Source organism: Drosophila mojavensis, unplaced genomic scaffold (assembly GCF_018153725.1).
Source record: "Drosophila mojavensis isolate 15081-1352.22 unplaced genomic scaffold, ASM1815372v1 contig_74, whole genome shotgun sequence".
Lineage (NCBI taxonomy): Eukaryota > Metazoa > Arthropoda > Insecta > Diptera > Drosophilidae > Drosophila > Drosophila mojavensis.
In genome coordinates, this window is record NW_025318899.1 from 13,872,456 (window position 1) to 13,989,777 (window position 117,322).

General features: G+C 41.1%; 17 protein-coding genes across 20 annotated transcripts; 7 read left to right on the forward strand and 10 right to left on the reverse strand.

Annotated features, from left to right (window-relative positions):
• Window positions 1-618: 618 nt before the first annotated feature.
• On the forward strand, window positions 619-16,556 carry LOC6582411 (homeobox protein B-H2). The gene is made up of 5 exons (XM_002008078.4): window positions 619-1,245; window positions 4,721-5,464; window positions 5,660-5,764; window positions 5,865-5,968; window positions 15,465-16,556. The coding sequence occupies exons 1-5, from the start codon at window positions 732-734 to the stop codon at window positions 16,350-16,352; spliced, it is 2,355 nt and encodes a 784-aa protein (XP_002008114.2). The 5' UTR covers window positions 619-731; the 3' UTR covers window positions 16,353-16,556.
• A 357-nt stretch (window positions 16,557-16,913) lies between these two features.
• LOC6582412 (sodium-coupled monocarboxylate transporter 1) lies at window positions 16,914-22,626 on the reverse strand. The gene is made up of 7 exons (XM_002008079.4): window positions 22,276-22,626; window positions 18,905-19,627; window positions 18,674-18,835; window positions 18,499-18,614; window positions 18,079-18,438; window positions 17,516-17,977; window positions 16,914-17,449 (listed from the first exon to the last, which is right to left on the reverse strand). The coding sequence occupies exons 2-7, from the start codon at window positions 19,556-19,558 to the stop codon at window positions 17,167-17,169; spliced, it is 2,037 nt and encodes a 678-aa protein (XP_002008115.2). The 5' UTR covers window positions 19,559-19,627; window positions 22,276-22,626; the 3' UTR covers window positions 16,914-17,166.
• Window positions 22,627-24,949: 2,323 nt separating this feature from the next.
• Window positions 24,950-26,799, forward strand: LOC6582413 (microfibrillar-associated protein 1). Its single transcript, XM_002008080.4, has 3 exons — window positions 24,950-25,128; window positions 25,193-26,108; window positions 26,183-26,799. The coding sequence occupies exons 1-3, from the start codon at window positions 25,059-25,061 to the stop codon at window positions 26,616-26,618; spliced, it is 1,422 nt and encodes a 473-aa protein (XP_002008116.1). The 5' UTR covers window positions 24,950-25,058; the 3' UTR covers window positions 26,619-26,799.
• On the reverse strand, window positions 26,633-31,208 carry LOC6582414 (mediator of DNA damage checkpoint protein 1). The gene is made up of 13 exons (XM_002008081.4): window positions 30,824-31,208; window positions 30,547-30,765; window positions 30,044-30,488; window positions 29,107-29,988; window positions 28,890-29,053; window positions 28,699-28,801; window positions 28,509-28,643; window positions 27,967-28,446; window positions 27,770-27,913; window positions 27,671-27,712; window positions 27,509-27,613; window positions 27,141-27,443; window positions 26,633-27,082 (listed from the first exon to the last, which is right to left on the reverse strand). Exons 1-13 carry the CDS (start codon window positions 30,932-30,934, stop codon window positions 26,853-26,855), a joined length of 3,363 nt encoding a protein of 1,120 aa, XP_002008117.3. The 5' UTR covers window positions 30,935-31,208; the 3' UTR covers window positions 26,633-26,852.
• A 120-nt stretch (window positions 31,209-31,328) lies between these two features.
• On the forward strand, window positions 31,329-34,174 carry LOC6582415 (transcription factor 25). The gene is made up of 6 exons (XM_002008082.3): window positions 31,329-31,591; window positions 31,650-32,038; window positions 32,101-32,973; window positions 33,052-33,378; window positions 33,438-33,640; window positions 33,741-34,174. The coding sequence occupies exons 1-6, from the start codon at window positions 31,445-31,447 to the stop codon at window positions 33,902-33,904; spliced, it is 2,103 nt and encodes a 700-aa protein (XP_002008118.1). The 5' UTR covers window positions 31,329-31,444; the 3' UTR covers window positions 33,905-34,174.
• Window positions 34,175-34,221: 47 nt separating this feature from the next.
• On the reverse strand, window positions 34,222-36,765 carry LOC6582416 (actin-related protein 3). The gene is made up of 6 exons (XM_002008083.4): window positions 36,542-36,765; window positions 36,256-36,436; window positions 35,782-36,096; window positions 35,167-35,703; window positions 35,015-35,098; window positions 34,222-34,955 (listed from the first exon to the last, which is right to left on the reverse strand). The coding sequence occupies exons 1-6, from the start codon at window positions 36,583-36,585 to the stop codon at window positions 34,860-34,862; spliced, it is 1,257 nt and encodes a 418-aa protein (XP_002008119.1). The 5' UTR covers window positions 36,586-36,765; the 3' UTR covers window positions 34,222-34,859.
• A 103-nt stretch (window positions 36,766-36,868) lies between these two features.
• LOC6582417 (importin-7) lies at window positions 36,869-42,495 on the forward strand. The gene is made up of 11 exons (XM_002008084.4): window positions 36,869-37,191; window positions 38,318-38,553; window positions 38,628-39,125; window positions 39,184-39,360; window positions 39,418-39,563; window positions 39,628-40,425; window positions 40,484-40,707; window positions 40,766-41,076; window positions 41,144-41,346; window positions 41,412-41,681; window positions 41,747-42,495. Exons 1-11 carry the CDS (start codon window positions 37,102-37,104, stop codon window positions 41,941-41,943), a joined length of 3,150 nt encoding a protein of 1,049 aa, XP_002008120.1. The 5' UTR covers window positions 36,869-37,101; the 3' UTR covers window positions 41,944-42,495.
• Window positions 42,496-42,652: 157 nt separating this feature from the next.
• LOC6582418 (lariat debranching enzyme) lies at window positions 42,653-44,533 on the forward strand. Its single transcript, XM_002008085.4, has 2 exons — window positions 42,653-42,939; window positions 42,995-44,533. Exons 1-2 carry the CDS (start codon window positions 42,743-42,745, stop codon window positions 44,430-44,432), a joined length of 1,635 nt encoding a protein of 544 aa, XP_002008121.2. The 5' UTR covers window positions 42,653-42,742; the 3' UTR covers window positions 44,433-44,533.
• LOC6582419 (2-aminoethanethiol dioxygenase) lies at window positions 44,506-45,640 on the reverse strand. Its single transcript, XM_002008086.4, has one exon. The coding sequence runs from the start codon at window positions 45,380-45,382 to the stop codon at window positions 44,654-44,656; it is 729 nt and encodes a 242-aa protein (XP_002008122.1). The 5' UTR covers window positions 45,383-45,640; the 3' UTR covers window positions 44,506-44,653.
• A 99-nt stretch (window positions 45,641-45,739) lies between these two features.
• Window positions 45,740-46,336, reverse strand: LOC6582420 (39S ribosomal protein L36, mitochondrial). 2 transcript variants are annotated; one of them, XM_032731335.2, is made up of 2 exons: window positions 46,259-46,336; window positions 45,740-46,206 (listed from the first exon to the last, which is right to left on the reverse strand). In XM_032731335.2, exon 2 carries the CDS (start codon window positions 46,204-46,206, stop codon window positions 45,811-45,813), a length of 396 nt encoding a protein of 131 aa, XP_032587226.1. In that variant the 5' UTR covers window positions 46,259-46,336; the 3' UTR covers window positions 45,740-45,810. The 2 variants fall into 2 exon arrangements, with proteins under 2 accessions (XP_032587226.1, XP_043866007.1); XM_044010072.1 differs by having other exon boundaries at window positions 46,269-46,290.
• Window positions 46,337-46,426: 90 nt separating this feature from the next.
• Window positions 46,427-48,843, reverse strand: LOC6582421 (SUMO-activating enzyme subunit 2). Its single transcript, XM_002008088.4, has 4 exons — window positions 48,619-48,843; window positions 48,407-48,561; window positions 48,058-48,345; window positions 46,427-48,002 (listed from the first exon to the last, which is right to left on the reverse strand). The coding sequence occupies exons 1-4, from the start codon at window positions 48,760-48,762 to the stop codon at window positions 46,487-46,489; spliced, it is 2,103 nt and encodes a 700-aa protein (XP_002008124.1). The 5' UTR covers window positions 48,763-48,843; the 3' UTR covers window positions 46,427-46,486.
• A 112-nt stretch (window positions 48,844-48,955) lies between these two features.
• LOC6582422 (phosphatidate cytidylyltransferase, photoreceptor-specific) lies at window positions 48,956-53,161 on the forward strand. Its single transcript, XM_002008089.4, has 8 exons — window positions 48,956-49,238; window positions 50,084-50,208; window positions 50,825-50,921; window positions 50,994-51,170; window positions 51,240-51,728; window positions 51,810-51,941; window positions 52,000-52,134; window positions 52,196-53,161. Exons 1-8 carry the CDS (start codon window positions 49,143-49,145, stop codon window positions 52,271-52,273), a joined length of 1,329 nt encoding a protein of 442 aa, XP_002008125.1. The 5' UTR covers window positions 48,956-49,142; the 3' UTR covers window positions 52,274-53,161.
• Window positions 53,162-53,377: 216 nt separating this feature from the next.
• On the reverse strand, window positions 53,378-59,079 carry LOC6582423. Its single transcript, XM_002008090.4, has 7 exons — window positions 58,769-59,079; window positions 57,566-58,700; window positions 55,820-57,512; window positions 55,608-55,753; window positions 55,446-55,547; window positions 53,769-55,390; window positions 53,378-53,710 (listed from the first exon to the last, which is right to left on the reverse strand). The coding sequence occupies exons 1-7, from the start codon at window positions 58,958-58,960 to the stop codon at window positions 53,549-53,551; spliced, it is 5,052 nt and encodes a 1,683-aa protein (XP_002008126.3). The 5' UTR covers window positions 58,961-59,079; the 3' UTR covers window positions 53,378-53,548.
• Window positions 59,080-59,203: 124 nt separating this feature from the next.
• On the forward strand, window positions 59,204-62,922 carry LOC6582424 (helicase POLQ-like). Its single transcript, XM_032731332.2, has 7 exons — window positions 59,204-60,071; window positions 60,122-60,574; window positions 60,643-60,848; window positions 60,904-61,506; window positions 61,563-62,441; window positions 62,500-62,634; window positions 62,689-62,922. Exons 1-7 carry the CDS (start codon window positions 59,267-59,269, stop codon window positions 62,770-62,772), a joined length of 3,165 nt encoding a protein of 1,054 aa, XP_032587223.2. The 5' UTR covers window positions 59,204-59,266; the 3' UTR covers window positions 62,773-62,922.
• Window positions 62,809-74,782, reverse strand: LOC6582425 (nucleolar protein dao-5). Of its 3 annotated transcripts, XM_015162440.3 has the most exons (9): window positions 74,680-74,782; window positions 67,483-67,572; window positions 67,110-67,279; window positions 66,957-67,048; window positions 66,740-66,854; window positions 65,808-65,941; window positions 63,817-65,738; window positions 63,403-63,570; window positions 62,809-63,332 (listed from the first exon to the last, which is right to left on the reverse strand). In XM_015162440.3, exons 2-8 carry the CDS (start codon window positions 67,520-67,522, stop codon window positions 63,434-63,436), a joined length of 2,610 nt encoding a protein of 869 aa, XP_015017926.1. In that variant the 5' UTR covers window positions 67,523-67,572; window positions 74,680-74,782; the 3' UTR covers window positions 62,809-63,332; window positions 63,403-63,433. The 3 variants fall into 3 exon arrangements, with proteins under 3 accessions (XP_015017926.1, XP_043866002.1, XP_043866003.1); XM_044010067.1 differs by having other exon boundaries at window positions 63,403-65,738; XM_044010068.1 differs by lacking the exon at window positions 62,809-63,332 and having other exon boundaries at window positions 63,409-63,570; window positions 64,289-65,738; window positions 74,680-74,781.
• A 2,785-nt stretch (window positions 74,783-77,567) lies between these two features.
• LOC6582426 lies at window positions 77,568-82,086 on the reverse strand. The gene is made up of 2 exons (XM_002008093.4): window positions 81,979-82,086; window positions 77,568-79,047 (listed from the first exon to the last, which is right to left on the reverse strand). Exon 2 carries the CDS (start codon window positions 78,255-78,257, stop codon window positions 78,018-78,020), a length of 240 nt encoding a protein of 79 aa, XP_002008129.1. The 5' UTR covers window positions 78,258-79,047; window positions 81,979-82,086; the 3' UTR covers window positions 77,568-78,017.
• Window positions 82,087-82,335: 249 nt separating this feature from the next.
• LOC6582427 (putative uncharacterized protein DDB_G0279653) lies at window positions 82,336-87,228 on the reverse strand. Its single transcript, XM_032731334.2, is given in 3 exon segments — window positions 82,336-83,442; window positions 83,528-83,650; window positions 86,053-87,228. Coding segments are annotated over 3 exon segments (1,221 nt in total). The 5' UTR covers window positions 86,266-87,228; the 3' UTR covers window positions 82,336-82,557.
• Between the last annotated feature and the right edge of the window lie 30,094 nt (window positions 87,229-117,322).

Sequence of the window (117,322 nt, forward strand, 5' to 3'; positions counted from 1 at the left end):
ATAATATTCACAATTTAAAAAGAAGCAAATTTACTTTATTTTTTAAATCAATTTTACCTAGAGTTAAAATAACTCTCGTGAAATCCACTGTGCACAAATCACACTGTGCTCAAAGCAAAGGATCAGCTGTACGACAGAGACAGAGAGAGAAAGCGACAGAGAAGGCAAGAGAGCGCCAACAAAATGGTGGCAAAACATACAAAATAAATAATAGAAAGCAACAAAAAAAAAACAAACACACACACACACAGAGAATATCAAACATGAGAGCAGTTCAAGGCAGGCAACAAAACAAGAAAATTAAATTTTTATTGTTTTCACACAAATAAAATCAAATAAAAAGCGAACAACAATAACGGGAACAGGACTCAAAAGCACATACAAAGAGAGCCAAGAGTGGATATAGGCATGTACACACACACACACACACGCGCGCACTCACACATATACATACATAAGGAGGCCGTCACGTGCCACATAAACGAGCAGCGACTGGGCAGGAGAAACAGACCAACCACCGTAGAGCAACCCCTAAAAATTGGGGCGCTGCTGCGACGCCCGGGCAGGAGCAGAGGCAGCAGCAGCAACAGCAGCAGCAGCAGCAACAGCAATCCCTGTTGGATGCTGTCTTTCAGTACGAATCGAACACTCGACGGTTACGCGGCGCGCACACAGCAGTGGCCATACATATAGTGACACTAGTCTATTGCAAGTAGTTGAGACGGCACGTGATGTCGACGGCGTTTCTCGTCGACAGCCTACTGCATGCACAGCGCGCCCAGAGCTACAGTGAGAGCCAGCTAAAGTCGAGCCTCAGCGAGATGCTGCTGAGCCGCGGCCCGAACGAGCCGGCGCCGGAGGAGCGCAACTCCGCCGAGCTGCTGTGCAAGACGTGCAACTGTGGCAAGCGCGGCTACAAATGTGATAAGTGCCGTGAGAATCGTGCGGAGAGTGTGGACAGCATCGAGGAAATGGACATGGATGAGGATGAAGACGACGAGGATGAGGACGAAATTGTGGCGGACATCGATAGCGTCGAGGCGCCCCATCTGGACGAAGAGGAGCTGGACGACGAGCTGGAGCGAGAGGCAATCAAATTGCCCAAAGTGGAGCCCAAGGAGACCTCCAACAGCACCAGCAGCGGCACCACCACCATCCTCAAGGATAACAACAGCAAGCCCATACTGAAGTTCAGCGTATCCGCCATCCTGGGCGACACACGCGAAGGAGTGCGCGTGAGGAACGGTAAGGCCACCAGGGCAATAAACGCGGCTTGCCAATTAATTTGCCGTGCCTAATGCCAAACAATAACAGAAATTCAAACACAATTGCGATATGAAAAGCCCAAAGAATAACAATTTTGTGAGCCAAACAAAAGGAGGAGGAACCTCCCATCGAAGGGTTTTTATCATCTATTTTTTATGCAGTTAGTTTATTGTGCACCTTAAGCCCTTGAGGCGGCGCTGCTCTGCTCTGCTCGGCTTTGCACGGCTGTAAAAACACAACCAGGCCTAATCATGTTTAAATTATTGCATCTGAGCCGTCGCTAAGTCCATCCGTTGCCGCCACCAGAACCAAATGCGCATAAACCAGTTCCGAGCTCCGAGTTCCGTGTTCACATTTCCGATTCCCGATTTCCGAGTTCCTTTTGCGGCTGCGCGTGCTGCTCAGCTGTGCGAGGGTTCGACCAGCTGCTCTTTGTATCGCTCTGGCTGCCTCAAACAAAAAGTAGGCGTGTCTAATTGTGTATCAGTCACTGTAACTGCGTCACATTTCATCCAGTTTCTTTTTTATTAGCACTGAGCTGGCAAATTCTTTGGCTGCGACTGAACCGTTTAGGCTTGTGGGATTTAATGTATCTTCCATTATTAATGAGTGGGCTGATTCCTTTCTGTTTTATTGTTTTTTATCACCTTTTTTATGCGATTTCTATTGAGCAACGATTTTCTGCACGATTTTTGCGTTGATTTTATGGCAAAAGCGTGGCTAAGGTTGCCAAATTATGTATGTTTGTGGTAATAACGAGAGATTGTTAGAAAGGATGGGAAAGTACTATGATTAGTATTATAAATGGGTTTTGATTACTGATAATGATCTTCATGGCTTGGCACTGATTTAGGAAATGTTTAGTTTAGCAAAAGAAAATAAGCTAGTTTGAGAAAGATTTTTTTGGAATTTTGGGTTGGTGAATCATAATCAAGATCATTGTGTTTTCATAGTATACAAATACCGTGATGAATATAATATCAATATTTATTAGATTGCACATTTGATGAAATGAAAATATTCTTTGCCAGGAATTCATTGACATCCTAAGCAGGTGCTCAATATCAACGTCTCTTCGTAATCAGTTCAATTCTCTTTGCGTTGCTGTTTCTACTGTTCATACTACAATTTACTTCCATATTCTTTTTATACCCTGAACCCATTTTCAATGGGAAATCAGGGTATAATGGTTTTGTTGTGCATTACGTCGTTGTTATTAGCTATTTATAAGATTTTTTATTCAAGAATTTAAATGAATAATAGAGCTTACAAATATATAATATTCTGATTTTCCATTTTCATTAAGGTTATAAAGAATAATATATGCAATTATAATATATGCAATGATAATATATGCCAATGCCAAAATATACTCAACTCATTTGCTTATATAATTTAATATAATAAATTGAATAAATAATTTATTTAATATAATGAATTAAATTTGGCTTCTCAATAGGCTTATCATAAAAACTATATATAAATATTCTGCATTTATAGAAATGTTATTTAATATGGAATTTTCTACTCGGATTACATATGAGCAGCGCTCTAGCCTTACCATTTACCTTTCGCTTAAACCTTAACCGTTCTGCTCACTTTTGTATTAAAAATCTGCTGCATTTTATTTTCCTTTTCTAAAAGGTACAAATATTGCTAGCTGTTGAAGCATGAAAATGTTCAGCTGATTATACAAATATATATAGATCTTTTTAGATATATACAAATCTTTTTAGATCCTCATCAGTCAAAAGAAAACATGCAATCGCATGGCAATTATATTTGGCATCGCCACCAATTAACTTTTTCCGCGTAATAAACCAACTGGCCAAAATTTTTGGTGGCGACAATTTTTGGCATTTGCCGCGACTACAGATGCAAAAAGCGCTAGGAAAAACCGCTGAAGAGCCCAAACAAACAATGCGAACAATTATAACTTAATTTGTGCGCTCATTAGGCACACATGTGGCCAACGCACACACACAGATAAATACAAACAAATGGCGCACACCAAAAACTTTAGCCACAACTATAGCATATAAAACAAACAGACACACACACACACACACACACACAAAGCAAACTAAAGAGGCGTTAATACATTAATTGTTTCAGTCGCTCTAATCGAATTAAAATCATATCCTGCAGCGCCAAGCACTGTGTGTGTGTGTGTGCGCGTGTCTGTGTGTGTATTTGTGAGTGGCGTCTGCTGCTTAATTTAATTAGAAATTGAAATGCGGCCACAAAGCGCTAAAATCTTTCCCCAGGCCCCACCGCTTCAACAGCTCCAGCATCAAACGCGCAAAACTTTTGTTTGCCTTCCACATGAACTCTAATCGCACAATGGAGGCGTTGGCGGTGTCTGCACTCAAGGTGTGTGTCTGCTGAGTGTGTGCGTGTGTTTAAAGTTTTTGAATGTGTTGTCAGCTGTGTGAGTGTGAGTGGCTGTGTGTGGATGGGGAAGATCCAACGAAATTGGATGCTGCGAGCTGCGAGCTGTTTAATTATGCCAGTTTGACACTTCAAAGCAGCATCTGCTGTGCAGTCAGAGCCAAGACATGCACACACACACAGGCACACACATGCGAAAGGGTTGATTTCTTGACAAGATATTTGGGGGCTGATAATGTGGGCGTGTGTATGTGTTTTATAAGATTGTGGGTGCTTGCTTCTGGAAGTGCGCGTTGATAGGCTTAAGAGCAGACACTTTGAAGTGCCATTCATTTTATCAGCTCTTAAAGGCGAATGATGGGAGCTGTAGGGAAACATATTGATATTGTTTAAATGTGTGTATATATACTTATATTGATATGGTTATTATTGTGCAGGACTTTTGATAATAGTTTTTAATATGACAATTACTATTCTTAATTTTGTGAAAGATGTTATGATTGTTGTTGATGTTTTCTAGTTAGTATTTTCTATCCGATGTACGATGAATCTCCTCAGATATTTCCAGCCAAAAGCTTTTTGTTTACATTATAAATTATTAAGAAATTCTTTGTGGATACTTTATAGAACTTTATAGTTAAAATGTTTTCAAAATGTTCTTCATTTGGTTAAGAAGAAACAAGAAACTTCTTCAAGATCATATTAACAAAAAAATTTAAGAACAAGGTAATAAGAGAGTCAAACATAAGATGGCAGTTTTAACATTACAGACAATCTTCTAATCCTATTCTATCCCTAAACATTTCAAATTTTGAGAAATATTTGACTTACTTAAGTTAACCTAAGCCTCGCAATATGAAAGAGTAAAGAGTTTACTTCAAACCCAAAAAGCTTAACAAACCTTACTTATGCTTCCTATATTTGCATACCATTCAGCATCTAGTTCATATCACTATTCCCTTATATATAGCTCAAATGGAAAATCTATAAATTTAATTAACACATACAACTCAATTTATTTAAACACCTGCCTCTCTCTCTCTCTCCCTCTCTCTCTTTGCAGAGTTCATGCAACCACAGCATATATGGCCTTATCTACAACAGAACTTTATGCAACATCACACACATCAGTATCAGCAGCACCATCATCACGCACAACAACAGCAGCAGCAGCAGCATCAACAGCAACACCAGCAGCAGCAGCAACAGTCGCTGGCGCCACATCACCATCAGCAACACCATCAGGCCTTGGTGGGGCAGGCGCCACTGGGCCTGTCGCACCCACTGCATCATCATGCCCATGCACACTTTCCGCATCCCGCATTTCTAACGCATCAGCATCAACAGCATCAGCATCAGCAGCAGCAGCAGCAGCACAACCACGGCAATAGTTGTCAACCGCAAACCACAGCAACGACGGCAGCATCCTCGTCGTCACCTGGCAGCACAATTAGTGATAGCGACAACAATCACAGTAGCAGCAACAGCAATTCCAACAACAACAACAGCAGCAGCAACAACAACAATGCTGCCCTCGATGGTCGACCGCATGAAATCGACGAGGACAACAACAATCGAAGATTAACGCAAGAAAAGCTACAACAGCAACAACAGTTGACTGGACAGGCAGCAGGAGGCGGCGGCGTCGGGGCAGGGGGCGCAGCACATCCGACACCCCCGCCAACAGCCATGCATCCGGTGATTGCGAAGCCCATGCCCAGTCGGCCAACTCCCTTTCTGCCCCACACCCTGAACCATCCGCATTTGCATTCGCTGCTGGCGCACTGTCGCAATCCCTACATGAGTGGTAAGTGCGATTGGCGGCAGTGGTGGCGGTGGTGCCACAATCTAATGCCTCGTAATTACTCTGCCTAACAACAATTGGGCACCCCATGGCGCTCATTAACAAGTGCCCACTGACCAGGCCCCTTCCCACCCACACACACACACACACATATACACATATGTGTCTAATGCATTTCCCCAATATGTTTAATTGCAGTTGGTGCCCAAGTGTTTCCCCTGCCGCCGGGCCAGGGCTTCCCCTGGGCGCATTCGACACGTGGCAAGCCTCGCCGTGGAATGATGCGGCGTGCCGTCTTCTCAGGTTCGTAGTGGGAGCTCTGCCTCCCCGCTCTGTTCTCCTGTGTTCAGTTCTGTTTGCCTTGTGGTTTTGCGGCGCTAACTGTTGCTCTTTTCCCATGCAGACTCACAGCGCAAGGGCCTGGAGAAACGCTTTCAACAGCAGAAATATATCAGCAAGCCAGATCGCAAGAAACTGGCCGAGAGACTGGGCCTAAAGGACTCTCAGGTGAGTTACTGCTTTCTATATTAGAAATGTCGACAGGTTATTCGAAAAGCTCAGTCTAAAATATGGCTATAAAAATGTTGCTGATTCTTCCTTGACTATCAGGCTCATATAGGTTTCTTCATTTCAATTAAATTTTATGGTATAGCTCTTTATTTGAAGTGAAATATGAATCATCTATTTCTGTTATATTATTTATATCTTCCTGAAAGTCTCACTTGCTTCAATCTATTCTATTTCACAGCTATTGAAATTAGAATATTTCTCTGATCTAACTTTCAAAAGTTCTGCCAACATGCAGAAGTTTTTTCAGTACTTTTTCCCCTTCTACAAAAACACTCTTAAATACATATTCCCATATCCTTTTTTTCCATTGAAAGATTCTACCTACTTTTTCAACTTTCTTAAGCTATCGGTGCACTTAAAGAAAAGCGGTTCTGCTACTATAAAATTTGATGCTCTGTCAATTTACCATAAACAAATGCCGAAAATGGAAATCAATAAACTCTCTCGCTCGCAGACGAGCTCATAATAAACGTAATATTATGCCATTATGAAAATGATTTTTAACCACGCATAAACAATTTACCCCCAAAAACTTTTCAAATCAGCTTTTACAACAACAGCAGCAACAACAACAGTAATAATAATATGTAAAGCAAAGACACATAAAATAAAAGCCATAAAGCAGGGCTAAATAAAACTCCGCCCTTAAAAACTGCGAAAAGCTCTCAGCAATGGCTGCGCAGCGCAAAATGGAAGCCAAGCCAACGTATTACAGGTCGTCGCCGTCGTCGTCGCTCGAGGGGGGTTAGTTGCCCAGGGGCGGGGGCGTGCTTCCTTTAAATGCGCAGTCGCTCATCTTAGCCGTGTATATGTATGTGTGGGTATATATGTATATAAAGAGAGCGAGAGGTCGCCTGCTATCGAAATACATATAATGAAATTATAACGAGCCATAAGAAATTCATTTCAGCTAGCCAGGCCAAGGGGTGGGGGTTGGCATGCGGCACGAGGTGGGGGGCTGTCTTTTATTGATTGCGCGAACGCGGCATAATTAAATTAAATTTCTTGTATATTCCTTTATAGCGAAAAGAAAAATTGTTGAAAGTGCCAGGCATGAAAAGCAAGAGCAGGAATAAGTTAATAAGGATAAGGATAATAAGTTGATTCAGATTGACTTGGGTTTTCTATATGTTTATGAATACTTATAATCATAGTATTGGGCATTGTGTTAATTATATGCACCAATTGAGGATTATTTCAGATATTTTAAAGATTGAAGTTTCAGATTGGAAGCAAAAGACTGAAGAGAAAGACATTTTACAGGCTCAACTGGATTTATAACTAATAAATTTAGGCTTACAATGATTGCCAATATAATAATTATTAAGTATAAATGTAGATATAACATTATATATAGAATATAATAGGGTATATAATCAACTCTTTGGCCACATCAGAGATAGAACATGACTATGAATCCTTCTAATTCAGTTGCTTAGGAGATTGGCTGATTATATATACATTCATATACATATATACACATACATATGTACATGCTATGCCACATTGATTCCGAAATGATTTCATGCGTAACGCTTCCGTCTTTCTGGATCATTTAAAAAACGTATGAGAGAAAATACAATCGGGACACATTTTCGCCAGTGAATTTTTCACATGGCTGCTGCTACTACTCCTGCAGCTACCGCTGCTCCTGCTGCTGCCGTTCGCTGCTGCTGCTGCTGCAAAATTTGGCATGTCCAATTTGGCCTTGTCAAAATGTAATCGATCACAACTCAATCAATGGGCCAACTGTGAATTGTCATCGGACGGTGGTGCATGTAGAGGAGCAGGAGGAGGGGGTAAATGAGCAGCAGAGGTTGCGCTGCCATTGATGATGTTGCTGATGATGATGATGCTGACAATCTCACGCCAAATTAGTGCAGCTTTTTTTTTTTTTTTTGGTTGCCGAACTGCATATGATTCATAAAAATTTCATAATTACGCAATAAGCGTGTCCAGTTGCATTTGTCAGCGAGAGCGGGGCATGAATTCATCATCAGCATGCATGGTTACGCCCCTTTCTTACAGGCCGCTGCATGCGGCCGATCGATCATCAAATAAACACAGATACAGCCTAATGATCGTATAATGCCAGCCAGATGACGTCAGCATGCAAAGGTGTTCACATATACATGGCCCGCGCTGTTGCCCCGGCCCTCAGCTCTGCTTTGTAAGGTTACCCGACTAATTAGATAGTTGACGTATTGAATTATCTAACTAGTGTAAGTCGAACTGCGTTTGATTAATAAACTGGTATTTATTACGGCATAGTGGAAATAGAAATGTGTATTTATATATCGCAAATCAAAACAAAACCAGCCTTAGAGGTAGAGGTGATTACTGAAAAAGTTGTTGATCTAGGCTATGGATAGTCTCTGTTTGTTTTAATTAAGTATATACTAGAAGCTTTGTAGTATATCCAATTTTTTTTTTTTTTTCAGAAATATAAGTGTCATAGCAAACGCAACTAGAATGTAACATACTCGAAAGACCAGAAATTAGATATAGAGAATTATTTATATTTATGAGAATCTGATCAAAATATAGAATAAATTCATCTTGACTCGATGTGACAAGCGATAAAATATTGAATCACGAATTGCTCGCAGGTATTGTCTTGGCTTTTAAAAGTCATTAGTCATTAGCTTTCCTTGGGCAGATTAATTTTCCCATTGGTTTCGTGTAAAACAAAAAGTTTGGAGCTATATACTCTATATACCCAAACAAGTTTTTATTGTAATAAATGGTTAAATGATTGGAACCGTAGCTTTTAATGGAATATAATATCATAGATTATATTAATGTTATTGAATGACTTCTAGATATACTGCCTAAAAGTGAAGCTCGTAAACTATGTAAAATATCAATATTTTATGGCTTTTAGGTTTAGCTAGATTTTCCCAGCGCAACCATAGTTGATCTTAATATCAAGGCCTAAGACTAAAGTCAACTCCTAAATTTATCTAAGCTTCAGTTATTTTCTCTCAAAGAAAATATTGTGAATTTTCATTTAGGCAACGTCAAAGTTTTGCTTTTCTTCAAATTTTCTATTGTGGTCTTTCGTGTGTGTAGAATGCTCAGACTTACAATTATTTTATGATTATTGGCCAGAGCTCAGCCATTAATCTTTGAAGTACAAAAATGTTCAAAGCAACAGTTTTTTTATTTTTCCAGCAACTTTTTTTTGTAGTGATGGAATCAAAGCATTCATCAATTGCACTTTGTCAAATGGGAAAATGAAAATGTCGACGGGATGGCGTCAAAAACAAAGCCGAAAGAGCCAAAGCAGAGACGTTTAAAAAATGTGCAAAAATGTCAGAAAAACTCTCAGTCAAATCGCAGCAGTTGGTCCAGTCCAGGGTCCGAGGTTTCTGGTCCATCTCTCCCACTCTCTCTCTCTCTGGGCGACTGGACAAAGGACAAAGTGTTGTCCAGCCGGCGGCGATGGCGACACCGGCTCCATTAACAGCCAAGCGGGGGTCGCAGCGCAGCGCAGCGCTTGTGGTCGAGTGTGTGTATAGGTGTGGGCTGTGGGTGATGAACGAGTGCGGATATTCACACTCAAGTGACACTCGGAGAATGAGAAGTGGTGTGGCTATGTGTGTGTATGTGTGTGTGTGTGGGTATTGCATTGCAGCGCGTGTCCTGGCGCCTAGTTGTATGCAATATGATTTAAGAGCTTCGCAATGTCCTTTGTCGTGCTGCACTTTTTGTTGTTCAATTGCCGTTGCCATTGCTGTTCATTTGCTGCACGCTGCCTCCATGTCACACCATCGGCCATAAATATATGGCCAGTGCAGTGCGCCTAGCTGCAGCCCGCGTGCCTTGCGGTTGACAAACGGTTGCATTGATGCCAACCGCGCAGGTGATTCATCATTTCGAGTGTTGTTCATTGCAACGTTTATTGCGATTTTAACAAACGCACTTGAAAATCGTTTGTACAAAAAAAATGAAGGAGAAGAAAACGCGTGCGCGTTTATTAACGCGCGCAGCTAACCACGCGATTTATGTGCGTTTGATGATTCCTGTACTCCTGCATGCAGCTCACGTGCAACGCTTTGATTATGTTTATATTGAGCTCGTGGGGAATGGAGTGGGTGTGCATGCCATGAGCTCGCTCCCTTCAGCATTCAGCATTCGACTGCTGCCTGGCAGTGACAGTTACCAGCCTCATAATCCGCCAGCTATAAATTTAATTGCCATTAATGACACTTCAAACCACCAAGAGCCGGCAACAACAACAGCCACGCCCTGCCAAACACAGTAAGCGGAAATGAAAACATCTTGAGGCCAAGAATTTCTATAAACTGATTTGCATTTTTAAATCAATGCACAAAGCAAAGCTCAAGGATTCGCGCTGATATCAGAGGAACGCGCTAAACGAGTTGGCCCTTTAGCAACCCCCGCACAATACACTCACACGCACATAGACGCACACACACACACACACACGTGTCAGCCGGCAGCAACTTTTTAAGTGTCATGTCCAAAACAAATTCGTCTGTTTTTGATTTGTCGAAAAAATGGGGGAACGCCCGCCAAATGGAAGGCAACTAAAGCCAAAGCCAAAGCCAAACCAAAGCCGAAGCGAAAAAAATAAATAAAACAGATTTACAGACAGCGACGCAAGGCTCGCAATCAACTGTGAAAACTCTGCGTGCTTCAGCATTCGGTACTCTTTGGCATTTTCACGTTATAAATATTTTTATCTTTATTTCGGTTGTCTGCGCCGACGAGGGTGTGCGGGTGTGCGTGTGTGAGTGTGTGAGGTTTGGCAGACAGTTCCTCTCCTTTTTTTTTTTCATTTGGATTTTCATTTGTTTGTCATTTTGATTTTGCTGCTTTTTATTATTTACTCAAACCGCGAACGCTTTAAATCAATTTGTATTATATAAATAATCTGTGCATACACGAGGGTTAATGCCATAAAGAATGTATATATGTGTATGTGTATATAGTACATATGTATATAATAGAAGAGCCAAGTATTGCTCTTTTTTGTCAACTTAACTTGCTTTTTTTAAGTGCCTTGCTGGCTTCTTAATGGCTTTGTCCTGATCAGAGACAGATTTACAAAAGTTCTGCAGATGATATATACTTTAAGCTATATCTAACTTAAGCATGGCTTAAATATTTTATTAAAGCGACTTGCTCGCTCGCAGCATTTAGCCACATTTACGACTATCAAAAAGCAGTTGAATCTTACTCAAATGTGTTTGTAACTCGAATTCCATTTCCCTTGGCTGGCAAAAACGATTGAGAAACATTAAAAACCATCATTTGCAGCTTTGGTTACAAAATAAATTTATGACAAATTGCTAAATAAATGCCAGAGGGACAAGGCGCAAGAGGGGGCGAGCGAGGGCCCTAAAACAATAACCACAGCCAGGCAGAGTGGACTGCGCTGGAGTGTGGGCCATGGTAACCCAAAACGTAGACGAAATGACTTGAAATGACTTTGGCAAATAGTAGCAGACTATTTAATACGCTATTACGCAGCGTATCGAATGACAGCCCGAGTCGAGTCGAGTCGAGCCGAGCCGAACCAAGCCTTGACAAAGCAACCCCACAGCTAGCAACGGCCTCATTAGTTAACATATGTTGCCGCACCCACACCCAATCTCTGTCCCTGTCCCAATCTCAGACTCCGACTCCGTCTCCGTCTCAGACTCCCAGCCAAGTCAGCCACACAAACAACAGCTTGTGCTCATTGCCAAAGTCAATTTTCGGCAAAAAGGGCGGCCAAAACAATTTGTAGCTAAACGGACTGAGCGTAACAGCTCTTCCCCCTCACCCTGCCTTCAGCCAACTTGCCTTCGCCCCTTTCCACACGCTCGCCGCGCTGCCTGCTTTATAAAAACTTCAAACAAATGCTAGGCGGACTGCGTGTCAGAAAAATCTGTTACTCACTTACCAATTGGGGCTGAAACTGTTACAGGATAATGTGTCGACTCCTTACTGCCGGAGTAGAGCAGTGATAGGGGATGGCACGAGAGCAGATGAGAGTCATTTAAACGCTTGATTGGAGTGCATACAGTAGCTAATAGCTGAAGGTCTTTAGAGCTGTCTGCAGCACTGCTGATAGAGCTGGGCAGATAAGCAGGCGAATAGCTCTTGATGTTAGTAACTGTCAGTGAAGTTCTAGAAGAGAGATGAATAATAGGTGAGAATTATGCATGAATATTGCATTATATTATATTATATTATATTATATTTTCTTATATTATATTATATTATTTTATATTATATTATATTATATTATATTATATTATATTATATTATATTATGCAGAGCAGCTAACTAAGTTCTTAGCTCTATGTTAAGCTATTGTTAGCTCACAATTATACAGAAAATGGTTTTTGTTTATGCGCTATACATATTTATATGATATATGTTTGAATCAATATGTAAACCAGAAAGAAAGCAGCAACTTCCTCTGATATAGGGCGCAATGTACAATATATATATTATATATGAGAGCAACGTCTGATCGCCTTGAGCTTCAATTTAAGAATGCCTTTATTCATTAAGTAAGCGCGCCTTAAATAGCAGAAGGTCGTATATGAGGAGAGTGCATAGGCAGAACGAGCATAGGCAGATCGATATTCAGGCTCTCCAACCTCAAATGCTGGTCTCACAAATACTATGTTATTAATATAGTCGCCTCTCTATGCCGACAACCACAACGAATAGCCGAAGTAGCCATTTCAGCCGAATAGCCATCTCTCTGTCTCACTCTCGTCGCTCTCCCTGCTTGAGGATCCAATAGTTAGACTCTACCTCAATGACAACTGTGTAGAAGCTCTCAGCGGGGCTCTCTGTGGGCTATGCTGCTGGAATATGCTCTCAGCAGTCAGAATAAGCATAGGGGCTACTCTAGCTCAGCTGTTCATAAAGCTACAGTCCAGAAAATTCCCATGAACTCTCTTTTATACATATGTATACACATACATATATAAATCGTACATATACTCAACTGCTAAAATAAGCCAACCAATAGCATGCCGCCGACTCACTCAATGGATATCTAATGCCTCTAAAAAATTGAAGCTCCAAATAATATGCATACATGATTTGTTAAAATGGCCATAAAAACAAACAAACAAAATTGTTGTAATACATTAATAATATGCTAGCCATAACAAGCGCAATATTTGTAAACATGCTAAAAACTCATTTATAACTAAATTGCCGCTAATTGAATTCATGTGAGCGCTCCATTGAGCTGTGTATACATACATATTATATATATGTATTCAAAAGGGGATTAAATTTAGTAACTGGTTACATAGGCAAACATTTGGCGAGTCTAATTTTAGATATGCACGCCTTGGCCTGCTGAATGCCAGATCAAATGGAAGCTATTAAAAGCCCAAGCAAACATCATAATTTCGAGCTCATTAAACTTGGACATAGACGAGGATTAGGTGGAATGCCAGGGCGAGCTGGGAGCAGTTGGCGGTCCATTCTCAGGTTCATTTTCCAGTCGAGTTTTTTGCCCACCCGTAGACGCATACTAAATTGCACGCTTTATAATTAATTTCCATCAAAAACAGACGACGAGCTCAGTTCAGGTCCAGGACGAAGACTGCGTCTATGGCGCTGGCTGTGGCTCCGGCTCTGCCTTTCGGTCTGGGCTATAATCATTAATCTTATCGCCGCCTGAGCTTATTATTTCAATTGCTGCGTGGTGGGTGGTGACCGGCATTTTGGGTGGTTGGGTGGTTGTGGGGTTGGGTGCTGCGACAGACGCTGCAAAATTCAATGACCGGAAGTAAGTGAAACAGCAAACCTCCCAACCGTATTGAAAACGCAAAGGCAACCAAAACTCGGCACGTGGCCGAGGACGAGACAAACGAAGACTGAAGGCTGAGAACTGAGAGCTGTAAGCTGAAGGCGACGACGGCGTTCGGCAAAAATCTCTGCGGTTAATCGCTTGTTCAACATGTCAGCACTTTCCAGCGCTTTTTGTGTTCCCATTATTGTTGTTGTTGTTGTTGTTGTTGTAGCTGTTGTTTATTTATTTATATGCCTGCCGATTATATCCCTGAGTCCTGAGTGTGGGTTTTATTCCATGCCGTTGACTACAAGTCAATTTAACGCATCAATTTGTGCAAGAGCAAGAAATTTAAACTAATTACGTGTTATGGTCAGTATGTGTGTGTGTGTGTGTGAGTGTGTGAGTGTGTGGGCAGCCCTATAAATTGTTGCAAATTTGCTTGGCTCTTTGGGGCTTTGCAATTGAGAGAGCGAGACGGAGAGAGTGCCTCCCGCTGGGTGTCCCAGACAGCGTCACTGTGCAACTGTAACTGTAACTGTAACTGTAACACAGCGTAGGTAAACACCCATTGAATAATAACTCAAAAACAGTCGCAAAACTTCGGCAACGGCCAGGGTAGTCGCGGGCAGCCAGGGTAGTCAGGGTGCCAGCAATTTGCTTTGAGTGTTTGCGTCCTACTTGTCTCTCACTGTCCCTGTCAAATGCAGCAATACATAAACACACTCACACACACACACACGCAGAGAGAGAGAGTGGCTTACAGCACTTTTGCTGGACCAACTTTTGGGCACAGTGTGACAAAAGTGCGAGGAATGCGAGAAGAATTAAGAAATTATTTGATTCAGCTTGTTTTTGCATTTAGCTCTGTGAGATTATGAATTGTTCAGTTCATGAACTGGATTTTCGTTCATGATGCACCTATTCTTTCCACTAGTACAACATTTTCAATTTTGCTCTTAAAATTAACAAGTTCCACTCCTCGTCTTCCCATTCTCTGAATAATTTTGACTTTTCCTCTTAGTTATTCAGCTGTTCTCTCACAGAGATCATTATTTTTTTAAGTACATCTTCAGAATTTCTAAAAGAAACCAGTTCCACATTGAATCTTGAGTTTTCCTCTTGAAACTTTCAATTCCCTTTGCTCGCTCATTTTACTAGTCTTCACTTCAGCTACTCTTCCATTCAGCTCACAGTTATTTACAACTCCATACTGAGTATTCCTAAAATGAACTAGATCCACTAAAGTCCTTTTTACTCGCATTCTCTGCTTCATCTGGCCACTGTGCCGCCTCTAATCAATTTGTAGCCGCTTAGCAAATGTCTCTCATTTGCATTTATTATGGATATGCCAGCGTCTGCTGTTGGCATTGCAGTTCAAACTTTTAACCCTAGCCACGCCCACACACACGCCAGCCCCAGCCCCGGCCCCGGCCCCGGCACCGCCCTGTGGCAGCAACCACAGAAACTTTGCAAGCAACATTTTTGGCCAGAAAATTTGAAATTTGACCATGAATTTATCTGCGCCTGTGGTCATGAAAAGTTTTTAGGGAGCTCAGCTCCCAGCTCCGTCCGGGACAGCTCCACTGCTGTGGCAGACAGGCATCCATCCGTAGTTGGACATATTCAATTTACCCATTTCACTTCCATTTGCAGGTAAAAATTTGGTTTCAAAATCGTCGCATGAAGTGGCGCAACTCCAAGGAACGCGAGCTGCTGGCCAATGGCGGCTCACGCGACCAGACGCTGCCCAACAAGAACAATCCCAATCCGGATTTGTCAGATGCCAAATGCGATCGCCCACTGACGCCGCTATCGCCGACGCTGCTCTCGCCCAGCGGCAGTGCCACGCCGCCACCCTTGGCGGCGTCAGCAGCTGCTGCCAAGGATGAGCCAGGCGCAGGGCTTGGAGGTGGAGCGAGTGCGTCGGCTGCTGTCACACCCAAATCACCGCAATCTGCCACCAGCAGCTCGCCTGTGGAGGGTGCACCGACGCCGACGTCCATCAGCAACCACCCAACCGGGCCGAGCGGCTATGGCATGCAAATCAGCTCACCGCCGCCGCTGCTCACCAGCATCAAGATGGGCGATCAATCGGGCACGCCCACACCAACGCCCACCGTGTCGTCGGCAGCCTCTTCGCCGCCGGGCATTGGCAGCGCCGCTGAGTTTCAGGCGAAGATCAATGCGGAGATGCAGAAGCAGCTGGTGGCCGCTGATCTGAAATTCAAGCTGGAGAGCAGCATCCAGGAGGCCAAACAGCGGCGTTTCGAGCAACTGCAGCAGCTCCATCACTCGCCTCACTTTACGGCCATGCGCGAAGTGGAGCTGGCAGCCGCAGCAGCAGCTGCGCAACTGCATCATCATCACCAGCAGCAGCAACAACAGCAGCAACAACAACAGCAGCAACAGCAGCAGCAGGCGACGCCCAGTGGCACGCCCACTTCGGCTGCCCACTTTCAGAGTACAGAGTTCATGAAGCTCTACTATGAGGACTACGAGGACTCCAACTCGGACAGCGATGAGGAAATAAGCGTAACGTGATTGCCAGGACATGCGGCCCGGGGAAACTATTTTGTAAATATATGTTTAGCATTTTTAATTGTACATTTTGCATAATTATCATTATACCTACTTATAAAGCTAATTAATTAATTAATTAATTATTGTACTTAATGTGTGCATATTTTTTCGAATTTAAATTCCAACACAAAATAAAGGTCTTTGAACAATTCACAACTGATTTTAGTTAAGAAATGTTTTAATTTACAAGCCAAATAGTAAAGGGATCAAAGAGAAAGAGAGAGAGAGATATAAAGGGAAGGCACAGTAATAGTAATAATTAAGCTATACTGAATATACTGAAGCCAGAGCAATTGGTTTTTGTCCTTGCTGAGCTGGCGATCAATTAATCGTCAGCAGTAGGTGGTTTGTGTCATCGCTATAGTGGGAAAACGGCGTTTACAGTGCTGTCCAACAACCAAATGCAGCAATAGAATATAGAACATTCGTTAAGTATGAAAACAGCAACTGGTTTCTGTCATCACTAAAATGTTGATCTGACTGCACTTACAGTGGCATCCTAAATAAATGTACCGCTCACAATGAATACACCATTTAACAGTTTTTTACTAACGCAAAGAACTGCGTTATTAATTCAACTTTATCTAGAATAAATTCATACATTAAAAAGTATAAGTATAATATTAAAATTAGTAAAATACTGTCCGCGATTAGCCACAGATAGAAGCTTACAAACTAGAAATCACTCAATCGACTAAGTTAAGGCAAACTAGGAAGGCTTTGTACATGGAGGTTACGCTTGCACCAGGAATCTTATTTTGCATATGAAAGACATCTACTTCGCGCTGTATTCATCGTCTAGCCGTATGGCCAAATTAATGTGACCCTCGCCGCTGGTCGGCTCAATGGGTTTCATTGTGGTAAAGATCACTGGTACGTCGCACTTGAAAACGTCCTCGCTGACGGCGGGATTGTCAATGCCCTTGGCTGTGAGCCTCAGCACGCTGCGTCGCTGCACTGCATCAATGATGACCGATATAAGCCAGCCGAGGAAGACAGTTAGCAGGCAGCCCACCATGCTGAACCACATGTAACTCATGCGAAATATGGGCCAGGAGCTAAAGAAAGTAGAGTATTCATTAGCATCTCATGGTTAATAAGTTTATAGAGCTCTCGCAACTTACGTAAAGCCGTGCTCCGCCGGTGGCAATAGGCTCTCGCTCAGCAAGTCGTCAATGATGCCCGTCACATTCACATGACAATCGCAATGCTCCACGGATGTGGGCAGTGCTGGTGTCTCCACGTTGGCTATTTGCGCCACGACGCCCACGAAGATGACCAGAGCCAGCGAGAGCAGGCCGCCATAGAAGGCGCCCTTCGTATTCGCCTGCTTGCAGGCAATGCCCAAGACGAATAGACCCAGCGTAACGCCGCCAATGAGTCCGTTCAGCGTCAGTGTGGCCTGGAGCACACCGCCCAGGTGCTCCACAATGAAGACCAGACCAAAGGAGCCGACGCCATAGCCCAAGGACATCCACTTGGCATAGGTAGCGCCCTTCTCGGGCGAAATTTTAATGTTCATGCCATTGATAAGCAAATCCTCGCAGGTGACAGCAGAAAGAGAGTTCAAAGCGGAGGCAACAGTGCTGCAAGTATAAAATATGGTAAAGTAAAATAAAAGTTATTTTTATACCCTCAATATATATCAGCTAAAGCTGATCCTCAACCTAAGCTACTCTAGACCTACCCCAAGCTGGCTGCAAAGATGCCCGCCACAAAGATGCCCGCAATGGTGTAGACATGATCATAAGTGTTGATCACATAGTAGGGCAACAGCTGATCGGAGGCGGTGATGCGACCCACGCTCAGCGGATCACAGTCCGCATAGTGGGTGAAGACCATGAGACCCGTGTAGAAGTTGAGCAGGAAGACAAAAACCAGTCCAATGATAGCAAAGCCCAGGGCAATCTTGGCCAGCTTCAAGGACTTGAGCGACATGCACTTCTGCACAGACGCCTGATTGGTGCAGAACAGCGAAGTCCAGTAGAAAAAGCCGCCAATGACCACAGACCAGACGGTGTGACGCGTTGTGGGACTGGGATCGAAGCTGCAAGGCAGATGAACAAAGATTAGCGAGAATTCACGACAGTTTGGGTTAGTCACTTACTTGAAGAACTCCAGGCGACTGCGTTCAGCTGCAGTTTGAAAGACTTGCACGGGACTGCCACTATAGAAGCAGCCCAGGAGAACGATCAGAACCAAGGAGACGGCCAGAACAGCAGCCTAGGGATTATTACAAAATATAAGCAGATGTCAAAGATAAATCGAAGCCTAGGACTCACCTGAAAGGAATCTGCTATGACGCACGCCTTGATGCCGCCCATCGAGGAGTAAAAGACGCAGACCACATAGATAAGAATAACTGCGATTTTGGTGTCCAAGCCAGTTGCCTTGGACAGAGCAATGGCCGGAGCTAGGACGGCCACGGCCGTGTAGAAGCACATCTGCAGAGCAAGAGACAGGGAATGGAGGTAAAGACACATGCTGGGTGAAAATATTCTCAGTCATCTTACCTGTATAACGTAGAGCACTGCGCCCAGGATGCGTATCTCCTTGCCGAAGCGTATGCCCAGATACTCATAGCAGCTGGTCAGCTCCATTTTGAAGTAAATCGGATAGAAGACCTTGACAGCCACGGGAATGACCAGCAGCATGGGTATCACAATCAGCACAAACTGTGTGCCCTGGAAGTACATCTCGGAGGGATTGCCCAGCAGCTCAATGGCCGTGATGAAGCTCGTGGTTAGGCTGAGCGTCACGGGCAGCAAGCTCATGCCGGAGCCAAGCAGGAAGTCATCCGAGGAGCTGCCACCCGTCTGGAAGAAGCCATAGAAGATGCCTATGCCCAGCGAGACGACCAACATGGACAGCAGTATGACATAGTCAATGCCAGAGAAGGTGGCCTTCTGCGTGGGCTCGCTGCATTCCTCCAAGTCGAGGCCAGCCTTCAGCTGCTGAGTCTTGAAAGCCGACAACAGCAGCGTGGCTGCATCATCGAACTGCAAATGCTCCTCGGACGTAGCCGAGGACTCGCCGCGCACAATCAAATACTTCTGCTCAGGTGTGATGGGCACCTGCTGCCGCTGCGGATCCTGTTTCAGTGTGTGCGCGTTAATAGAATGCGCCAGGGCGCAGAGCGTCAACAATTTCAAAATGGTGCCGAACATGTTGCCCAAGTGTCTCCTCAGAGGTGTTCAACTAGATTGGATTTGATGCAGTGCTCTCTCAACCAGAAACTGCATAGGAATTCATAGATAATACATCAATAAAATTTAGTTATAGATGAGTTAAAAGATAGCTCTGATATTTTATATGTATATATAATATATATAACTAATATATAAAGTCTTGATAAGTTCAAGGCTTTGCAGTGGCGGCAATTACAAAGTTTTCTTGCTGTAGGCGTCGTTAATCAATTAAGTTTCGGAATTTGTATCTGTATATGTATCTGTAAATTTATCTGCGAGATATATGTATGTACAATTCATGTAGCCAATGAGACGCAGTTCAAGTCGGAATTTATCATTTCCTTACATAAACAATTTGATTAAGCCGCCTCTGTCAATTACTCAATGTATTAATATTCATATTTTTTATGAGCCCTAAGTAAAACCTTCTTCGAGGACATGGAAATCAGTTGAAGACTTGAATTTTGGAATTTTGTTTACAGTGTACATATTATGATTGTGGAAATTGATTTGATATTGACATAATAAATAGTTAGTATTGATTTCTGATTAATAAATTATATGAATAAAATGTATTTATTCTTGAACAGCATTTTGTTTGTAAGTATAGTTTAAATTATAATATAAAAAATTATATATCGAATCAAATAATTAAGATAAAACTGAATTAAATTTAATATTATCTAAATTTTATTTTTATGTGTCTGACATATTTATTATTCATAATTTTTTATTTATTTATTTGATAAATGAAAGAAATTACTACTTCGTAATATTAATTAAAACAAAATTAGTAATTTAATAAAATAAAGCATTTTCATACAACATTTTTTATTTTACGAAATGTAGTCATAGATAGTTGATCGTAAATTGAATTCCTTCTATTAACTGACTCATAAAAATACAAATAAATATTAATATTCAATATATGAAAGGCAACTCCTGGCCCATAGGCACAAGTGAGAAACATGCACGCGATTCAATGAGCTTTAAGCAAACTTAACTGGTTTATATCGGAAATATCGGCTCGTGCCAGTTTTGGCTAGAAACTGAGACTGGGCCCAAGAAACAGGCGCAAGCAAGCGACACTTTCCCAGACGAAGTCCAAAGAGACAAAGAATTGGGGTAGATCGGACAGGCGGCCGAGACGGAAAGAGATTCTTTAACGGAGCAGCAGCTCTCTCCCTCTCACTAACACTCTCTCAATATGTCTTTATCGGTCCTTCATCTTATATCGCATTTTCTTTAGCCTCTCTCCCTGTCCCACTACCTCTCCTCTCTCTTGCTCTCTCTCTCTCCCTCTCTCTCTTTCACACACACCGTGTTAATCGATCTCTTTCATCTCTTCAGCATCGCCGCCTTCCGTTTGCGATCTGTGTGAAATGAAGCTCAATTAATATGCGCGTATCTTGGGACAGCATTTCGCTCTGCGCCTATCACGATGTGTGTCCATTATTAAGAACAATAATATCAGATATATATGATTTCATAATAAAAGTAACGAGGAGAAAAGCTGCAAGCTGCACACGAGCTGTACGCAATTCCATTTGACATTTAAAATTTGCTGTTAGTGTTATGTGAACAAAAAAAAAAACAACTTTTTATAAACTGTTTACAATTTACGAGTATTGCGAAAACAAACTCTGTAGATATCGTCTGACAGAATGAGTTACTATACCAAGACAGATGTCCAATTAATGTATATAACTGTAACTGTAAATATTTGCATTAACATATTTCATTTTTAACGGTATGATTATAATTTATATAATGATTCTCAGCTTCATTTTTAACCCATTCACAATTTTATTCTCTCTTCTAGTTTCATAATAGTTTGGGAGTATTTATTAACAATTTACACAGTTACAGTCATGCTAATTATAAATTGTGAAAAATGAATTCTTCGAAAAAAATATATATTTTGTTCCACTATATATACTATATGCGCTCTAATTAAAAAAAATATATATATATATATTGATGGGAGTAGTGCTCATCCGTTGTACGAATACAAATTATTGAAACGATTCACTAGAAAGTTTACAAAATAAATACCTTTTCTTGGATAGTTAAGATAGCTAAGATTTATGAGTTACGCCCATTTGCCAATGCAAATCAGCAATTATCATATTTTTCACAATTTACGACGTTAACAAAACTACAGATTTAAATAGAGAAAGGAGAGTTTTTGAAGATAGAGACATATATGCAAATTTGGGATAAATATATCATGATTATGCATAGACAGCTCTCTCACAGAATTTAGCAAGCTTAAAAAAATATATCTATTAGACTTTCAGAGAGTTTGAGAAAACTCTATAAATCATATTTAAGGTGCTGAGATAATCAAATTGTTAGCCACCATTACAGTGAGACCCGAACCGTAATATCTATTTATTGATTTAGAGATTTTGTACATTGAGCAAGTATTATATAGTTATTTCTTTCATTATTATATTTAATATTTCTCTAAAGTTGTTTACATTTTTGTTTTGTTTCATTTTTAAATTTTGTAATACAATTATATAATTTGTTTGACTATCAAAAATGTTTTATCCAGTCTTTTGTCTATTTGCTCTATTGTTTATTAATTAGCTTTGCATGTGCAGCTCAATTGAACTTTAATATAAATTAATTAATTTGTTTACTAAATTCAAAACAATATGTATAGAAATTCAATTATTTTTTTTACTCACAACTATATAAAATTATTTAATCCTTTGGCATAAAATCCTTTCAAAAGCGGCGCTGTTGTTCCTTTTCATGCACAAACTAAGTTAAAAATGTTCTGAATTGTATTTGCAAAATAAAGCCGCGATTGTTTTTATATTTCATTAATATTATATTCGCGGCTTTACAACTTTCCTTTAAGTACAAAAAAAGCACTGAGCACTAGAATTTGAAAGTCACAAAGTATTTGTTTATTATTTTTTCTTGTTTTATGAATTGAACTTAATCCTTGTTGCCTATTTGAATACACAAATTGTGATTTTTGTTTGTCGTAGTTCTCGTATTTCTCGTAGCTCGAACGAATTGAATGTTTTCAAATGAATGACTTTGTCAGCGGATCGTTAGGGGCTTTTATATGGCCAGCAGCCGATCGATGCGACGCCAAATCGCTCAGTGCCTCAGTGTCTTGGACAAGAGGCAAGAGAGAAAGAGAGAGAGAGCATTGCAAAAGCCCTAAAAAGAGAGCAATAGAGAGTCTATCCAACAATTGGCAAAATGATCAGAAAAAGAGAGAGAGAAAGAGTGATGGTGAGAGAGAAAGAGAGAGTTTGGGAGCAGCGCACTCGACGCAGACCTGGCTGAAGCCTTAATTGATATCTTGAAGCAATTCATAATAAATAAATGCATTTTGTAATTTTTATATTTTCCACTTATAAACTTGGGATTGTGCCACTCAGTTGAAAAAAAAAAAAAAAAAAAAAACTTTTGTTTTTATTAACAAATGCAATTTAAGAACTTTCTTAATAATGTAGTGTAGCATTAAATATTTGTATATAAATTCTTTTCTATATTTTTATTATAATATTGTGAGAAGATATTCAATATGTATATATCTATTTTCTATACACCCATAAAAATTGCGTGAATAGAGAAAATGTTTTTTTTTTTTTTTTTCAAGTGTTTGTAACAGTATATATATAGTATATATATATTATTGACCAGAAGCAAAAGTCAAATCAATCTAGTTCCTTCTGTCCGTCTGTCACATTGTTCATTTATCTGTCTATACATCGTCTCGAAACCTATTAAGATAAAGACATGATTTCATATCATTTTTTTCTATAGCACCCCCAGTTCCAACTTATTTTGAAGAACCCAGAACTTTTCCACTTCAATAGATTAAAGTTGCTATCAAACTAGAGTCATTTGAGTATATCTCCTACGCATCAAGAGCTTGAATCATACTCGTTATCTATATCAGTTTAAACTTTATATACCTATCAAATGGTTTACAATTTACAAGGTTTGGGAGATAGAGAATAAGAGTAGCTGCCACATTCTCTCGGTGTCTGAGTTAGACAACAGCAACTCAGCACATGATTTCGGCTCTTTGTTATTCGTACACACCCGAACCTGACTTGTCTACTCTCTCTTGTTGATATTTGCGTGTTGAAAAAGCAATCCTAATATGGACATGCAAAAGGGATTTGCGGAATATACTGGAGACAGCTTCTTTGAAGCGGAATCTTCATCAGCAATTGAACACGCACCCAAAGGCTAATCGAAGGCGCCGCCTCCTCCTCCTACTAAGACGCCCTATTAGAGTATAAATCAGAGAGCGTTTTACGCAAAATAGTTTAACGCCGTTTCATTATACGGCTTTGAGATTGAGCCCCTCCACTAACGCTCTTTTGTGAGTACAAACAACTGTCAGAGGAAAAAAATTGCAGCAATTAATATTTGACCATTTGTCTACACGATTTTTATCTCAATTGGTGCGAGGGGGATATCTTACGTCTCGTGGTTATGCATAGACAGACATATACATATATTTGGTGTCTCATGTTTGGATAACGATAACGAGTTCGATCTGGTACCGATTTACAACAAGCAAGCGGCAGCAATGGGCTTGTGTTCATGTTAATAGAAAATTATTTGTTTACAATTATTTTTATGTGCTTTTCGCTCTTCTTGCAAAATGTTGCTAAAGTGTTTAATATTAATTGAAATGTATTAGAAATTGGAATTGAAACCGTTTGTCACATCAAAACAAAATAAAAGAAGCAGAAAACGTCTACATAGCAATAAATTTTTATTTAAATGTAGTAATTGTCACAAGGGTTTCACTTTTGCACATGTACGCCCCATGTGCAATAATTTTAGCAATAATTAAAAGAGCGACGCATATTGATAAAATTAGGATTAACTCGATGGGATTTATGTGGCAGAGTGTATTGTAAAGTGCATTTTTATTGATTGAATCTTCACCAAGAAAATGAGCACTGCTACAATATTAGCTTTTTTTTAATGATATAATATATATACGCTAACATTGAAGAATTTTTCGTTGGCATTTGGCCTTTGGCTGGCTGTCTGTACGCCCCTGAAAATTGGAAGAAAAACATATAGAAAAGAAAGCGTAAAAGTCAATTGTCAATTGTTCCTATTAATGAAAGTGGGCGTTAAAATTGCAAAAATTGACGGCATCTTACATAAATAGCATTAATTATTGAATTTGTCTCAATTAGAAGCAGACTTGATATAAGCTTATATGACTCATTGTACAGAGATCATCAGGTAACAACTGCTAAGTCACATTCACTTTTTTTATTCAAACTTAACAGTGCGCGCCATTATGGCTACTGTAAACATAAATGTTAAACTCAAAATGGTGCGGTTATTGTTTTCCAGCAAACGATTACTATCGTCAAACGTTCACAGCTCTAAAGAAAAACAAAACTTGTGAATCTTGCTGAAAATATAAAATCTTTTGTAAAAATAATCATATCTGTTGATATTTTTGCGAATTATGAGTGCTCCAGCAGCCCCGATGGGCATACAATGCACCGCAGGTGCGGTGCCTATTCGAAATGAGAAGGGTAAGCTAAGCGGGAATCCTCGGGCAAGCAAAACCAAATAACAAATATGTTCGCCTTGTTCCAGGCGAGATTTCTATGCAAAAGGTTAAGGTACAGCGTTACATATCTGGCAAGCGACCCGATTATGCACGCGCCGACTCCAGCTCGGAGGAGAGTGATGATGATGACTTCGTGGATACTCGAAAGCGATTGGAACGACACAAAGCGGAGCGCCACAAACTCGAGCTGTCGCGTCGCGAAAGTGGAGACGAGAAAACAGCTGAGCAAGAGGATGAGGCAGAGATAGATGATCCACGGCTGCGGCGTCTGCGTGCACGACCAGTGGATACTGAAGATTTGGAGCGCGAACGCCGCGAGCGTCACAGACACATTCATGAGCCGGAATTAATGGAAAGCGCTAGCGAAGATGAAGAACCTGCTGCAGACGAAAACGGCGAACAACAGCGACGATTAGAGCGCGCCACCAATAAGATCACCCTGGCATCAGAGTCCGACACGGACTCAGAGCTAAGTGACACTGAATTGGAGAAGCGTCGTTTAAGGCTGCGATCACGTATGTTGCAGCAGCAGCGAGAGGAAGAAGTGCTCCAAAAAGAAGACGAGAAACAATCGGAATCATCGGAATCGGAGAGCTCCGAATACGAAGAAGAAACGGAGAGCGAAGAAGAAAACGAACCGCGTCTGAAGCCGCTTTTCGTGCGCAAACGAGATCGGGCGACCATACAGGAGAAGGAACGTGAAGCTCAGAAACAAAAGCAATTGGAAGCCGAGGCCAAACGAGCTGCAAAAGAGAGAAGACGCGCCACATTGCGAATGGTGGAGGAGAGTGTAAAGAAGGACTTGGAGAAGATCAAACCAGAGACAAACGAAGCATGCATAGACGATGTGTGCACAGCCGATGAGAACGACGAGGTGGAGTACGAGGCATGGAAATTGCGCGAATTGAAACGTATGAAACGAGACCGAGAAGAGCGCGAAAAGTAAGCTAACTACTTAGTCATAGTATGTCAGGAATGTAAATATTAACTGAAAATCTTTCTATTTTAATTTGCAGCGCTGAACACGAAAAACTGGAAATCGAGCGTATGCGTAATCTCACCGAAGAGGAGAGACGCCAGGAGCTCCGGTCGAATCCCAAACTCGTCACCAACAAGGCAACCAAAGGCAAATATAAATTCCTGCAGAAATACTATCATCGTGGCGCGTTCTATCTGGACGAGGAGAATGAAGTGCTGAAGCGAGACTTTGCCCAAGCTACGCTAGAAGATCACTTTGATAAAACCATTCTGCCCAAGGTGATGCAAGTGAAGAACTTTGGACGCTGTGGTCGCACCAAGTACACGCATTTAGTTGATCAGGATACCACAAAATTCGATTCGCCATGGTATGCTGAGACGTCCAATAACATGAAATTTCATAACGAACGCGCCGGCGGCATGAGGCAGCAATTCGAGAAACCAACGGGCTCCAAACGGAAGAAGTTGGAATAGTAAAAATAGATGTGTAAAGTGGAAAAATAAATACAAATTAGAATATAATCTCCAAATACATAACTGGCAAACAATTTTTACAAAAACATAATTTGGTAAATACAATCGGTACATATACAGACTACAGAAAATATATGAATAGGAAATAATCGGATTAAACGCTAGCCAATAACAATGTAAATCTGACAATGGATTTTATACACTTTAGCTGAATGATTTTACGCCTATTTATATCTATTTACTTATATCTACTAAATGTAGCTTGTGCTCGTCCAACAGCCCCAAATTATGCTGGACAACTGCCTGCATGACACCCTCTGTTGTAATATATTGTACATCTTTGTAGTTCCTGAGAAGCGACCAGACGTGCTTATCTTTATTACTAGCAATCGCATATAGTTTAATATTGCTCGCAATCGAAGGGACCTTCGCGTGCACGGTTCCACCGGCGCTCTCTATAATGGCTGTGAAGAAATGGAGGAATCTTAGTTAAACTGAAATTATTAAGTTAGATTCAATTACCTTTCATATCGTTGGGACTCGGCTGGATGTCCCCACCGAGCATGAATTCGATTCCTTTCAATAAGCTGGGATTTTCAAATACTGATAACGGCTTAAACTTATAAATCTCCTCAAATTTATCGTCCTTGAATATATGATCCGGTTCCACAATAATGGAACGCGTTTTCTTCATGGCATGCAGCCATTGAGTGGACAAAATGGGTTTGTTCCCTGCAACTCCAACCAAAAACTTGTAAGTGCGTTCTCCTCTATCCATGATGAGCAAATCACATTCTACTGGATCGTTGGTAACTTCTATAGCATCTATAAAGAGTGAGAGATATTAGTAATTGAAAGTTTACTGTAATCAAAGATATTTAAGAAAATACTTTTTAAAGCCGTCAAGACCGGAGTCAGCTCAGCGTGATTGCACATAGATAATGCTAAACGAAGTTTTCCCGATCTTTTTATTTTCTTGATGTAGTCGTTGATTTCTGAAAAACATGAAATGCATTAGAAATTGTTTGTGATCAAATACATTCAAATATTACCTATTAGTGGATTCCTATTAGCCTGCTTACTTCTACGAGTATCTGTAATGAAATCAAATTAATTTATATAAAATCTTAACTGATCTAAACTGTGCATACTTATTTTTCGGGCATTAGAGCTAGTTGTTGGCTCGTCCTCAATAGTTTCCAATGATGACCTACTGCTACTCCGCAAACCTTTGTCAGATGCATCACCATTAACCTCTTTCGTGTCCTCAACATTTTTTAATGTTGGCTTGGCAGCTGTATATGATACAATTATAATATAATCATGAATGTAAACCGTATAAACTCACAATCAGATTTTCTCGTAGCTGCGCGCGCACTTCCAGCTTTGTCTTTTTTGGCTCCCTTAGCTGCACGCCGGGATTCTTTCTTTGGGATCGGTATTTCCTCCTCTTTTTTATCTTTGGTAATTTCTTCACCATTTTCTTCAACAATATTGTCGATTAACTGAGAGTGTCTTCTTGTTTGTCGACTAACGGGTAGTACATCCTGATTGACAACTGTCCCATCACTTGAGTCATTTGCCTTCTTAGATTTTCTTGATTTAGTGGCAGCTTTAATGCCTTCTTCAATTTGCCCTGATCCATTTTCTTCTGCAGTTTTAACTTCACTCTTAGCATCGTTGCTCTGTTGTGCAGATTTCTTGCTGCCACGTGGTCTGCCCCGCACTCGAACTTCCGTTTGATCAGATGCCTTAGCCTTTTGAGTCTTTGCATCTGAGGCACTTTCAGTAGTTAGCTGATCTTTTTTGACGCGTGTCTTCTTTGGAGCTGCAAGGGAATATGAATTACTTAAATACAAATTAATATTTAACTATTTCTTGAATATTTACGCGTATCCTCGTCAGCCAATGAAGGTCGCTTCAATCGCGTCCTTTTTTCTTTCGTAGGCCCTGCAAGTTTGTTCTCCTCTGCTTCGGATGGTGCGGAAGATTTTGAGATTCGTCTTGTGCGTATTTTTTTACAAGCTATGTAGAAAATATTTGTATGCATAAAGAATGACTATAAACTATTAAAACATACGTGATGCTTCTGGTGATTCTGAACGAGAGGAAGAACGTTTGCGACTGCTTTCTAAGTTACGTTGGTTCTTCTGCATATTAGGCAGCTCTGTGGATTGTGGACTCTGAGAAAAAGAATAAATTAAATAAATGGAAATGACTCTTAAGGCATTTACTAAATCTAAAGAGCTAAGAGACTCTTTCGGAATATACCTTGTTTCCAGCATTTTCGATAGTGCTTTTTCCTTGCTCAACGATACTTTCCTCAGCATCATCGGATGAAGAGAGGCCAATCAGTTGGCTGAGGTCTTTATCAAGATCATCTCCAATTTTAATTGAATTAGGAACTTGCAGGCAGTCAGCATCCTTTTTATCAGCTAGAAAAACATTTCAAAGAATTATAAATTAACATTAATATTTGCAATTGTACCTGGAGCCCTAGCACTGATTGACACGGGAGATATAAACAACTGAGTCTCCAACATATCTTGCGTGTTGTTAGCTATTTTGGCAGTGATACTCAAAATTGCGTCTACTGCTCTATTAGGAGTTGCTGCAGAAGTTGTAGGGGGCTTAATGAACGCCTGTGTTGCTATATAGTCCTCCAAATTATCATCGGCTGCATTCAATCTGGGATCTGAAGGCATTTTATTCGTAGGAAATACTTGAGTTTCTATGAAATCCTCATTATGGCTATGGACTTGGGCAGTGATACTCAATCGTGTGCCCATCAACTCCTGCGATTTTGGCATAGGAGCTCCAGGTCTGACAAAGGCCTGTGTGGCAATGAAGTCTTCCAAAGTATCATCAGATGTACTCGATTTTCGCCGTGGCAATCCTTTGGGAAATGGTTGCGTTTCAAGAAAGTCCTCCTCATTTCCATTCGTATTCGATACAAAGCTTTTTGGCTCTGCCCTTATTGCTGGGAATGCTTGCGTCGCTACGAAATCTTGGGAGTTATCCAGTAGCTCCGTCGGAATGGAATCTGGCGTCTGCAAGCTGGCAACTACGGTCTCCTTCTGTTTGTCAACGACTTTAGTCGATGGACTGCAGAGCACGGTTGCAGGCAGATTTAAATCCGGTGAACTTCCTTTTTGAATAGCGTTGAGCACATCAAATATATCTGGAGTGCAATCAGCATCATCTTGAAGCTCTTCTGACGCTTTTTCTGCTAGAGATAAATCTGGAGTTAAGCAGATATCCCCTCCTCGGGAAGACAAGTCATCAGCCTTGGTGCTGTTCAATGCAGTGCATTTTGAATTGGATGCAGACCAATTCAAGGCACTCATATCCGGATCAGCTCCAGTGGTATCTAAAAGGCAGATAGTTTGATCAACTATTTACAGATAAATTAAAGCTGGGATTACCCTTTGACTGCTTGGCAGGTGGCAGCATCTCCAACTCTCCATTTCCAAGTATAAGCGATGAGTCAAAATCGTCAATGGCATCTTCATTGAATTCATTGAAATCTTGAGTGCAAATTCGTATTTGAGTACCGAGCTCTGAACAATCATCCTCATTGATAATATCTAACTCCTGATTCATTGGAATAGGATTATTACTAGCATTGAGCAGAATATCTTGAGTTTCAGGTATTATAAAATCATCGCCTAATGATATCTTCGATGATTTGCTATCCCTTGCAGGTCGATCCAAGCAAAACGCCTGAGTTTCAGGAATGACGAAACTATCTGTAATTCCCGTATTGTTGGCTGATTGAGGCTCCGATTCGGGAATGTTGAAGCTACCATCAGTTATATTAGTCGACTTATCTCCTCTGGTGACCTCTCCAAAGCCGCTGGAATCGTTAGCCTGATCATAAAAGGAATAGCTTTTATTATTGTGCGTCTCAATTTCTATGGTGCTTCACCTCTTCGGTATCCCTGCGATGGACATCGTTAAATCGCAATTTGCCCGTCACATTGCCGAAGCTCAAATCGACGAGTCCATTGATGGCATCTGATTCGCTAATGCTCTTGACTTCCAGTTCCGTTTTAAGGCCATTCACAAATACATCGCCATTTACGGCTGCTAAGCGCACGATTCCGCCGGCTACCAAAACAATTGTAGCATGCGCAAGCTCAACGGACTACAGATTGAAACAACTTTTAATGTCGATTGCATTGAAATCAATCAAAGCAACTCACTTCATCGTCAATTGAAAATTCAAGACCCGGCCGGCGTCCAACACGATATATTATATCGGGCTCAAGCTTAACCGCTTCCTTGTTGTTGATTTCAATGTTTATGGCTGCCATATTTATAGTATACAATGATTACCCATACAAAAAATGGCGCGAAAATCTGGGAGAGTTTACAAACTACATTTCACTTTACTTCGACCCTGTTTTCGATCGACTGACAGTAGCACGTAACAAAGTTAGTAACAAAAATAACGTAAGAATCAACAACAAAAAACGATTTTCCAAAATAAAAAAAAGTACTCTGCCAATATAAAAGGAAAGGTAATTCAGCAAATCCTCTTATCCATCTATCTACTGGCCAAGAAGCAGGAATCGAGTGTGACCGCTGTAATGTATTAATGTTACTGTTAATGTTGATGATAATGTTACGAAGAGCTGCCAGACTGTGCACTGTTCTTAACATAAATATCGATGCTGTGCTTATTTAACATTCTAAATTTTTTGACAGGGACGTCAGTCTTCGTGACGAAAACAAATAAACTAGAACAGGAAAACGACATTTATTTGTGGTTTTTTGTAAATAATTTTTCACATGTGTAAATTTGCTTAGTGACAATTAAAATCATGTCCGCACGAATGCTAAAGAAGATGCAGGGCGGCTCAGATATTCTGGCACCGCCGCCAGATGATGAATTAGACAACGACCATTTAACTGACAATGACGAACTCGATACGGTCAGGGGAAAATCGCATTTAAATCCATTTGATTTGGTAAGTACCCATAAATTTTAAATGTGTGCAGCTAACGTTGAAAATATGGGACTTACAGCTCAACCAGCAGAGTCTCTCTGAGAGCGAATTCAAAGAGGATGACAACGAAACCGAACATCCATCGGCGGCTATACAGGCCAGTACCGCTGCTAAGAAAAAGAAGAAGAAACGCAAGAAGAAAGTCAAATCGCATGGTAATCATATCAGTAGCGAGGATAACGAGCGCCAAGACAAATATTTAGAAAAAGTTGATCCATTGATTGGCAAAGTGTACGATGCAGTGCCCAAACAGTTGGACAAGACGCCACAACTGACTGTAACAGCACCATCAGGAGCTGAAGGGGGTGGCAAATTGGCCAGCAAGAAACTATTGGCGGTAGAGCTCAAGCACTTAAATCAACAAAACGAAATGAGACGTACATTTGGCAGGCGCGTTGTCAAGGTTGAGTAAGTTTGTAGGCTCTTAACTGGCGAAACCAGATGATCTAATTACACAATTTTCCCATTAGAAACAAACGTGGTCGCCAAAAGACCACGCTAAAATCCACCTATATGGTAACTGCCAGGGACTCATGGCCGCCATTGACCAAGAATATTATCACTATGAAGCTTCTACCAACAACCGAATCGCCGGGCTCCTCCACTAGTCCGAAAATTCAAAAGAGCGACGAAGAAAATGTGCAATGGTTTACCTTCCAGCATAGTCAGTACTATCAGGGAGTTCAGCACATGTTCTTGTCAGCATTGGAACGCATAGATTCCGAATTCTTGATCACTTTAATTAAGCGCTGTCCCTACCATGTCGATTCGCTGGTTCAGCTGAGTGAGGTTTGCAAAATGACAGAGGACTTTGCTCTGGCGTCTGAATTGATTGAGCGTGCGCTTCTATTGCTGGAATCCTCTCTGCACATCAACTTCAGCTTGACGTCGGGAAATTGTCGTCTAGATTACCGAAGACAGGAGAATCGAGCCTTTTTTATTGTGCTCTTCAAGCACACTCAGTACTTGGAAGAGCGTGCCTGTTGCCGCACAGCCTTTGAGATCTCCAAGCTGATATTAAGTCTGCAACCAGATGTTGATCCATTGGCCATGGTACTAGTCATCGACTATTATGCCTTGCGCAGCAAACAATTCGGTTGGCTTGTGGAGTTCTATGAGCAGTACAATACATCCCGGAATCTTGCCCAGCTGCCCAATATGGCATACTCTTATGCACTGGCGCTTTACACGTTGCACGGCAAGTGCGACCGTGCCAACGAGGCTCTTCAATATGCGCTGCTCATGTTCCCCGGCGTTCTGCGTCCGCTGTTGGAAGAGATGTCTGTGCAAACGGATAAGCGTGTGCTGGCTTCATCGTATTTCTTTACCGATGTGTCTGGCGAGTGAGTCACGATTAATTCATATCAATGCGCACCAGTCCCAATCTAATCACTAAACTCTCTTTTTTGTCTCTGCAATAGTCAATCGCCAGCGCTTCACCAGCTTGTGTGCTTGTATGTGTGCCGAGCCAAGGTCGTTTGGCGGCAAAATGATGTTCTATTTTGGCTGGAATCAACTGTAAATACTGTCCTGGATCGCATCGACAGCAAGGATCCTATCATCAATGATTACAAGGAAAAGCGTTCACTTCGCTATAGCGGCACACCACCGCGTCCCATTTTACGACATGTCATACTCTCCGATTTCAAGGAGAAGGTGCCTCTGGCTGTGTTTGTTTCGAAAGAGAAACAGGCTATCATGACCTACGACCCGTTGCCACCCCTTGACAGTGTCAATTGCTACCAACGGTTAGTTAAAGACCAAACTATTCAGAATGATCATTGAAGGAAGCTTTCTTCACTTGCAGCAAATCGTCTTCGAGCAGCAGCCCCACAACCAACACCAACAACTCTGTATCAATGTTTTTCCAGTCGTTGCTGCCATCTTTCAATCTAAACAACATTGCAGCCGCACAACAGCAACCAGATGCTGTTGCCGGAGCTGGCGCTGCCGCACCCGAAATAGTGGGACCACCGCAACGCCAGGCCAACGCTCAAGGCGAAGCAGAAGGTTAAATTTTGATGTGATTTCATCTTTTTTATATTTGTCAATTAGAGATCAAAAATTATTTTTATAAAATCTGCATATGCATCTTCATTTACTCCCGCAGAAGCTGGTCTTCAGCAATCATTGGTTCTAATGATGGACGCTATGCGCGACTTTTTACAAAATTTCCGTATTGCCGAGCATTTGCGCTCACCAGAAACAGCCGTTGCTCAGTCAAGCAGCAGCAACGACGACGAAGAAGAAGGATCTAGCGACTATGTGGATTAGAGTCAATGTCAATTAATAATACAACATTATATCCTTCACAGACACTTAAAGACAACAATGCACCACACTTCTATCCAGTCGAATGGGTTTAATAATTTGCATCGCTTACTGTTTGGAGCATCCTAGAGTGGAGCTCTTGAGTCAGTGTTTTCGGAAAACACTTCGCTTTCTGTTGCATCGGCGTAGCTGTCACAAATTTTAATTATAGCAAATTTCTTATATACATGTGTATCCATTGCATTAAATTCCTTGTCAAAGCTTTAGAACAAATCCATCGGGTATTTTTACTGTTTGGGTCAAGGGAAAAATATTGCAACTTATCAAGGATGTCACCTTGAGCTTAAAGAATGTTTTATTGATTTAATGAATGCCTTTTCAGTTACGCTTATCAATATAACAAACAGATTTCTCATCAATATTAGTTTTCATCTTTTTCTCTTTTAAATATAAACCGTTTGCAGTTATTGCAATATATAAATATTACTATGACAAGTACAATTTCATATATAATTGTGTTTAGAGCGGGATTCAATGGAGCGCCGTTTGGTGTGTGTGTGTACGTTTTGTATTGTTTGTCGAGTGTGTATGTGTGTTTGTGAGTGTAGGTTATAAAAAGTTACACATATACATATAATCTTGTAGAAGTAATGCACCTTATAAAAAGTTTAACTGGCAGACATTGTTGTTTAAAGATCTTTTAGCTTAAATTCAAAATCAGAATCACACAGAAAATAATCATTTGGCCAAATATGATTTACGCGTATTGCTGATATACAAACATTTAGGACAACTTTAGATCTTAACACATAGAAAATCATTACTAACGGCTAAGCAATACTATAGCGTGGAATACGTGATCGCATATAGAATAGAATAGAGAACGAAATCAAAACGAAAATAATAAGTAATTAAACGCAGCATTTCACAGGCAGCTGCGCAGAGACAACGATTATGATTATGTCATTGTACCAAAGACGGGATTATGACGGCAAATGCTGGGACCATACTCCTCATAGGCAGCCTTCGTGTGACACACCTGATAAAACTCGGGCTGCAAAGCAAAATATTTATTAAGTTCAAATAACTCATGTTTTCCCAATTAATGCTTACCGTTGAGGCCAGCATACTGCCTCCAAACCAGACGGCATAACGCTGCATATGATGCGTAATCACTGAAACATCAATAGGTTTTGGCTGAAATATAAATTCGAATTGATATTATGACTCATTATTGATTAATAAATGAAGTCATCAGCATATACCTTAATGCGTCCCTCAGACAAGTTCTCACTAATTCGCAAACGCGTATCCACCGACCGCTTAATGTCTCGTTGAAGGCGTCTACCGAAGTCCTTGAACATAGTCGAGCCACCGCTCAGTACAATATTGTTATAGAGAGGGCGACGTACATCAATTGGACAGTTCTGTATGACATTGTCAACAATTTCCGAGAGCGGTATGGTAAAGTCTGGATTCGAGAATTCGGGATGAAAGAAGATCTCCGGTCCGAGGAAACGCTCATAGCCCACATCCACGTTGAACGGTTGTTTTGTGACAGTGTTCAGGCCTGTATAGTTGCGTATCCACTTGTTTGGCTCCGCATCGTACTTGGCAAACTCTTTGGCTATATCTGGACATATGTAGCAGTGTTTCTCTTTAATCGCTTTGGCAGTCTCGAGGCTCTGTTCTGGCGGTATGCCCACTTCTCGTTCACGCAATAAACTCTGAATGAACGACGTAATGTTGCGACCGGCAATCGGTATATGCTTGATGCATGAACCAATCACATAGCCTTCCGCCTGTCGAAGAATTTGGGGTAGAGCAGAAAGCAGAGATAAGATATGCAGGGTAAATAATAAGTATTGTAATGTACTTACCACGGGAATAACGTGCGTCACACCATCACCGCTGTCTACCACAATGCCGGTTAGGGTTCGCTCTTCCGCGGATCGAGATGCCCAACTGGCAGCCAGGGCGAGCACGGCTTGAACCGCAATATAAAGACCAGGAACATTAAACGTTTCAAACATTATTTCCGCAGTATATTCGCGATTCTCTGGCGTGTTAAGTGGCGGCTCGGTTAACAGAAAGTAATGATCTTCTGGCTCGGCACGCAAATACTTAAACACGCATTGCTCCAAGAAGCGCTCCATAAGATCCCAATCCTCCACCAGGCCATGACGCACAGGATACTGCAAAGGCACAAGACCACAAAACATTATTTTAGGTTTCAACATTTTTGATAAACAGTCTTTTATCAGCTGTTGTCATATCACGAAGTCATTCACGAGCTGCGATATCGTCGCAAATGCGTGCGCATAGGCCCTGCATAGTTAATGCTGCTTACTCACTTTAATGGAGTAGCCCGTGGCATCGAACGCCTCGTCGCCAATGAAAAAGTCAAGATCCTCGATGCCTTTTGTGACGCGTCGCTTACTAGTGTCGCCAACGCCCGCAGATTCTTTAATTGCGATGGCCGAGGGTATTATAAACTGTGGCTCCTTGTTGCCAGCATAACCCAGTTTGGAGTAGCTGTCAACGTAAACATTGTGTCATTAGTGGAACATTCAGGTTTGTGTACAAATATGGCACGTTCCTCCACAGGCACCAGTTACGAATACCACGCACGAAACTTACCCGGTGCCCACATCGATTACGCATGCCGGTAGCCTGCCTGCCATGTTGACTGAGGATTTGGTTGATTTTGCTATTTAACGGTCTAAATTACACTTTTAGCTTGAGTTTTACACAACTTTCAATTCGATTGCCTTGCTGATAAACACCAAACTTTATAAATTTTCAACCACACCTCCTCCAGCGACGATGTGTCATTTAGAAAAACTTCGCTCTTTGTCACTCACACACACATTAGCAACACCTATATAGCCAGCGTTGCATTGGTGTGCGATACGTTTTCCAGCACTCTCAAAAATAATCGAAACGATTAGTGTCGGTAACGATAATATATCACACGCTTCGCTCGGACTCGCAAATTTCGGCGGTGTGTGTGTGGCTGCGACAGCCTTTTTCCACGTTTTTCCTATTAGCGTATATTTTTGCAATTGGCCTTGCCAGTGCATCATTTATATCGATAATTTAGCTAAACCTTAGCGAATTGCGGGTGATTAGTGGGCGCTTCTTTGTTTGTGCAGCAATCACAGCAAAACCGGCGAATAGGATTAATCACATACACGAAAATGGAGGCACAAAAATTGACGGAACTGTTGCGCGCAACCATTGATCCGAATCCGGAGCAAAGGAAGGCGGCCGAGGATCAATTAGCACAAGTAAGTGACTAGCTAAATAAATTTTAAAGTGCTCCGACACGGCCTTCTATATTGAGCCCCACTGGCGCCATCGCCAATGCATGAAGAAAACCATGTGCTTTTTTAATTGTTCGCTTTTAACCTCCCTCTCTCTGCCTATCTGTGCGCTATATAAATGTGTGTGTGGGAATGAGCGTATGTTTGTGTGTGTGCCCGTGCGTCGATGTGCGGGCGTGCTAGTGTCAATAGTAAATTGATATTAGCCAAAAACAGCAGAAGGCAGCAACTATTTTTTGTTTGCCATACATTTAGCTAGGCCTCGATATTTGGCCCGCTGGCCCAGCGACCTATTGGCCATGCGGCAACAAGTACTGCAGATGGGCTAGGTGCGGGTGGTGCGTTTACCAAAGCAAAGAACGAATCCATACATACATGTATGTGTCTTCCAGTGTGTGAGTGTATGTATGTAAGCTACACTGTGGCAACAAGTTTATATTCCTATTAATTTTAGGGTATTTGAATATCTTAAAGATTCATTTTCTAGCCCATTACAAAATAGTTAATAAAATGTTAGGAATTTTAATTACAAAATTGATAAACACCAAGAATGAAATACTATATTTAAGCATATATATTTAATTGACGGTAATTAAGTTCCTTCGGAAGCGCGCGTTATGAGACATAACTAATGAATTTTATTCAATTAGCTTAGCATTCTGTACCACTGTTCAAAAGTATCTTATTTTGTGGCTGAGTCAGCTTCTAACGATTTCCATGCCCCTCCTTATTCAATCGGTTAATTAACTTTATCAGCATATATTGCAAATTACTACTACACTGTTTGAAGCTTCTTTAATGGGCAAACGCATGCCATTAGAATATATACATATATGCTATACATGTATGTAGGGAATGTGCCTAGAATTTTAAATGTTGCGAATTGGGAGGAGCTTCGCGGCTAGTGGCTACATGCATTGCTATTGTTTTATCAATACACGTTTTCCAATCTTTGGATTGGCATGCGAAATTGTATCCATTTTGTGTGCCACCAAATTGTATTACTCATTCGCCGTACACCACGTTATGCGACAGCTGTATAAACAAATCGTCAGACGGAAAACCTATTTACAAATGTTCTCTCGCCCAGATACACAAAATCATTGGTTTTGTGCCGACCATTCTGCAAATCGTCATGCAAACCACGCTGGAGCAGCCGGTGCGGCAGGCGGGTGCAGTCTATCTAAAGAATCTGATCAACAGCAGCTGGTCGGATCACGAGACAAAGCCTGGAGAGCCCATACCATTCTCCATTCACGAACAGGATCGCGCCATGATACGCAGCGCCATTGTGGATGCTATTGTACATGCTCCCGAGCTGATTAGGTAAGATGCAATGACATAATGCAATGTTTCAGAAATTGATAAATATAATCATGCTTGTGCTGTGTGCTCTACAGAGTTCAACTGTCTGTCTGTGTGAACCATATCATTAAGAGCGATTTCCCTGGCCGTTGGCCCCAAGTGGTGGACAATATTAGTATATACTTGCAAAATCAAGATGTGAATGGCTGGAATGGCGCTCTGGTCACCATGTACCAGCTGGTCAAGACTTACGAATACAAGCGCTTCGAGGAACGCACGCCGCTCAACGAAGCCATGAATTTGCTGTTGCCAATGATTTATCAGCTCATGCTGACGTTGCTCAACGATCAGTCGGAACAATCGGTGCTATTGCAAAAACAAATACTCAAAATTTATTATGCACTAACGCAGTACAGTCTGCCGCTTGACCTCATCACTAAAGAGATCTTCTCTCAGTGGATGGAAATCTGTCGCCAGATTGCCGATCGTGCTGTACCCGATTGCTCGCACTTGGAAGATGATGAGCGCACAGAATTCCCATACTGGAAGACCAAGAAATGGGCGTTGCACATCATGGTCCGCATGTTCGAACGGTAATTAATGTGAGACTTTGATCAGATTTAAATCTAATTCCTATTATTTAATGTGCAGCTATGGCAGTCCCAGCAATGTTGTTAGTGAAAAGTATCAGAAATTCGCTGAATGGTATCTGCCCACCTTTAGCTCAGGTGTCTTGGAGGTCCTGCTCAAAATCTTGGATCAATACCGCAATCGCGTTTACGTATCGCCGCGTGTTCTAACGGATGTTTTAAACTATCTAAAAATTGCGTAAGTTTTCTAAATCGAATATTAAATCGCCAAAAATAATAGAATTTTCGTCGTTAGTGTGAGCCACGCCTATACCTGGAAGCTGATCAAACCTCACATGGTGGCTGTTATTCAGGATGTCATATTCCCAATTATGTCATTTACTGACTCTGATCAGGAGTTATGGGAGAGCGATCCCTATGAATACATTCGCCTCAAATTTGGTAAGCAACCAAAGAATTACATTCTTTATATTTCTTTAACTCATCATATATCCTCTCCTATAAGATATCTTTGAGGACTACGCGACACCTGTACCGGCTGCCCAGTCGCTGCTGCATTCCGTCTGTAAGAAGCGTAAGGGCATTCTGCCTAAAGCGATGAGCACAATAATGCAAATAATTACCTCACCCAATGCGGACAACAAGCAAAAGGATGGCGCACTTCATATGATTGGTACACTGGCGGATGTTTTATTGAAGAAGGCGCTCTATCGTGATCAGGTCGAGTCCATGCTGACCACCTATGTGTTTCCGGAATTCCAGAATCCCGCTGGTCATATGCGTGCTCGTGCCTGTTGGGTTTTGCACTACTTCTGCGATGTGCAAATCAAGAACCCCCAAGTGCTAGCTGAGACAATGCGCCTGACCACCAACGCTTTGCTGACGGATAAAGAGCTTCCCGTTAAGGTAGAAGCCGCCATTGGCCTGCAAATGTTCCTATCATCTCAAGACGAAGCACCAAAATATGTGGAGTCACAAATCAAAGAGATTACCAAGGAGCTGTTGACCATCATACGCGAAACTGAAAACGAAGACTTGACAAACGTCATGCAGAAGATTGTCTGCACATTCACGGAGCAACTGCTGCCAGTTGCAACAGAAATTTGTCAACATCTAGCCACAACATTTAGTCAAGTGCTAGAATCTGAAGAGGGATCTGATGAGAAGGCCATTACGGCCATGGGCCTGTTGAATACAATAGAAACTCTGCTTAGCGTTATGGAGGAACATCCGGAAGTGCTGCTTAACTTGCATCCGATTGTGATTAACGTTGTGGGTCACATATTCCAGCAAAACATTACCGGTAAGCTAATCCTCCCAAACGTGAAGGATGTGTTGATTCTATTCTGAACATTTCACAGATTTCTATGAGGAAACATTCTCACTTGTGTACGATTTGACATCGAAGTCCATTTCGGCTGAAATGTGGCAAATGCTAGAGCTCATCTATCAAGTATTCAAGAAGGATGGCGTTGATTACTTCATTGACATTATGCCGGCGCTGCATAACTATGTAACCGTTGATACGCCAGCTTTCCTCTCCAATCCGAACCGTCTCCTAGCCATACTGGACATGTGCAAAACTGTAAGCTGATTTGAGAACGTTGCCATGTTTTATGTTATTCAAATTGTTTTTTATTTAGATGCTAACTAGCAATCCTGGCGAGGATCCCGAATGTCATGCTGCAAAATTGATGGAGGTCATTATCTTGCAGTGTAAGGGACAAATTGATTCGGTGATACACATGTTTGTGGAGTTAGCTCTGTCGCGTTTGACACGCGAGGTGCAGTCATCCGAGCTGCGTACTATGTGCCTACAGGTGGTCATTGCAGCCCTATATTACAACCCACAGCTACTGCTCTCGATTCTGGACAAAATGTCGCAACCAAACAACGAACCAATTAGCTCGCATTTCATTAAGCAATGGCTGCACGATACAGACTGTTTCCTTGGGTATGTGAACCACTACAACTACTACTCTACGAACTCCAATTGTAAACTTACCAATATATTTGTGTAGAATACACGATCGCAAGCTGTGTGTCTTGGGTCTGTGTACACTCATTTCACTAGGCGATGCCAAACCTCAAGTGCTTAGTGAAGTGGCGGGTAAGATTGTACCATCGCTGATATTGCTGTTCGACGGGCTTAAACGAGCATACGAATCTCGTGCTCAGGAGGAGGAAGAGGAAGAAGAGGAAGAGGATGGCGATGATTGTGAGGGTAAGATCGAAAATATAGACTGAAAATCAATTTCATGTAAAACTAACATTAATTATTGTGTACAGAGGCTCTATCAAGCGATGAGGATGAAATGGATGAGATGGCACCCAATTACTTGGACAAGTTAGCCGAGTTCTCGAAAACGAAAGGTGCCGCATCTGGTTTTGAGGTGAAGGCCGAAATCAAAGACGATGATGAGGATTCTGATGATGAAGCGGAAGAGTCCGTTGGCGATTTGAATGAAACTGGTCTCGAAACATTCACCACGCCGATTGACGATGAAGAAAACGACAGTGCTATTGATGAATATTGGACGTTCAAGGAAGTTATAACTGGTAAATCAAAACAATGCTTCATATATCTAAATAATTGATTACTTATATATCTTCTGCATTTTTAGCACTTTCTACCCAAGACCAGTCATGGTATTCGCTGCTAACATCGAACCTAACACCTGAACAGGCCAAAGCGCTGCAGGAGGTCGTTTTGACCGCCGACCAGCGAAAGGCGGCCAAGGAATCGAAACTAATTGAGAAACAGGGCGGGTTCGCCTTCCCTCAGACCACCGTGCCGACATCATTTAAGTTCGGATCTTAATTGACTGTGGGACACCGACTTATTAGTACGCTTTTCTTTTGACTTCATTGTTTCTCATATTCTTTCCATAACGAAAAAAAAAAAAAGGAAATCGAAATAACTAAATAGTAGCTGGCACTTGATATGACGGCTGTTGAGGCAATCTATAGATTCTCGTACATATTTTATGTACACACATTCACACATTTACACGTGTTGCATGCATCGATCGGTTGAGCGATGGATGGGTAGGGTGATCGCTTTATATTTATTGTAGATTTATATTTTAAATTTCTATTTTTGGCAATTCCATGCCAACTAAATTATAGTAACTTAAGTTGAAAGTCTATTGTATATCATTGTATGTAACTAAAAAGAAAAACTATTTAAAAGTCGTCTCATAGAATGAGATCGCGCCCAGCTAAGCATGGATCATACACACTCCAGCGTGAAGTGGTCAGAGAATGAGAATTCAATGTAGAGCATTTCACTTACATTGTCTTTACACACACTTATATAACGTAATAGACGAAGCGATATTTTTGAAAAATAAAAACATTTTTAACGTTTGAATTTAATTTGATTTTCTTGTTTACAAGTATTACTGTTTCCATGGTAAATCGCTGAGCCATGAGCTTTTTTAAATTGAGCCTCAAATTTAAGTGTTGTGAAATGTGATGTCATGCTTATTTTAGTATGCACAGTATTGTGGAGGCAGACTGATAAATATTCTTTTGGGTTTGCCATTCACGTGTGAGAGCGAATGCATTCATGCCGCATTTGTTTATATTTTGTGAACGTAAACTAAAAAGGCGCCGATATGAAAATTGCTATTGAAGGCTGTGCCCATGGCGAACTGGAGCGCATATATGAAACCATTGAAGGCATCGAAAAGGAGCAAAACATAAAAATCGACCTGCTCTTGTGCTGCGGGGATTTTCAATCTACGCGCAATGTTGCGGACTTACAGACAATGGCTGTGCCAAGGAAGTACATGGACATGTGCACCTTCTACAAGTGCGTAGCCAAGCTTGTAACGCGTGCAACACTTAATCAATCAACTTATTTACAGATATTACAGCGGGGAACTTGTAGCGCCCATTCTGACAATATTTATTGGTGGCAACCACGAAGCGTCCAACTATTTACAAGAGCTGCCCTATGGAGGTTGGGTAGCGCCTAATATATATTACCTTGGATATGCAGGCGTTGTCAGGGTAAATGGTATTCGTATTGCGGGCATCAGCGGCATATACAAGGGCCACGATTTTTTGCGCGGTCACCACGAATTCCCGCCATACACCGACAAAACATGTCGCAGCGTCTACCATGTGAGGCAGTTGGAGGTGTTCCGCCTGAAACAACTTTCCGGCAAAGTGGACATCTTCATGTCACATGACTGGCCCAGGGGAATACAGGAGTATGGCAACAAGGCTCAACTGCTACGGTTTAAGCCACATTTTACGGAAGACATCGAAAGCGGGCAGCTGGGAAGCCGTCCACTCGAGGAACTCTTAAAGGCGTTGCAACCTACATATTGGTTTGCTGCTCATTTACATTGCAAATTCGCTGCGCTGGTGCCACACACTAGAAATCATATCAAGAGAAATAATCCCGGTGATGAAAGTAGCAGCAGCAGCAGCAGTAGCGAAAGTGAGAACGAAAATGAAGACAACGATGGCAGCAGGACAGCGCGACAGAATGTACCAGCAACACCAGTACCTGTAACCAAGTTCTTGGCTCTAGACAAATGTCTACCAAGGCGACGCTTCCTACAAGTACTGGACATGCCTTCTAACGATAATAGTGAAGGCAAATTGTCGCTAGAGTATGATGCCGAATGGCTTTCGATACTGCGTACAACGAATCATTTGATTTCTGTGAAAGATAATAATTACTATTTGCCTGGCAAGAAGGCAGGCGCCATCGAAGAGCGCTGCAATTTCACGCCCACTGACGAGGAGCTGGAGCACATACGCGCTAAATTCGAAAGCCTTTCAGTGCCCGAGAACTTTTGCCGCACTGTGCCTCCATTCGATCCGGATGAGGACTACAATTATAAGCAGACGCACATTGAGCAGGCGAATCCACTGCTGAATCCCCAGTCCAATGAATTCTGCTCCATTTTGGGCATCGATGATCCGCTCTGCTTGGCCATGCTGGCTAGTGGAAAGGATTTGCCACAAACTGCCAGCTTGCTGGACAGCTCTACCGACATCAAAGCGGATCAAGGGAATCTGGAGCAGTCTATGGAGGATGTTCCCACAATAGTCCAGCATGTGGCCACGCCTCCGAAACGTAAACTAAATATGTCGCTGCCAGCGCCAGTTGTAGCAGTCGAGCCAGACAAAAATGTCATCGAGCTACCCGATGAAGTCGACGAAGAGCTGGCGATGCCCACTATCGAGGATTCAAAAGTTGAAGAGACTCCAGCCATTCGCACTAGTCCCAATATCAAGAAACTTAAGAGACGAAATCAAAGCATATATCAAGCTGAGGAAGATGATTAACGGACGAATGTTACCTCGACCTTGTTAGTTTAAGTTTTAATTGTCTAGATCCCTAACCAATTGAAAGTCGATATTAAAAAAAAGAGGCAATTTTATTTAAATAACACAGAAAATGCTTAATCATGCGGATCCTACTGGTATGCAGCACGTGATGTTCACGTTTAATGGAAATAAATTAAGTTTTAGGATACATTTAAGGATACATTTTGTAAGGATATAATTCACTGAACGTCGGTGACGGTGGCACCATAAACTTCGGCGGCACAGATGAAGCAACATTTCAGCACAGACTTGGGAGTTGGGGTTAAATCACAATAGTAGCTGGAGGGCGACGGAATGCACTGCAACTGCAGTTCGTCGCCATCCGACTTGGGGCGATAGAAGCGGCAAAGGCGTGGACCATATTTCGGCATATTGGCATCGTATGGAGGACTAAGTATATCGAAGAAGGCGGCAATCCCGTTGCCGACCTGGGTAATCTGGTGATAGTTGCGTTTGCGTGGCGTTAACAAGGCGCTAGATGTTTCGGCAGTCACCAGGCTGGGCTCCTCAGCGATTACTTTGACCATTGTTGGATTCTTCTCATACTGAACCATCTCATCGGCGGCCAGCTTCTGGGAGTAGCTCTGCACATGCAACTTGCCCCAGATGCAGCGCAGCAGGCCGTACATCATGGGATGATCGTGCAGTGGAATTGAATTACTGCCGCGCACAATGAATAAACTCATGGAGAAGCGCTCATCCTCGAAGATGTGCATATAGCTGCATGGTGCACGGGTTACATTCGCGGCATCGTCACGGAATAGCTCCTCCTTGATATGTAGATCACGATAAGTGAGCTCATCAGTTAACTGCTTCAGAAGCTGCAAATTGGCATTGAAGCTGGCAAGATTGGCGCGGTCGAAAGTCTTGAAGGCCTGGCGCAACACGCTTATAAAATGGCTCGTCATTGCCGCAAGAGCTGGCGAAAATACTTCGATTTATCCGTAATGCACCAGAAATTACTCTCTCTGACGTCAACTGAGTTTCGAATGGCGTTAGTTCGATACCAGCTCTAGATAATTAAGCTGCAAAGCAATTGCGGCTAACAAAAATTATAGATAAACAAATCACCAGCTGTTAACCAGTGTTGAGTAATGTCTTGCAACACTACGAAAATACAAAAAGCAATGGAATATTTTAATTTTTGTTTACAAATTTTATGTTTTTCTAGCCCACTGATGCTAGAAATATATTGATTTAAATGCGTAAAAGTTCTATGCAAACTAGGCTTTACCATTACAGTATATAAAGTAATAACAACGCCCTTAATTCAACACATTACTTTATTCAAGTCAATAAAAACCTATTGGGTATTTACACATAAATATATTATGAATTAATAGCCCCTCTCCTTGGATTGTGTGGCGTGCGTTAGGATCCAGGACTTGTAATCACGTTTCTTCATTGACATTTGCTTGTGACGCGGATGCGTGGGACAGATGACATAACCGCGCTCCTGACGTACCACAATGTAGCAATCCTTGCAGCGCCGCTTTAAACGACCCTTCACCTTAAATCCTGCCACTTGCTGGACATATGCATTAAAAGGCGCCAGAAGGGATGATACTAGATTAGTTGAGGGCACCAATTGCTGACCAGTTGTATTGTGAACCGGCGTTGTGGTTGTTGTGGCATTGACTGTGGGCCGCATCAACACATGGAAACCACGTGAGGCGTTGATGCCATTCCATAGCCGTGTAGTATTCTGTAGCAGTTTACTAGTAAAAGACATCTGTAAAGGAAGTTTTAATTTATATTTCTCCAATAATTACACAAACACGCACCTTCACCTACATTAGAGTTGCCAGAGTATCGAAATTGAACTGCTCTCCGCGTTGCCAACCATTCACACTTCTTTCACTATTCGAGTTGGAAGAGAATAAACTGAACTGGTTCGCATTTAATTTAGATGGTCTTGTTTTTAAAAAATAGCAGTTTTATTTTTGATAAAATTCAGTTGGAGTTGTTTATTTTATTTTTGAGAATTGCATGGAATCGCTTTACTAATAATATTAGTCGATATTGATTACTTCGCCCGCCCTTGTCTCCTCTAGCTTTGTGCGTTTGCATTTAGTGGGACCGACAACTTCTTCATCCGAAGAATCTAATATTTCAGTTATGTCCTCAACATCCTCATCATCCAACGTCTTGCTAGGCTTTCGTTTTGTTGCGGTTTTCTGTGGGCAATCTACCGTTAGTTTATTTGTTGCAGCCGCAACTGTATCCTCAACGCTCTCCTGCACTTTCTCCTCAGCATCATCATCATCCTCAACAACGAGACAGTCATCATCGTCATCCTCTACCTCCGTTGGTCGACTTCGCTTCGAGGTTGAAGGACCATCGTCTGTCGCATCGTTACCATTTGCTGCACGCTTACGAGAGCTTGGCTCCGCCTCGGGCTCTTCAGGTTTCTCCTCTTTGGGCTGGAGTTGATTTTTATCGGCAATCACTTCGAATAGGACATCGTCCCTTTCCGCATCGAAGTGCGAGATGATAATGCTGAGTTCATAGCTTTGGAAGAAGTCATCGCATTTTAAGATAACGCCATCGACGATGTTCATATCACTCAGCAGCTTTTGTTCATTGCATTCAGTTTCGCCTTCCTCCGAGGATATGAGAATGGAGCCAGTGGACTCGACTGTCACATCTGGATTTACCATGTTCAACGTCTTGATGAGCACCTCGTCGCGGAATGCTTTAATTTGGACGCGTTTCGTATCGATGCGCAACGTAATGGCTGGATCACTGGCGCACACGTAACAGTTAGGATTTGGGGCCGGGAAAAAGGCGTCCGGCACCAGAAATTGATTGCGGCCATTGAGTCGGAGTCGAGCGTATACAGCCTTGCACTGCTCCCACTTAGCCTGCAGCACGCTGAAAGCACGAAGCACCGAGATGCCTGCAGTTATCGCATTGGTCGTAGCAATGGCAGGGATAATGTTTCCTGCCATTGACTTAATTTCAAATCGTGACTTGCGTTCAATATCGAAGATGTGAGAACGCACATTCGCACAAGCTGCGACAAAGTCCATAGCTGGCTGGTCGTCTTTATCCCACACCAATGTGTCGTTGCCCTCCAGTTTAAGAAAAGCAGCGCTCAGCTCCTTGAGCGCGTTGGCAAAGACATGTGCGCACTCCTCTAGTGACCAAATCTTGTGCGTCTGACGCGCAAGCTCGGGCCCCTTAGAGCCGGCGCCGTCAACCAATAGCGTGTCCCATTGTACGGGCACAGGCGCCTTGCGTGATTTCCATAGATTCGACATGCGCAACAGATAGTTGATGTCCTCGTTGAAGAACTTGTTGAACAATTTGCCGGCATCGTAGTTGCAATCCTTGGCCCATTGACGAGTATTGATGCGAACGATGTTGCCATTGGCGGTGGCAGGCTCTGTTTCCTTTTCCTTTAGCCCATCAGGAGCATCCCCAGCGGCACCAGGATCCTTAACTTCAGCTGCAGCTTCTTGTGCCTCCGGATCAGCTGCATCAGGCGAGATGTCTTCATCCTCAACTGACTCCCCGAAAAGTTGACTAAACAATTTGTTGTTATTAACGCAATTAATTGAAAACAATGAGCTAAACTTACTTGAACAGATGCTTGGCCCAGACAATACAATGAATGGGCTCGGAGGGCGTGTTTCGTATGGTACAGCCGGGAAAACTTCGTTGCTTCTCCTTGGGTGTGCATTCGTAGCACTGGGTCAAACCGCGCTTAATCAACTCCACCTGACCATTGTAGCCGGAGGTGCCGCTCTCGATGAGCGGCACATCTGCATTGAGACACATCCGATTTACGTGGTTTCGCGCCGCGCGATTGTCCAACGCACTGAGCACCACATCAAACTTCTTGAAGAAATTAACGCCGTAGTCAGTGCTGCAAAGCAAACAGATAAATGAGATCCCTATGGATGTGAAGGACACTGCATAATACTTACGACGTAACACTGTCATGGTAAGCCGTAATGTTTGCATCAGGATTAAAGCTGAGGGCGCTCTCACGTGCTACACGCGCCTTTGACTTGCCTACATGTTCGCGATGGAAAAGGAATTGGCGGTTCAGATTACTTAAGTCAATCGTATCCAAATCGATCTGCACAATAAAACTCATAGTTAAAGGAAAAGAATTGAAATTTCAAATTCAATTTACAATTTCAATATCCGTAAATCCACTGAGCACAAGATTTTTGAGCACTTCGCAGCCAATGCCGCCAGCGCCTACTACTAATACTTTTGATTTCTTGACCAATTCTTGCAACGTAGCGGGCAGGACACCATCAATTGCTGCAGCCATTATTTATATTTTGTTTGATGATTTCTCACTTAATGCAATGCAAAATATAATGACGCCGCCGGTCACACATACACATAGAAATTGACGGAAAACAGTGCTGTACAGTGCAAATTAGTATCGAACGCAAACTGTCATCGAATTTGTAGTCTATCGGTACAGCTGTTGATAAAATATCACATTTCAAACATTTGTATACCCGGTCACACCGCTTTAATTGATATTGTAGTAATAGCTTGTATGTGTGTTGTGTAGAAGCAGAAAACGGACGATTTAAATTTTAAGTTCTTGTTTATGCAGCACTACAACTGCGCGTCAACTGCAATTAAGGAAAAAGCGATTGGCATTTAAAATAAATTTGTAGAGCGTGCCGAAGCATAAACATGGCCGAAGTGCGACGCAGAAAGGCAGAAAACGATGTTGACGAGGCTGCTGCGGCTCTGACTGCCGCAAACAGCGCAGCTGATTCTTCAGATCATGTAAGTTATCCAGGTCAATTCAGATTGAAAATATCTACATTTATCGGTGGATACGTGTATTCAGTAGTTGCATTCCATAATTTGCATAATTCATTGAAGCGCATACAAAAAAAGCGAATTTTATGTATACCAATACAACAAGATATCTACTATATACACGTATGTTTGTACGTGTGCCTTACATTGTGTGCAGTGTTTTTGTTATTCTCTGACGCACGAGCAGGTGGTAAAAGAGCGCCATCCAGAGAGACATCAAGAGTGGGAGAGAGAGAGAGAGAGTGTGTGTATTGAGAAAATGAGAAGGAGAGCGGACGCAAGTGGAGAAAAACCAATAACAAATATACTACATACACAAATCTAACTGTGACATACATACATGGACACACACCCACACACAGACAGAAGTGACAATAACAAAGACCCCGGTGTATTGCAAACAAATCCAATTAAGTGACCATTACGGAAGCGTCCCTAACAACCACCCAACCACCTAGCAACCACCCATCGACCTCAGAGACGTGCTTTGACAATATGATTCCTCTGTTTGTCTCTATGATAATGATAAGACCCCAGGCATAGGCTCCAACTAGCCTTGCAACTTTCTTATCACTCCCGCCAAATTTTCGACATACTAACAAAACACGCCACTGAAACAACCAACCAGCGCCAAACAACAATAAACTTGGATAAATTGTCCAAATGTTCCGATTATACTTTGCGCAATACTATATACATAAATTACCCGACGTCTTTGGACTTTGAATTCGAACAGTCTCAATTTTTTTAATTTCTATATATCGCTTTGATGATTGAGTGGCTGTTTGGCTCTGATAAAATGTTTGCAGGTCGATTCAGAGGAGGAGAAAATCCCAGAGGAGAAGTTCGTTGAGGAGCTGGCCAAAAATTTGCCCCAAGGCACGGACAAAACGCCCGAGATCTTGGACTCTGCTCTTAAGGATTTACCCGATCGGTATGTGCAAACAAAGATTTATGATGTGTATAAATAATGATATTGCGAGCGAAAGAATGCGCGAAATTCCAAAATTATTTCACTATACAGATGTGTGCAATCGGTGCGTAGTAATAACATGAAACAAAAATAATCCATTTTTATACCCTGCAAAAAATTGGGGTTCATTAAAGGGTATTATGATTTATTTAAATGTATGTAGACGTAGAGAGAGAATTTTCAAACTATAAAATGTAAACATCTTGATTATCGTCCTTTTTATGATCATTTTTATCTATCCCTAATTTTTATAAAAAATAAAAATAAAATAAAATAAAAACAATTAAATATTCAAGCAACTATTCGAAGTGCGGTCATCCGCCAATTTTCCAATCTTTGATATAAATTCATTTTTATCGTAAATAAAATTAAGATATGATTAAATATAAATATAATTTATGGCTATTAGTATTGCGGGTAAATAATTATAATTTTATCTACAAATTACTCCTAATATATTAATATTTATTTTTTACCCACGTGGCACATTAAATTATCCAATTATGGCACAGTGTTTAATAATAATAGCTCTGCTTTCATATGCATTTCTTTATTTTGCTTGCGAATGTTGTTTTAGTTGGAAGAACTGGGTCATCCGGGGCATATTCACATGGATTATGATTTGCGGATTTGCATTAATCATCTATGGCGGCCCCCTGGCCTTGATGATTACGGTACGTTAACGAACTCGAATGCGAAATGGTGCCCACGATGACATACTATTAACCACTTATCGACATTTATAGACGCTGCTCGTGCAGGTGAAGTGCTTTCAGGAGATTATCTCAATTGGCTATCAAGTGTATCGCATACATGGTCTGCCCTGGTTTCGCAGTCTCTCCTGGTATTTCTTGCTCACGTCCAACTATTTCTTCTATGGCGAGCATCTAGTTGACTACTTCGGTGTGGTCATCAATCGTGTGGTAAGTGGCTTACACTGTCCTCAACAGCTTTGTTAGGAATTCACCTATTTTTAATGAATTATTTTGCAGGAATACCTGAAGTTCTTAGTCACCTATCATCGCTTCCTATCGTTTGCCTTGTACATCGTTGGGTTCGTTTGGTTCGTGCTATCGCTGGTCAAGAAATATTATATTAAGCAGTTCAGTCTATTTGCCTGGACGCACGTCTCGCTGCTAATTGTCGTCACCCAAAGTTATCTAATTATACAAAACATATTCGAGGGACTTATTTGGTTTATAGTGCCCGTTTCAATGATTGTTTGCAATGATGTCATGGCTTATGTGTTTGGTTTCTTCTTTGGACGCACACCCCTCATCAAGCTGAGCCCCAAGAAAACCTGGGAGGGCTTTATCGGTGGTGGTTTTGCAACCGTTCTGTTCGGCATATTATTCTCTTATATTTTGTGCAATTACCAATACTTTATATGCCCCATTCAATACTCGGAGGAACTGGGTCGCATGACAATGTCCTGCGTGCCCAGTTATCTGTTTACGCCACAGGAATACAGCTTGAAATTGGTAAGTAACAAATTTAAACGTGCACAGTATGGATTCCCTAATTAGTATTGATTTGTTTTTGTGCATTCTCTGCTATTTCAGTTCGGTATTGGCAAATCATTGAATATCTATCCATTCGTATGGCACTCGATCTCGCTGAGTCTGTTTAGCTCTATAATTGGACCGTTTGGCGGCTTCTTTGCTTCTGGCTTCAAGCGTGCATTTAAAATTAAGGTAAGTCCTTGCTTATAACATCTGAGTCTGTAATTGAAACATCTTTCTTTATTTTCAGGACTTTGGTGACATGATTCCCGGCCATGGCGGCATTATGGATCGTTTCGACTGTCAGTTTTTGATGGCCACCTTTGTCAACGTTTACATTTCAAGTTTCATTAGAACTCCATCTCCGTCAAAACTATTGACACAGGTTTGTTTCGCCTTCCATACAAGTCTTTATAATTAGGTTTTAACCTATGCCTTCCTTTCAGATTTATAATCTTAAACCGGATCAACAATACCAAATTTATCAGTCATTAAAAGACTCGCTTGGCGACATGCTAAACTAAAAATATTAGACAACAACAACTGTTTGCTTTAGTCGTACGTCTCTATATATATATATCTCTATATATATTCATTATAAAAGGAAATCTATATTCATGTATATATGCACATATGTGTATATACATTGATATTCTTATTTCTGTGTATGAACATTCGCCAAGCGCTAATTGGATAATGTAAAGGGCCCCAAAAAGTGATTCAATTGAATCGAACACTATATGAATAGTTTTAATTTCTTGAGCATAATTTTTTTGTTATGTTTTTAGTTATAGTTTAGAATTTTGTTGTTATTTACGATTTTTTTAAGTTATTTCAGTTACAATTACTATTATGAATAATATTATGATAATGGCATTATACAGTGCAATTGCAATCCGATTACCGGTGATTTGTTATAAAGCGATTCCATTAACTTTAATCAAACTATAATTGCGTTATTAGATTGACATTTTTACAAAATCGAATTAAACACTGCAAATGAAAGCCAGCGAAAGGCAACTACAACAACAACTGCAACTATTAGAGCGATCCAATGAAATGAATTTAATGTCTATGTCTCCGTGTGTGAATTTACAAAATATATAAATATATATATAGATATATGTATATATATATATGTATATCTAGTACATCTATGTGTACTTTACTTACTATTAAAATAATAAAGCTCTACGCCTCTACGCCGAGAGCCGAGTTTAGTCATGCCAGAGAAGAGGCGCGCCTAGTTTAGATTGTGAAATGTTCTTTAGTAAATATTTGTAACTTAAAACATCATTTTTTGGATGAGCATTTTAGTTTGTTAACTTAACAATATACGTACGATCAAGTATCTAAAGACTTTCAATTTATGTTATATTTATTTCTAGTGCAATAAAAACGATAGTTGAATATTTTTATTTTATTCTTCAATGCAAATATTTTCAGTTCTTATATGCACTAGAAACGTTTCTGTGTGCATTAATATATATGTATATGCATAGTTCCTTTTGAGAATGAGATATCATTTTAATGAGAAATTCCGTTAGCTCATCCAGTGCAAATTAGAATCGAGCAACTGTTTTAAATATAAGATCAGTCTCTATTGATGTTACAAAACTAAATTAAAATTAATAAAACAAAAAAAAGACTTAAATTTATTTGTGTTGGAAAATCAAAATCATAACACAAAAGATTTCAGGTTAATTCTATGTAAGTTAAATATGTACATAGTTTCTATTTTTTTAAAATTTGTACAACTTGTTAGGGCACTTTGGTAATGCAAATATCATTTGCAATGATCACTTTGAGCTCGACGGTGTATTATCCGCAATTTCTATTGGTTTTATAAGCATCTTACTAATTAGGGATTTCTGCAAATCCTCAACATCTCCGCGTTCCAGATCAAAGTAAACGTTTCGTTTTCGAGCATCGTCCAGCAAATGGCGCCATATATTGACAGACTGCCAACGCATAGATATTAAAATTTTAACGAAATATTAATTTATATATAATGCTTACCTGCAGATCATCAAAATTTCCACAGATAATTAGACACCGAGTCGGTCTAGTGATGGCCACATTAAGACGCTGATAGTTAGTGAGGAAGCCAACGCCGCGTGTCCGTGCATTCGATAGGATTATGACATCCCGCTCCTGTCCTTGAAACGCGTCCACTGTTTGCGGCGTAATCTTCATGTGGCTGGGAATCAGCTGGCTAAGTGTATAGCAATGGCTGCTATAAGGAGATATTAGTCCGTAATGAAAATGCTTAACAGGCATCAACTTGTCCATCTCGAGGAGCAACTTGGCTACAAATCGTGCCTCCTCATCGTTGCTAATGCTGCGACTGCTCGCATCGTTGGTGTCCTTTGTATAGCTTAAATTGATGACACAGTACGGGATAAAGGGAGAGATCAGTTTATGGGTGCATTCGGCGTTCACCAGCTGATTATCATAGAAGTAACTGTTGGGCCATTTGCAAATCTCTGGATGCATACGATACTGTTTGCTTAATTTAAATATTTTGGTATGAACAAAGTGATTGCCTCCCGGCTTGTCCAGCTGCTGCTTCAAGTTGCGCTGTATGCGATCGAACATGGAATTACCCAGACCAAATTCAATTGCCTTCTGGGACAGTACGGTGGCAGGTAACTGCTGAGTATCACCCACCAGGACAAGACCTCTTACACCAAAACGCAATGGCAGAAGGGTCCAGGGTTCGGTGCACTGTGTTGCCTCGTCAATTATGCATACGTCGAAGTAGTCTATGAAGTTGGCTAGCTTAACACAGCTGGAGAGTGTGGTGCAGACTATGTTAGCTCGTTGCAAGACCATCATGGAGCACTCGTGCTCTTCCCGTGGGGTCAGCTGTGGTTTTAATTGCTGCATGACCAGGCGTAATTGTTTCTCCTTGCTATCTAGCTGATTTTGTATATAATTGATTTGATCAGGAAGCTTTTTAATATCGGCAATTTCTTTCTCCAGCATCTGCTGATGCTTCTTTAGTGCTTCAATATTTTCGGCTGATAGACGATTGCGTTTTTCGGCAAGTTTCTTGTGGAGAAAGGCATCCAGCGAGACATCGCGCACGGTTGAATCCATTTTCTCAAAGAAACCAAAGCGTATGAGCTCAAAATGTGAGTGGCTCATAGCCGAGCGAGCTTTCTTTAAATACGCTGTGATATTATCCACTGCTGCGTTGCTGTGAGCACATATGAGAACTTTTCGGTCGAGTGAAATATTGCTGCTACCATACATGCACTGCAGCGTTAGATTTGAGATTACAGCAGATTTGCCCGTGCCGGGCGGACCCTGAATTAGCGTTACACTAGGCGTTGAGTCGTCAATCAAACGACTCCAAGTGCGCTGGCAAATATCCATTTGATGATCATTCAATTTCTTGAATCCTTTGTAATCAGCTTGTTGTACTAGTTTGTTGTCGTACGACAACACAGTCTCGCTGGGATGCAGGATTCGATGAAATAGCGGTGAGCGGCCCATCAAATAAATTGCATTGAAGGCGCCCATCTCCACGCGAATATTATCCACAACAGGGCGAACAGTGAAAATCTTGCACGAATTGAGTACATCTAAATTGATGCCCTCTTGCAAAATCTCAAAAGACAAATCGTAGACGTTGCCTGTAAATGTATTTAAATTATATGATTTTATTAATCTGATATTTTATTTACTTACCAGCAACGCGCTGAACTTGAGGAAGTGATGCGAACGTCTCCTTCAGTTTGTCTTCACTACTAATAGTGTACAGATCAAATCTCTTGCCGATCCTGCTATTATCTACGAAATTAAAGAGTAGCCATTATGAAATTCAAATATAAATGGAATAAAGAGACTTACATCTAGTATTCAACACATAGCGAGGTCGGTTGCGGGAGTTGGAACCTGAAATGTTTTTCAAATTGACTTCAAACGTCGAGCTGGAAATTTTATAGTCGCGCTCTATGGTGGTCAGCAGCTCCAATTTCATCAATGGTATGACAATCCTACATTTGTAAGTTGAAATCGAATTAAGTCATTTTACATTACAATGTCAATTGAGGTCTACATACTCTTTGTACTGTTTATAGCTCTTGAATTCATTTGGAATGGGTATTAGGACCTCAGACTCAGCCACTGCATCGGCGCTGCCCAGCTTAAGCCATTGGTTTGCCCAGCTCAGAATGTTGCCCATTATCAAATCGCTGAAGTTCTCCAATCTGCCCTTTGCCTGCGACCAAGCGCGCCGTTCCGCGTACGTACTTAAAGTTATCTTCTTGGTGTCCTTGAAGTTGCCCACTTTGCGATTAGCACCTGGAACCCGGTCGATTATTTTGATTTGCAAGTTGTCGTTGAATCGAACATGCCGACTACTTTTAGCGCGCTTCTCGCGCTCTTGGCGCAAGTCAAATTCGCGATCCATTTCGGCAAAGGTAACGCGATTGCAGGTCCTTTGATTGCGCGCCAATTCGGCATCTTTGCGTACTCTCGGGCGGCTCGGTGGTTCAGGTAGATTTCTAATTAAATCCATAGCACTCAGCTGCTGTGAGAAGGACTCTATAGTAGCCCGTCGCTTGGGTGTTGGTTTTTCAGGCTTTGCTGGGACTTTCTCTAGTCTGGGCTTCTTTGTTGTTGGTGGCTGGATGTCCTTGGTAAGAAAATCACCACGATTGCAATTACTCGGCGTAGGTACATTGGTTAGTTTTCGTTTACGCGCATCAGCACGTTCCGTCGTCTCATCTGGCTTGGGCTTATCGGTTAGTTTTTTTAGCTGCTCACGACGCTTTTCTTTGTTTTCTTGGCACTCGCGTTTTCTGGCTTGCCGAATTTGATACCATTTCCTTTTCATCTCTGCCTGGTATTCCGCAGAGCGTTGCCTCTCCAGAATTATATTTTTGCGCTCCTCTTTCCTGCTTATTGCTGAAACGCCACGCAGCTTGCCACGATAAATGGGCAAATGTGGTGCCTCAATTACAGTTGGTCCACGAGGATTTTCAACATTTCGTGTCGCTACGCTGGCGCAGTCGCGATCTATTGACATGCCTACGGAAAGTCCGCTATCAGGTTTCTTGACTGTGGCATCATTTCCATTTTCATTAGTAGGAGCCTCGCTTATTTTATCTGCAATTGGTATATTTGATGAAGTCGTGGGATTTTCAATCAAACAGGATTTGGATCTATTCATCATGCGTGGACTGCATTCTTTTGGGCGTAGTTTAGACTCTGGTAATTCATTAAGATTCTTTGTAGTTGATGACTTTGGTAAGTCCATGAGAGAGGATTCGGATCTATTTTCTGAGCGCGGTCTGCATTTTGTTTTTGATACTCTGGGATCTGACAATTTACCACATGTCTTCTTGTCTTCCTTCTTGTCATAAGTAACTGGTATACTTAAAGACGAAGATGTGGGAGCTTCCGCATAACAGGATTTGGATCTGTTTAACATGCGTGGGCTGCGATACTTCTCAGGTGTCTTGAGATCTGCAGATGAAGATGCTGTTGGACTGGCTACAGGTGTTTTTGGTTCTGGAGCTGAAGATCGTGTAGGAGAAGACAATGGAACTGACCCCTTGTTGCCCTGAGAGCGTTCTGAAACTGTTTTCTTACGTTTGCGTGGTGTGGACTTCTTTTTTCCTTTTTTGGTATCTATTTCGTTATCTGGAACACTAGCAAATGGCACCAAAACCACTTCCAGTTCCTGCATATTATTTTCCTCGTCTTTTTCATCTTGAGGACGAAAGGATTTGTCTATGATGTTGCTGTCGTCTGAAAGAAAACGATTTGAAAATATTGCAGAAATAAGTAAAGATCTTATTTACCTGGAGATTCATCTTCACTGCTTTCAATACGCAACGCTTTGGATCTGCGTCTTATCAAAATCGGATGCTGGGTAAGATTGTCGGTATCAGTATCACAACTATTATCATTTAATAACTTCACAGCCTGTTCCTCGACATTATTGTCCTCTTTGATGTTGTCCTCATTATTGACGTCATTTAAGTCCTTTTCATCATCTAGTGGATATACCTGGGACATTATATTTTGGGTAAGCAGTTTGGATGACCAATCCGCCACTTTGCTATAGAGTTCATCGTCTTCATCCTCAATGACTATAATTTCATCGTCATCAATTTTTGTGGCTATCTCTGATTTAACCCACGGCGCAGCTGGCTGAAAATCTTCTTCTTCCTGTTCGCTGTCACAGTCCTCATGCAGACTATCGGCCATTTCTTCTTTCATTTCGCGCAAAACAGCTTGTGACAGCTCAAAATTCTCATCATAGTCATCCTCGTTGTCATCTACAATTATCTTATCATCCTTTGATATCTTGTCTGATGCGACAGGCAATTTTGGAGGTGGCATGTCTGGATTTTGGAAATTCTCCTTTAGTTGTGGCGAGTTAACCTCTTCGGGCAGCTCAATTACATCGCCATCATGTATTTTACCACCAGATGGCGCAATGTTATTGTTGTTTAGCTGTTTGTAGACATAAGGATTAATTTGAAACACCGATTCAAGCAATTCCTCATCGGGCTCGCCGAATATGTTTTCAATCTCTTTGGTTGCCTGAGAGAGTAACTCCTGCTTCACTTCTGGCAGCTTTGGCAAATGTATTGGGCGATTTGTAGTTGCATTTGAGGTGCATTCATCAGTAGAGCCTTCAACATTGCTAACCTCTGGCTTTTGCAATTCAGAGGCGTCCCCATTATTATTGTTGACAATTTTTGGGACAATTCTGGGCGGTGTCAGATCAATGTCTTCCTCATCTGATATGATGACAATATCTGCAGCGTTGGGACACATTTGCTTTAAATGAAATATGGCATAGTTCGGGGGAACCACATCATCCAAGGACTCAACTTGTACCCCAAGGCCGATTCTATCGCCGGATGTAAGCGATTGAATCTTGACTTCGAGCTTAATTTCATTTATAAAGATGCCATTTAACGCATTCTTGCAATGATCAATATGAAATATTTATTATAAATAGTTTATACTTGTACATAAAATAGACAACTTACCAACTGCTCCACACTCACGATATTTTCACTATTTATTATAAATTTCGCATGCTGCCGAGACAAAAAATCATAATCCTTTAAGACAATCTTGCAACACGAGTGCCTGCCTACTAAATTGTCGCCAGACTGAAGAATTAATTTTTTGCCGGTGCTGACGTGCTCTAAGTACCAATAACTGCATTGCGCAGCCATTACGGAAGCACATTGAAGAGAATTGTGAATCAGAAGCTCTAATATATGCAAAACTGCAATGCAAAAACTTCTGCGCTCAACAATATGAAAACTGATATCGTAAGTGTGACCATATGCCACATGAAATAAAATTCTAGGAGTTTCGATTTTCTCTGGACTTAAAATTAGACAAAATATCGAAAAAATACCATCAATTGCATAAAATACTAGTGCATTTGGGAATCTTAGTGGCACCACTATCATATGGAAAATCAGCTGCATTGCACTTTTTGGCGCGTTGCATTTGAGTAATGTTTTCTTTATACAATGTCCAAAAGGAAATTTACAAGCAAAGGCTCAACACCAGAACATAATGTGCCTATTAAACGAGCTTGTGTCGACCATAATAGACCCGAACAAAGCATGGAAATGAACGAGAGTATATTTTGGCCGGACAATGATGCCAGTTTTTTTTCAAATGCAAAGTTGGAGGATTTGTTTAGTGGACAAAATAATGTCGTATCTGCACCTTTCAGTAGTCAAACCAGCAATAAGTTTCATCAGAGCCAGTCGGATGATAGTCTCTTTGGTGATATTTCAATGCCCAGCTCAGACGAAACAGCGGCGGTGGCGGCGAAGACTGAAGAAAAGAACAACATAAAAGAGCAGAGCTTCAAAGAGATCAATCTCAATGATTTGACAGTTACTGAAATGGAGAATATTTTCCATGGGGGTGATGATTATAGCGACCCTCTTGTACAAAATACACAACTTTTTATGGACGCAGTGGCTTTTAAAGTTCCCAAATCTCCAGATCGACTACAAATACCCGCCACTCAAACCAAAGAGGACTCCATGTCAATGTCCTTCATATCCAAGTCCATTTTGGAAGGTATTGTGCAGGGCACACAGTATGCAACATATGAAGCGCTACAGAACCGTTCCATGCTACAGGCACAACAAGACCTTGCAGCGCTCGATCAGTTGGACTGGCAGACGCAGGCGTTTTCCGAATTCGAAACCTCTAAGGAAGAGCACAACAACAGCTTTCCCAGTAAAGGCGATTTTTATGGACTGCCGGATAAGGTGAAGAAATTAATATTTGAGCACAAGGGCATCAAAAGTTTATATGGTGAGTAAGTTGCTCATGGCATGCTACAGCTAATATTAAAATTCTTTCAGAATGGCAGGATGAGTGTTTGAATCTGCCTGCCATACACAAGCGTAAGAATCTTATTTATGCTTTGCCCACTAGCGGTGGCAAGACTTTGGTTGCCGAAATCCTAATGTTGCGCGAGCTGCTTTGCCGAGAACGGAATGTCCTCTTCATACTCCCATATGTGTCCATCGTGCAGGAGAAGGTAAGCGCAATGTCACCTTTTGCCATTGCACTCGACTTCATTGTGGATGAGTATACGGCGGGCAAGGGCAAATGCCCGCCACAGCCGCAACGTAAGCGACGCAGCCTGTTTGTAGCTTCTATCGAGAAGGGCGCCGTTCTAATGGACAGTCTGATCGATGCGCAAAGGGCACATGAAATCGGCATGGTAGTTGTTGATGAGCTGCATTTGATTGGCGAACGCGGACGCGGTGCGACACTAGAGGCTTTCCTAACCAAGGTTATGTTCTTGAAAGGTATTCACATGTTTACCCACATAGATAAATATTCAAGTGCGAATTGTACTACTTTGTTCCGATTTTAGCGAACATTCAAATTGTAGGCATGAGCGCCACCATTGGCAATCTGAATGAAATCTCATCTTTTCTCAATGCGGATGTGTATACGCGGGGCTTTCGTCCAGTAGAGCTTAAGGAATTCATTAAATGTGGAAATGATTTGCTGGAAATCAATTCAGCTGGACAAACGCTTGAGGAGATTTTTGTGCCTAGTCGCACGGTTAACTACAATGTAGGAATGTGGCTACTCTCTACCATCAATATTTTACAATTTTACTCTTTTACAGTACAGCGCTGCTGTGGAGCGTGCCGATCCTGATCATTTGGCTGGCTTGATAACCGAATGTGCCCCGGAGCATTGCTGTCTGGTCTTTTGTCCCACGCGCAAGAACTGTGAGAATGTAGCGTTGCTACTAAGCCGCATTGTGCCCAAGCAAAAGTTCTTTGAGCATCGGCAGAGCGAAAAAGCTGATCTCATGGACGCTCTCGACAAGATGTGTGGCATTCTAAGTCCAGTGTTGGCCAAAACATTGCCGTATGGTATTGCCTATCATCATTCTGGCCTAACCACGGACGAGCGCAAATATATTGAAACTGCCTATCGCTTTGGCGTCATCACAGTCATTTGCTGCACCTCCACGCTGGCTGCGGGCGTCAATCTGCCAGCCAAGCGTGTGATCATACGTGCGCCCTATGTGGGTCAAGAGTTCATGACGTTGTGCAAGTACAAGCAAATGGTCGGACGGGCAGGTCGTGCTGGTCTTGGCGAGGCTGGCGAGAGTATTCTCATTACTCAGAGCAAGGACAATGCCCTGGTTGGTCAAATGCTCTTCTCGCCTATGGACAAGGCACTGAGTTCGCTGGATCAATTCGAAGCTGTTGGCTTGCAGGTATGTCTATGCAATCTGTTATTCGAATTCTTCTATTTAGTCAAACTTATTTCTAGTCTCTAATACTGAGTGTCATTGGCCTGAATCTTGCTGACTGCAGACGCGATCTCAATCGGCTAGTGAACAGCACTTTGCTAGCCGTGCAGGCCGCCGCCTTGGAAGTTGCTGTGGATGAGCTGGTGCTGCGCATTCTGCGCGATATGTTTAAGAACAAAGTGCTGCAACTGAGAGAGAGTGCGCCCAAGAGCAAGCCCAATAGCTCGGACATAATGACCACGCAAGACATTAACCAGAGCGGTCGCTCGGCGCCCGATCGTCGCTTGCTCATTAGTCAATCTACGCGTTTTCAACTGACGAGCATTGGGCGCGCCGCCTTCAAGGCGGGCATAGACTACAAACGTACCTTTGCCATACACAAGGAACTGCAGCTGGCGCAACAGCAGCTGATTCTCACCAGCTACGTGCATCTGCTGTATTTGGTTGTGTGCTTCAATTCTAATGAGCGTGGCGATGAGCTGATACCTGCCGATGCGTCCATACTCTTCCGCGAGTACAATTTGCTTCCGGCCCAGACTCAGGCGCTCTTCAAGCAGCTGGGCTTTACGGAAGCACATGCCGCCAAGCTAGCGAAGACGCAGTCCGTGCAGGGTCCATTGGCACTGCAATTGAATCGCCTCTACAAAGTGCTCATTCTAGCAGATGTCCTCAGCCTACATCCCCTGCCCAGCATCGCCAGCAAGTACAATGTAGAGCGCGGAACGCTGCAGCAGCTGATCAGCCAAAGCACCGCAGCAGCCAGTGCCATCGTTCGTCTGTGCGAGCAAATTGACGAGTTCTGGTGCTTCAAGCCTCTGTTCGAGCGCATCAATCATAAAATGGATCGCTGTGGCACGCAGGAACTGGAACCACTGCTCGAGCTGCCCGCTGTAAAGATTGTGAGTGATTCAGGACATTTGGCCATATTACTTTTTGTAACTCTGCTGTATTTGTTAGAATCGCGCCAAGCAGCTTTATGCCGCTGGCTTTAGAACCATTGAAGATGTGGCCAAGACACGACCGTTCGAGCTGGTGAAAGCTGTGGAATTCATGCCACTTAAGGTGGCCAACGAAATAATATCAGCTGCCAAGGTAAGTCCAATTATACCTACTTTATTCATAGCTAAATAATATATTTGTGCCCAGATAATTCTTATGAAAAAGCTTGACCATTTGGAGGAGGCAACGGAGGCTCTGAAGAGCTGCCTCTGCACCAGCGAAACGCAATAAAGTTCAATGTAAATAAGATTTCGTAACGCATTTAGTTTTTAGTTGTTTTGTTTCATATCTTTAATTTTGTTTAAGCACTCGACTTGAGCCTAGAATACAGCTTAAATATTAACACGCACACAAAATGTTGTCTTGCATACTAAATTTAAATTAATTTGTTTTAATTTTCTTGTCCGAGTATTTAGCTAAGCGCAGAGGCTGTTCACGTTGATTGTTGATGTTTCTTGTTTGTTGTTCATAATGTTGAATTGATTTGTTGTTTGTGTACTACATAAAAATTAGCAGACAAAATTTGAAGATTACCTTTTGTCTCGGCTACTATCACGACAATTGAGTATTATACAATGTATATATTATTAAATTTAGTGTTTTTGTTTTCTTTTGTTTGTTTCATGTAGAAAGTTAAGCGCAAATTGAGCTGATAAAATGATGCCTGCTTGAACTTTAACTAGAGAAAAAATATATTATAATTAGATAGCGTAAAAGATAGTGTAGAAAAGCAGTTGCCTGGGCAACCGATCTGCCTTCTAGTTGTTGAAAGTTATATACAGCTGAAGAAACTGAAAGTAGACATATGGATATACATATATTAGATTGTATTCGCATGCGTAGATCCACAATGTGATGTACCTTAATTTTTCACAGACTTGTAACCGCGACTCTAATATGCAAACTCATCATAGTAATGCTGGGCAAGTCGTGTGCCCACTTGGGCGCCACTCACTGCTCCTCGGGCAGCGTATTCGTGTCTATGTGAACGCGCGTTCTGCGCCGGGACAATCGCTCGCCGGCGTATATCTGTCGATGAGAAATAGGAATCACTATGATAGTTCGGTGGCGATTGCGACTGTGACTGTGACTGTGACTGTGACGGTGACGGTGACTGTGACTGTGACAGTGACTGAGACTGCGAAGCGGATGCAATGGATGATGACGGCGAATGATTCTGATAGATGGATGCCTGCTGATAGTTGCTGTTGCCACTGGCATGGCCGGCAAATGGATTATACGACCCGCTACCATGTGCAGGAGCTGAATACGCACTGGCATAGGGCCGGCTCTGATAGTTGGCATGCTGATGCTGTTGATGTGGATGCAGTGGCGTAAGCGGTTTAAGCGTGGGATCGAGCGCATCGTTCAGCGTCACATCGTAGTCGTTCTCATAGAGTTCGTCCAGATTGAGCTTGACCGGCTGTGGTGGCTCGGGGCGACGCGGCGTTACCGGCGTGGGCAATGCACTGCGTGGCGGCAATGTGGTGCGCGGTGGGTTGGGCGACGGTGCCGGCAGCTCATCACTATCGCTGTCTGGCTGTTCGCCGCGCAGCAGTGGAGCTCCATGCTCCAGCAGGCGCACGCCCGATATGGTCGAGCCCATGTCAATGGGCGTGCTGTCTGTGGTGCGCGCCTCATTGGCTAGCTGGCCCGTTCGCACTGCCACACCCACCGGCTGCAGGCCACGCGGCAAATAGGGGCTGCCGCCACGCGACGGCAGGAAGGGTCGCTTGACCACACGTACCGAAGCGGGTCGCAGGTGTTTAGGTGGTGCTGCGGGCGCCAGTGGCTCATCAGGCTCTTCATTCTCCGCCTGCAATGGCTCCTCCTCGGCTAGCTCCTCTTCCAGGGCTGGTGCTGCTGTTGTCGTGGAGGTGGGCAGCGCACGCTGACGCGCGGCCAGCGCCAGTTTCTGATTACGACGCGCCGGAGTTAAGCTCGCCAAGGAGTTGGACTTGGTGCGCGCTGGAGGAGCACGCTGCTGCTCCGACAGCTCCTCGCTGACGGGCTCCAGCAGCTCCTCTTCCTCTTCGTGGACAATGGGCTGGCGTGGACGCGCGACGGGCTTACGTACTACTCCTGCCTTGGCACGCACGCGACCTCGTACAGGCACTGGTCGCTCCTCGTAGTCCACATCATCCACAAAGTCCACATCGGCAGGTGGGACACGCGCTCTGATGGCCTGCGGACGCTTGCGCCGTGGCGTCTCCCTCTGCTCCACCTCGTAGTCGTCTTCCAGATCCAGCAGTGTTTTCTTGTCTGTGACCGGCTTGCGTAGCGTGGAGCGCGTGGGCTTCTGCTCTTTGGGCGCTGCAGTGCGTCGACGAGAGCCAGAGCGCGCTGGCTGTACGGGCTGCTCATAGTCATCCTCCTGCTGCTCACGATCTTGATAGTAATCGTCGTCCTCCTGCTCGTTACCAGCTGAAGCTGGCGTAGTCGCCGTGTTCTTCTGCACTGGATAGGAGTACTTCTTCTTCTCGTTGACGGGCACGGGACGGGCTATGCGGGGTGGGGCACGTGGACGGGCGTAGACAGAGGAAGCCGCTGCTTTCGGCGTGACGAACTCGGTCAGCGGCTTGGGCGTGGTTTTTACTTTTTGTGGAGTCTGCTCCTCGGCTGCCTCCTCCTGATCCAGCTCGTACGGCTTCTCGTACTCATCGAGCTCATCCAACACAGCTGTTGTCGAGGGCGTCGGGCGCTTATCGCTGCTGCGGCGTCTGCCAGCCGCACGACGTGGTTCCTCTACATCGCGGTCCTCAGTAAAGCTGCGACGCTCATCCACTCGTCCGGGCTTGCGGGGCACTGCCTTACCACGTCCGACTGCGCCCGCTGGGGGCTTTCCTCGACGGCCGCCAGGTCTATTACGACGATCTTCGTAGTCCTCGTCTATTAGATCTTCCTCATCCCTGTAGCGATTTCTATTGTGTCGCAGCGGCTTCTTCTCATCGTACTCATCGTCGTAGTCCAGCTGTGGCTTGCGTGGGCGGGGTCGTGGATTGCGACGACTATAGCGATCATCGTAGTACTCATCGTCAGTCTCGTCGTAGTAATAGTCATCCACGGGTCGGCGGTTGTAGGGCCGATGGTAGGGACGTTGACCTCGACGTCTGGGTGGCGGCGGTGGTGGTGGTGGTGGCTCCGTTGTGGTGGTACTCGTCGAAGACGTAGTGGTGGCCATATACAGCTCATCGTTTCTGTGCGATGAGGCAACAACTCCAGTTAGTCACGGTGCGCTAAGCAGCTCACCTGTGTTTCGCACTCACCTGTTCCAATACTTTTGCGAGCCCTCGCAGTCCACGTCGGAGGCAAAGTGACAAATGAAGGTGCGCTGATCGAAGGCCGTGAAATTGGCGCAAAGGAAATCGTGTCGTATGCCATAGACGCAATGATGATAGATCTGCGAATAGTTGGGAGAGCTGTTAGTGTAATTTGCGTACAACTAAATCGGGTACTCCCACTGGAGGTGTGAATGAAGTCTGTTTAACGTCTCTTTGCCAGGCAAACAAAATTCATTTTGAGGTCAAGATCGACACGCAGACAAGTTTTTTTTATTATCATTATTTTTGTAATGTTTTTCTTTCTTGGCTTCGCCTCTGGGCACGTAAGCCACACGACGGCGGCTAAAAGAGAAATTACTGGACACGAGTTACGTGGTAGCTGGCTGTTCAACTTGGCCAATTGGATAACGTCGCCTCCTACATTCCCCAGTCCCCACTCCCCAGACCGCATTCCCCGTTGCGCTACTGTGAACACAAGGTCAACCGACACATAACATAGTTAGCAAAACATATAATTTGGCTGGCCCCAGTGACCCTTTACTTGGAGAATATTTTATAGTCTGTTAGTTACAGATTATTATGTGATATTCTTCGAGTATTAGTGAGATTTGAATGTTTTAATGGGCGGCTAAGGAATAAGAACTATTCCACAAAAAATATAGGAGACGAGATCTTTGTATGCATTTGTGCATAATGAGAGCAAAGCAAGAGTCGTATGCAAAGAGAGGGACAGAGTGGGAAGATTAACAACATGAGGAACGATGGCAAATCTGAGACGGATGGAAATTGACATTAAATATGGGAGAATGAAAATCAGAACATTGCTTCTCACTTCTGTTCTCTAAATTACCTAAATTACCTGAAAATTTTACCTATGAGTCTTATTTGAGTAATTTATCATTAACGAATTCACTTACCTGACATTTGTACTCAATGGAGGCATAGAAGCCATCGTGTAGACCCTCGCACTTGAAGTGGATCTCATCCATGGGCGGAACGGAAGACAAGAAAGGATAGGTCGAGAGATTGTAGCTGCATTAAAGAAAAAAAAAAAAAAATAAGTACACAAAAAATTGTTATTTACGGTTTCCTTACGAAAAACATTCTGTTTATTTATATATTGTGTAAACTCACCCTCTCAGCTCCCTCGGCAGATTTGGATCCCAGACATAATCGATTTGGGGTATGCCCGTCAGTTTTCTCTTTGAGATCGTGCCATTTTCCGACTGCAAATTAGAGAAGTTTCATTGCCGATCTGAAGCCATGAGAGTGCTATGCAGTGCTCACCTTGCCCTCCTCGCCCTCAGCAGTGGGCGGCTCCTCCTTCTCTGTGACAGGCTCTGGAGTCGTTGTGGTGGTCGTTGTGCTTGTGGTTGTAGAGGCGGGATTTTTGGCAATGGAAACCTTTTTGAAGGGCAGCGCAGCATCCGCAGAGCTGAGCAGACCCAATAACAGCACTGGCCATAAAAAAAAAAAAAAAAAAACAAGAAATAAATGTGTTAAATTATAGCTGGTTTTTTTGTTTAATTGCATAAGCGAAACAGTTTTTGTGCCTGAATTATATCAGAGCAGCAGCAGTTGCTGCTGCTGTTCCATAATCCAGTTCGGGACAACAATTTAGTTAATGCAACCTTTCCTTGAGCAACTCGGCTCGACTCACCTGTCGCTGTTATGATCAGCCAGCTTGTGGCTCTCTTCATTATGACGACTCTTCAGTGACTGTTGTATTTATATTTTCCGCTTTGGTATGCTTTGAACAGAAATAAAACAAAGAAACAAATATAATAACATTATTATGTAAATTCCACAAAAAAAAAAGAAGAAAAAGAAATGAAGCAAAAGGAAAGACACAAAGTGTTGTAACAAAAATGCGAGAATTTGCCAATTAATACGCCCACACAAGCGAACACACACACACACACACACTCACACTCACAGTCATAACCATGTACTTGGTCAAAGATTTATGCTTTAAAAGAGTCACTGAACGATAAAAAGAAAAGAAAAGAAATGTCTCTCGATTCCGTTTGGTTCTTCAATTAACATTTTCGGCACGCAATTCTCAAGTATTTCTGATTTTTTTCGGAGCTACACCTAACTGCATTACACACAAGCACATACACACACATATACATATTTATATTGATTAACGTTACTTTTGCAGCTGCTCGGCCGTCATTCAGTCAATTGATTTCTGAACCTAGCATACATATGAGTATATGAATATATACATATATCTGAATATGGCTATAGAAAGTATTCTAGACATTAAAATCGTCTGATTTTCTATGCTTCGTCTTTATGGCTAAACGATGAAAATGGAAGAAGTGAAACTGCTTTACGTTGAATTCCATAATTGTTTAGTAAATATACTTAGCCATGTATTTCGCTTAAAACTTAAATATATATTTAAATATATATATTTTTTCGTTTAAGATTTAAAATATTTATGATTTGCTCTTTGTTCAGAAATGTAGAAAACCTAACTTATAAAAAGTTTTCTTGCTCACCTTAAGCTGAATTTAAGTTAAATAATATTTACTCTTTAGCTTATTTGGCAATTTGGCATTATTGGCTAATAAAACCATATAAACCAAATATTTTTATTTTAGTAACAAAACGAAATGCCTATAAATTTATGTTTAATGAAATAAAAAAGATAAATAAATGAAATGACTGTACATTTTGCAGTTTTTTATGAATTTCAATTTATGATAGATTTAAACGCTTTTGCTTCGCTTTTATTTCCGTTGAATTTTCGTTAATTTAAACACTTTGATTCAGTTGAAGTAGTTAGTAATTGCATAATTAGCCGCTGCCTTCAATGTCACTTACGTAAAGCTCAGCGAAAGGGCAACAACAAAAGCAAATACAGAGCAAGACAGATGGGCAGAAAGAGAGAGAGAGGGAGAGAGAGAGAGGGACAGACGAACAGACAGTCGGGCAATGCATAACTATATCAAATTGAAAAGTGAACAATAGATTACAATTACAATGCGGCAACACTTTCATTTTCAATGCGTTTTAATTGGCTGTGCAAATATATCTATATAGATATATACATATATTTATATGAAAGAAAAGCCAAAATCAAAAGCAAAATCAAAAGCAAAAATCAAAATTTCAAAAGCGGCAGCTGCCATAAAAAGTAAGTGCTTTAATTATTTATATTGATATCATTTAAGCATAGTATACATACATATATACTATATATATATATATATATATTCACTGCAAATTCCAAGCTGCTAAACACTTGCAGTTGATTTATTGCAAAATCAGTGAGAGAGAGGGAGAGGCAGATAGAGTAAGAGAGGCGGGTTTAGCTTAGTGAAACAAATCGAAAGGTTCATTGGAGCATTGTAATTCGTCAGTTTGGCATTGTTTGCATGCATACATATATATGCAGATGGTGCAGATATATATAACGGATAATAGTTTTATTATGCATTGTTTATTGATTTTCCTTGAATTTGATTACCCATTCGTTTAACGGGGCGTATGCGCATTTCGAAATGTCAGACAGCGCAACGCGACGCTGACTGTTTATTTTGGTTTTCCTTTCTTCACTTTTTGGCAAAGAGGAAGCTTCAATGGATTTGCTCTGGGTAATGGATTTTTGTAGCTTCAGCTGCGCAGCTGCTCAGCCTTTCAGTTATTCATGGCACAATTTTGTTTTTTTTTTTTTTCATTGTTTTGTATGTCGCTGGCGTCTGTCGGTTATCGTTTGTCGTTTTCTTCTTCTTTCTGTGTGCTTTACCAATGCGACGGAGTTCAAAGATTTTGCCGTTCACACCCCGATCCACAAAAATAATGTGTGTCGCGCATTTTAAGTAGGTTTTTTTTTTTTTTTGGTTTCTTGATGTTTGTTGTTGTGGCTTATGATGATGTCTCTTGACGATGTCTCCAGCTGCGTGTTTGCAGTTTCTGACATTTTGAGCCTAAGTTTAGATAAATATGTGACAAATGATGATAATAGCCGAGTGCAGCCAACTGGTTCTGTTCATGCAACCTCCAACAACATGATGCAGGCTTGTATAAATTTTTTAAATGTCAAAGGGTTCAGCTACGCAGCGCTCAAGCTGAATAAAGCTGGGAATTAAAATCTTTGATGATCAAATAATTTAATGAGCCGACATTATAGATAATCAAGATATTTTATATATATTATTATAGATAATCAAGTTATGGTTGGCATTTAAGCTCGCTTTACTGTTCTCACTCTCTCTCTTTCTCTCTCTCTCTCTCTCTCTCTCTCTCTGTTCCATATATGTAATAAGTACTCCATCTCTTATTTCAAATATCTAAGGTCAAGCGCGTTTCGACTTTTATGTTATGGTATGATATATGGGCATACTAAACAAGTTAAATTATTAATTTATGGCTGCTGATTCCCTTATATTGGCCGCACTTTGTGTTGTCATAAACAATACTATATATTAATATCTGGCCATTGTGCGCCGCAAATGACAATAATAATAAGATGAGCATCTAATTTTTTACGGCCCACCATTAAGCGCGGCTTTCTGTCTGTCTGTGTGGATGTCGCTGACTTGTATTGATATGCCTCGAAGATTCCGTGCTGTTGAATTGCCTTTTAGCCAAGTTCAAATTCAAGGCTAAGCACGATCGCTTACAAACACACGAATACCGGTAAAATTGTTGTTGCTGTTGTTGTTGGAGCTGTTGCTGGAGCTGTTATTGTCTTTGCTTTTCGTTTGTCTTCAATTTAACAAATTATTGATGATGGGCAGGCAAATGGCAGTAGCAGTCACAGTTATAGTCGTAGTCACTGTAATAGCTATAATTTTATTGTTTTATATAGTCTAAAGTAGAGCAATTTCTTATACACTTATATAGGTAAAATATACATGTATATGTAGAAATATATATGAGTGTATTAGTCAGCATAAGAATTTATTTTTGTTCTCTGATTAGTAACAGCTTCAGTAGCAGTCACAGTTTTTTTCACAGTAGCAGTTTCAGCAACAGCTACAGCTGCTCTGGGTGAGTTTAATTTATAAATAAGAGCTTCACCATAATTACAATTTTCATCACAGTCACAGCTGCCGATTTAGTAACATCTATAATTGCTGCTGATGTGAAGCGAAACACAAATATTTCTGCATAGCTTGAACCTGTGCTGCAATCAGAATCGAAGCTTGTGCAGTTGATCTTCCAGAAGGATGAGTTATATTGGTATGGTATCTATTGGTATCTGTTGCAGTGCTTAAATCAGTTTGCAAATACAGTTACAGTAACTGTTAAAGTCACAGTGAACTTAACATTATTTTATTATTAAACAAATTTTAAGTCGTAGTCGCAGTCACAGTTTTAGTTCAGTTTTAGTTCTAGTCACTTAGATAACGGAAATATCAAAGAACCAATTTATGTATCACAGGAAGTTTTCAAATAAGAATTTAATTGAATTAAATTTTAGTTTTTATTTCTGTGAAATTATTTATTATATCCATTCTATTTCTATTTCTGTGAATTATCTAATTTTATAGTTTTCTTTTGGGGCTTTTTATGAGCGCGAGCGCCTTGAAATTGTGCAAATTGGCAGAAAAATAATCGCAAAACTCAAATTTGTTGAGTTTTTCACATAATTTAGCAATAAAATCTCTGATTGTGCGTGTGTGGGTTTTTTCTATAAATATTTGTTCTCTGTCTTTTTTTTTCTCTCCGTTTTTATTCAAGTTGATTTTGGCAAATGACGTTAACTAATTAAAATATTAGCTAGACAGAGACAATGAACATAGAGATGCTAGGGGAGGCAGAGCTGGAAGCGGCTTAAGGTCGCAGTCACAGTTAGAGTCACAGTCACAGTCGCAGTGAGAGACAATGCACCATCAGAATACAGAAATTTATGCATTTGCAAAAGGCCGCAGACTTTCGTCTGGAGCTGCCAGTTATATATACTCTAAATACGTATGTATATATATAGAGACTATACCCTATATTTCGGCTGACAAAAAGAGCTCTCGATTTCATTTGCATTTCTAATGCGAGCAATCCACCAAATTTCTGTGAAATGTGTCGTCGCAGCGACGTCAGCAACTGGTTTCGCTACACAGTTTTTCCTTTTTATTTTGACTTGATAATACTTTATATATATATATATACTATATATATATTTTAATTTATGCATCGTGTCGTGTCAACCGGTTGCCTCTTCGAGGAGCGCTGCTGATCTTCAATAGATGCCGGTTCCAAACTCTGACTCGAGCTGCTGCGTTGTCATCAAAAAATTAGCATCTCCGTTCGGTGTTTGGACTTTTCATTTGACTTTTTTTTTTAAGTTATATTTTTTGTGGTTTGCTTTCAAGGTCGCCTCAGCTGTTGTGGTTTTCGGATTTCTGTTGAATTTTGTGGTGCAGTTTTTGTTTTTGTTTTTCTTCTATTTCTGTTTTGTTTTCTTCGATCTGTTTAGCATGCTATTATACAATATTAATGTGGGCTTAGCTAATTGCCCTTTGTAGAGCCATTTGTCAGCGTGAATCGATTTCGGGCAGATTGCCAAGATTAGCTTAAGCCAATTATACACTATCGCTCACTTGTTGCCAACTGCGTATGGGAGTAGCTCAAGTACAACTATCACAAGTTACTTGATAGAGATCTAAGAGGCATGCATCAGCACTAAATCTCAATAGCTTAACGATGATTAATTAGAAACCTAAAATAGCACTTTAAACTTGACTGAAAGCAACTTTTTTATTGCCAAGAGATATTTTACCTATGGCGATAGATCAAGTTCACAATGCTAAGCCATAAATCTTGGTCGTTTCTTAACAATAGTATCTATGTTTAGTATATAATAGTATATATGTAATTTGCCTATTTAAAAATTTTCTTGAAAAAAAGCATATATAATATAAGACCTTGACGTTTCTATAATTCTGACCTTAAAAACGCATAGCGTGTCTACGGCTCATTAATATGGATTCTAATCAGAATGTTCTTCCTACAAAATATTATTATATGCTAATGATTATGATAATGCTTGCAACTATTTCTATTACCAGAAGTGCTTAGTGCCAAATATAAACATGAAAAATATGTACATTTTTGTATAATATATATAAAATGTATAAAATATATATATCACACTTCATCAAAGTTAATTGATATATGTATGTGTATGTATATCAACATTATTTTCAGTTTGCTCTCATCTTCACAACTTTTGAATGCGTTCGCTCGCGTTTGCAAGTGGCAAGTGGCAAGTGAAACCGAAGTTTTCTTTTTGGAAAATCAGTTTTCAGTTTCAATCTGTGTGCTTGTCAATTGTTGTTGTTGTTATTTTACTTTTTGCTTTTGTTATGGCCAAATAAGCTAATCGCCGATTCCGGTTGCGATTTATTCGAGTAAAGTCGTTTGAGCATATGCAAAAAAAAGGTGAGACAGAAATAAAAGAGAGCAGCATCAGCTCAATGAGAAATCTCCGTTTCACACGCATCTAAAAGGCCTTTTAGGTGTTTCCCAGTAATTAACAAAAATTTAAGTGCTAGGAAAACTGGGTGTAATGGAAAAAATGAGCACTAAGTGCTTGAAGAAATTACAAAATAAGAGAAAAAATAATGTATATATATATAAAAATAAAACAATGTATAAGAAATAAAAATAATGTTCGCATACGCTTGGTCGCAGATGAATGAAAGTAAAATTTAAAAATTTGTTTGCTGTAACTGTTGTTGTTGCGGTTGTTGTTATTGTTGCTGTTGTTGTTGTTGTTGTGTTTACTGTAGCTGTTGATGAAAGTAAAATCGGCGATGTTTTGTTTGGGCTCTTTGGCCAAGAGATGCGCCAGCCATAGATAAAAAGGCAACAAATTGTGTATAAACAAATTATGGCAATTGTTTGTGTATTTTCAGCAAGTAATGCTACAGCAACACCAACAATATGTTGGTTGTGTTTTGAGCCAACAGCAAACAACAATAACAACAACAACAACTGCAGCAAAAGTTGTACATGGCAAATAATTAGCAACGCTTGAGATAATTTTGCAAAGTTTTGCCAAGAGTTTTGGCCCTGAGCTTTGAAGAGGCTGCTGGGCTAAAAAAGATGCTGCATAATATTTCAAATAGAGACACATGGCTTACCTTAAAATTAGCAAAATATTTGTGTTTTTTTTTTTTTGTTTTTTTTCAAATAATCCAAAACTTGTTTTTAGTTTTTTAATAAATTTTCAATATATACATTTATATTTTTCCTTGCTAAATTTTTGCTAAAAATGCAGCATAAAATGGAAAATTTTATACAATAAACTGCAAACACACGCACACAACTGTGAGAGAGAGAGAGAGGCAGAGAGAGAGAGAGAGGGAGGGACTAACATATGCCTGCATATGTATGTGTGTGCGTGCATTGCAGTTTTATTGCATAGTGTGCGTGCACTTGTGAAAATTATTGTTGTTGTTTTTAATTTTATGTGTGTGTATTTTTTTTTATATTTTTAACACACGCGTTAGATTAACTATTTTCTTTTTTTTACTTTAATTTTCATCTTTAGTTTTTAGCGCTATTTCATTGAAAACTCTGTTGAGAGTATTACGACACTTGCGCATTAGTTTTTCACACCAATACAGCTGCATTTAACACTTTTGCCCAAAGGCGTTTACGACTGCGTTTAATTTGATTATATATATATTTTTTTTTGACGAAAATTAATTTTATCATCAACCACTATCAATTTGCATGCAAAACTTTTGTTTGGTCATATAAATTTTATATAATTTTTTACAACACAATGCTAAACACGCACACACACACACACAGCCACACACAAACGCACACACATATATACACTTGTGCGAACGCAGCGCATGCGCAGCGTTGCTTAGCCACGCCCACTTACTGTTGCCAACCTGTCTTGGCTGCCGTTCACCTGGCTGACCGTTTGCAGACTGAAATTGCAGATTGTTGGCCAACTTTGCGTTGGCATAAAATCGTCTTTTTGGTAACGAAACGAAGCTTTTTAGCTCGCTAATTTGATTTCCAGTCGCATGTCTTGGAAACTGGTTTCTTGCCGCTTGGCCGCTACAGCAAAGGCAACGACAGCGACAACGACAACGACATCGGCAACTGCGCATGCGCTCAGCCGAACAAGCTGTAACGAGCAAGAGAGAGAGAGGGAGAGAGAGAGAGCGTAACAGAGAGCGTGCGCAGCCGCTGCTTGAGAGAGCGCTCGAGCTTAAGCTTAAGCCAAAGCTTTTCTTTGTGTAGCAGTTTTTGTTACAGTTTTTCCTTCACATTCTGCAATAGTTTGTAGTTTGTTTTGTTTTTGTTTTGATTTTGCTTTTACTGTTTGCTTAGCTTATGCTTTTGCTTTTGCTTTTGCTGTTGAGTTTAGTTTGCAGCATTTGCTGTTTAGTCGCTTGTTTTTATCTCATAAGCAGCTTAACAGGTTTTGCTTATTAAGATTTTAGTATAGCTATATATAAATATTAATTTTTCTATACAATTTATTTATTGAAATTCTTGCAAAATTTATTGAGTGAGAATTAGAATTTGTATTTGTATTTTTTTTAAATTGATAAATTATTATCGTTTTTATTGATTTTTGTTTAAATTCTGTTTTCATTGTTCATCTTGGCATATGTTTAACAGTGTTTGCTGCGAATTTTCCTATACTATATCCTATAAATACTCTTTCTTTTTCCGCATTGCACTTTATGTATATTTAATTGTGACTGATCTATTAACGATGCACAATTGATATTCATGTGCTCGTTAATTTATTTCGAATACTTTCCGTTTGATTTGCTGAGTGACCGCAATGACATAATAACAATAACACAACAAATTGCAGCAGCAGCTACAATAGCAACAACAACAACAACAACAAGAGAGTCGGGCATTTCAATTAATAAACCAACGTAGGCCAAAGCCATCTGCTATTAGTCATGCATATACACACATACACACACATACAGAAAACAACCGTAACACAATAAGTCGTGGACGTTGTCCAGAGACACATAAATTGCTTAAACGGCTCATGAATTATTGCGCATACGCCGCATGGTGCGGAGCACAATTAAATTTTAGTTAGGCACAAGCATAAGCACTCATACACTCACACACACACATACACTCATATATACACAGAGGCATAGCCGTATATTAAATGACTAAATCTAAAATCGACTGAATGCAAAATAATGTGAAGCGTTTCAAGCGGCTCATAATGAAATCAATCAACGGTCACAACAACTGCTCCCCATCAGGCTTTTGTAGTAGTAGTTGTTGTTGTTGTGGTTGTTGTTGCTGCGCTAACTGGGGATTATGGCATATATACATACCTATATATCTCTCTTTTAAACAGCCAAACGACTTAAGGCTGTGTCTGCAGTTTATTTAACTGACTCTGTGTGTGTGTGTATGTGTCTGTGTGTGTGTTACGTCACAGAGCTAAAGTACTTGGAGTCTGTTGCACTGCATCTGCGCATGTGAAAGTTGAATTTGATGGCGACTGTCGTTGCCTGTATTCAAATTGGAGCAACAGGCATAGACACACATACAGACAAACATATACTAATACCATACACAGACACATACATGGCTTGTGCCTTAAATTGATGTTATATTAATAGCACCTACTCATATTCATGCAATTGTTTGCTATGCTCTATGTATGTGTGCTCGCTATTGAGAATGAGTGCAATATGTCGACTCTCCGTGTGTGCGTGTGTGTGTGTGTGTGTGGGTCGGCTAACCGAACCGGTATGTGCGTTACTATCCAAGTCTTGTTGCAGTTTTTTTAGTACATGTTGTAACTGTTAAGCGGCTCTCAGCCTGGTCGGCAGCCCGCTGCCTCCAGCTGCCAATCGCCCAGCTGTTTCTGATGTCTGCTCTGATAAACAAAATTTGTTACAATTTTTTAGGCATGCGAAAACTCGCATATAGCAAATCAAAATTTGATAGGATAATCGCGTTTTTAATAGCGAACTTAACTCTTTAAGTTTAATAATAATTGCAGCTTTTAAATATTGACTTAACTCAAGTTTTATTCATAAATTTTTTAATTGTATCTCAGTTGTCTTTACGAATTTATTATATTTAAAAAAGTCATTAAATGCAGCCATATTTTACTTATTTTATTTTTAATTAATTAATTTTTATTTTTATATTTATTTATTTTATTTTTTTTTATGATTGAACCTGTTTTTTTTTTTTTTTTTTTTTTTTAATTATTTATCTAAAAAGTATATAATCATAATTTATAAATAATCCACAGATTCATGCAGCGTATCTGCCAGTCGAACAGTTTTATATATATATTAACATTATTTTAATTTTAGTTAACTGTCAAAAGCGTAGTCAACATTTTTCAATTTTTTTAAATATTTTTCAATATTTTTTTCTGATAATTTTTTCTATTTTTAAGCTACTTTTTTTTGCCAAATATTTTTGCAAGTCAAATTTGCGTTTGGCAATTGTCGGCAGCTGTTTTTAGTCAGGCCAAAACATGTTTAACTAAGCTGTTAAGAAATCGAAACTAATTTATTAAATCGGCAGATAAATGCCGTTCATTTATATTATACATATATATTGTATTATATGTAAATTCAACTTGCATTAAGAAATTATTTAAATTTTAAGCCTGACTGAAGCGAGTCACGCGCCCGAGTTAATCAATTGAGTTTTCTTGCATAAAAAAATAATCAAAATTAACCGTTACATTTGTGCCAATTTTCAAGTAACCACAATAAGCCCCACCCAAAAATTAAACAAACAAAATGATTTCTGTCTCTTTTGTAAGAACAAAATGCATTCAAAATAACTTTTATTGTTTTTCTTAGGAGCAAAAAGTCGTTCAACCCGTTTGTTTGTTTATTGTTACTACGTAATTACATGGAAAAGAATGTATTTGTTGTTTTATATATGTACATATAAATATGTATATACTTTGTGTACTTCTTTGCTGTTGTTTTTCTTATGACAACAAATCGGGTTTTACATTCTCTTGCAGGCCTTGGCGAAAAAAAAAGAAACAAGACAAAAACAAAAACAAAAGCAAAAGCAAAGCGACCGCAACGAATTGCAATTCCGCAATCGATTCATATACGAATTCGGATTCGATATCGAATTCGAGTTGAGTTTTGACCTTGCTTTTGAATCAGTTATACACATATATCTATATAAATATATATATATATATATATGTATATATCAGGTGGTATATCTAGTTCTTTAGATGATAAAGAAGTTCAACACGAAGCGAAACACTTTGCTCAACGTGCTGTTCGAGGCCGGACGCTCGTTGGCCGCCAGCTGAGCGTCCAGCTGATCCTCCAGCTCGGCCCCATAGCGCACTATATACCACTCGGCAGCAAAGTAGACGACGAGCGTAACTAGAGCAAATTTAATATAGATCTTGAATATCCAAAATATGTTCACGCCCACTTGATGCAGCAGCTCCAGCACATCCATTGCTGCTGACGCCGGCTAACGTTGCGTATGCGCAATGCAAATGAAAATACACTCAAAGACTGACTGACTGGCTAACTGACTGACTGACTACGAAAAATATAACCAGAGTAAAACGCTCGCAGCTTGCCGGCTGAGTGCCTACGCGTAGGGTCGAGCGAGCTGGGCAAAGATTGCGATTTGCTGAAATGGGGTCGCTTGAGGCGTCGCTTTGGATCGCTTTGTGGCTTATGCAATTGTTGTAGCTGCTGTTGTGGTAGATGTTGTATTGCTGTTGCTGTTGTTGTCGATGTCGATGTCAATGTTGTTGCTGTTGCTGTTGCTGATGTGTATTGATTGTGTGGAGCAGCGCATTAGTGTGGCGTTCAAGATGCACATTTCGCTTTCGTCTCTGACAGATGCCTAAGTTGCCGTCGTTGTCGTTGTTGTCGGTGTTGTTGTTGCTGCTAGTGTTGCTGCTGTGTTCATGGTTGTTGTCGCCTCATTTGAATTTTATAGTGTTGATGATCCCGTCTCTTCGATTTTTCGTGTTTTCGTATTTCGCTATTTCGGCCTTTTACGCTCGTAATAATTGTTGCTGCCGCTTTCAGTTTTTTTTTAGCTACCTCTTATTGTTGTTGTTGCTGCTGCTGCTGTTGTTGTTGTTGTTGGTATATCTCACGTTGTCATTTGATCACTATGCGCGCCGCTTAATTATGTTAATTTGTGCACCAGCTTTGTACAATTTATTTCGCTTTTATTTTTTTTCGGTTTCCATTGTTGTTGCTTTTGGCTCTGCTTTTATTTGCGCGCCCTGTAAAAGAAAAAGATATTTATTTTATTTTATTTTTTTGAAAAATCAAATATATTCAACGCATTTGTAATGTGTTTGTAATTTAATTGGTTTCGGGGCGGGCAGCTCAAATTGATGAAGATAAATGATTCGATAATCGACAGCAACATAAATAACAGCATCCATAAACAAATTCGATTGCGAAAAGCTGGTCTGTCTTCGTGCATTTGTTTGCTAACTGCAACTGTAGCAGTGGGCGTGACTTGGGCAGATATTATATCAGCTGCAAAGATTTTGATCAATCTGTGTGTTAAGTGAAGCGGTACAAGTTGAAATTGAATGAGAGAAAGGGGAGAGAGTGTGAAATTTACAGACACTCGAGACATTTAAGTTAGGATCCTAAAATCGTATATCAAGATCAGAGATCCAGATCTGAGTCTGAGTCAAATCAGATTAAATACTTCAGATCAAGAGCCATGACTAACAGCTAAGGCTAAGACTTAAAGAAAAACATAGTTAGGAGCTGAGCTCGAAAAGTGAGTCTATGGCTACAAAACCTAGTCTCTAATCCATGGATATTGTAAGCCTGGCTAACGAAGCGCATCTTAACAAGCGTAGCTTGAGTCCAGCTTAAGTTGCAGTCTCAAGATCTGCTTTTTAGACTTGCAAATCAGTTAATAAATGAACGAAGCCATGAATAATGGATTTGCTGTGCATTCTCTGGCCGTCAATCTCTGTTGGCTGTGGACTATTTATAGGTAGAGCTACTTAAACTCTGTGCCTGACCTTGACAGCAACCTTCCAGCGCCAAGCGGCGAGTCAGTGGCCGCCGCCCCCCTTTCGGCCACACCACTGTCTGCTAGCCATGTTTGACAAATTAAAGTGAGTTGAGAGCGAGCCACAAAAACTCGATTGCATCTTCAATACACTTGACAATCGCTTAACAAAATCTGCTTAACCTTACGATGCGCGGCTCTTGTTGCTGCTGCTGCTGCTCCTCCTTTGACTTTGGCTGCATCTGCAGCGACGACTACGACTATTCGCCGCTTGCCGCTTGCCGCTGATAAATGCAGCAATTATTTAAAGCGCACAAATCAACTTCAACTTGGATGGGTCTATGCGGCTGACCGGTGTGGCAGGCGTCGTGCCGTTTTCGAAAAGCCAACCAAAGTATATTACATTAATTTCAAGATGTACGCGCAAAAAACTCCGCAGTTGTCGCAATACCATCAGAGAGATAGAGAGAGGGAGAGCGGGACAGAAAGTGAGAGAAAAATGAAAATGTGTTTAAGAAACCAGTCGCCAAATGGACAAAAGTGGATTGCCTTCACAATGCCTGCGGACCTGACTTCCACTCGCCAATCGAATTCTTCCTGACTGCAAGCAACGTGAGATATGTAAATGCTGAAGTTGAACTGTCGCATAAACTGAGCCACAGACAAAGACGCAGCTCGGTCTCTGCTGGCCTCCTCCTGTCCACCCTCTTGCTCGGCTGTCGAGTTGTCAAACCAAAAACTAGACACTAGATTCAAGATGCGAAACTGAAAAACTTGAGTCGTCAACAGACTCAAAAGATTCGCTTAAATGAGTTTTTATTTTTCGTCTCTTTATTTTGTTTGGTAGCCAAGGCAGTTGTCTGAGTCTCTGATAAGTGCGCGTACTCGTCCGTATAGATGCGTACCGGTTTCTGCGCCAGACCCTCTGACATTCTCACCTTATTCGCATGAAACACTCCGTTTTGGTAGATACCCTGTAGCTGTGGGCAATATAGAAGGGTATATAGAAGGGTTGGCAGGTGGATGAGAGCTTTCTGTGTTGTTATAGCGAAAATTCCAATAACTAAATTCACATCAAATCATACACAACTATTTGCCAGCTTTGCTCTATAAAATCTGATTTACACGATATCTACAAGTCTACTTTGCCCAAATTTCCTACTTGTTTTCTGTTCAACCTATGGCATATGCCTTATATGTATGGCCATATAATAATTTCAATTTCTTGGCTACATGACATTTGCATCACATAGTAAATTATCTAGCTGCATGTTAATTAGCAAATTTGTTACTTCCCCACAAAGCGTAATAGACATTAAACGCTTTTTTGAGTAATTCGCACTTATATAAGGCAAATGGCGTTAATTTCTTGGCCACTTGGCAGTAACCCATTAAAATGTGGGTGACCAGCGAACAGACCAGACCAGACCAGACCAGGCCAGGCCAGGCCAAGGCATGTCGTGCCAAGCCAACAAAACCAGTTGAAAACATGATATGAAAACATTTAAGTAGATGCCGTCATAGATAGACATCGCTGAATGGGCCTGCTAGGGTCTACTCGGATTAGGGAGTGGGGGTGGACAGTCTGACACGCATTTCTACTCGCTAATTGCACAAATTGTGTCAGCTGCGGCTGCCCAATGACCAAAAGTTGACAATTGACTTTTAATTAGGTAGGCCCGAGGCCTGAACATGTTTTTATTGTTTGTATAACCGGGTTTGTTTTATGGTGTATTTGTTTCTTTGAAAGTGTTTCTCTGATTTGGTGGAAAGCCAAGAGATTCTTATTGGAAAAACATCGAAATTGGACTTTAGCTGTAATTATGGTCATAGATTTAAGCTACATGACAAAATATTAAAACTACAAATCTACATTCCAGACACATTTATGTATATTTCTTCTCGAACAGCAACTCTAGTTGGAAATATGCTACTAACCAAGAAGTAATTTTATTTCTACATATGAAATCACAACAGTCAACGAAACCCACTCCAAATTCACATTCCAAACACATTCACACATCACCGGTATCTTCTTCTCTTTGTTTCTGCTTATTCCCGAACTTTCTGAGACTGTCTTCCACGAAGCAACAGTTTGCCTAAAAAAAAGCCATCAACCAGTCACATCTGAACACTATCAATCTTCTTAATGCTAATCTTATATTAATATTTTTACCTTATTGTTATCTATTCGTGCACATTCTGTTGAGTAAAATATAAATAAACAAAAAGAAGAGAAGCCAACACACACGCAGCCGACGTTGACAGTTGGAAACTGGAAGCGCTCCGCTTCCAGTACTTAGGCAAAGCTTAAAGCCATATGATCAACAGCTGATCTGCAAGCAAAGCTTTGCAAAGCAAACAGGTAACTATAGCAAAGTGCGTGAGAAAGAGATGACTATAGTAAATGATGAGCAGCAAGCGTGAGTTACATAGCAACGAGCTTGAGAGTAGCAGAAGCACAGAAGCAAAGCTTGTTCGCAGTGTCTAAAACTATGCAACAGAAAACAATAACATATTTGTATAATTTTATTTTTATATTTATTTGCAGGTATATAAATTTTAGATGAATTGGGAATATACATATATATACAATTTTTTTACATTGGGTAACAAGCCAACTGGTGAGGGTATTTTAAGATGGTTCACAAATTAGCGCCAATTTGCAGCACTTTTTTAATTCGACAACAATTACAAAGCTTTTGGTTCCTTGTTCTTTATTTGATTCAGTAATTTCTAATTTGTATGTTGCTTTTCACTCAATGGCCTCGATTATTTCATATTCTTCATCCAAAGAATGATCATAATCGATATTATATTTGTTTTTAATTTTACTTTTATAATCTTTGAGCTCATCGTCGTTTTCAAATTTATTCAAATTGTAGCGCATATTGCCGCGTTGCTTGCTTTTGTAGCTGTTGTTGTTGTTGTTGCCGCTGCTGCTGCTGCTGTTGCTGCTGTTGCTGTGATTGCTGTGCTGTGCTGTGTTATGTCTAGAGGATGTGTTTGCTATGCTAAATTGATTTCCTTTATTTCTACTGCTATTCCTATTGCCCTGCTTACGGCTACTGCCACTACTATTTTGTCTACTTTGATATTCGCTATATTTACTAGAGTTAAATTGTTGCTGTTGCTGTTGCTGTGATGATGAGTATGACGATTGAGATTGATTGGTTTTGTATCTCATGCTGCCTCTAAAACTATTTTTGGTCATTTTACTGTAGTTGGTTGGTGAGGTGCTATCTACGATTCTGTTGTTGTTGCTATTGCTGTTGTGTTTGCTTTTATCTATGTTGCTGTTGCTGCTGCTGCTGCTGCTTTTGTTTTGTGCCAGAAACTGTCGCTGTCTGCTGCCTCGCTGCCGATCCGCTGCCTCCGCCGTTGTTGTGTGTGTTTTCCCAATCTTATACTCATCATCAGCCTTATATCATACCTCAGCCTGCTCCTGCTGCTGCTGCTGCTGCTGTTGGCTGCGCTCCGGTATACGATAGAGCTCATCGTTATTCTGATAGAGCTGCTCGGAGCTGGCGCAGTTGACGTTCGACCACCAATCGCAGACGCGCACAGCCTGATTGAAGACGGTGCCGTTCGGGCAGAGGAACGAGTATTGATGGCCAGAGTGCAGGCACCAGTGCCAGACCTTGAAGAGAGCATTGTGTGAGAGAAGATTGTTTGAGTAATATTTGTTGAGAGAATCAGCCAAGTCGTTGCTCTGGTTAGCTCACCTGACACCTCGTCTCGGTATCCGCATAGTAGCCCGGCTGACGTCCTTGGCAGTTGAATGACAAACCCTTGGGCACCGCATCATAGATGGGATAATCCTCGCCAGCTATGTAGCCATCAATTTGCTGCAATCGTAAACCATAAATGAGATGCGACTTTCAAGTACAGCTCGTGCATGGGTATGTGAATTATCTCATCGAGTGCAACTGCAACGGGTGACCTTCGTTTGGCTGTTGATTGCTTAAGCAGGGCACATTTAAAATCACGGCAAAACAAACAGCAAAATGATGTCTAAACAATAACAAATTACGAGCCTGAAACAATTGCCACACACACTCAATTTTAGTACATGCGAAAAATAAAAAAAAAAAGCAATAGAAACAGAAACCGAAAATTTAAAATGCAAATGCATCAACCGAAAAATCTGTCGAAAAACCAGCAAAAAATATGAACAAAAAAACTGAATAAAGATCAACAAAAGAATCAGTGAGTGTTGAAAAATGTGCAATTGTGGGTGGTTATCTATGTATGCGTGCGTGTGTGTGTATGTGTGTGACAATAAAAACAACAGAGAACTGTCAATCTCATGCGTATGAAACCATGAAACGCTGACACAGCACCAAAGCGCGACCAAGTGGCAACACCACAAGTACCACACACACAAACACACACACACACGTACCAACAGGCGATGACATTCCCATGACTGACATTCGACAGCAGCGCTCTACAGCTGTGTTGTTCTTTTGTTCGATGCGCCATTCCATTTTCGTATTCCTGTGCAACATGTTGCATGTCACTGGCCTATCTTTCGGCTATCTTGATCTTGCCTCAATTCCAATCTAAATACATTTTTTCCACACCAATTTCGCATTGTTGCCGCTGCAGCTGCGATACGCTTAAATAAATTCATTTGCAAGGCGTGTGACGAAAAATCTTTGGATGGACTCTTTTTTTTTTTTTTGCAGGCGCCCATGTCAAAATGCATATTTTATTGTTATAGTTCAATTTGAGGTTAATGTTTATTTTATGCTGATGAGCAGTGTTGCAAAATGTGAAATTGGCATTATAAATTAAATTGTAGAGGGAATTTAAACGATTTTAGTAATGATTTTAATTTTGTATTTAAGTTTAAAATGCCTTATTTTGCAAATCTATTTAAATATATGGGTGCTTTATGCAAATACTAAATAAAAGACCACAAAAAATACGACAGGAGTTTATTAGTCCTTTTTCTTAACGAAATTGGTATTTTAGTGCATTTTGTGCACTAAAGTGGCAACTGTGATTAGGGTGACCATTTTATTAATCTCCAGCTGTTCATTAGCTTGTCAATTCCTGTTCGATAACTATGCAGCGGCTATTTGCTAACTATTCGATAACAATTCTCAGCTCTTACCAAACAGTTTAACAGCTTTTTTATTGCCTGTGCAATTTCCTGCTGCACGCTAATAACTTTCATGAGGGTTTAACATTTGCAACTGCAACAACAATAGACGCCCAGTGCCACAGTAACCCAGCTGCCTAGCTCTTAGCTCTTGGCTCTTGGCTCTTTGGCTGTTTAAATACCAGACGACGAAGACTCCAAACCAACAACAACAGCAACGGCACAGCGCGCAATTTGCCTTTCTTTGCTCTAGTTGTTGTTGTTGTTGTTTAGAGCAGTTCACCAAGGCTAATTGATAAAAGACTTAAGTAAAGAGGCTCCAGCAGCACTAACAGACGAAGAAAAAGCCAAACGATGACGACACCTTGAGCCAGCCAAGTCTGCATGCAATGGGAAATGCGGCCTGGCCAATGGAGGAGCCATCGGGTTCGTATAAGCTGGTGTGGCGTTTGCGGACGTGAGAAGATGTCTAACACTTTGCAGACAGGTCGACGGCGACGGCGACGGCGACGGCGACGACGACGACGACGACGACGGCGTTGTCGCTGCACTTGCAAAATCGAGAGACTTTTTGGTCCACTTTTATTTTTGTCTTGGCAACAATTGCATTGTTGTTGCTGGTTGTTGTTGTTGTTGTTGTTGTTGCCACTGAGGCGACTGCGACTGCAACTTTGCGTGGGAGTTTGTTGTAGTTGCTGGCGATGTTAGCTGTGTGTAGATCGCAATCAGACAAGAGACAAATGGTGTGCGCAATCTTTTACTTTGAATGAGTATAGAAATTATCTCAGATGACACTTTTTTAGCAGCTGCTGCCGTGGATGCTACTGTTACTGTTGTTATTATTGCTGCTGCAGCTCATGATATATCCATTCTAACGCTAATGAAGCTATCAAATTGTTTTAAATTTTTTTTAATGCGATTTTATTCCCAGGGCTATACAGTTTTATGAGCGTCAAAAATTTCAACGATAAATGAAAAAAGATAATTGACAAAGAGCAATAAATAGACAAATCGAAAACGAGTGAGAGAGATGAAGAGAGAGAGAGAGGGGAAGGGTGAGAGGGGCGGACATGCAGTTGAGAGTTGAGTTGAGACTTAAGTTGTTTCATGGTTTCATGGTGCGCCCTCAGCCGAACTTACCCCATTGACACAGTTTCCTGCCAGCAGCACAGCGAACACGACAACCAAAACGATGGACATGCAGGAGGCAATGAAGTTGCTCGAGCAGAAGGAGGAGGCGGTGCTGCTGCTGTTGCTGCTGGCTGCCAGATGAAGATGCTGCTGCTGTTGTCTGCTAGATTGTTGTTGTTGCTGTTGTTGTGGTGATTTGTTCGCGGCTGTTGCGGCTGCCATGATGTCTGTGATTTTGGGCTTTACGGCTACGCGGCGTATACGTAATTTAAATGTGATTTTGTGTGTGTGTGTGTGTGCTGTTTCGCTGTTCGTTGTTGCTGTTGTTGTTGCTATCTAAAATACAAAATCGAAAAGAGAAAAATAAAGACGAGCTAAGCTAAGTGCTATTAGATGTTATATACACAACATCCAATTTGTGTGTATGTGTGTGTGTGTGTTTTTTAGAAAGGAAGCTGCAATTGGAAAATTGCATTGGGCCCAAGACAAGCTGAGATGTCTTCTCAAGTGTTTCTTCTCGGCTTTGGCATGTAATTAGATTTCATTTTTATATTTTTATTATTTTCTGATGCATGCGACTCTGGGCTCTGTTTGGAATTTTATGCTTTGCCGCAAATGGTAATGGGCATTTGTGGTTACGTTAGCTGCGGCAGTTTCTATAATGCTTGCGGTTGCCTTGCCAGGAATAGATGATGCTGCTGCTGCTCTTGCTGTTGTTGCAACAACATTCACTTCTTGCCACTTGGCTTTTGAGTGTGGCTTGTATTGCTTTTTGATTGCGTTTAATGGTTGATTAACTCAACGTTGTAGGTGATAATTACATTGAGACGAGTGTGGAACTATTTTGATTGAACTTAATTGAGAGACATGTGGGGCAGTTAACTAATAATGGACTTGCTTTAAGTATTACTACTAGAGTAGATGAAATAATATAATATTTTCAATATTATCTATAATTTTTTTTTTTTTTTTTTTTTGTAGTACAGTTTAATCCTGGACCCTTTCATTTATGCCAAACTCTCTAGCAAATCCTGTTCTTATAAGTGTGAAGAAGTAAACATACACTAACAGAATCTTAAGTCAGGAGCTCTGACTTGAAGCTCTAGCAGAGCCGCCTCTCAAATATATAATATATATAGCTCTTTACAGAGATTCTAACAATGAGCCAACATATTATAATGAGCACAACTATTTAGGACCACTTAAGGTCCACTTTGCTTGCTCTAATAAATATTTTTATTTATTGTTATATATTATGCATTGATTATATTAAAATTCCTCAAGTACACAAAATCTTTGTGAAATCCTTTTTTTTTCATTCTTATAAACACTGAATAAAAAGGTTCAGTTTCCTTGTAATTTCCTTAAAGATTTCCATATGCTAATTATCTATGCATCGCCACAAGCATAACGCATATTTAAAATTAAAAAATATATATATATTTATATATACACATATGTGTATTTCTATATTTTCCATAGGCAATGCCCATTAAAATCTTTCAAATTAAGCAATTGCCAGGCTACAATTGCATTATTATTAAATTATTTCCAAGTCATTATATAGTTTAGTTTTTGCTTTATAAGCTTTACGTAATTAATCTCTCAGCTTAAGAGGCACGCACTTAACCGCACACTTGAACAACGCTTGATATGTTTGTTGATATTTACTGAGTTTTTCTTGACTTTATCTGTTTTATTTTGCTTGTGCTGTTTGGTTCGTACGTTTTTGGGTCGCGAGAGCTGCGAGCTGCACGTGTTGCCGCGTTTGGAGTTGATGCAAAAGTTAGAAAAAATTTCGCATCAATTTTAGTTTTATACTCAAGAGCAGGTCGAGCGCGGCGGCGTCGTTTGCCACTCGGCTGGGGGCCAATAGATGAGCGCCGCAATACAAGCCAAATGCACAGAGTCATCGTCAATGCTGCGGCTGCTGCTGCTGCTGCTGCCGCAATTGCCAAAGAGCAAACTCATCGTCATCGTCGTCGTCGTCGTCGTCGTCATCATTCGGCGAGCAGCAGCCGAAACTGAAGCTAAATCATCGTGCAATTGGCGCTCATTCGGCTCTCGTGCTGCTCGCTGCTTCGCATTCATCGCGTCAAATATTTGGAGCTCTGTGGCAGATGCCGCAGCCTCGCAGCATCGCAGCGGCGTTACAGCATTGTTGGGCTGCCTTGTTTTGTTTGCGGCATTTGTTTGTTTATGATTTTGGCACATTTTGTGTTGTTACTATAAAAATGAGAGAGAAACAAATATCACAAAATTAGTGCAAATTTTCATTTGGCTTGTGAGCTATTGATGAAAGCCAAACAAAAGACTTAGGCAACGAACTTGTAAGACTGTCACAGCGATTACTTGCGGCGAAATGATTGCAATTAATACCGTTTAACTGTGATCAAAACGAAAGACTTGGGCAACGAACTTGGCACTTGATTGGTATTAAATAAGAGCTGAAATATAAATATTTGTAATGAAATTAAATTGGCGAGTTGGGATACATATCGTATCAGAGAAATGGAATGTGTGTGTAATATATATACATATATATATATATAGTGTGGTCTACTCTTATATTAGAAAATTCTGATGGTCTCTGAAATGATTTGAGGGCATATAAAAGTTAGTAAACTTGATAATAACTATTAAAAATATTGACAGAATAAGCTCTTATGCATGGTCAAGCAAAATATCAACAAAACAAAAGACTTAGGCAACGAACTTGATAGTGGATAATAGAATAATAATAATAGAAATAATAGTAAATAAATTGAGGTGCACATATGATAAATGAAAGACTACATAAATGCAGTTATTCATTTTGATAATCGGCTTAAGTAAACAATCCCGGATAGGTCTTCAAACTGGAGTAGCTGTCGGATGCTGTTAAGCACTTTAATTACGCAAATCCGTAACCCACGCTGTAAATGCATTTTTATTATAAATTATCATAAATTAAACTAATTAAAATCAAATCGCAGCAATAAATTTACAGCAGACATTCGCTCTAGAATTGATGCAGCCAGCGACAGCAGCCGCTCACTTTCAAAAGATGTGCAGTGGCAGCAATCCGGTTGAGCTAAGGAATATATACATGCATATATGTATGTACATACATACATACATAACTGTATATGTATATATTGACTTGAAATGGCTTTCAATGCGCTTCAATTGAAGCGCATGCAGAGACGAATATTGTGACTAAGATTGAGACGGAGACCGAAGTCTGGGACTGAGACTGAGACTCATTCTGGTTCACCTTCGAGAAAAGCATTGCAGCAGCAGCAACAGCTAATAACAACAACAACAACAACTGCAGCAACAACAACAACAAGAGCAACGTCAAACGTTTGGCAATGCGGCTGCTGCTTTTTGGTTTAGTTTTTCAGTTATTTATTTATGTTTGTTGCTGTTGTTGTTGTTGTTGTTGTTGCTATTGCTGTTTGTCTGTGAGAAATTCCCTTAATCAGCGCAGTCATTGCAACTGCCACACGGCGGTTGCAAACAAGAAAAGCCTAAATATGCTGCGACTGCCCGCTCCAAAAGGCAGCAGGTACGTCTCTCTGTCCCCCTGTCCCCCTGTCCCCCTGTCCACCTGTCTCTCTGTCTCTCTGTCTGTCTGTCTGACTTGATATTTCATATGACCATTATCATTAGGCGTTGGTGCTGCCATTTCATAATGATCCCCAAACTGCGTTCAGCCAATTCGAACTGAACGGTAATTAATATAGCTCCACGTTGTTGCTCCTTTCCAATGGACTTGTGGCCATATTTTTATTAGTGCTTAAGACTCGATTCACACGCTGCCATGGATTATTATGTGTGTGCTTTTCTCGTCGAATGCCCGTTGAAAATTCGACACGGGGCTGCCCTTGAGACGAGGCTGCGCAGACACAACATGTGCCATCAGCTCGAACGTCCGGATAATTTGGCTGGCCGCATTAACCTTGACTTTTAGCCAAACCGAGGTGCCACCACCAGCAGCAGCAGCAGCAGCCAAACGGCAGCTGCTTCTTGAAAATTGGTTTAGATACGTGACGAAAACAATAATAAAGTAATTATGCTCCCACACACATACACACACACACACATGTGGCTGACTTTCATATCGTTGTTGACACTTGGGGCTGCCTCGCATCATTTTCTGCTGTCAGCTTTATGGAGCATTAGCTCCATTTAAATGGTTTTTTCTTTGCTGTGCTGCGTTTCAGTCTAATGCGGTCATTTTCTTTGTCGCTGTGGTGCTTAGCATAATTTATTAAATTTGTTACGAAATGCTTTTTTAATATAGGCTCGAGTGCTTAAGCCCACTGACTAGAGGCTGGGAATTTTACTTACTTAGAACAATATCTCTGAAAATAATGGCGTAATTTTGTTATATTCTTATAAAAAAAATATAATTTTATTATTATTTATTTAAGCAGTGTACTCATTTTAATTGAAGCTGCATTACCCAGCCGTCCTTGCTAGTAGCTGAAGAGGTTCTTGGGTAGGGCGTTGACATTTCTGAAGGTTTTCGGCATATTTTAATTGAATCTGAAATCTGAATTGGTCGGAAATGATATTTTGTATATTAAAATGTGATTAGAGAAGAGCAGAAATGGTAGTATCAGATTGTTTCTGGGTGGAGAATATATCTCTCTATCTTTCCCTCTCTCTCTCTCTCTCTCTCTCTCTCTCCCGCTTGATTCTTATTCAGTGTCATGTAAAATAACTAATTATTGTATTTAAGAGCTCTTCATGTCGTAAGACCTCTGCTTCCTCTTATATACATATGTGTAGCCTCTATGAGACTCACTCTGTATGCATGCAGGCAGGAAGCGACTCCTAAGTATCTCTGACCCTCTGCACATATACATACATACAAATGCATTCAATGCAACTGTTACTGCAATTGCCAGCTATTGCAGCGACTGCCCAGTCCCAATTCACGACATATCATTAATTCACTCGGAGCGCACATTATTCAAGCTTAAAATCCTACTTAAACAACTCCTAAACAGAGCGCAACTTGATAAACGCATTTCGAGTTCTTATTGTTCTGGTTGCAGCGCAGATTTTTTGCCGTTTTGCCATTTTTGGTTGTTTTTGGTTGTATTGTTTTACGAGCTCCTTTGAATGGGCTCGTTTTCTTTTCTTGGCTTATAGTGCAGCTGCAGTTAGCTGATTATTGTGCAAATAAAAGTTCTAATGATGATTTCGGCAACAACAACGCAATTATGCAAAGCAACATCAAGAGGAAGGTAATTAAAGGCAGTGCATACTAGTCGTAAAAAAAAATAGAGAGAAGAAGAAAACGAGATGTACAACCAGAATTAAACGAGGAATTATAATTATCATGGCGCTGCAATCAGCAATGAATATGCTAAACAGTTGAGACGGGTCGAGTCGAGTCGAGTCGAGTCGAGAACATCCCGTGTGGCACATGCCGCATCCGCCACACCAGCAGCAGCAGCAGCAGCAGCTGAAGCAGAAGCATAAGCCGTTAACGTGCAGAGGGCAGCATCTACAGCAATAGCCACATCCACTTCAGGTAGCCAGGTATTTGCGCAACAGCCAAAAGCCACGTCCGAGCCGCAGTCCAAAAACCAAAACCAAAATCAAAGCAAATATCATACATCATCGCAAAGGTTGCTAAATTATATCGGATCTCTCGCTCTCCCTCACCCTCTGGCTCTCCCTTTCCCACTGCCTCCGTCTCATTGAAATTGTAGCAAATTGTCGAAGTTTTGTAATCAAACTCGCTTATTGTATTGCTTCGCCCATCTTCTTTTGCGCCCCAGCAATTTCACACACGCTGACTTTTTCGCCCAAGCTGAACTTCTGCTGGCTCCGTCGCCGTCGCCGTCGCCGTCGCCTTTGCCGTCTGCTTCTTCTTCTTTTACAGCCTCGCCTTGGCTCTATTTAGCGCCGTTGATTTTTCATCCAATTTAAATTGAATTCAAATATAGATTTTGTCACCATTGGCTTGCGCCACTCACCGAGGGCTAAGCGAAAGTGTTGGCCCACTTCGGCACTCTGAATTGGCCCACTGTGGCTCGGTCCCTTGCGACTTGATACCCTGATTGATTTTCAGCTGGCAATTGCAGTTGTTAGTCAAAGTGACTTTTAAATTGTGCCAAGCTGCTGAAATTGGGTTGAGTGTGTTTTAAAAGGGGGTTTTCCACTCCACAATTGATAGAGCCAGAGACTGACAATGCTTGATGGGTTTGCTAAACTATTTATTAGTGAATTGCAAAAAGTCTCGGCTTCACATATTACACAATGGAATGCAGGGCAGTTTATATAGATATATAGACAGCATATAGACATATCTGTACAGCTCCAAGCTGTAATCAATCATCCCCTAGAAGTCGAGTCTCTCACCTGGCTCTTTTGGCATTTCATATCTCTTTTGTTATTTCATATCTCCATTGGCATTTCATATCTCTGCTCACATCCAAATGCTTCCCAGCGTTGTTGAGCTGTCAATAACTCTGCTCAATAAAACGTAATTGTTGTTAACAAATTTGTCAATTTTTCAAAGTTTCAAAAGACAAACATGAATTATGAACTGCGAGAGCGAGAACTAGTAAGAGTGCGCGCGCTAGAGCTGATCGACAGGGAAATACCCTAGGCTCAGTGTAAATTAACATTAAAAGGCAGACAGCATCATTATCATCCTTGTCATTGTAATCATCATTATCATAATGATCTGCTACATTCATTTCCACAAATCGAGTATACCCTTTCAATAAATTCTCAGGGCATTAAAGCTGAAAAATTGACGAAAAATGCCAAATAAAATTTTATTGAACAACAGTTGATGAATGCGATGCTGATGGACAGCTGTGACAACAACAACAACAGCAATAACAACAACAGCCAGGCAACAATAACAACTACAACAATCAGACTGAAGATGATTGAAGTGACTTGAACAAAGTTAGAAGGCCAACAATGAAAAAAAAAAAAATAAAGTAACCGAAAAGCAATTGCAGTCAGCTCTGAGCGAAGCGGGGCGATGCAAGCGAAGCGAGCAAAGATTCCATTGAAAAATAATGAAACAAAGGCTGAAACAGAAATTGAAATTGAAAAAAAAAAAGAATTGGAGAAGAAAAATGGTTGGACAAGTACAAATGATAATCATGACGCTTTAGAGCAGACGATGATAGGCAAACGCTTTCGGCGAAATTTAACACGAAATGCCAGCCGAAAAGCCAAAAAAGACAAAAATGATTACAGCTCCAATTGCGGCTGGTCAAATATTGAAAATGCCAGCAACTGGTTAAGCAGCAGCAGCGAAGCACATGGGCTCGGGGGGATAACTAGAGTGCGCGGGGGAGCGGGCAATAGAATCTATAACGAGGCGCGAACAGGGTCAATGGAGCAGGCGAACTGGCCAGAAAACGCTTCTTGGCCAGTCTGCAGACTGCGGCACTCAATAAATTGTTGGCGACAAACAAACTAAATGTGAACGACACTATGTTGGGGCAATGATGGAACAGTGAATACCCTAGCTGAACAAAGTGGTGAGGGTAGTTGTAGAAGTAGTAGTGGTAGATGTAGTTATAGTAGTAATAGGTGTAGCTATAATAGTATTAGCTGTAGAAGTAGTAAGAGTAGTAGTAATTATATTAGGAGTAGTAGTAGTTATAGTAGGAGTAGTAGTAGTTATAGTAGGAGTAGTAGTAGTTATAGTAGTAGTAGCTCTAGTTATAGTAATAGTAGGAGTAGTATATAGTAGTAGGAGTAGTTATAATAGTAGGAGTAGTTATAGTAATAATAGGAATAGTATATAGTAGTAGGAGTAGTTATAAGAGTAGTAGTTATAGTAGTAATAGTGGCAGCGCTGTAGTTATAGAAGTAGTAGCTGTAGTTATCGCAGTAATAGTTATAGTAGTAGTAGCTGTAGTTATAGTAGTAGTAGCTGTAGTTATAGTAGTAGGAATAGTTATAGTAGTAGCAGTAGTTGTAGTAATAATGGGAGTATATAGTAGTAGGAGTAGTTATAATAGTAGGAGTAGGTTTAATAGTAGTAGTTACAGTAGTAATAGTAGCAGCAATGTAGTAGTAGCAGTAGTGGTAGTAGTTATAGTAGCAGTACTAATATTTAGTTGTAATAGTAGTAGATGTATTATGATCGTAATGTCGAAGTTTGAAGTTATATGTGTATTTATAGTTATACTAATATTTATACTTATACTTATACTCATATTTATATATATATTCACACTTATACTCATACTTATATTTATGCTTATACTGCATACTTCTACTACTTCTAACATAATCAAGCGACTCTCTGCAAGTGCATCGAAATGTGGAAGCTCTGCAGCTGTAGCTGTAGCCACAAGCTGTAGCACTTGCTAAATATTCAGCATACGCCATGTGGTGCACACTTACACACACGCACACATACGTAGTTGGTCAACTTTTGAGACACGACTTGTTGTTGGCTGCACTGAAATCGAATTTCATTTATAACACATTAGGCGAACAAATTCCAACAAGGTCAGAGACTATATTTCGATTATGATGATGATGCTGCTGATGCAGATGCCTCAGAACGCGTTCGCTTAATTGGGTTGTAAATTTATGTAAGACTCGTAAAAGACCTTACAGCGCAGCAATGAATCGTGTGAATCAATGGTTCAGTGGTCGACTAGCTGCTGCAGTCGAGACTAGGCGAAGGGCGGGGAGAGGCGAGGCGAGGCGAGAGACCGAGATCAGCTTCCAGAGCTGCAATGGATACGCGACCTTTGACGTTGGACTTGGACGCCTCCCAATCACGAGCTGCTGATCGAAGATGACACCTTCAGTTAGCCACTCGCATTGTTGTTACTGTTGTTGCATGACTCAGCGCCTGATGTTGCAACCGGCCATTGTTGTTGCTGTTATTGTTGTTGGCTGTCTATTTGTAGCTCGGCTGCGTTTGTCTTGGCCGTAAACAACATTTGGCCCAAGGCGGCCTTTGCTGCTTGACTCTGCGTAGTTTTTTATTGAACTGCCATTTGTCTGTTTATCTATGTATACATATATATATTTTTTATTAGTACTTCCTCTTATATTTTTGGCAATGGCATTCAATTTGTTATTGTTTCTTACTACCGTGGGATAATTAGCGCAAGTAAAAAATTTGTTATTTGACCTAATGATGAGCTGAATATGAAATAAAGGCAAGTAATTCAAAAAATTTATTTTTTTGAATTTTAAACTGGGTATCTGCTAGTCATGCACTTTGTGCTGCATCAAATTTCTATGTTTATTTCAACCTTTGTTGTGCCATGGTTAAAGTCCTTGCTACTATACTTTTACTATAATACATACTATATTCTATTAATTTTTCGTATAACAACTGCCATTTAGAACTCTCCACTTATATTGCAATCTAAAGTTTATATACAAATTTATAGCACATTTTAGTAGCTTGCCATAATTTTATGGCAAGTGAAAACCATGTTTCGTTGCAACCATAACTTGTAGCTAAAGCTTTGGTTTGCAACTTTGCTAACCGCAAAGCTTAACTCAAGCCTAGTTTGTACTTCAACCAATTTGCTATAACAATTTGAATTGAATTGAATTAATATCTGTATTGCATATTTTGTGAGGTATATTGGAGCTGGGGTCAAGCACTGTCGCTGCATTGCATGTAAATTATATTTAACTCACACCTGTATCGTCTGAATATATGCCATTTGATATATTCAATGGAAAAGAGCAATTGTCATTTGACCTGCGCTTGCATTTGTCACGCCCAGCCGAAGCCTTACATGTGAGGTCAAGGGTCACACAAGCTGCTTGGATTTCAATGGCAATAAATTGTTTGACAATGTAGTATATATGAATTCCAGCTCTGTCCTGCTCTACCCCTCACATACTACTCTGCTAACAATACATCTTTGTTTCTTTCTGCTGGCAATTGACACCTCATGTATACATGTGCGTATGTGTGTGTGTGTGAATGGATGTGTGGTTGTGTGAGTGCTTGTGTATGTGTGTAGCAGCTGGTCTTTTGCTGCTGATAGCTTAAATCAAATGTAAAATGCAGAGCTATCGCATTGATAAGCAAAAATAAGTGAGGCATGTTGAGTGAATGAATGTTACTGACTGTGAGATACCCTGTATGAAGTTAAACGAGGGAGAGTATCGTGTAAACTCTCCAAAAAAGGATTATACTATGTATCCTTATCCTCTATGATCATCTCTTCTATTCTTCACTTACTCTCTTTACCCTCTTTACCTTTCAGCCTTATGCTGCCTGTTGCATAGCCAGTATACCCTCTTGGCAGGGTATACCCAAAAATGAATAATAGACTTTTGCGTAAATTGCTTGGCATTTGGGCTGCAACATATTTGCGAAAGACTTAAACCAACAGGTGACTTCTGCAGCCACTGCAACTTGCGGAACTTGGGCAACTTGAGCCGTGGCAAGGGGTGGGAGCTGCATGCGAGGATGATTTTTCGTGTTAAATGGTCTGTGTAATTGCAAGACTATATTGGTTTGCTGCCTGCTGAGATGCAGGGCCATTATAAGTAATCCTTAGCAGCAGGCGCCACTGGCAGAGCTAGGCCGGTGCTAAGCCTGGCCAATGCCAGGAGATGCCTAGGCTTATTAGCAATTGGCCAAAATGTTGTCAAGGACATTGAAGAGCGCTGGAGCATGCAAAAAGTGCAACGCACAAAATATGCACAAGTGTCAATTTCGAGATAGATCAATGAAGGCTGAATGAGGCGACGACCGGAGGGAGTGAAAGAGGGAGAGGGAGAGCGACAGACAGACGGACGCACAGTCAAGCAGACAGTGACAGACAGTGCAGTGCAGTTGTAGTTGCAGTTGGACAGCCCCTGCATGCAGCTCAATTCAAATGCCTCCCTTCCCCTCCCCCTGCCAACAACGACATTTTGCATGATTTTGCTGACAGAAAGTTTTGCTAGCTGTTGACAGGAGGCGGAGGTGGCAGGAGGCAGCTAAACCTGATTGCCGTTTAAATTACGAAATCATGCATGTCAATGGCAGCCACTAGAATGTGCCTACAATCAGCTCGAAGAGTGGTTGAGGGGGGCGGGGGGTTGGCTTGATTTTGAAATTATGGAGCATTTGTGTTTTGTAATTAGACCCCAAATACTCAGCCAAGCAGCAGTTGCGCACGTGTGCGTGTGCGTGTGTGTGTGCGTGTGTGTGCGTGTGTGTGTGTGCTCGTTGTGCATTGTTGTGCAGCTTAATGAGGAAATACTTTGAGCACTCGCCACGCCATGAAACGCCACGGCCTCATCCTGAAAAACGCAACCACATGCCGCAGTGTTGGCACACAAAATGTAAAATGATCCTCGACAAGCACTCGAGCGAGGGCCTCGAGCTGTGTGTGTGAATGTGTGTCTGTGTCTGTGTCTGTCTGACAACTGTGAAATATAATCGCTCAAAATGGATGCGATGATTGCTTACACACACACACTCACACACACACGTGGAAACACCTTTGAGTGAGACTTTGCATTAGCAGTAAAAGCGAAGCTGCTTTCAATTTGTTAACTGTGCAAAATTTAACCTGAATGGCTTATTAATCCTATTCGAGTTGTGTCAGAAGTGGCGAATGCATTCATTGTCTCACATGCTACTTGAGAGAGAAATACAGAGCTGGTAGGAGCTGAGAGGGGCTGGCAAGGGTAAAGGCGCAATGAAAGGGGAGCTGGAGAAGAGGCTTAAGAGAAGCGTAGAACGAGGGAGAGAGCGAGGCAGAAAGTTAGCAGAGATAGACTGAGTAAAAGAGAGTGAACAATAGAGCGGGAGAGAGATAGACTAACAGAAAGAAGGTGGGGAATAGACTCAGGCATAAATCGAGCACTGAGTGAAAGACAGCGAGCTTTGTGCATATTCTTATTTGTATTCGACCTAGCTTGAATTTGAAAGCCATTGATATAAATATATGAGAAACTCGCATAAATCATTTTAATTATTATATAAATAGCTAAGTTTTGTATATACCCTAAATCTATTGCAAATGGCGATACATTCTAGCTCACATATAACCGTAGAGCATTTATCGATGTCAGTAACTATGGGTCTTTCACTCCCTCTCCCAGAAAAAACTCAGAGAGTAACCGATTGCGTCGGTTCCTCATCGACTTCACGATCGACTAGAAACTTTTGATGTTGTTTATTTCTCCTTCGCTCGTTAAATGAGTCAATAAGTCTTCTGTGCATGTATTGGTAAGTGTACGAGGGTTAACGCGCATGTGAATGTAAAGGTGAAGAGCGTTTGCATTGACTTTTTGAGTTTTGTATGCATTAGTTGCCGATCGCCCATTGCATCGCTCTCTAAAGAGTCTTCGTTTATTGAGCGTCACCCGAATAGCTCAACAGAAATCGAAAATGAAAAGAACCGAAGTCTTTTGCTCAGACTGAGAGCGAGGGAATACGAAATGCTCAGCATGCAAGTGATATTGAAATATCAATATATATTATTATTAGTCACTATAAATATACGTATACACAATATACATATATTTGATTTATATTTGACATATACATATTTGATTTGCTTCCTTCCAAATATAAAGTGCATAAATCTCAGTCATTTCTACTCACTCTTCTACTGCTGTTCTAATATATTTTCCAAATTGGGTATATTTTATTTGGTTTACTATGTTATTTTCTGGACCAGCATAGTGTTTAATTAAATCTCGTTCGCATATCGAATGCATTTCTCACTTTTTCATGCAAAAAGCGGCTATTTTTATGCCATTACTTTCACTCTTTGCTCTCAGCTATTTCTATCTCGCTCACATGTATGGCTTATATCTATACCAATTTATATTTATATATGTGTATGTGTGTGTGTGTGACTGTGTATTTGAGCTTTCGATGGTCTACTTATGGCTGAGCCGCTTAAACGCTGCCAAATTGTGGCACTTCAATGGGTTTTATTACTTTGCGAGCGTGGCAGCATGTGGCATGCGGCATGCGGCATGTGGCATGCAATGCAAATTGACATATGAGCTGACACATTTGGGGTCTGCCACGCCCTTTTGGCAAACTTCAATTGATTTGTGTGGATGAATTTGCTGGCATGTCAAGTCCCTGTGTTATCCCCAGCTTCTCTCTGTGTGTGTGAGTATGTGTGTGCGATTGTGTGTGCATCTGTGTGTGTATCTGTGTGTGTATCTGTGTGTGTGTGTCAAGCACCGCATGGCCATACAAACACAACAATACTTACAGCAACAGCAACAACAATGCAAGAAAAATTGAAAATGAAAATACGAACAACCGAAAAGTGGACAGCAGCAACAGCAACAACAGCAACAGCAGCAACAGCAACAACAACAACAACAGCAGCAACAGCAACAACAGCAACAACAGCAGCTGCAAACAGAGGAAGAGCAGCAGCAGTAGCAGCAGCAGCAATATTAACAGCAACAACAGCAACAGCAGCTAGAGTAACAAAAGCAGCAGCAACAACAGCAGCAACAGCAACAGCAGCAACAACAGCAGCAACAACAGCAACAACAGCAACAGCAGCAACATTCCAGCACATATGTAATGCTACTTTTTGACAGGGACACACACGCACATTTACACTCACACGCTCTCTCTCACACACTCACACACACACACATATCGAGAGGCATTCAGAGTGTCGATGATGATGCGTCAATGCATGCAAATTTTGCTTGCCACAAATAAGTTGGCAAAGTGGTTTTCGGTTTTCGGTTTTTGCTTGTCGAAGTTGTTGTTGCTGTTGATGTTGTTGTTGTTGTTGTTGTTGTTGTTGTTGTTGTTGTTGCGGTTGTTGACTGTGCTTAACTCAGCTCAATAGCTGTGATTTGCATAATATGGCAACGCCATGCAACAATTTCCTGTTGCCGGTCCTTGACAAACAACAGCAACAGCAACAACAGCAGCAACAACAACAGCAACAGCAACAACGTGCCAAACCAAAAAATACACAAATACAACTTATTAGGGTTACACATGAAGAATTCAACTAAATTTGCAGCCAATTGCTAAACCTGCCACGCCCATGCCCACGCCCACGTCGATGCTTTGTTGTTGCTGTCTGGGCACTCAATCAAACAAACATTTCATTATTTTGCTGGTAGCCAAAACTAAACCAATATTTTGTCAGCCTTGCCCCACTCCCCGCCCCCTCACTGCCTGCCCTAGGTCCAAGTTAATAGGATTCTGTATGTGTGTGTGTGTGTGTAAAAGCGGAAATTGCGTGCTCAGCTTTTGTGGTCATAATTTTTGGCAGCTGCCACTAAATCGAGTTAAATAAGTCAATAAATTAAATTAAATAATTAAGGCAGCAGCTGCAGCATATGAATTCCAATTGCAACTTGGTTGGCATTTTGTTGCCTCCTCCATGTGTGTGTGTGTGTGTGTGTGTGTGTATGTGTATGTGTGGCTATGCCTTGTTAGCCCTGTTATGGTCATTTTATGCATTTGCTTGTTCTACAGCAATGCAACTGCCCAAATTGACAAGTGTTTTAGTGGGTGTGGCAGCATGTGACAGCGGCAAACTCTGGAGGCCTGACGAGTGTCCACAGCTTGAAGGGTGGCAGAGAGGGAGGCAGGGGAGCTGCGGCTGCTCAGTGGCTGACGACTGAGTCAAGTGGCTGCAGCCACAATATTTGATTTTACGTAACAACCAGCAACACGGAGACCCAAACAGTCGGACAAAGTGTGCTCAAGTGTGTGAGCCGTAAACAGACTGCAAACATAATTTCCTATTGACATGCATTGCGGTGCCCTCTCTCCCTCCCTCCCCGCAGAGCTGTGCACTGTGTGAGAGCTGTCACATAATTAAATTCATTTGCCAAGCCCCAAGCAGCAGTGCAGCGAAACTTTGAATAATGTTTGTTAATGAGGCAATATGAATAGAAATACACAAAATGCAAATTATTTATCGTTGCTGCTAATGAAAGTTGAATTCTTTTCAATTGTGAATAGCTGGAAGCGGAGTCAAGTTTAGGTTGCCTATGAAAGTGGTAAAATAATATGAACAGCTCGGCTACAAGTCTAATAAATACTATATTAAATGTTATATATGAAGAGTCTATCCGAGGTATACGAAAAATATATATATATATATATATATATATATATATTTTAAAGCTAAATATTAACAAAAAAATTCAAATAAATAGCAACTCAATTAAATGAGAAGTTAGTCTAATGTATCTGACAATAAATATTCTGAAAGGACATATGCATATTAACAACAAAATAAACATATTACTTATATTATATGAGAAACCTGTTTTGAATTCATTTCAATTTCTAAGCAGGACAAACGATTCCTATTTAATTGTATAAAAGTCGCATAAGATCTCATTAGATCTACGATTAGTACGAATCATGAGAATCACATAGAAGGACCCACAAATTGTTGAATTATGAGAATCGCATTGAAGCGCATACAAACATAACAATTATGAGAATTGCATAGATGCTCATCATTTATGAGAACCGTTTAGAAGAGCAGAGGAACTCCTCATTTATGAGAAACGCATAGAAATAACCTACAAATTAGCATACATATATTTACTTGTATCACATAAAAGAGCATATATGTATTACTAAATTATATGAGAATTGCATAGAAAGGCAAATACGCACAACTCAAATAAAATATCGCATAATTCAGCTGTCATCAGTCAGGCAGGACGGCGTGAAGTCCGCATTTAGTGGGCATTACCTTGTGAGAGCAGAGTCAATGTTATCTCTTTTTATAATACATGCAATTCTAGCTAACATTTTACCGCTACACTCGACATTCAGAGCTTCAAGGATATTCGACTCACTTACCTAGCCGTCTAGCTGCATATATTACTAAAGATATTCATAAAGCAAGGTCTAATTTAAACGAAACCTAATGCAAAGCAGCAATTATACACACGTACTCATATATATCCATATATATATAGGGGGTAGGGTCGATTGAGCTATCGCATTAGGCACGCAGCAGTGGGCAGCTCATCAAAGTTCCATTTGCGGAGCAGTTTGGCAAATAAGATTTGGAAGGCAGCTGCAACCGAGTTGCAATCAGTAAATCAGCAACAGGCATTTAACAATTTTAGCCGCAATTTCAAGTGGGGTTGGCTGGCAATGCGCCGCTGCAGTTGCCGTTGCCGTTGCTGTTGGCGTTGCAGTGGCAGCTGCAGCTCGATTAGGCCTAATCAGAGCTAATTCAGCTACCACACACGGACACACACACGGACACACACACACGGACACACACACACGGACACACACTTGGCCGCACTCACACAGAGGGAATAGCATATGCGAAACGTTTCGGGGCAGTTGCCGGCGCAATCATAAAATCTGTGCTAGCTGCAGCTGGGAGTGGGACCTGGGGGCGTTACCAAATCTTTGCTGATGACAAATGTTGCAAATGTTTTGGAATTGCAGTTGGCAGTTGGCAGTTGGTCCGGGTCAAGTTGCAACGGCAACGGCAACTGCAGCTGCAGCTGCATCGGTCACTTATTCTTATTGAAATGCACTGCCAGCCACACTAACACACTCACACACACTCACACACTTGCACACTTGGACAAGTGCTGGAACAACTCATAAATGCGACCCAGGGGGTAACAAGAGCTCCACTCGAACTCGATCCCACTCGGACTGCAGCACTCGCTTTTGGACATGCGTAATTAGGTTTGCTGTTGCCACTAAATATGCGTGTCAAGTTCTAAATGTGCTTATGTGTGCGTGTGTGTGTGTGTGTGTGTGTGGCTAATAACTGGCCTGGCAGTCGTCGGCAAATGTTAATGTCTGTGTCTGTGTGGTCTCTGCCGTCTTGTTGCCTGCATAAATCATAATTGAAACCTCATTTCCGTTGCAGGCACATTTCACACGCTCGCTGACAGCCACGCCCACACAGACACACACACACCGAAGGAGCTGCATATTTGGGTTTGCCTTAATAACAATAATAAACTGTCATCATCAATAGCAACAACAATTGACAGAGCAGCAGCTGCTTGGCTAGCCAAGTTTAGTCAGCTTGGCCAAGCTGGGCGACAAAGTCCGTTCTGTCCGTCTGGCTGCCAGCGTGCTGGGAATTACAATGAGCCAGAAAAGTGCAGCAAATGCAATTATCTGCATACTTTGGTGCGAAGTGCAGGCGAAATGCTGGATGAAACTAGCGCAGGCAGCTGAATGCCGCCGCCAAGCAGTGGAGGCCCATTTGGCATGCAATTTAATGAGTTTGCCTGTATTTTGTCAGGCTTGTCTTTGCTGTTAGCGAGCAGACAGTTATTCAAGCACTCAAAGCACTCACACACACACACGCACACGGACACTTAAGCAAGCATTTAGTTGCTGTTGCTGTTGTGTTTTACTTGTTGCTGCTTGCATTCAATAGCAACACACACACACACGCACACACACAGAGACGATTTTCGACAAATGCCGTAAAGTAGGCAACAGCTTTTTATGCGCCATCTCCCATTTGTTGCGCTGCTTCGCCAGGCATTGCTGATTGACACAACACAACACAAACAACAAGCAACAACAGCAACAACAACAACTGCTGCTCTTTGCCTGCATCGCTTCCAGTAAGAGCAAGCGCTGCAGCTGCCTCAGTCTCTGCCGTTCCATTCCATTGCATTCCACACGCACAGAAGAGCGCCAACTGCGCTGCTGCTGCGCTCTTTGCTTCCATCGCTTTCAATTCGGTTTCAATCGGCTTCCATTTGCTTTCAATGTGGCGCGCTCTTCGCTTCGCGCTGCAACGATGCGAGCCGAACCCTGACCCTGGACAACATTCATTTGGCTGTGGCCTGAACTTTTTGCACTTCGTGCCCGCCGTGCATGGCCATTGTTGTCGTGCTGGGGCAGGATCCACATCGAATTAGTTAATTGCATAAAGCAGCACAGCAGCGTAGCAGCGCCGCAGCGCAGCAGCGCAGGCCGATAGAGCAGACAGTTTGACGGACAAAGTAACGGGAATGCGTGCACTAAAAAACAAAACTCTGGCCATAAACAATGTCAGTTAGCCAGCTGGCGGGCCCCGGGACGGGAACCTAAGTTCCAAAGGGAAGTTACTTGCAGTTACTAACTTTGCGGATGTTTTCGCTGCAGCGGAATGTCCAGGCGCCAGCCACTTGCCCAGGGTATTATCACTGAGTCATGAAGGTGAACTGAGTGTGGCAGGGGTATTTATTGCTGATAAGGCTAAGGAGTCTTAAGCAGCATACATTTGAGTGTGTCTATCTACTCAGCTTGTTAGAAACGAGAATGGGATAGAATTTAGGTTGACTTTATATTGCTTGGAATGCATAAGGTCTTTAGCTATATCTATTTTGCACATATGAAAATGTAAATAAATACAAATAAAATCTCTCTCAGCAGCTGTGTAGATATGTGCTTGGCATATACATATATCTTGATTTAGCTGAGACTTGAAAAAACTAGACGAAAGCGAGGCTAAGCCCAGCTTACAAGTGCCTGATGAAATAGAGTATAGATTCTTGAGAAGTTATATACATACATAGACAGGTTAAATGCTGAAGATTTGAGAACAATCTAATATAAAAATACTCATCTTATATAAAACTATATAAAATGAAACTTTAGCTTGAAAGCAGCATTAACAAAGCGACTTATGCAGCTCATTATATGACATGCATAGCTACATAAAACAAGATTTCAAGTTGTAAAACACACATATATCTACTTGTACTATATTTCTGCTATTTCAGCTAGAGCATTTCAAGTTCGGCACATTCTCAGTTAATGGTTCGTCATTGTTTAACTTGTCTTCTTTGTTTGTTTGTTTGTTTGTTGATTTTGCACACTTTGGCAACGCGCAACGTTGCGGCGATAAATGAGTTGAAATTTATGTGCTTGGGATGAGCAACGCGACAGACAAACCTGCTGCACCTATAGAGAACCAGCCAGACAGGCCAAGAGCCAAGAGAAGAAGAAGAGAAGAAGAGCGCCAAGAGCTAACAACCGAGAGCTAACAACTTGGTTGTTATTGTCATTCGAATCACTTGAATGTGCGCATTGTTCGTATGTCATTATTGTCGCTGCTGCAGTGGCAAGCCGGAAATGTCCAGCCAAGGGGAGAAAGAGACAAAGAGAGGGGGAGTGGGAGCACAACTGTCTGATAGCCAGAACAAAGATTGGAAATTGAGATCAATACACTAATTGGCAGCAGGTTCTAATGGTTAGCTGTGCGTGCCATGCTGCAGATGGCATAAAGAATCAGATATATAGAAATACGAATTTAGATGCTCTCACTTGCCAATCAATGGCAAAGGCACGCTTGCAGCTAAACAATTCAATTAGAGCTCCGATTGTAAATCGAATTGGCCAATACAATTGTGGCTTATAAACAAAAACACACGCACACACACACACATTCAGAACATCTACATATGCAATTTGGAATAATTGCATTAGTCAATCAGTCGGAGCTCGTTTGCAGGCACTGTTCGCAGCTAGCCTAACGAAAATGTTATTAAATTATGCTCAAACACACAGAGTTAACTTTTTTTAAGCGTAGTTTTTGCAAAAATTAATTTTGTAAATGTTGCCAACAAAAGAAAAATAATGTAAAAATTATTTTAAAAAAAATGAAATTCAATCGATTTGAAGCATTTTCCTGCAAATTCAGTGAAGCATCAAAACAATATGAAATAAGCGCGTGACAGCACAGAAAAAAATGAACTGAAACAAATAGCGTAATGAAGCTAGAGCTGCAAAAAAAGTCAAGAATTAAAAATTAAAAAAAAAAATAAATAAAATACAAACAAAAACAAAAGCATAAAAATTGTGAAATTAACTCAAATAGAAGCAAACGCATAAATCATATGCGGCGTGACATGTGTGAAATTACTTAATTAAATTAATTTTTCGACTGCGCACAGCACGAAGACTGTGTCAAGTGCATGTGCGTGTGTGTGTGTTTGAATGAGAGGCAAATGATGTGACAGGCACAACATAAAAAAAAAATATGATGACAAATGCGCATAATTTATGGCTTGTCAATGCCTGAGCAATTTCGTTAGCTAATTAAACAGCAGCCAATTAGCGTATGTGCAGCAATAATATGATATATAAATCAAGATTTAAAGAGCACAAAATAAGTAGAAAGAGAGAGAGAGAGAGAGAGAGAGAGAGTTAAGCACATGATATTATATAACACAACTAGCTGAGCAGCAGCTCGAATTATTGGAGCGTATAACTATATGCAAATATATATATATATATATATTATATACATACATCTATAAAAACTCTGTAAGCTCGCCCCCACATATAAAAATCTGATATTGGTTTCATATATATGTATGTATATGTAAGTGAACTAGAATTTAATTGAATTTGTGGAATTGTGAATCTGTGAAACTATGATATAAATCAAATTTAGCTCTACTAAATATAGAAATCCAAAGTAAAATGAGTTGGCTCTAGTTCTAAAAATATGCGAAATATGCGCGAATAACTAAAGTTGAATAATATTTTCAATTGGTTTTATGTAAATTGAAAAAGTTATCCATAATATATAACTAACTTAAACGGAGCGTGTGGGAACAGTCGCTATTTATTTCCACTCTCTCTCTATATATATAGGGGCAAAGCTCGAGGAGATTCAGCAAACAAATAGCCTGAAGTGGTGGATGGAAGGGTAGTTAGTAGTAACCAATATATACATATATATTATATGTGAATACTCTCAAAAAGGGGCTACTTCAGCTCTGTTATTGCTTCTCATTAAAAATATGTATACTTTATGGATCAAGTTACCTTCTGTCCTCATTATCAGCTTACACAATTTCATTATTATTTAGCCATAGAAAAGTATCCTCAGACTAGACAGCTGTACACCTATGTAAGCATAAATATGCTCCTCATTTCACTCCATATGCAGCTTTCACATTAATAGTAACAGACACACGACTCCACAGTTTGCAGCTTGACAGCTTCTACTACTAATAAATTAGGGCCACGTTATGTCTTGTGCCCCATGCGAAACGGCGTCAATTAATTATTGTGTTGCCTACTTTTTGGGGCTGCCTGTACACATTTATGTTTTAGCCATTATTTAGAGCGGAGCTTTTGTCAGCAATTTGCACAGTTCTTTAGCTTTAAAACATAACACGCATACATGCAAAGAGAGAACAGAGAGAGGGCGAGGGGGAGGCAGATGAGGAGGCTGAGGCATGCATGTCACAATGCGGCAAACAGCAACAGCAGCAGCAACAGCGGAGGCAACAACAAAACATTTAAATCAAAATGATAAAGTTGCATACTTGAGTAGAGTTATGCGAGGGCGTCGGCGGGGGCGTGTCAAGGATGAGATGCTGCGAACTGTGAGCTGCTGAGCTGGCGCTCGGGCTGGAGGTCGGTCGGGAGTGAAGCGCACAGAGCGCGGCAAATAAATATGAAAACATTTTTTCTCGTTGCGGTTAGCCTGAGAGTTGCTGTTGTTGCAATTGTTGTTGCTACAGCAGCGTGCCTCAACGAGCGTGCAAAATAATATGCCAACAACAATGGCAGTTGAAACACAAACAACGCAGCAGCAACAACAGCAACAGCAACAGCAGCAACAGCAAAGCTGAAAGCAAAAATAATAATGGCTAGACCCCGTTGTATTGTTGTGTAGCACCAGCAACAGCAACAGCAGCAACAGCAGTAGCAGCAACAACAATGCTAACAACAACATTGTTGCATGCCACATGTAAAACGCAATGACAACAACAGCAGCAACAACTACAATTTGATGGCAGCAGACACCGCACTAAAAGATACTTGCAACCATTTTCATTTTGTTTGCCAGCTCTGCTCGCTCTGCCTCTGCTGCTGCCTCTGCCTCTGCCTCTGTCCGTTCAACTGTCTCTCCACTTGGCACATTGCTGATTTGGCTCTGGCTGGGCAACTAGTCTAGGAAATGCTGCAAATTAATGCTCAACTACCTATACTTGGCTTAGCCATATTCATTTTTTATAAGCCAAAGTAAAATAGTTTCACTGCGTCCGCTTCAAATGGAGCAAAGAGCCGGGCGACTAGGCAAATGTCCATGCAAAATGTCTGAGCTCTTGAATAGCCCATACTATGCACAATCTTTCGTAAGTGGCAGCCTTTAAATTAATTATTTAAAGTCTAACTAAATCTTAAATATTGTTGTTTTTTCTGTAGTCAAAAGAAATAGGTACCAAAAAAATGAAGCAGAGATAGATTTTATTGTTGATTATAGCATAAATGTTACATATTGAAATACGAGAAGCTCTATGGCCATAGAAGATGCCTGAGTAAAGAATATAAACCATCACTTTATAGATCCAATAGCCTTAGTCAAGCTGACTTTGACTATCCAGCAAGTCACTCAACTATTTGATATATATATTTTTTTTAATTTATAAAAAGTCTGACAAAGGAAAAATATAAAAATATATTTGATAACTAGTCTTTATCTAAGGGCACATTAATTTTTCTAATCTGCCTACACAGTTGCCTACCAAACCCCTTTTCAATAGCTCATCGATATGCTTTTAGCGTGCATTTTCCTTCGTTTTTTTTTTTTTTTTTTTTTTGTTTTTCATTTTGTTCGGCATCCATTAAATCTGTCCCATTCGCTTCGCTCGCTACTCTCAATTTCCATGCCATCATTCAGCCATAGACAATTTCTAATGTTTTCCAATCACAATTTTTTGGTTTTCGGTTTCTTTATTTTCGTCTTCATTTTGTTAAAAATGTTTTGTTGACAGTTGCGATGGCATTCGCTCCTACCCCACCCCAACCCACCTACACCTACACACGCGCACACATGACGACAATCTGTTGTAGTTGTTGTCGCAACTCTTTGCTGTTTGTTGTTTCTATTGTTGTCATAACTGTTTTTGTTTATGCTGTATTTTTTCCATTTTTCCCATGTTTTTGTTTGCTTTTTTATTTCTTCCCCCCTTTTTTTTTTTTTTTTTTTTTGTGATAGCGTTTTGGTTGCATCTAGTCGCATCGTATGCGTGTTCAGTGCTGGCTCTGTTATTGTTATTGTTGCTGTTGCTGTTGTTGTTACTAACATAAATTTCAACGTGACATTTAGACACTCGTTGGGCGCACAGGCCAACACAGACTCCGCTCAAGTGCCAGCCAACATCATGAAATGGGCATAAGAGCTCCACACAGATTCGCACTCGCCTCGAGTAAGAGGCACGCACTGGCAAAACTATTTGCCAGTCTGTCAGCAGATCTACGACAGTAAGTCAAAAGTGATTTTACTTTGAATTGTTTTACATTTAAAAATATAATAAAAGGCCAAAGTCAAAAGATACTTAGAAAGAATACTCTTTAAATTGCCCAAACAATATAAATATGAAATATATGTCTATCTCTACTGATGAAATTCTAGAGGAAACCCATCGAAATACCACTCAATGTTAATATTTACATAATATTTGTATTAGAACAGTTCTTTAAAAAAGTTTACCTCTGCAATCTGTTTCAATTTAAATCGAGTTCACTGCAAGAAAACGTCTTGCTGTTGGCCATTGGCTGGCTGACTTGGGCAATAGCTGTCCACGCTGGCAGCGAAAACTATGCAGCAATTCGTTGAAGTACAAAACTCAAGTTACTTGCAATGTGAGCAACAAATTTTAATAGCGAAACTCCATTTACACGCGCACATGATCTGTTCGTCGCTTGGCTTTAAAATTGTTAGCGCTGTGTGTGTGTGCTTTGAGCAGCGTATGTGTGTGTGTGTGTGTGTGTGTGTGTTATATCTCGACTTTGGCTTTTTGTTCAAACTTACTTAAGCGACCTTCACTTGAGAACTCTTGAAACTCTCGCCTCTTGCATATATTTCCCTTATGAATAGCAAGCTCTTAGCTGCCATGACTGCTATCATATGCCATACACACTCACACACACACACTCAAACACACACACACATGGAGAGTAACTGGCGCCCGTTATACAGTGCGTATGATAAACGCAAGTAAAATTCGTTGGCTCGTTGCGCATACGTCACGGTGTACGGTGGCATGCTATGCGATTCAGCTAGCGCTTATCTGGCCAACTTTGAAGCGCTCTCAAGTGCACTTAACTAAAACGGAGCATTGCTTAAAACAACAGCAACAACAACAACAGAAGCAGCAACAGCAGCGGTCACAACAACTGCAGCAAAGAACAAATGCAGCAAGTAACGTGTGCGGCATTTTATTAAAGTCGAAGCAGTTGCTAGACCTAAGCACAACTTAAAATGCATTTAAGCGCTTCAAGTTCCACAATTCGGCGACTATCAAACAAAACTTTCAGTCAAAGCGCAGAGCAGCATAGAGCAGGCAGAAACAAGCAAAAGTGTCATCATGACCAGCAACAACAACAACTGCAACAACAGCAACAACTTGCACACATGAGTTATTGCATTGTCGCCAGTGTCGTCGTTGTTGTTGCAGCTGTCCTTGTTGTTGTTGTTGTTGTTGCTGTTGTGGCTAGCGGCCTTAGCAGATCCTACTGCTGCTGCCACTCCTGTTGCCTGATCCAAGCTGTTGTTGTTGTTGTTGTTGTTGTTGCCGCGTCAGACGGATTTAGTGGCGCTTAGCACACAGAAAAGTACAAGAAGCAAATGCAATGCAAGAAATGCAAACGCCAACCGAGCTCCCCCTTGGCGCCCCTGTCAGCCCACAGTTACTTCAGCTTAGCCTTCAAAAAGTGTGGACACACATTGACTGCCCGACCTCTCCTCTCCCCGCCATCCTCCACTCTCTTGCAGTTCCACTGGGTGCAAGTCTTTGTCTCGCGTTATTTGTTAGCACTTCAAAAGGATTTTAATCAAAGTTTTCAAGTGGCACAATGTCTTGCTCTCTCGCTATAGCTCGCCCACTCCCTCTCACTCTCTCTTTCTCAGAGTCATGCCGTCTCGCTTGGCGTGCTAAGTTTTTTGGTTTAACTGAGTGCACTCATTGCCTGGTCTCTGTGCTTTGCAGATTTATATGCCATCACTCACTGTGATTTAATTATTTTTTGTGTTTTCTCTTTACTTTTTTTATGGCTCTTCTCTTAGCCACGCATAAAATTTATGCGACGAGTTGAGTTAGATCCGTGGATAGATTCGTTCTTAAGTGCGCCGATGTCCATTATCCGGGCTTATGTTGCGATTGCATTCTGTGGGCGAGTGCAGAGGGAGACTACAGACAGCGAGAGGGAAAGGGGGCACTATCGAAACTTTCAATTGATTTAATTAAATGCAACAGCAACAAAGCCGCAAAAACTACTCTCGAACTCGAAATATTCATTTTGCGCACATTTTCAACTTTGCACTTCTGCTGCGGTTGGCACCAGGCACCACTGCAGCTGCCCCTCCTCCTCCTGCTGCCTTCTGCTGCCTACTGTCGCCTTCTGCTGTGCCCGCTGTTGGTCAGGGGCGTTTGTGTCCTGTGGCCACTTGTGGCACTTAACAATTTTGGCAGCGCGACGTTTTCAAGTTGTCTCGTCGCTTTCGCATTTTTTGACAAATGACTGAGCCTCCTCCTCCTCCTGGCCGAGCCTCCGCCCCGTTAGCTTCGCCTTTAGCCTTCTTGATTGACTGGCTGCGTGTTTTTGACGCTGCCCAAGTGCTTAGGCTGTTGTCAAAGCGCCATCCGAATGGATATGAGTACTTAGCCCACTCGTCAACCCTTCGCAACTTGCAGCTCGCACCACAAGTGCCTGTCACTGAGATGCGCCGAAGGTGGCTTTTAACGTTGATGGCCAACAGAGCGAAAGCAGCGCCAGCAACTTAGAAAAAAAACACACACTATGCTTTTAGCAGGGCTGCAGGGCTAGTTTATTGGAAACGAAAACGTTATCCGAAACTCAAACGATTGAGAGAACAAACAATTGAAGTGTCGACAACATTTACCCAATTGCAGGCTTCGCGTTGAGACTGCAGTTGAGCGGGCAATTCTCCAAGTGCTAGCTGAGCTCTGAGCTCTGTTAACAGATAACATTTATTTAATTGGAAGCTGAGACTGTTAACAGAAAATACTTATTCAATTGGTGGACTGAGCTTATGCATTAAGCATCACAACATTCGTAAGCCTTTAAAGAGTCGTGTCAAACTATTAAATTAGGGCCAACAACGGCCGAATTTACGTTTCATCAGTTTACTGCCATTTTGACTAATTTCAAATTCAGTGCAACGTTTCCAGCTGTTCCCAGCTGTCAATAAAAAGCCGTCGCCTTAGGCTAATTTAATTTATCGCGCATTACGCCTGAGCTGAAAACTTTACATAATTGGCAATGCATTCGAAATTAACCCCAGAGCCCAGAGCAAGCACGCCATTAAAGGGGAATTTTGATTGAGCCTAAAAGTATGCAACACTTTTTGCGCTCAGTCGAATTACATGTGATTGCTGCCTGTTGCTCTGCTAATTGACGATGTTGTTGTTGTTGTTGTGGTATTTTGATTCACTTAATGTAAAAAATGTATATACTATAGATATGCAAAATTTTTGTCTATGCAAATTAAAAAAGCCAAAAATAGCCAAAGGCCAAAAGTTGCTAAACAAAAAATACTTCAATTGCAGCTGAACGACTTTTGATCCTGACTGACAGGCTGTGTGTCTGTCTATGTCTGCGTATGTGCCTGTGCCTGTGCTTGTGTGCACGTGTGTGTGAAATGAGGTTGAAGCGTAAACGTAATTAAAATAGCTGAATATACGAATCAATAAACAAATTGATTATGCAAATTTACTGTTTATTTGCATGCCAGTTGCCATTGTTCATTGCTCTGTGTCTGTGTAACTAACTGTGTTAGTCGATGTGTATGTGCCTGTGTGTGTGAGTGTGAGTAATTTATCTATGTATTGTTGTTTGTTAGGCATTAATCGCTTTTGTTGCTGTTGCCAAATTGTTTGCTTGCATTATTTTTAGTAAAATTTATATGCATTTAATGCTCAATCGGAGCGGAAATAAAAACTTGCCTGTTTTTACATATTTTGGCAGACTGTTAAAAACGGAAACGGAAGGCGGAACTGTTTTCCAGCACCAGCGGCAGGAAAGGGCGCAGCAATGGGACGTTCACAGTATACGTAATTGAGTTATTTTTGTAATTTATAAAGCGCCGCATGATTGCAATAATGAAGTGTTGTATGTGACTCTCTCTCTCTCTCTGTCTCTCTCTCTCTCTCTCTCTCTCTCTCTCTCTCTCTCTCTCTCTCTCTCTCTATCTATCTATCTCTATATCTTTGCTTGTCGGATCCCATCAAATGTGTTTTTAATTAAACATGAGCAACAAAATACATATAACAATTCGCAGCAAAATAAACAAATGAAAATCAAATTAGCGTAAAAATAACCAAGCTTAATGCCCATTTTCCAGCCAAAAACTCTGCATTTTATTGCTGCAGATTGATGGAGATAAATTGCAGCAGATATTGATTGAAGATTTTGCAACAATAGTTCATTTATCAATGGCATTTCATCTGGCTTCGTCCTGAAATACTCTGCAACATGGCATCTGATTAAGCCAGCATCAAAGTCTTCCAGCTTTAGCCTTAGCTGTCAAAGCACTAAAATTGTGTGCCTCAACTAACTTAATTTAATAACAGAATGATTGATTAACAGATTAAATAGTAAATTTTAAGGAGCTTCAACAGTTTTGTTTATTAACAGCTTATTTAAGTCTGCAGTGTTAGGTAACAGCGAACTGTTATAGATCAGCAGCTGTATGCTGTTAAGTGCGCTGTAATGTAGTTAACAGGAAACTTGTGGATCTGTTCTCAAATCAAAAACTGTTAAGTAGCAGAAAGTCAACTCTTTAAATAATGTTGTATGACCTCTCAACTGATTTGCTGTTGCACCTGGCACTTGGTGTATATCCTGTACTTTGCTTTCCAGCTACTTCCTCTCGTTGAGCTTGGTGCTTATGTGGCGCCTGTCTCTTCGGGTGACTTTCAAATCGCTTGAATTGCCAGTAGAAAGTCAGGCGAAGAAAGATTGAGTCTCCCACATTGGCATAAGCTTCAATGCTCTCTATACCCAGTTGCACCTGACGCTTCCGCCGACCCAGCTGCTGCTGCGCCCCACGGCTGTGTCAACATGTCGTGATGCAGCCCACTGTCTTCCTGGCTTGCATCTGATGCACAACGGCAAATTGTTGCATCCGTTTTCTTTTAGCTTTTTAAACGCACACACACACACACACACACTAAGAAGAGCTGGCATTCATTTGCATGTGTGGGGGTTGTCTGCTGTTGCTGCTGCTTCTGTTGCTGTTGCTCCTCGAGCAGTTCCTGCAATGACTGTTTCCTGCAGCACACACACACACACACTCACTCACACTCGCACACTCACCAAGCCGCTTATGTTGTTTGCTTTCGTTTTGCATTGTTGCTGTTGCTGCTGCTGCCTTCTGCACCGCAAATTGCCTTTAATTCATTTTCCGCAATTACTGCAGGCGCAAGTGCTGCCATCGGACAACATTGGGCAATGGGCGTGGCATTCTCATTATCATGCATGTCAACCAGAACAGAAACCCTGCCCTGCTCCTCACCTCCCTCTCTCTCTATCTCTCTCTACCTGTCTACGCTGGTAGCACTGTCAGCATTTTTCACATTTGAAGCGTATTCCATTTGCATGCCTTAAGGGTCCAGTTTGAGTTCGATTCGCATCTCCATATAAATGAGACCCATTCCCTGACCACCCACCCACCGCCTCTGCCCAATAGCCATCATTTTAAGCGCATTAAGTAGCCCACAGTCGTGCAGCTCACTTCAGGCTAGCATCGAGTGCTCCTACTAAGGTCAACGCTGATCACTGTCAATCGCCTTGCTACGTGAGCATCGATGCAGTCCCAGTAACCAACGTCCAACTGGAGCTGCACTGCCCATCGCCGTCGCATACAATTAACGAGCCAATGCAAACAGACAGGTTACAACAACGATGCAGCTTAGGCATTGCCAACTGGGAAGATAGCCAGGTTAAGTAGGTACTAGAAGTGGGCTCAGCTCTATTCAAAATATTGTTTCAAATTAACTTTAGATAGATCAATATTTTACCATTTGCAAAATCATCAAAATTGTTTAAAAGTGAAATAAAATAATAAATAAAATTTAATATAAGTAAATAATCTATTATTAACTTAAATTAAAATAAATAAAGAAATAAATAAAATGAAGGTAATAAAAATAATAATAATAATAATAATAATAATAAAAGAAATTTACTCTGAGCATAATTATTTGTTTAATAATAATAAATAAAATTTAATATAAGTAAATAATCTATTATTAACTTAAATTAAAATAAATAAACATGAATAAATAAACAATTAAATAAAATGAAGGTAAAAATAAAATAATAATAATAAAAGAAATTTACTCTTAGCATAATTATTTGTTTAATAAAAGCATAATTGTAATTAATGCTTGAAAATAAGAATTGTATTGCATTATATTGTATTGAATATTCGGAAAGGCATAGTTATTATTATACATAATTTCTACCAGGTCAACAAGTAGTGCAAATAGGGTTTAAGTTGGAGTTTTAAATAGTACTTTAATAGAAGATCTGACTATATTTAAGCGCGTTATACATTAAAGCCTGAAAGGCATAAGCTGTGAAGATCGAAGATCATTCAAATCCACTTACAGATATCCTAAATACGCCGCGATCTAACTGTTATGCCTATATGTAGTTAACCCAGCCAGGAGCACTAACTATATCTTTATATAATTTATATCGGATAGATAGATCAACGGATAGTTCGCATCAGTCAAGTTCAGTGCTTCGCTCGATTTCTCAGGCACACGCGGCACGGCGGGCAAGGCATATTTGGATTACGCCGTATTACCCGGCGTGGCAGTGATAATATCAGCTTCGAGCATGCATGCTTGTAACGGGAATTGGAAATGCTTGCGAATACGTCCGGAACTAGAGCCGTTGTTATTCGGACAACTCGTAGCTGGTTAGTCCTAACTCTGCACATTTTGGCTGCCTCGCTGGGCGCCATTTTCAATTTACTGGCGCTGTCATGGCCGGAAGACGAATGCGGGAGTGTGAGTGAATGAGTGTGTGTGTGTGTCGGTGTGTTGTGATTGCGGACTGTTGCTTCAGTTGAGTGGCGCCAAGTCGCTGACCCGCTGCCGAATGCAAACGGAGTTGTAGGCGGAGAAGGAGAACGAGATGGAGACGGAGACAGAGAAAAAGAAAGAGACGATGGCGGACATGGATGCGGACAAGGACACGGAGACAGGCACTAACCCACATTGAGTCCAGTACAGGGTGCTTCTATTTTTCTTGTACCACTTTTTTTTGCGCTTTTGTGTTCGCAGTTTTTGTATTTTTATTTCGTACTCGTTGCCGTCTCTGTTGTAATTGCTGCTAAAGCAGTGCCAGGCAGCAGAAATTGCAGCAACTGTAATAACAAAATGGCCCCCGGAGTTGTTGCTGTTGCTGCACTCACACACACACACACACACACACTCACACACTCTAGCTGGGAAGTGTGCGCATGTAACATATTTCCAGCTTGACTTATTTTGACTTTGTATGTTTCCCCTTTACCCAGAGTCAGAGGCAGAGGCACAGCCATCGTCAGCGTCGAAGAGTCGAGCTCCATGCCCTCCACACTCCACAAGCTGGCAGAGCACCCACTGCCACGCCCACTTTATTGTAGTTTGCTGCAGTAAATGGCAAAGTTTATTCAACGCAAAATGTGCAATGAGAATGTGCTACCCATTGCCATCGGATGGGCGGTTCATCACGAGGGCACGAGGAGGCGTGGCTGCACTAACGCTGCACGCTGATTTCCTGTTGCATTTCCGGACCCAAAATGCGACGTGTGTGTGCGCGTGTGTGTGTGTGTGTGTGTGTGAGCTACTCCGCTGCAAAGTAATAAAATTAAATCGAATTTGGGGCACTTTTAACGGAAATTTGAAATTAACCTGCAAAATAGATTTTCAACAGTTGCTCGCCAAAATTGATTTAACAATGTTTTCAAGCTGCAGTTGCTGCTGCGTGAGTCGAAAGTGTTGAGTGCAGGAATTTAATAATGCCCAAACAGTCGAACTGCATTCAAATACTTGACAAGAAAAACTGAAATGTGTCAAATGCCAAGGCAATGACTAAGCGATACCCTATAATTAACCTAATGACAATTGGATTATGAGCACCTCCAGCTGAATTCTCTCCCATACATATAGTCTATAATATATCTGTTGCATTTACTACTCAAACTGCTGCCACATATCAACCGAATCAACTCTATTAACATATTGTTTCTAGAGCATTTTAGCATTTGAATTAAAGTTCAGCTGAAAATTCCAGCCCGAGCTTAGCTCTATAAAATGCTGTTGAAGCATTTGA

What these genes read in the sequence shown, in the direction of transcription:
- LOC6582425 (XM_044010067.1), bottom strand. Translation starts at nt 67,522, where the DNA reads ATGAAGAGAGCCACAAGCTGGCTGATCATAACAGCGACAG. An exon ending in CTGAGGGCGAGGAGGGCAAG is followed by an intron (nt 67,049 to 67,109) that starts GTGAGCACTGCA and finishes TCTAATTTGCAG; the next exon opens with TCGGAAAATGGCACGATCTC. An exon ending in CTGCCGAGGGAGCTGAGAGG is followed by an intron (nt 66,855 to 66,956) that starts GTGAGTTTACAC and finishes TCTTTAATGCAG; the next exon opens with CTACAATCTCTCGACCTATC.
- LOC6582419 (XM_002008086.4), bottom strand. Translation starts at nt 45,382, where the DNA reads ATGACGAGCCATTTTATAAGCGTGTTGCGCCAGGCCTTCAAGACTTTC.
- LOC6582411 (XM_002008078.4), top strand. Translation starts at nt 732, where the DNA reads ATGTCGACGGCGTTTCTCGTCGACAGCCTACTGCATGCACAGCGCGCC. An exon ending in AGGAGTGCGCGTGAGGAACG is followed by an intron (nt 1,246 to 4,720) that starts GTAAGGCCACCA and finishes CTCTCTTTGCAG; the next exon opens with AGTTCATGCAACCACAGCAT. An exon ending in TCGCAATCCCTACATGAGTG is followed by an intron (nt 5,465 to 5,659) that starts GTAAGTGCGATT and finishes GTTTAATTGCAG; the next exon opens with TTGGTGCCCAAGTGTTTCCC.
- LOC6582420 (XM_032731335.2), bottom strand. Translation starts at nt 46,206, where the DNA reads ATGTCTTTTACTAGTAAACTGCTACAGAATACTACACGGCTATGGAAT.
- LOC6582414 (XM_002008081.4), bottom strand. Translation starts at nt 30,934, where the DNA reads ATGGCAGCCATAAACATTGAAATCAACAACAAGGAAGCGGTTAAGCTT. An exon ending in ACCTGCCAAGCAGTCAAAGG is followed by an intron (nt 29,989 to 30,043) that starts GTAATCCCAGCT and finishes TCTGCCTTTTAG; the next exon opens with ATACCACTGGAGCTGATCCG. An exon ending in TCGAAAATGCTGGAAACAAG is followed by an intron (nt 28,802 to 28,889) that starts GTATATTCCGAA and finishes TCTTTTTCTCAG; the next exon opens with AGTCCACAATCCACAGAGCT.
- LOC6582426 (XM_002008093.4), bottom strand. Translation starts at nt 78,257, where the DNA reads ATGGATGTGCTGGAGCTGCTGCATCAAGTGGGCGTGAACATATTTTGG.
- LOC6582417 (XM_002008084.4), top strand. Translation starts at nt 37,102, where the DNA reads ATGGAGGCACAAAAATTGACGGAACTGTTGCGCGCAACCATTGATCCG. An exon ending in GATACAGACTGTTTCCTTGG is followed by an intron (nt 41,077 to 41,143) that starts GTATGTGAACCA and finishes ATATTTGTGTAG; the next exon opens with AATACACGATCGCAAGCTGT. An exon ending in GTTCAAGGAAGTTATAACTG is followed by an intron (nt 41,682 to 41,746) that starts GTAAATCAAAAC and finishes CTGCATTTTTAG; the next exon opens with CACTTTCTACCCAAGACCAG.
- LOC6582418 (XM_002008085.4), top strand. Translation starts at nt 42,743, where the DNA reads ATGAAAATTGCTATTGAAGGCTGTGCCCATGGCGAACTGGAGCGCATA. An exon ending in GACATGTGCACCTTCTACAA is followed by an intron (nt 42,940 to 42,994) that starts GTGCGTAGCCAA and finishes ACTTATTTACAG; the next exon opens with ATATTACAGCGGGGAACTTG.
- LOC6582413 (XM_002008080.4), top strand. Translation starts at nt 25,059, where the DNA reads ATGAGTGCTCCAGCAGCCCCGATGGGCATACAATGCACCGCAGGTGCG. An exon ending in GCCTATTCGAAATGAGAAGG is followed by an intron (nt 25,129 to 25,192) that starts GTAAGCTAAGCG and finishes GCCTTGTTCCAG; the next exon opens with GCGAGATTTCTATGCAAAAG. An exon ending in GACCGAGAAGAGCGCGAAAA is followed by an intron (nt 26,109 to 26,182) that starts GTAAGCTAACTA and finishes TTTAATTTGCAG; the next exon opens with CGCTGAACACGAAAAACTGG.
- LOC6582415 (XM_002008082.3), top strand. Translation starts at nt 31,445, where the DNA reads ATGTCCGCACGAATGCTAAAGAAGATGCAGGGCGGCTCAGATATTCTG. An exon ending in ATTTAAATCCATTTGATTTG is followed by an intron (nt 31,592 to 31,649) that starts GTAAGTACCCAT and finishes TGGGACTTACAG; the next exon opens with CTCAACCAGCAGAGTCTCTC. An exon ending in AGTGTCAATTGCTACCAACG is followed by an intron (nt 33,379 to 33,437) that starts GTTAGTTAAAGA and finishes CTTCACTTGCAG; the next exon opens with CAAATCGTCTTCGAGCAGCA.
- LOC6582416 (XM_002008083.4), bottom strand. Translation starts at nt 36,585, where the DNA reads ATGGCAGGCAGGCTACCGGCATGCGTAATCGATGTGGGCACCGG. An exon ending in TGACGCACGTTATTCCCGTG is followed by an intron (nt 35,704 to 35,781) that starts GTAAGTACATTA and finishes ATTCTTCGACAG; the next exon opens with GCGGAAGGCTATGTGATTGG. An exon ending in GCAGTATGCTGGCCTCAACG is followed by an intron (nt 34,956 to 35,014) that starts GTAAGCATTAAT and finishes TTTGCTTTGCAG; the next exon opens with CCCGAGTTTTATCAGGTGTG.
- LOC6582421 (XM_002008088.4), bottom strand. Translation starts at nt 48,762, where the DNA reads ATGGCTGCAGCAATTGATGGTGTCCTGCCCGCTACGTTGCAAGAATTG. An exon ending in GATTTACGGATATTGAAATT is followed by an intron (nt 48,562 to 48,618) that starts GTAAATTGAATT and finishes TTTATTGTGCAG; the next exon opens with ATCGATTTGGATACGATTGA. An exon ending in TGGGCCAAGCATCTGTTCAA is followed by an intron (nt 48,003 to 48,057) that starts GTAAGTTTAGCT and finishes CAAATTGTTTAG; the next exon opens with TCAACTTTTCGGGGAGTCAG.
- LOC6582423 (XM_002008090.4), bottom strand. Translation starts at nt 58,960, where the DNA reads ATGGCTGCGCAATGCAGTTATTGGTACTTAGAGCACGTCAGCACCGGC. An exon ending in CAGTGAAGATGAATCTCCAG is followed by an intron (nt 57,513 to 57,565) that starts GTAAATAAGATC and finishes GTTTTCTTTCAG; the next exon opens with ACGACAGCAACATCATAGAC. An exon ending in AGCTATAAACAGTACAAAGA is followed by an intron (nt 55,754 to 55,819) that starts GTATGTAGACCT and finishes TTACAAATGTAG; the next exon opens with GATTGTCATACCATTGATGA.
- LOC6582412 (XM_002008079.4), bottom strand. Translation starts at nt 19,558, where the DNA reads ATGTTCGGCACCATTTTGAAATTGTTGACGCTCTGCGCCCTGGCGCAT. An exon ending in AGTCGCCTGGAGTTCTTCAA is followed by an intron (nt 18,439 to 18,498) that starts GTAAGTGACTAA and finishes TCTGCCTTGCAG; the next exon opens with CTTCGATCCCAGTCCCACAA. An exon ending in ATCTTTGCAGCCAGCTTGGG is followed by an intron (nt 17,978 to 18,078) that starts GTAGGTCTAGAG and finishes TTATACTTGCAG; the next exon opens with CACTGTTGCCTCCGCTTTGA.
- LOC6582422 (XM_002008089.4), top strand. Translation starts at nt 49,143, where the DNA reads ATGGCCGAAGTGCGACGCAGAAAGGCAGAAAACGATGTTGACGAGGCT. An exon ending in GTGTGGTCATCAATCGTGTG is followed by an intron (nt 51,171 to 51,239) that starts GTAAGTGGCTTA and finishes ATTATTTTGCAG; the next exon opens with GAATACCTGAAGTTCTTAGT. An exon ending in CGTCAAAACTATTGACACAG is followed by an intron (nt 52,135 to 52,195) that starts GTTTGTTTCGCC and finishes CCTTCCTTTCAG; the next exon opens with ATTTATAATCTTAAACCGGA.
- LOC6582424 (XM_032731332.2), top strand. Translation starts at nt 59,267, where the DNA reads ATGTCCAAAAGGAAATTTACAAGCAAAGGCTCAACACCAGAACATAAT. An exon ending in TCGAAGCTGTTGGCTTGCAG is followed by an intron (nt 61,507 to 61,562) that starts GTATGTCTATGC and finishes ACTTATTTCTAG; the next exon opens with TCTCTAATACTGAGTGTCAT. An exon ending in AGCTGCCCGCTGTAAAGATT is followed by an intron (nt 62,442 to 62,499) that starts GTGAGTGATTCA and finishes TGTATTTGTTAG; the next exon opens with AATCGCGCCAAGCAGCTTTA.